The sequence below is a fragment of the Marmota monax genome, unplaced genomic scaffold (assembly GCF_021218885.2).
Source record: "Marmota monax isolate L192 unplaced genomic scaffold, Marmota_monax_Labrador192_F-V1.1 WCK01_AAM20220418_F8-fsc00017, whole genome shotgun sequence".
Taxonomy (NCBI): Eukaryota; Metazoa; Chordata; class Mammalia; order Rodentia; family Sciuridae; genus Marmota; species Marmota monax.
In genome coordinates, this window is record NW_026695241.1 from 2,179,420 (window position 1) to 2,305,241 (window position 125,822).

The following is a 125,822-nucleotide window of genomic DNA, read 5'->3' on the forward strand; positions in this document are numbered from 1 at the left end:
AAACTAATAAAACATAAAGCCCAGCTAAACTGATGAGCTGAAGAGAGAAACAACACACCACTCGCTAACACAGGATCGAAGACAAAACCTCCTGCAGGTGCCACGAGCCATAACAGATGACGTCACACAGTCCATGTGACAACTTGGATGAAATGGGTGAATCACTTGGAAAAACGCAACCTACTAAAACTGACTCGAGAAGAAATAGAAAGTGTGAAACCAGGCTGCCTGCCCCTTCCCTGGGGAAATCTAGCAACACGTGGCATTGTTTGCTGTCCTATTTTATTTTAGTACTTTGAACACTCTCGTAGATCTTTATTCCTTCACCAATTCCACAAAGGTTCACGAGCATCTACTAGGGTTCAGGCCCTGTGCTAAGTCGGAGGGCACAACAGCTAATTCCATTAGTTCACAGTTCATTTAAGTTTCATCATTTATGTTCATTTTTATTAAAACTTGGGCCTTGGGATCATTTTTAAAGTTGGCTATTTAATCTGAGAAAATAAACAAAGTATGTATCCTCAACAAACAAACAACAACAACAATAACAACATACAACAACCAAAAAACACCTGGGCCTTGGGTCCTTGGCCAGAGATACAGCTCATCATTGTGTCGTTGTTTCTATGGAGAAATCAGATTTGTTGATATTATTTGAATGCAGCATCTTTGCTTTAGTTATTATATAAACTTGGGAGCTGTTTACATTCTGTGGAGGAGATAGGACCATGTACAGTATGATCTAGAAAATCCTTTAAGCAAAAGGACCTTAAAAGTGGCGAATGTTGGCCAGGTTCTGTGGCTCACACCTGTAATCCCAGCAGCTGGGGAGGTTGAGGCAGGAGGATCTCGAGTTCAAAGCCAGCCTCAGCAACTGTGAGGCACTAAACAACGCAGTGAGACCCTGTCTCTAAATAAAATACAAAATACGGCTGGGATGTGGCTCAGCGGTCGAGTGCCCCTGAGTTCCATCTCTGGTACCCCCCCACCCCAAATAAAGTGGCAAATGTTTTCAAAGCCGTGTCAGTTACCTGAGCAACACATGATGGTGGCAGCTGAGCCTGGATGGGCGTCTGCACAGGAGGTCAGTGGACACCAGCACTTCCTCCTCCCCCTGCCTGGTGTCCTGTTCACATGGTGACTGGGAGGGAGGGTGCCTATCACCTGGCACCAGAGATGAGCAGGCTCAAAATCCTGGCCTGCCACCTGCCAGCGCTGGAGTGGGGACAGGGCATAGGACACCTGCAGCGTTCAGCCCCAGGCATCGGCGGGCTGCAGGAGAGAGGGTATTTCCAGCACCTGGGGCTCCTGACAGGCTGGTGGTCAGACCTGCCCTGAGTGTGGCCATCACCAGCCCAGCCACTTTTAACCATCGGGCCCCTGGGGATCAAGGAGCAGCTTTGACAGGACAGTAGCCAGCCTCCAGGGTCCCCAGCACACCTGCTTGCCCACACTGCGTCTCTCCACCCCACCCAGCGCAGAATCCATTCTCCTTGACCTGATGGTGGGAGGATTCATAAACTAGCAGGAGAGGGAGCCCTTTGTAGGTGCAGAACCATATCCACGTCTTCACCGCCGTCTGCCCTTGACCACATGTAGCCCTCTCTCATGGACGATCCTGTGTCACCTTCTAAGACCTCACAGGTCCCTTTGACAAGGGAAAAACTGTCCATGACAGGGAAGTAGCCACTTGCCCAAGGACCCACAGTAATGGGCCTAGCGGGGCCCCCAGCCCTGCCTAAATCCCCATCCTAACTCCAGGGGGCTGCTCAGAATTCAGCTGCTGCTCTCTGGTGGGGAGGAGGAGGTGGAAATTCGTTCTAATTTTTTTTTTTTTCCCATATGATAGACACTTGTAAACGTCCCTGGAGCCAGGTGAGGCCAGGAAAATGGTAAACAAATAAGAGCTGCCTCTTAGAATCCGAGGGCCATTTCCTGGAGTGCAGGCCGAGCAGGCCTGGGGCGGTGGCCTCTGCTGAGAAGAGGCCCAGAGCAGGTCTCGGGCTGGCGAGTTCTCAGGGTGGGCTTCTCGCCAAACCTTTGTCAGTGTCTGAATCGATGTCTAAGGCCAGAGCGGTGTCCCAGGGTGTCCCAGTGGGATGGGGAAGGAGCTGGAAGGCAGCCTGCACCCAGCCCCACCCTGGAGCCTGAGCGTGGGGTGCTGAGGAGCTGCCCCTGGGGTTCCCGCTGCCGCCCTGTCTCCCCAGCTCCTGCCTCCACCCCCTCTGGTGCTGCTCCCCAGGAGGCACAGGTGACCGTCTCCTGTCTCTGTCTCCCAGGGACTTGGGCTCCTGGATGCCCCACCCTCTGCCTCTGGGCCTGTCTTATTTTTTGGTTCCTTTGGCTTTTTCTCTTCACCTGTGTGAGACTTCGTTTTGGAAGTGGAAATGTGGGCGACTTCCTGCACATTCTCTTCTCCAATCCCCACCCCAGGGTGCATCTCTCACCTTCCAGCTCTCTTGTCCTTTGTGGTCTGCTGTGGTATCAGATAAAGGTGACAATCCAGCTTCCAGCCCCCTCCTTTGCAAACTCCACCCAGGGGATCTGGCATGGCTGCAGGGTGTGGGAGTCTGTTCAAGCAGCTGTCACCTCAGGGCCTGGGCACACGCTGGGACCCAGATAGCTGCCCCCAAACACTGCAAGAGAAAACACTCTTTACACTTAAAGGCCCTCAATAAACGTCCGTCATTCAACCTCCTAAATAAACGCTGGCTGGCAGCGTGCTCATCCCTGCCAAGGTCCCCATGTCACCCCAGGCTGGGCTCTCCCTGAGCCTCCAGGGCCGGGGCTTCCTGGGGCTGTTTCATGGCCCTGAGGTCCTCCCAGCCCACTCCCCATCTGGAGGATCTCACCCTTCCTCCGCCCTGTGGCCCCAGGTGGAGCCACCCCTCCTCCCCCAGGCCTCCCTCCGGGTGCTCACCCCTTTCTGTCCACCTTCGCCTGCTGTCATGTGCCCCCAGACAAATACACGCATGACTTTGAACCGGGCTCGGGCACTGACATGGCCACGGGGGTTGCCAGACACCTGTTCCCAGTGGAGTGATAGTCACTAACCAGGAGCCCTGAGCTGTGCGTGCTCCCCTCTGGCAGCTTATGAAGGGAGTTCCTTTCCCCATCTCACTTGAGCCAATGGCCGTGAACTTCCAATTTGCCCGATCCAGCGGTCAGTTTTCATCCCCATCTTCCTGACAGCCTTAACAGTGGATTGCTATTTCCTCCGTCTTGAAACACATTCTTCACTTACTCTGGGGGACATGGTGCTTTCCTGGCTTCCCTCCTACTTAGCTGCTCATTCCACGTCTCCCTCACTCAATCCTCGCCCCTTCCCTTCCATCCTCTCCCCTCCTCTCTCCACTCCCTTAGTGATATTGCCCATTCTCGAGGCATTAAGCATCATTTGGACACTGATGAGCCTATTTCTAGCTTCAGATTCACATAGCTAACTGCCTGTTTGGCCCCTCCCTCTTCTTGGAAGTCTCAAACTTTGAACTCTTGGTTTGGTTCCCTCTGTTCACCTTACCACTAAGCTGATGCAGCCCTCCTGCCTTACCCAGCTCAGAAGACAACAACACTGTTCATCCAAATGTTTAAACCAACAGCCTCACACCATCATTCTTACCTCCTCCTCGTCCTTCTCATATCAATGTTGGAAAATTTCATTGGCAATGTCTTCAAAATACCTCTGGAGTCAAACCACGTCTGTCCTGGCTGCCACACCCTGTCCCATTTGTTCTTCAAACAGGAGCCTGGGTGATCCTTTAAGATGACAAATCAGGGCTGGGGATGTGGCTCAAGCTGTAGCGCGCTCGCCTGGCATGCGTGCGGCCCGGGTTCGATCCTCAACACCACATACAAACAAAGATGTTGTGTCGGCCAAATACTAAAAAAAAATAAATATTAAAAAAAATATTAAAAAAAAATAAGATGACAAATCATATCATGTCTATTCTCTGTTTAAAACTCTCAGGTGATATCTGAGCCAATGCAATAGGACAAGAAAAAAATAAGTTTGTAAAAGAAGTAAAGAAACTCACAATGGATTCTGATCGTAATAAACATCAAATTACAGGCTGGGGTTGTAGCTCAGCAGTAGAGCGCTTGCGTAGTATGTGTGAGGCCCTGGGTTTGATCCTCAGCACCACATACAAATAAGTAAATAAAATAAAGGCATTGTGTCCAACTACACCTAAAATATTTTTTTAAAATAAACATCAAATTACATTTCATTGTTATTTCTCGTCAGTCTCTTTCAGTCTGCAAAGTGTTCTTATTCTTTCTCCAACTGTTATGTTCTCAATTATTCTAAAGGGGGACCCTCCAACTGGGCCCACCCAGTGCATACATTGACAGAGTATGTATGTATGTTGGCTTCAGTAGAAACCACAAAAACTTTCCAAATGGATTATATTCAAATGCAGTGGTTGCCCATCCCCAAGAACAGTTGGTGTTTTCTATGTTCTGCTTAATGTTATTTCTTCTGGTGGAAGTGAAATGAGTTCTAATATAGTTGAATTTGCATGTCTAATGATGTGAAGCACCTTTCATGTGCTCAGTGCCATTTGTATATCATTTTTTGTGAACGTCTATTTAATTATTTTCTTCATGGAAAAATTGGTTTGTCTATTTTTTCTTTTTTATTAACCTTATTTTAAATTGAAAAATCATAACTGTATACAATGGGTATGATGTGATCTTTTAATGTAGGTATACAATATAATTAAATCAAGTTAATTAACATTTCCATCATCTCACTGACCCGTTTTTTTGTGGTGAGACATTTGAAATTTTCTTAGTTATTTTGAAATATACATTATTATGAACTAGGGTCACTCTACTGTACAATAGATCTTAAAAACTCATTCCTCCTGGCTGAAAACTTTGTACCCCGTGACCAACAATTTCCAATTCTGTTTCTTCCCATGACTTTGCATTGATATGTATGCGTTTTAAAAATGTTCTTATATTATACAAGTCATTAAATGTCGAAAATTTAAAAATGTTTATAGAGGAAAACATGGGCAAATAATATCTTCATTATCCTTGAGTAAGTAAAGATGTATTTAACCAAATACAAAAGACAGTAACTATAAAGAAAAGATTGATAAATTGAACATTAAGAACTTCTGTTCCCTGAAAAACCTTTAATAGAGTCAAAAGGTAAGGCATAGAGTTGGAGAAGATAATTTGTTCTACATACAGAGTGAGCTCTGTGTGTGTGTGTGCGCCCGTGTGAAGTAAACTGAGATCCCGCAGTAAAATGCAATACTAAGTCACAAGGGGAGGGCGCTCCCTGTAGGGTCATGGATGACTCTCACATAAAGTTCATCGAAAGGAAACAAGAGAAAAGAATAGCTATTGCCCAATTACATCTATATAAAGTTCAAAAATAGGGCAAAACTAACTTTTCCTTTTGCAAAACTTACCATGGAGCTAACAGATGCTCCTTGGCTTATGAAAGTGTTGTCCCAATAAACCCATCACAGGTTGAAAATATCACAAATGCCTTCCTTGCACCTGCAGAGCACACAGCTCAGCCTCGAAGCGCACCAGAGAGTCGGTGGTGTGGCTGCCTGGGAGCTGCGCTTACTGCCTCTGCCCAGCATCGAGAGAGGATCTGACCACATATCAACTGCTAGCCCCGCAAAAGATCCAAATTCAAAATTTAAAGTACGGTTTCTATGGAACACAAATTACTTTCATGCTATTGGAAAATCACAAGTTGAACCATCGTATATTGAGGAACATCTGCATACGTAAGACTGTGCACTTTATATATGTGCTAAGAAGAACTCCCTCCAGGGCTTTCCATCACAGTCAGATAAGCCCAGGTCTTATGGAGGACATAACAGGGACCCCACCCAGGTCCCTGACCTCTCCTGCTGTCGGTGTCCACCTCCCTTGCTCCCTCTGGCCGTCCTGGCTATTGCTGATGCTTCGGCACACAGAGCTGGTTCCAGCATGTGGACAGGGCACTGAGGCTCCCAGTTCTTTTCACCCCCCGCCACCAGGTGGAGAGGACATTTCTCCAGCCCACTAATGGCAAGCTTGCTCATGTGGTGGGTTCTTGTCAATGGAATGTGGAGAGAGCCCTGGGGTTCCGTTCCCGGCTGGGCCCTAAGGTGGCTCGCCATGCTCTGCCTGTCCTATATCTTTCCAGCTCCAACTTAAGAACATGCCCTCCCTGGCCTGCTGATCCAAAGAGGATGAGAGATATAGATGTGCAGTTTAAAGGCAACCCCACTGAGCCCACCCTGTACCAGCCAACCTCTAGCTGAGCTGCAGAGCGGCATCAAGAATACATAATTGTCCTGAGACAAGTTTGGGGGTGTTGTTATGCAGCATCATGATGGCACTAGCTGACTAATACACCACCTGAGCATCTTTATATTTGTTGTTACTTCTGCCCCCAAAGCTTTTCTTCCAGAGTTCACATGCTCTCACTCAAGTCCTTGTTCAAATGCCCCTTCTTCGGGGTCCTTCTCCAACCGCCATATCTAAAATAGCACCGTCTGTCCCCCACCTTTCCCTACCTCCTCTTGTCCTGCTTTATATTTCTTCATACTGCTTACTGCTACATGACATTTTATGAACTGTTCATCTGTTTATTCAGCCTTCCATAAGAGGATGCAAGCTCCACAGAGCCAGATACTTTATCCCGTGCATTTGCACGCCCTGTGCCTAGCACAGTGCCCAGTTCATCTGGGGAGTTCAATAAGTATTTATTGATTGGACAAACCCGCCTGTGTCCTCTCCCCTGCCTACCAAGGGGATGCTGGCACAGACACACAAAACGACCCAGTGTTAGTTTGGTGGAAGGGAAAAAAGCTAAAACAGAGAAACTTGAGGAGGTTGACCCACCAGCCCCTGGGAAAGCCGTGCCCCTGTGAAGATAATGAGGTACAGAGGTCCTGTCTGTAGAAGCTCACTTTCCCCAGGCGTCTCTTCCTGGACTCTCCCAGCAAGGGAACAGGCCCCAGGCGGAGGCAGAGCAGCCTCCTTGGGGCCCCAGCTGTTGGCCTGCTCCTCCCACACACCAGATCTTACCCAAGTCTGACCACAGCCCAAGACTGGGTTGAGTTCCACCCGGGTGTCCACCTCTGTGCTGAGCTCTGCGTGGGCTCCTGACCTTCAAGAGCTGGCCGGGTAAACAACTCCTTCATTCCTATTTACCCAGGCAATGCAACACGGCAGAGCAGGAATTTGACCCCCTGCCCATCTGTCTGGTCTTGAAGCCACTGCCCCCCTGCACGGGGTGGGGGCACCTCACAGAGCTGGTGGGCCTCAGAACCAGCTTTAAGTCCCCCGAAGGGCTCCTGAGTCGGGAATCTGACTTTGTGGAAGCTTCACATTGAACCTGAAGCGCTGTCTGGGGATTATTCTCCGGATCTTAGGTGGATAAATAAGACAATTCTTCCTTTTTGGCTTCAGAATAAAGTTTCCTCTTGAAATGCTTAAATAAGGGAAGGAGAAGACACCTACATACACCTATAAATAGAGGTGTAGACAGAGTTAAGGAGATAAATAATTTTAAAAAGGGAAAGAGGAAATGGCGCTAGAAATATTTAGAGGGAACAGACTTGGAGAGAATAGAAATGGCCTTGGCTTCTACCAGGACCTAGCCCAGCGGCTGCAGAGGGATGCACACAGAAGTCTTTGGCCAGAGGACAAGAGAGATGCAGAAATTTTCTCATCAAATAACTTTCTGAGCGGCAAAGGTCTCTGGGTGTGTGCCAGCTCACCCCACCCGAGGGTGGCCCTGCACAGCAGACAGGGCAGCAGCAGGACAAACCCAGAGAGCAAACAATGAGGTCAGCAACACCAGCCTGGGCCTGCGAGAGGGTTGTGGTCAGCCCAGAGGGACGGAGACCCTCAAGTCATCCCTGGGGGCTCTGTGATTCTCCCAGGCTGGTGGCCTCACGTAGCAGCTAAGAGCAAGGCACTTTGGTGACAGACAGACCTGGTCCAGTCTTAATTCTGCCCGAAGCTGGCTGTGATCTATGAGCATGTGGCGTCCCCACTCTGGGTCTGTGAGCAGGACCATAGCACCTGCAGGATCCCGGGGTTTCGGGGAGTGAGATCATCCACGGACACCCATGGGACCCAGAGCCCAGGGAGGGGGCTAGGGCAGCTGACCTCTGTGGACTTGAGCTCTTTGCAGCTGGACAGGGACCCTCCTTAATTCACGCCCATTCTAAAAACCATCTCATCGTTGAGTCTGTGCTGAGGGATGAGGAAGAAGCTGGCACAGGTACTTATTGTTAATGATAAGGAAAAATAATAATCCTGGTGCTGCTCCCAGGAGCCTCTGGTCTGTCTCGCTGTCCATCCCCTGGGCGAGGGCACTTCCTAATGGCAGAATATGACAATGCCAAGTCCCAGGCTACATCTGGGAACCTGCCCAGGGCCTGCAGTCGGGGATGTAGGGAAGGTCTGGTGGCTGAGCGGGTGCGTGGCTGGAGCTCACGGTGTGGCAGGCACCGTCTGCAGGCCTCAGGACAACACAACAGGTAGACCCAGGTTCACAGTTGGCACCAAGGACTCCTCCTCTGGGGGAAGTGAAATCTCCTGCTTCCGTGGCCACGCGAGGGTCCTTTAGCATTCCGTGGACCCAGCAGTCTCCTCTCATGGACGACAGGCCTAGTGTCAAGGACCTCAGTGCACACCCCCCCAGGGGAGAGAAGGTGCAACCTTTGCACTGGAGCAGAAAAGCAGCAGCGTGTAACTATTAACTGGATCCATCCAGCTGTGGGATCAGCGTAACTGCAGCAGGGAGCGAGGCCGGGCAGGAAGCTAGGCACCAGCCCAGAGAGAGACGCAGCAGCAGCAAAGGTGGGGACAAGCGGTGGGATCATGGGTTTTGTTGTTGGGCTGAGCGGACGCCCTCTGGAGCGAAGATGCAAAGGGAGAGAAATGAAGAAAGACAAGAAGGACCCGAGGTGTGTGGCCCGAGCGACTGCAGGGAGAGACCCCCAAGATCTAGAAGACTGTGGGAGCTGGTGCTGGGGGAGCCAGGAGGTCAGACCGGGAAGGAAGTCCTGCCAGATGTCAAGCAGGTGGCCGGATCTTGGAGATGTCAACGTGAGCATGGTCAGTGCAGAGCAAATGTATCAAAGCCCTGACCTTGGACGAGACCACCAAGGACAGCAAAGACAGAGGAACTGACAGCCACGGGCTGGCGCTGGGCTGAGGGCCCTGGCTCTGCACTGGGCTGGGAGGAGGAGATCCGATTTCCGTCCTCAGGGAGCTGGCATCTCGCGCACAGATCCGGGGGCTGGACGCCGAGGAGGCTGCTGAGTCCGAGCCGGACAGGCCTGGGCTTCAACCTCCCGCTCCCCTGGCACCTTTACCTGCTGCGCGACTGTCTTTGGGCCCCAGTGTCCTCCTCCATGACACTGCAGAGGAGCTGCCGAGAGCAGAGACGTGCCTGGCACAGCGGGGAGCCGGTGGCCTGCACTAGTCAGGGCTGCTCACGCAGGCCCCCAAGCCCCAGCTCCGCAGCCGCCTGTGCCATAGTGTCCCTCGCCTCCCTCGCCCAGGGCCCAGGCTTCCTCCATGGCAGCTGGTGCCTCTGTGGGCCGAGGACGTCTGGAGGCAAGGTCAAGGCCACTCTGTCCCTTGGAGTAATTGAAGATGACAACAGTATTTTGTGTCTCATGGAGACGGGTGGAGATCAAAGTGGCTTTGTGCCGCCACTGCGACAGGCAGGAATTCCCCGGCAAATGCCACCAATGACCGAAAATTGGCTGCAGTTGTGGCCGGGAGAGGGCCACTTCTGACACGGGTGTGAGGTGGCCCACGGCAGGACTGGCGGGAGGGCAGAGAATGCCAAGGGGCTACACTTATCACGATAGAGACTTCAGGCCGACTTCTGGCCCCGAGACAAGCGGAGGGGAGTCTGGGAAATGTCTCTGGGAACAAAGACGCAGAGGGCCTTGAAAACCACGAAGGCGGAGACCAGCAGGTACTCACCGTGGCACAAGGGCTCCGCGTCACACCGGCCACAGCCAGGTCTTGGCAGAGGTGCCCATCTGGACGCCGCTCAGAGGCCACCACCCTAATCGATGTGTCAGGGGGAGGCCCTCGTTTTGGGGAAGGGAACAAAGCAAAGGGGACTTTGGCAGGAAGCAGGACCCGGAGCCAAGCTCAAGTGCCCTGCTGGTGTCTGGAGCCTGGCGGTGACCCCAGAGTGACATGGGCTGCCATGAGACCCCCAGCAGACACCAGGACCCCCAGCCGGGCCTCTGTTCCCTCACACCCCTCAAGTCTGTGCAGGAGGGATGGGAAGGAACTGGCCCCTCACAGACCGTGGGATCCAGTCAATATGGCACCTAATTAAGTAAACAAGGAGCTGGCTTCAGGAACTCCTCTGCCTTTGCTTTAAAAAAATATGTGATGGATTGAAGGCTAAAATAGCAAGAGTAGTTTGCTGACAGGAAAATCAAGTTATCCCATTAGTGACATCCAAAGAAGGCGCGTGGTCCCACACAGCTTCTGTACTGAGCCTCTGCGGGATGGATTCCAAGCTCAGCTTCAACACAGGGACTCCACGCGGGCGCCACAGCCAGTGTGTTCTCGTCACCAGGCCTTTGCTGATGCCCACAGCCCACTCAGAAGGCTCTGCCTGTGGCAGGCCACCCCCAGGCCAGTCCTGTGGCACCGTGGGACCAGCTCAGGCCTGCGAGCCTGGTGATGTAGATCCTCATCTTGACTCTGCCCCTCATCAGCGTGATGACCCTAGGCAATCACTTCCTGGGTCAGAGTTTGGTGGGTGTGTGCCACGGAAACGGATCTGGTTAACTTACCAGGGAAGGGCAGGCCCAAGAGCGTCTCAGATGGAGCAGGCTCCGAAGGCAGGATAAGGCTGCCTGGCACAGGGTCCTGCAGGAGGGTCTTCCACTCCTTCTACATCCTTGTCGGGGACCAATCAGCCTCTGCCCTTGTTGGTGCTTCTGTTCCTCTGCTAGAGATGGAGCCTCTGGGGATGGAGGGAGAGCCTTTGATAAGCTGAGCTGGGTCCCAGATTCACCTCTTGGCTCTTGGATTGACAGTCCCACCAGTTAAACTAAAGAAGAGGCCATTCCTCCAATCAAAGTCAGGATTCTTGTTTCAGAGGAGTGGGGATCGGTGTCAAGCAGGAAAAGTCAAGATGCTTTCCTTCTGTGGGGACTCAGTCTCCTCTGTGGAGTGGAGACAATGATCTGTATCATGGTGCGGATCTGGGGCCAGTGTGTGCCTGTCTAAGGGCAGAAGGTCCCGCCTGTAAGGTGTCCCTCGTGCAGTGAGAGCCTCCCTTGGGTCCAGGACTGTGTGGTCCTGAAGTTGGAACCGGACAAGGACTAGATGTCTGAGGCTGCTGGTCTGAGCCCAGAGGTGTTCCCTTCCCCAAGGGAAGAGGGGCGACTTGTGGGCGTTGGTTGTCATTTAGTCCCCACTGGTGCTCTTGGGAGCAACACCTTAGGAAAGCTAAAATTTTCCACTGTTGTGGGCACCAGGGGGTCAACTCAGTTCACGGGCTGAAGTCCAATCCCAGCAAGCAGAGTCCTCTGGGGCCACCAGCCCTCCGTGGGGCCCTGTGGAATTCCTCAGGTGCCTTACGCTCTCCAGGTCCTACACATGGTCTGCTTTGTCTCTGAGTTGAATTACTTGGATTCACTTGAAGTCATTTGGGGGTGAACAAGACACCAGAGGCTGGGACATGGCCTCCCTCCTGCTCTTCCAGAGAAGTATGAGGATTTAATTTTTGCTTTTCTTTAAAAATAATGGTTCTGAAGGCCACGGGACGTGTACAATCAAAGGGAAATCACAGGCAGCATGAGCAGAGCGCTAGGTTCCCAGAGGCCCATCGGCCACCTGCAGGAAGCAGATCTTCTCACCGGCAGCTGCTGCCAGAAACCCTTACGGGCTGAGGAACGACGTGGAGGAGAATTAGCAAGACCCCTGCCTCCTCGCCTGGGATCCGTCACTCTATTTAGCAGCATTTAAGAAACAATCCCCGGTCATTGCTGATTAGGAGGGACATGGATTTTAATGGGGAGTGTGACCAAGCTGTGGCCACATGGCCTGGCTGGAAGAGGTCGCCCTTTCTCAGGACATCTGCAGCTGGGAGTCAGCCTTTGCTGCTGAGTGGTGACCTCTGTCCCTCCACAGAGCCTGGGGTGGTGCTGGCAAAGGCACCCTGCGTAGGAGGAGCCCATTAGTATGGGATTGTGGTCAGGAAAGGGGCTCTAGATTTTTCTGGAACTGAGGCCCTAAACACTAAAACCTTGGGGTATATGATGAACCACAGAGTCCCCTCGCGTGATGTGCTCCCGTGTGCTAGTCACAAGTGTGCATCTTCAGTAACGGAGCAAGCGTGGGTGCGTGCAAATCGCTAGCTGTAAAAGCAAAGTGGGACCTTTGGTGGAGGTCCACTCTTCCATGGTGGCGAGGTCTGCGCCGACTTCCTTACCAAAGACCTGCTGCTGCTGCTGCTGCTGCTGGGTAGGAAGAGGGACTCGCACATGTGCACGGGTGGGGTGACCCGGCATGGCCTCGTGTGCAAAGCTGGCATCTGCAACTTGGGCACGTCAGGTGGCCTCTCCTGCAGCTCACTTGGGCTCTTCACCTGATGGTCTCAGAATCCCAAAAGCCACCAAAGTGGACAGAAGTCTGCATGCACAAGGGCTTTTTAGGCCCCCATATGTGTCCCTTTTGCTAATGTCCACTGGCTGAAGTAAGTCATGTGGCCAAGAGAGAACCACAGCCCCTGCCCTTCTCCCCACGGCGCGTACCCCACTGTGGTGGGTGGATTCCATGCTGAACTGTCCTTATCTTTCTCTCCTGCTTCCCCGGACACTGCGTATGTGTGGACCGGTGTGGGCTCACCCGTGCCCAGCACAGTGCCTGGTACCAGCGGGTGCTGATGAGCGTTGGTGAGGGAGGTCAGGAGAGGAGAGGAAAGAATGAACCCGGGGAGAGGGAGGGAGAGGGGAGGAGGGGAAATCCTGGGAAAATGGGGGCGCTTCTTGGGCAGAGGACAGGGGAGCATCTGGGCAGCTGGGGGGCCTGTGCGTCCTTCCAAACCCATTGCTCTCGTTTTGGCCTAGGCATCTGAGCTCCCTTTCCTGCTCCCTGGACCCTCCAGTTCCCTCCCAAATCAAGCAACTTCCCGCCCACCCGTCCTCCTGGTCAGCATGGTCAAGCAGCTCCCCATCTGCTGCCCATGTTGTGTCCCCCCATCATCTCAACTGAGCCATGAGAAATCCAGGGCAGGTGTGCGGTGGGACAGGATGCTCTGGGAAGTCCTGTCCATCATCACACCACATCCTGCCGGGAAGAGGCAGAACCGGGGCTTGGCCAGGTCAGTCTGCAAGGCCCTGCTCCACTCTGTCAGTGGCGCTGGGTTCTTGGGGTGGAGGAGCGGGAAGAGGTTCTCCTGCTGGGGGTGCCGGGCAGGAGCAGGGTCCCTCCCCATGAGTGTGGGGCCTGGAGGTCAAGTTCCAGCTTGGGCAGTGGCAGATGGAGGGCAGCTGACAGGACCAGGACTGTCTTCGATCTGGCGGGTGCTTTCTGGAATGACACAGCCCCGGGGCAGACGATGCTCCTGTGACAGAGAGTGGCCACATCCCCATGGATGTCCTGTTCAGGAAAGAGATGAGTCCCATGCTCAAGAGCAGAGGGATTTCAGGGTCTCACAGCAAATTAGGCAGGGATCGGGCTGGGCCCCTGCTGTCCTGCCCTCTTACTGTCCCCCAACCTGCCTCCTTCCCACCTGCTCTTCCCACTGCCATCCGGGACTTGTGACCAGCCTGGGTCAGGACAGGGACTGGTTAGTGACAGGGCCAGTTCCCACATCCAGGCCTCTGGAGCAGCAGGAGCGGGCAGGGCAGGGCCTGCCCAGATGAGCCCTGGCCTCCCACTGACCTTGCTCCAGTCTGAACCGCTGGCCGAGGCTGGGTCCACCGCTGTACCTCTGACCACGCCCTGGGTGGGCACATGTGGCCACATGTGGCCACATGTGGGTGGGAGCATGGTGGCCTCAGGAGAGATCATGCTCCACAGGACGGTGAGGCTCAAACACGGCCTTGCTAAATTGTCACCTATGTTGCAAATACTTTTTTGTTGGTGAAACAAGCAGCACCCCCCAAATGTGGTTGGCTACCAAGACCACGTAGTTCCTTCCTCTCTGCCAGAACCAAGCTCAAGAGGGGCACCCTGGCCACAGCTCCCCTGGGCCAGAGGCCACCACGGAAATGAGATACCAAGCTCCCTAGAGACCTCAGGACCCGCCCTCACTCGGGTCTGGCCTTTGTACTGTGCCAGGTGACACCAGGCTGCAGGGCTCGTCAGATGCCAAGGGACGGTGAGGGGGCTTTACTGCATGCCTACTATGTGCCAGGAACAGTCCTCAGGCTGTACCACCTCATTTAAAACCCACCTCACTTATGACTAACCTCAAGCTCACAAGACGCCGGGCACCTACTGGATAAGTCCCATCATGTCCCCAAGGTCTGGGATGGGTGGCAGAGCTGGGATTTGAACTGGCTGTCTGGTCTGGTTATAGGACCTGTACCCTACAGCTGAGGAACTGGTGGCCTAGGGGACAGTGGGCTCCAGACAGCTGAATTTGGAAGGCAGCTGACCATGGCCCTGCTGATGCGCATCCCATGGCCTCCCCCCAGCCCACACCAGGTGCCCCAGGCTCACTCTCCAGCTCGTGTGCTTGGCCCTGGCCACGCTTGGTACCAGGCAGAGGCACCAAGCATCTCTGCTTGCCTGGCTGGCCCTCCCCTGCCCTCCCCTCTCCTGGACCACTGCCCACCAGGTAAACACCTGCTTTTCTTTCAAGGCAACACAGGCCTCACCACCTCTGCAGAGAGAGCAAGACTGGGAAGCCTGTGACCCTCAGGGCATGTCAACCTGTGGCCATCTTCCTTTTGCCGTGTGACCTTGATCAGGTGACTCAACTTCTCTGAACCTCTGTTTTTCTCATTTACGTAGTACAACAGGGATGCTGAGCTCATAATTTGTCGTATAGATTAGTAACAGCACACAGAAAATACCTGACAGGGCTTCTGCGCAAAAAACAGTACTTACTTTTAGGACATTTCCTGCCCTTGTTCCCCAGTGGAATTGGAGCCTACACACACACGCGCGCGCGCACACACACACACACACGACTCTGAACACCTGTGTGCCTGTGGTAAGACACCGAGTTACCATCTTAGCAGGGTGGGCTGTCTCTGTCAGTGCCAACCACCCCTCAAGCTGGCCTTACTCGTTGCTGAATTCCAGGGCTGAGTGGAACCTGGCACTTGGGAAGCCCTTGGTCAAAGTTTCTCTGGGAAATGAAGGAAAGAATGAATTCATGCTCATCTCCTGTGATTGTCCCAGGCCCTGGCACAGTAACTACTTTGGATATTCTGCTATGACCGTCAGACCAAGCTCACCAAATCTTCATTTTGACATTGATAAAGTGCAACATAACCACACACTAAATCAGATCGGCATGGACGAAGCTCTGCACAGAATGTGTCCCTGCTGGGCCCCGGGCCACAATCCCCTGCCTTCGTTGCTCACTTGCTCAAACCCAGTGCACGTTTCTCCCAGCAGCATGAGACCCATCAACTCACCACACACAGCCATGAACTTGCTAGTGCTGGCTGCTTGAAGTCACTATGCTGCGTTTGTGGGCATGTTTGTTACCCAGCTAGAGCTGAGTGGTGTAGCAGGGAAGGGTTCCCTGCTGAGGCAGGGCAGAGCTACATCAGAACAGCCTGGAGGAGTTAACCAGAGAAGGACCAAGAGAAGGTGGAGGGACCTAACAATGGGCCCAGCAGCCATTTGGCAGGGGTGGAGCAGCCTGTTATTTTCTACCACTTTATTGAACATCCACCCAGAAAATGGACTAGTTGGGAAATCATGCCACAGTGAATAACCACACACGTACAACCCGAGCACACCCTCTTATGTTCCTGCCACCAAGGCCTGACGCTGTCCTGGCCTGGTCACCTGGGGTCATCAGCAGACCCTGACAGTCCGCACTTCGTGTCTGGGTTCTTTCACTCCGCATGATGGTCATGAGGCCTGTCCGTGTCCTCTTGTTCTCCTCCATGACAGCGTTCCATGACGTGTCAGTCTCCCCTGGTGGCCCTGGGACCCTGGCCGTGAAGAACAGTGCTGCTATGAACACTCGTGAACACGGCTTCCGAGGGACACGCGTGAACATTGTGGTCAGTCTAGACGAGCAACGGAGTTGCATACAAGCAAGAAGGTCTTTAGAGGAACTGAGAGGAACAGGTGGCCTGAGGGAAGGACGGGGAGATTGAGGACAGCAGGTCAACCTGGGAGCCCCCGCGCAGGTTACAAGAGGCTGGATTTTATAAAAGGAAGCCAGGGAGAGATGTGCCTGGCTGACATTGTAAGATCACTCTTTTTTTTTGGTGGGGGGTACCAGGGATTGAACTCAGGGGCACTGACCACTGAGCCACCTCCCCAGCCCTATTTGGTAGTTTGTTTAGAGTCAGGGTCGCACGGAGTTGCTTAGGGCCTCGCTGTTGCTGAGGCTGGCTTTGACCTCGTGGTCCTCCTGCCTCAGCCTCCTGAGCTGCTGGGATGACAGGCCTGCCCCACCACACCCAGCTTAAGATCGCTCTTGAGGTCAGAGACTGTTGAGGGGGACAGGGAAGCAGGCAGGCAGTGGCAGAGGGAGCCTCAGGAAGAGGTGGTGGTGGCCCAGACTGGAGATGGGCAGGAGAGGTGGGATCTGGGTATTGAGATCTGTGCAATCGCAACTCAACAGCTTAAAACAACAGTCTACTCCCCCACGGTTTTGGGGTCTCCTGTGTTGACAGACAGATGATTCCCGGGTCTGGAGCTGTCCCAAAGCTCCCCTGTGCTGAAGATGTCCTCACCCCACCTGGCTCCAGGCTGGGCTGACTGGAGCATCTGGCTGGTGGGACATCCCTATCTCCCCTCCACCCAGCCCAGTTCCTGGGCAGCCAGTGGGGCCCCTCACAGTGGCTTGTCAACTGACAACAGCTATCTTGGCCCAGAGCAAGTGTCTCAGCAGACCAGCACAGCCTAGTGATGGAGTCCCCGAGGCCCCAGAATATGACTAGCACCACGTCCTCTGAGCCAGGCCAGCCATGAAGCCCAGCCAGGTCCAAGGGAGGGATGTGAGGAGGGGGCCCAGCAGGTGCAGGGAGGCAGGGTGCATGGATGGTGCCGCCCCTCCCCTTCTTCCCTCGGTGCCACACAATGAAGCTGAGGTTCACAACAGGTGGCCCACACCACAGAGGTGTCCTGGGAGTGTCGTGGTGTCCCAGTCCCCTCGGAGGGTGTGAGGACACTGGGGATGCTCACAGGCGGACACATCCACGGAGCCACACAGGATCCTGATCCCACAAGGCCACACTGAGGCTTCTTCACAAATATGCGCATTTGGGGTCCAGCAAGGCGCCTGCCTGAAGAGGGCAGACAGAGTCCCTTCCCCCCACTGGCTGGTGACTGGCCCCAGAGGTCTGGTCTTGCCTGAGGCCAGAAAAGCCCAAGCACTTCCCAGTGGGTCTTGAACTTGAAGGGCCACACTTACTAACCTGCCCCGGCTCAGAAACACCAAAGGTGGCCCGCTTGGACCGCACAGGTCTGACCTGGTTTCTGTACAGTATCTGGCTCCAGGCCCTTCTCAAGTGGCTTTAGGGACACGTTGGAACTTTTCTGTCCTGTTTCCTCATCAGTATAACGGTGCCTCCTTCAAGGGCTGTGTGTTGGGGGGTGGGGGGAATTAAAGGAGCAGTGACTTCCAAATGTTGGCGGCCCAGGGAGGCACTAGATGCACAATAAAACTCGTCACTGAGTTGCCCGTGCGGAACTGCCATGGCAGGGACAGGCCCCGGGTGTCACCAGCCCACCCCTGACTTTAAAACCATATTTCCTGGGATTATCAGCAACAGAGTTTGCTTTTAATTTCAAAATGTTTAAAGAATATAAATTGTTGCCAACAACCCCTGGAGGAGTTTTCTCTCTCCCATCTCCCCCTCCCACATCTTCACATGGCCACTCTCTCTTTATGGGGGAAACCAATTTATCTTTTGCTTCTCTGGCAAATGCACATTCCTTAAATAAAGTTCTAATGCCTAACACACACACACACACACACACACAAATATCACCAACCTATCTCCAGGGAAGCAGCCTTTGACTGTTCAAACCTGGGAGAACTAAAGGGTTTTATTTGTGGAAATTGGGGCATCCGGTGCTGTCTACTTAGGGAAGTAGAATCTCTTTAAACCACCCACCAACTCCTCCATGCACCACACAGATTAATCAAGTCTTGGAGAAAGTATTGATCTTCCATATTATAGGTACTCTTCCACGGTCAGGGCAGGTCTTCTTCTGATGTGGTCCGTTTGGTGCTGCAGAAACCATCCGAATCTGCCTGAAGCGTCTCTTCTCTATACGCATATCTATGGCCTCATACTATCCTGCCAGGTAGAGGCTGTGGGTCCCATTTTAAGTCGAGGGCACAGAGAAACACAGAGGTTAAGAACTTGCCCGGGGTCACACAGCTCGTATGTGGCCACAGGAAGACTAGAACCCCCACTTCTGTCCACTATGCCCTACAGGAAATGTCCTCTGTCTTTTTGCTGGCTGCTGGGTTCTACGGCCCAGCATGTCCCCCGACACCAGCTGGCATGTCATGTTGCACAGGATTCCTGGAGGAAGGTGGCAACTGGTAGTGACATTTGACAGGAAAAAAAAAAACATCAGCGTACGGGCTGCACTTGACATACTTAAGGTACCCGGGGGACCCCGACCTTCCTGAGGCACCCAGGGTTCAATGAGTATCAGGAATCACGACTTGGTAAAATGAAGTGTGAGTTGTTTGCTCGTGCATGCAGCGAGCATGGATTGAGGACTACTTGGGGAGCAGCCTAGGTCTGTGCTCTGGTGATTCAAGATGAGTTTGCCCACTCCCAGGGCACTCTCCAGGAGCTTGGAGTGAGGGGATCTAAAGGTCCATGGGGTTCAGGCTTGTTTCCCAACCTGGCAGTACTGGCTATTGGGAGGCACTGGACCCTTTAAGAGGTGGGGCCTGGAGGGAGGTATTTAGGTCACTAAGAGTCATGTCCTCAAAGGGCATGTGGGGCCCTGGGTCCTTCCTTCCTCTTTCTTTTCTGGGCCATGAAGTAAGTGGTCTTCCTCTGCCCCATTCTCCTGCCATAATGCCCTGCTTCACCCAAAGCACAGGAGCCAACCCATCACGGGCTGAAACCTCTAACACCGTAAAACAAAGCAAACTTGTTCCGTTAATAAGTTGATGATCTCAAGGTTATTTGTGATAGTAACAGAAAGCTGATGAACAGTGGGCATGGCAGATGAGGAGGTCCTGGAAGCAGAAGTACTCGTGGAGAGTGCCGAGAAATTCCTGAACCAGCCCCAGGCACTGTCATTCCACTGTCCCAACAGCTCAAGATTCTGCCCCCACAGCTGCTGCTTGGTGAAGGCCACTACCACGTCACACCTGGGTCAGGAGCCAGGCCACACCACCAAGAACCTGTGCACAGCTGGATCTGAGCATAGACCCAGGCCACCTGGACTTTCAACCAATGTTTGCCGAATGAATAAACCAGGCCAGGAGTCTCTGCCGTGCTGCAGCCCGTGACATCATAATCAGACCCCTGCGCAGGAGAGGCTTTTGACCTATTTGAAGAATACACACTGGTCCACCTCGCTAGGACCTATTATAAGATCTTAACATCATTTGAAATTCCTGAAGGTTTTTATACACTGACAACTGCTATGATTCCAACGGAGATAAAACTTTAGAAAAATATCACACAAACATGCTGGAGACATATGACTAAGCCACAAGGCTGAGTGTCCGTCTGGTCCACGGCATCATCCTCGTCTAGTCACATTTGGAAGACCCGTGGGCAGGCTGCGAGACCACAGGACAAACAGGCTCAGCCTTGCTCTGCAGCCCTGGGCTGGTTACTTAGCAGATTAAGCCCCAAGTAAAAAGGATCCCGGCCCCTGTGACCTCCCAATGTCACTGTGAAGACCAGATGAGCACCAGCTGAGGAGGGGCTGTCCAACCCTGCAGGACAGTGCCCACATAAAGGGTCACAGCTGTATCCAAAGAAAGCAGCACCCCTCTGGTCCCCATCACAGGACTCCCTGGAAAGTGGCTGGAAGGGGACACTGGGGTTGACTTTGTTGTTTCTATTATTTCCTGAAGTGGGGGTGGGCTGCACAGATGCCAGTCTGCTGGGCTCCCTGCCCCGGTTCATTAGTCCCCACAAGCAGAGACAGGAGGTTTAGGAGCCCTCATGTGGGGGGGGGGATGTTGGAGTCAGTCATCTCTCAGATCCATCCACAGATCCTCTGCAGTTCTGACTCCTCCAGTCCTGTTCCTTGGCAGAAATTGGTTTTAAACAATGACTAGCATTCTAGAAGAACCCGGCAATGTCTATAAAATCAGTTTCTGGAAACTCCCAGGAAGCCAAGCCCTGGGGCAGAGTACTTTTCCTTCCCCCCCCCCCCAAAAAAAATGTACAAGAAAGAGTCTTGTTAATTCACGCAAGTTGCCAAGTGCCCAGTTCCCTGTGGAAGCCACACACCCCTCCCCCAGGAGGCTGCCCACACCCCAAGGAAGGGACATTGTGTATCTCGGTATTTGCCTGTCCCTCGATCATATGTACTTTGCCCGTGGCAAATATGCAAACAAGTTTTGGTCACCTCCCTACAAGTTTACTGGGGTCCATGACGTCAGGATCAACTGCTGGTTGTTTTGACCTCCTGCTCTGTAAGCTCAGGCCAACAGTGAGGAACAGTCTCTCATCCACTTGTTCAATATTGAGAACTCTCTCTATGTCAGGCACTGTGCTAAGGGCTCAGATAGAGAAATGAATAAGACACAACCTTGATCTCAAGCACTTCACAGATGACTGGGGAAAACCACCAAGTAAACATAATTACCATCTGGTACAGACATGGGTAGCAGGGTTCATGGGTATTACAAACATAGTACCAAATACTATGTGAATACTTACCAGACAGGCACTCAGCTGACCCAGCGAGAAACCAACATTGGAAAATGTGCTCTTGAGGTGGCTATGACTGAGGAATCAGCTAGGAAAAGATAAATGCAGACAGGAGAGGATGAACATATTTCAAAGGGAACAAGCTAAGCAAAGGTCTGGAGGTGATCAGGTATGTTTGCCCATTTTTTGTCACTATAACGAAATCCCCGAGGCTAGTTAACTTATAAAGAAAAGAGGGTTATTTAGCTCACAGCTTTTGAGGCTGAAAGTCCAAATAGCATAGTGCCAGCTCTGGTGAGGGACCCCGGCTACATCACATCATGGGGGAGGCATCAGGGCAGGAGGGTGAGTAACAAAGAGAGATCCCATGTGAGCCAGAATTACCTTAATGTCTTCTGAGGAAAACATCCCCAGCAAGATCTAGGCCCTGCCATTGGCCCGGCTCTTAAGGGACCTGCCACCACTCAGATGGCTGTAGGGAGTGCAAAGTGCCAGTGCGGCCCCCATGCCTTTTGAAAACTTTCCAGAAAAGCAGACCTTGAGGCGGAGGGTGCAATGTCTGGTATACAGTGTGTGCTCAAGCGATGAGGATCTTGGCCTTACAGGAGCTGTAGCTACCTGGGCAATGTTCCCCCAAAGACCAGGCCTCCCATGTCCAGGAACCTCACTTGAATCAGCCACAGTGCCCAGCCTGCCACTGGTACCCACACACACACGCCCACACACGCTGCTCAAAGCCAGGTTCTCCCTGCCTCCCACCCCATGATGGAGAGGAAGCCTGATTCTCTTGGCCATTTGCTTTCCAGAAGAATAATTTTCGGTGCAACTTCAGCCTGTAACAATTATGGAAAATAAAATGAAGAGTAAGAACAGGAAGACGGCTAGCAGATAGGGCGCTACGGGGGGAGGCCTGGCTACCACCCTGGCTCTGCAGGAGGCAGACACAGACCTGCTCCCTCCAGGGTGAAATGACCACGTGAGTGTGAATCTAGGCAGTGGAAAGTCTGATCCTGCCTCAGGGGGGCCTTGAGCTCAGGGCCTGAGCCCCTGATAGGACCCCTGGGATGGGGGATCCTAGGAGGGGGGGACTTCTCCTCTCTGTGGCTCAGCTCCAAAGTCCTCCTAGCTCCTCTGCTGACTCCCACCCCAGCTCCTTAGCCCAAGTGGATCTTCCCCTCTCTGGAGCTCACCCTGGGTGACCTGAGGGGACCTCTCACTCTCCTTCAGGGCCTGTTTCAAGGACACAGGCCTGTGTCTCAGGAGCCTCCACAGGGGCTGAGGAATGAGTAGCTGAGCTTCCAGTACTCAGTGCTCACCGCCAACAGCCATGACCAACACATGTTGGCCCTGCCCACACGTCCCCCTCTCGGAATCCTCCACAGAGAGCCATTTTCTGTAAGGCCCTAGATGTCTGACAGGCAGAGCACTGAGCACAGGCCCCTAAGTCATTTCTCAGCAAATTCCATGCCCCCAGGCCTCACTCTTTCTGTGTCCAACCAATAAAGAGCTCTTTGACTGTAGTTCACAGAGTTGTGACCCCAACGTGATAAGACCCAGGAATTCTCCAGAGTTACAAGAAACGGGGGGGGGGGGGGGGGGGGGGGGGGAAGAACCAGAAAGGTGTGTCCACATTTTTACTGAGGCCCCAGAGGGACTCTTGGAGACTGAGTGGGAGAGGAGGTTAGGCTTCTCTGGGAAGCTTGGGTCCCTCTCTGATCTGGAAATGGCTTCAAGGGCTAAACCAAGGAAAGAGGTCCCCTCCCGTGGTGGCCCCCTTTGGAGGCTCCCCCCTACTTCGCCCTCTCCTGTGGCCCTCTTTTGAAGGCCCCCCACGGCCCATACTAGGGGCCTTTGCCACTGTCCCTGGCCCCCGGGGTCAGGGCTGGGCAGGGCTCCGGTGCAGGCTGGGGCCCGCGGATGGGGTGCAGAGTGGGACGGGGCGCTGGTCAGGCCTCCGCGGCCAGGTCCTGCGCCCTGCGCGCCGGCGACCCCCGGTTGCGTCACCCGGCCCACCGCACCCTGAGACATCACAATCTGGGGGGCTGGGACCCCGCGCCTCATCACCGCCCGTTTGCGACCCAACAATCCAGCCAACGCACACCCCGGGGGGAAAAAAAAGGAACCGGCCCTTGGCCGCCGCCTCCCGCCCCGCCCTCCCCGCCCTCCCGCGCCCGGGGCCCCCGCCCCGCCCCCGCACGGGGCAGTGAGCGCAGCCGGGCGCCGCACGCCGCCCCGCGCCCGCCGCCGCCGCCCGCCCCGGCCCAGGCGGGGGCCGCCCGCCCGCCCCGGCCCCGCGGCGCCCTCTCCGGGTGCGAGCCGCTCGCGCCCGCCGCCCGATCTCCGCGCCCGCCGCCGCCCGGCCCGCCGCGCTTCATGGCTGCGCACGAATGGGACTGGTTCCAGCGCGAGGAGCTCATCGGACAGATCAGCGACATCCGAGTCCAGAACCTGCAAGGTAACGCCACCGCCGCGCCCGCGCCCACCGCGCCCCGCTGCCGCCGGGTGGGGGCTGGGGCGCCGCCCCCGGAGCCCGAGTGGCCCCAGCGCCCGACCTGCAGTGGCCCGGGCGGGGGCGTGTGTGTGTGTGTGTGTGTGTGTGTGTGTAGGGGGTCCTGTTTTCTTTAGGGGACGTCACCACCCCCCTCCAGCTGCGACTTTGGAGAAGTTTGCGCGTGGGCACTTGGGGGCGATGGCCCAGGTCAGGGAGGGGAGAAGTGCAACTCTTAGGAGCCTGTGGGACAGGAGACAGGATCAGCACACTTCCAAGTGCCCTGGGGCCTGTCATGCAGGGGAGGGGCGCCTCCCCGAGGGTGGGCTGGAGAAGAGGGGTCAGGCCACCCAGTCCAAGTCTGCCACTTTCCCAAGGAGCTGCCTCTCTGCAAGGAGCACAGGGCAGAGGACTGTCCTGGATCCCGCACCCACCTGGGCACGGAGGCTGGCACCAGTCTGTACCTTGAGGGAGCTGGGACTAGGTGAAAGAAAAACTCCATGGGCAGCCTGCCTTGGCAGCCCGCCTGGCACGGGCCACCGCAGCAGAGCCACAGGAGAAGCGCGTTTGTCTTGCCAAAGAGTTTATTCAGTGTGAGAACTTGAAAAGCCCCAAAAATACTTGAAGGGGAAAAAGAAAATCATCCATATTTGTCCCCCAACCTACCACCCCCAGGGAGAGCTCTCTTGGTGCAAGTGCCTTTCAGCCCTTTCTCTTTCCATTTGTGGGCTTTGTGGAGCTGGAATTCCACTTCCGGCCTGTGGACACCCACGTCGACCTGTGCAGGTGAAGTTTCTAGTCTCTTTCCCTGCAAAAGTCGGGGTCCAGAGAGTCCAAGGTGGAGGTGCCTAGGAAGGAGCCGGAGGCCTGGGCAGGGGTTGGGGGGCAGTGGGTGGTGCCCTTCCCCATCAGGTGCAGTGGCATTGCTGCCAGAACACGGGGAACCCCAGTGGATAGCAGGCCAGCTGGGTGGGGGGGGTGGGGAGCAGCCAAGTTTAAACATTACACCTGATAAAAAGTTTCCTGGGAGCTCACGTGGGCCTGCTCCACCCCTGGGTTGGGCAGGAGCCATGCAGGCAGAGGTGACCTGAAAAGGAGCAGGCAGCCTCCTGGGGTGGGCACCGGAGACTGTTTGCTCTGGACTCCTCTGATCTCTTCTGGCTGTGATTTGTGTCAAAGGAGGAGGGTTGGACAGAGCATGCTGAAAACGATCCTCTTGATAATAAGCAGAGTGCCTAGATCCTGTTGCCTGAGAAGAATAGACACCCTATTTAGGGGTGGACACTGTCATCTTTTGCTGAGATGGCATTTAATTTGGGCTCTGTGTGTGCACATGTGTGTGTGTGTGTGTGTGTGTGTAGACTGTGTTAGGCAGTTGCCAGGTATTTGCTGAGCATGTACTAACCGATGCTTGATGCAATAAGTTCCTGCAGTCCTCCAAGAGCACCTCCCAGTTTAAAGATCGGTTTTTGTGAAGGGAAGCTCAGCAATATGTGCTTTTAGTTAGTGCACAGGATGGGGACAATTTGAGATGGGTCCTGAAGTTTGTGAATGGGCCTCGTGTCCTCACTTTTAGGTAAATGTCAGTTATCATTTGAACATTAATGGGCTTTGCCATAAAAACCTTCTAAACTGTGTATGTGTACATTATGTTTATTACATATGTATTGCACACGTGTATAATGTTCACTAATCTTAAGTGTAAGCTGAAGTTTTGGGGCATGAGAACACCTGTGTAATCACCTGGACCAAGATATAGGTTTCCAGTATCCTAGATAGGAGCCCTACCCCCACCTCAGTAACCACTATTCTGATGGTTTATGGGGGTTTTTTTGGGCTGAAGATTAGTTTTGCTTCTAGAACTTAATATAAAATTAAGTCATGCAGTACATTCTCTTTTGATCTGGCTTTTCCATCAGTGTTGTGCTAGTATGAGCTGTGCTCTTGCGTATGTCAGTACTTCCTTTTCCTTATTGAGTACTATTCCACTGTATGGACATACCAACCTTTGACTGTGTCTGTGGGGAGCAGGGGTGTTAGCTCCGTGGAGTCGCACAGTCAGGTTTGGCTACTTTGCCAGCATTGCTGGGTAGAGGCTGGAGTTAGGGCAGGACTGTGTTCTTCAGATTTCCCCCTTGGTTTCCCAGTTAACTGGGTGCTTAACATGTTCTCTTCATGCTTCTGTGGTGCTCAGAAAGTCCTGCCTAAAGGTCCAAGTCCAGGAGGCCCCACGAGGAGCTCAGATCATCTGCAAAACCAGCTGGTAGACGTCAGGCAGCCCCCATGTGTCTGGGCGGTCCGATGGGGCCTCCAGCGGGGGCCTTGTGCAGCCGAACCTGTGTGGGTGGTGGGCCGGGGAGGCAGGTGAAGCCCCATGTCCTTCTGTATTGCGGTTATGGTGATGGAGGCTCAGCTCAGCGGGAGCCCTGGAGTCTGTAATCACAGGAGTGCAGCCGTCAGGGTCTGGGGGTCCTGATTCTTTTCCGAAAGCTTGGACTCTGCTGGTCCTGGGACAGGGTGGTTCTGGGGTCAGTAATCAGACACAGCTCTGAACTTCGAGCCTCCCGACACTGCCTTTCAGGGGAGGATGGGTTACTGAGAGATCTCTTTCTTTCTGTCTCTGTCTGCCGGCCTGCATCTGCCCCCTGAACGGTGGGATTCTGGAATCTAGGCAGCTGTGATTGTGATGCAGAAGTTCATCCCCCAGGAAACTCAGAACGAAGACTCCTGATCTGTCTCGGGAGGTCAGTTCCGCGGGGCAGGAAGCATGAGCTTTCCCAGGAGGCCTGTCCCTCCGCCTTCTGTCTAGGAGGACACACAGCAGATGCAGTTCTCATTGATGCTTTTAGATGGACGGCTCATAAAGTTGTTTGGATCAAGGGCTTTCTGGCAGAGCACCATGTCCCTCTGCGCAGAGACTGCTTGTGCCACCCTCACAGGGTCTCTTGCAAGTAAATGGGGGTGGCCCAAGCTGTTGACCCTTCTAGAGAAAAGAAGATGGGACTGCAGGAGGCAGCAGCCTTCCCGGGTGGTGTCTGCTTTCGTGGGAGTAAATCTGGCATAGAGGTGGATGGTTAGCACATCTGTGCCTTAGTCTCCTGTGGGCTGAGGACAGGAGGGATCCACTGTCCTTCCCAGGACAAGGCTCCTTTGGCTGCCCCTTGGTCCAGCTGAGCACTGCATCCATCCTGGGCTGGCTCTACTATAGAGCAGGGTGGGGTGTTGGGTCAGGATTTGGAGGTGCTCCTGCTCACGTGGGAACCTCCGCCACCCCCCACATCCACTGCCCTTCTCTGTCTAGTGGAGGTGAACTGTGCCAAGACATCACATCCTGCTGACCCTGGAGAATGAGGAGCTGGTTCTGGTCTCTGCCTTCAGGGAGTGTGAAACTGTCCCAGCATCTGGCCAGCGGGCTCTGCATTTCTGATCCTAAGAGCACAGAGGTTGGCTCTGGTTCGGCCCTCTCCTGTTCTAGTAGTTGGGGGTTTGATGTTGCAATTCATGATCTGTTTCTTACCTGAGTGGCTCGCGTTGGACCTGGAGGTGGGAGGTGAGTTGAAGGAGGTGGTGCTGAGCAGACATGAGGCTGTTCCTTGGCTGCTCTGGGAGTCCCACGGGAGCATCCGTTGTTGCCGTCTGGGGACTTCTGGCTGCTGTTCTCTAAGCAACATTTGCACCTGAGGCAGAGTTCACCCAACCAAGATCATGTGACTTGTAAGTGGAGCTCGGATTTGAGCCCAGGAGAGACTAACCAAAGTCTCATCCTGTGGGTCAGGTGCCCTGGGCACCCAGGTAAAGCACTGCTAACCTGGGAATTGTGAGGACCGCCCGGAGGTGTCGGGTCAGGACTTTGAAGGCTGACCACAGGCTTGATGGAGGGGACTCACTGGCTCCCAGGCAGGGCAGTGGGAGCCCAGGTTTCCTCTTCCTGTTGCGCTGGCTCGGGAGGGGTGCAGGCCCTCCTGGTGCTGGCTGGGCCTCCACAGCAACTTCTGTAGGCTCTGGGCCTTGCTTCACCTCCTCCTGTCCACCCCAATCCTGCCCAGATGCATCCCTGCTACATGCTTCAGTGGGTCTCACGGCCTGCAGCAGAGCTGCCCAGCCTGGGAGGTAGAGCAAAGAGTGGGGACCTGGGTGGCTTCTTGGTCCACCCAGAATCAGTACTGTCATGGTCTTCTTTCCCATATCTACCTGTCAACCCCCACTCCCCGCCCTCAGCACCCTCCCTGTCGCTAGACTAGTGCACGCGGCACTGGGACCTGGGACCAGGCCAAAGAAGGGAAGGAGCCTGAGGGGACCTTTCCGCCCCCGCTTCCCTGGCTCTTGAAGGGCACAGCAAGTGCACTGGAGGTTTCTGTTGAAAACTCAAAAGCAAATCAGATGCAGAGGTCTCATGTCCTCAGGAACCGCTGCGCAGGGCGCTGCCCCTGGGGCCCTGTGCTTGGTTCTCAGGGACGAATCCTGTGATTTTCCCCTGGTCCCAGCTGGAGTCAGGCCACAGGCTTTGAGTTCATCTGTGCCGTAGATGGCAGGCCTTGTGCTAGTGTGGATTCTTCCTGGGGCTACTCCAGATGGGGCACTGAGCAGCTGGTATCGGCAGAACCACAGCCAACACCAGGAGGCCTGGGCGGGGGGCGTCCTGGACTCGTCACCACCTTGCTGTGGGCTCCAGGGAAAGCCTTTCACTTGTGCCTCTCAGTTTCCTTATTTGAAAAGTGAGAGCGTTGGACCACCAGGGGCTCCAGTCCACCCCCAGGCAGGGCCTGGGCAGAGTGTGCCCACTCAAAGCCATCTGCTCCCTGGACCCTGGCACCACCCCAGCATGTGGCCCTGGCCCGCTAACCATGGCTGGCTGCTCTCCTGGAATCTTTCCACTGGTAAGTGCCGAGACTCACCTCCACCGAGGGGGCTGTGCAGTAAAAGCCACAGTGACAAGGCCTTACTATTAAAGGACACAGTGGCAAATGGCCTGCGTTCTTGGTTTGTCCTTGGCTGATCAAGTTGGATGGAGTTGAAAGTGCCCAGGGAGGTTAGTGACGCGGCCACCTTCCGCAAACAGGGATCCTGACTGTCTGTACCAGGCAGCGACAGGTTCAGGGCCAGGCGGAACACAAGCCCCACTCGCAAATGGTTTGTCAGCAGCCAGAGGGGAGCCCTGGCGCCGTTGGTGGCAGAGCCCGGAAGAGGCTACACCACAGCATCACCCAGCAGCAGCAGCTGCAGCTCATGGTGGCCTTGATGCCCCACGCTGCCCCAGGCCAGGCGGTCACCGAGGAGCCGAGCCTGAGACCAGAGCTGCCACTGGGGAGGTGGGCTTCTGCCCCAGTGGCCCGGCTTTCCTCCACTGCCCTCCCTGACGTTGGGACACTCTGGCATTTAATATTTGACTAGAGCAGCAGAGGCTCTGGGCAAAGCCCTCCCACCAACAGGCCATAGGTCACGCCTGCCCTGCGTCGAGGGGAAGAGAGGAAAATCAGCGATTGTCTCTGAAGTGATCGTGCCATTAAAAATGAACTCCCTGTTCCCATAGAAACCTTTCTTCATTTCTTCTCTTCATGCCTGTTTTTTTTTTTCCATTTTTTTAAATAGTGGTACATTGTGTCAGTCACAGAAGGAATTAGAGACAGCTGAGCCAAAATCATAAATGTGACATTAAAGAATCTTTGTCAGTTCCCCCCCCCCCTTCCTGGTGAGTCTCCCTTCATTTTTTTTCTATCAGAGGAGGATTCACACCCTTCGGTCCAAGGAGGCTATATGTGCTCATTGCCTGCTTTTGTCAATAAAGTTTTATTGGAACACAGCCATGTCCACTCATTTGCATACTGTCAATGGCTACTTTTGCTCTAGGACAGAGTTGATTGTTGAGACAGGGAAGTAGGCACAAAACCCCATATCTTTACTACTTGGCGCTGTGCAGAAAAGGAGGAAAGAAACAGAAACTTAGCGAAACGTTCTCAGTGAAGGAAAGGTGTGCGTGCGTGTGTCAGAGTTTGTGTGTGTTGTGTGTTTAATTTAGGGGCCAGCCCTGTGATTTGTTAGGTAAGCGTTTTTTTGCCAAGTCAGTTGCTCTGTCTTGGAAGTGGCCCAGGATAGAGGCCACCAAGATGCCTCAGGTCTCAGAACAAAAGTGTTGGCTTTGAACTGTGGCCACACCTGCCCTCTCTCTGCCTTAGCCTGTTGGATTACATCCAGAAGAAATGCTGGGTGAGGCCCTGATACCATCTTAACACCTATGGGTTGTGCATGTGGATCCAGGAGGCTGGGTCTGCGGGTGAGGTGGCCAGCCTCCTTGTGGGATAACAGCATCTGGAAGCCCTGGAGGCCTCTGTTCGGAATGTGGCAGTGTGGAAGGCTTCCTGTAGGATGGTGGCAACTGTATTTCTAAGCCCAGACTCAGGGCCCTTGGTGACAACCGTAGGGAGTGTTTGCCGTGTGTGACATGGCCCAGCCTCATTCCGAAGGGCTGACTGTGTGCCTGGGGGACATTCTGTACCTGATTTAAAAATGGGCTCATCCACTAGGAGTCTAGTCAAAGGCAGAGGAGTGTGGGGACAGGGCTCAGAGGGAGCCATGCAGTCAGGGGTCCTCTTGAATCTGCCTTCCTGAGTGCTGGGATCCGCCGCTGTTTGGCGATTGCGGTCCAGAGCCCTCGAGGACTCTAAAGGCCGAGGAGGACCTGGGTTATTCTAGTGTGGATCGGTACCGGCTTCAGCTCCTGTAGAGCGCAGGTGGAACTGTGAGGACCCCTAGGGCTCTGATGACGTCACGTCCCCTCCTGCTTCCCTCTCCTGGGGGGGTTCTCTGTGCAGCCTGGAACCTTGGCGATATTTATATCCCTCTCCTCTTTTAGACTATTTTTAATCTTCTATGCGATGACATACTTAAAAAGCAGCATTCTGGGCCCTTCTACTGAGAACTGGGGCGGCAGGTGGAGGGGCCTGGAGATGACCTGCCAGTTTGGTGGTGGAAGAACGGAGCCCTCGATGGCGTGGTCCCCTCAGCCCTCCCACACCACCCATCCCATGGGTGCTGCCCTGCAGCGGCTTTCTGGTGGCCTTCCTGGGCTCACCTGCCTTGCGTGCGCCCTTCCCGTTGGCTGCTGGGGCCCCTCAAGCTGGAGATCTCCCTCGAGGTGCGTCTGTCCTCTGTGAGACACCTTCGTGCCCCAGGAAGAAGCTCTGCTGTGTGCTCCAGGAGTGGGCGACACCTCTTGCCCTTCCTTGAATGAGGTGGACCCAGCTGTACCAGGGTCTTCCTGTTTCCCTCAGGACACACATTTTCACATCGCCAGTGGCCCCCTCATGAGGACCTTTGTCCCCGTGGTCCCTCCTACAGAGCCTGACCGTGATGTGTCCAGAATAGCCTCCCTGAGCTCTGTCTGCCTGCTCCTAGGTGGAAGCCCCCTCCCTCTGGGCTCCCTGGGCTCCCTGATGTCTGCTGAGCCCACCTCTGCAAAGGCCCCAAGAGGAGGACCAGGCCCTGGCACAGCGCGGGGCTTCAGAACTGTTGTCAGGTTGTAGGCCGAACAGCCCCTTCCCCACAACGACCATGTCCCAGCCCCCAAACCTGGGAATGTGCTCCCTTCTTGGTAAAGGGGACTTGGCAGAAGCGAGATGGGGACAGGATGCTGGGTTATCCAGGTCAGCCTGCTGGTCACAGCTGCCTTGGAAGAGGGGAGCAGGGGGGGCAGAGGGACAGAGGAGGTGGGATGGTGTCAGCAATCCAGATGCAGTGCAGTGTCAGGTCACGCGTCCCATCTATCTCTGTGCCCTGGCTTCAGGAGGGTGGCGTCACAGTATCCTCCAGGCCCTTGCCCTGCTGTGTGGACTCTTGGATCTGGCAGAGAGGACACCTGTGTTCTAACCCTTGTGTTCTCTGGGGGCTGAGGTCATGAACTTGGGAAGAGCTGTTCATCCCGAGCAGGTCGGGCCCAGTTGTGGGTGAACCACCTCCTACTTCATGTGAAAATCAAAGTCTGTTCAGAAAACACAAGAGCCATCACGAGGCTCTGGGCTCCTGGGCAGTTCCCATCTTTTGGTCACGTTGCCTTGACTGTTGGAAGTCCAAGACTGTGCAAATGACAAGGGGCTTCACTCCCAGGGAATGGAAAAAATCCTAACCCCGTCTCACAGGGACCCTTCCTGACGTCTCCCTTGGCGTTTCTGGGCTGCCCTGCGTCCTCCCTGACCCTCCCTGCTCTTAGCAAGTGCAAGGTCGACACACGACCTCCATTGCTCTGGTTCCATTTCGGTTTCCATGGTAAGGCGGTGAAGCCGTAGCGATCGTCCCTATCCATGCTTTCTTCTTTTTTTATTTTTTTAAATTTTTTATTGTTGGTTGTTCAAAACATTACATAGTTCTTGATATATCATATTTCACACTTTGATTCAAGTGGGTTATGAGCTCCCATTTTTACCCCATATACAGATTGCAGAATCACATCAGTTACACATCCATTGATTTACATATTGCCATACTAGTGTCTGTTGTGTTCTGCTGCCTTTCCTATCCTCTACTATCCCCCCTCCCCTCCCCTCCCCTCCCCTCTTCTCTCTCTGCCTATCGATGCTTTCATTGGCCTCTGTTTCTTCTTCTTTTGCTAAAACACAGATGCAGGGCCGTAGCGGCTCAGTGAGATCCGCGGACACAATGAGACGGCAGCGTGGGGGGAAAAGCCCCCTGTGCTTTAGAGTGGCCCCCTCATCTTCAGGTTGGCCTAGCGAAGTTCCAGCCTGAGTTTCAGGAGATAATCTGGGAGGGGGTCATTGTCATGTATAATATGCTGTCCAGGTTGTGTCCGAATCCATGAAGGCAGGGACCATCTCTATTAGCGGACTGTAGGAGGACCAGCAGAGACAGACAGTGCCAGGCTCCTGGGCTCATGGACCCGAGAACCAGGAGATGGAGAGAAGTCGGGGAAGGTGGATTTGGGGCCAAGGTGTTGGGGGGACCTGAAGGGGATTTGAATTTGGGGGAAGAGAGAGACGTGGCCTGCACTGGATCCAGGACCAGCTGGAGAAGGCAGCTGACTTTTACCCCAGAAAGATCCCTGGACACGGGCAAGGGACACAGGCACAAAGTCGGCACTCGTCGGGGCAGACCCAGTGACAGCTGGCTGTGCTCAGTCACCTGGGTACCCTCCGCTTTGAGCTGTGACCACACAAAGGCTAAACTTCCAACTGACGGATCCTGACTGGTGATCACCAGGGACGGTCTGAGGAGATTGGGGACAAGAATCCCATCTTACGTGGTCGGAGAGGTAAACTCCCAGGACCTTGAATTATGGCAGAAGTGACGGAGGCAGCACCTGGGTGGGACTGTGAATGAGTACAACCATGTGGGGTCAGTGTGGAGGCTCCTCAAAGGACGAGGTGTGGCCACCACGTGACCCACCCTGGAGAATTAAAAGCATCTTACTTCAGGGATGCGTGCTCACCCCTGTTTATAGCCGCACAGTTCACAACGGCCTAACCGGGGGACCTGCCTAGGTGGCTGGCCATCAGTGGATGAATGGATAAAGAAAACGGGGTCGGTGTGCACCACGGAGTTTTATTCAGCCATAGAGAAAATGAGGTTATGTCATCCGCAGGAACACGGATGGAACTGGAGACCATCGTGTTAAGTGAAGTAAGTCCCACTCTGAAGGTCAGGGGTCACGTGTTTTCCCTCATTTGTGGAAACTAGAGAGGAAAAAGGGAAAGAAAGGTGGGGAGAGGTAAATCTCATGAAAATCAAAGGGAGATCAACAGAGGAAAGGGACGAGGGTGGTCGGAGAGAAGGGAGGGAGGTGCTGGGGAACGGTATTGGCCACATTATATTACTACACCGTGTGCACGTACTGATATGTAACAAAGATCCCGTCATTATGTTCAACTGTGAAACACCCAGAAAGATAAATGAGAGGTGGGAGCCGTGGGAAGGCACCTGTCCTGCCCCGGGGTTGGCAGATCATGAAGCTTTGCTGTCTCCACTCTGTCCCTTGTCTCCAAGGTGACCTGAGGTTGGTGTTAGGTCTCCACTGCGCGGATGCAGACACAGAGGTCCAGAGGGGAGGACCTGTCTGGGCTTCGAACTTGAGTCTTACCTAAAACAAAAAGTTATGCTTCCAAATAAAAGCCTTAGGCGGGGACAGGCTGTTGCCTGGGCGATGGTGTGTTCTGAGTTCTCAGGAGCACTGTGGCAGTGGCCATGAGGCGTCTGTGGGGACACAGGCTCTACAATGCTGGGACGAGCATGGGGCCAGCAGGGTGGGTGAGGAAGGAAGAGGACAGCAGGAATCAGAGTCACAGGCGTAGCGGGCGGGGCGGGCATGGCTGCAGGTGGATTTGCTCAGAGTGCTTCTTCTTGGTCCGCCCTTGTGGTCCAGAGGCCCGCGGGGTCAGGCACTGGGTGGGCCCTGTCCGAGGCTCAGCGTGTGTTTGTTCATATTTGTCAAATGCATGAATGTGTAGACACTGGGGTCCGGGAGAACTCGGTCTGAGCCCCTTTTTAGAATTGAATGGCGGTGGATGACCCAGCCCCATGGCGACTTTTTGGTGGAAAGGAGAAGAATCCTGGCCTGTCCAGCTTGTCAGAAGGTCCGTGAGGCCATGGGTCTCTCTCCGTGTCTGCTTCCTGTTCCCTTCCTTTTCTCTCAGGCTCCTGTGAGCCCCCCACTGCCCCTGTCCATGGGGAATGCCACTTGAATTTTCTTAGCTGACGATTTGGGGTTTTTTTTTGCTTTTTTCCCTTTGTCTCTAAATGTTATGCACATATTGTTCCATCTTGATTTCTAGGTTCCAGGCTCTGACTTTTGGCTTTGGAAGGTAGGATGTGGGTTTCCTCTTTACTTCTTTTAGCCTAAGATCCGCCCCTGACCCAGCGCCCACTATATTTCCTTCCTCCTTTTGGTGCAGGGGGTGGTTGGTTTGGGCTATTCCTCTGGTCAGTTCTGTGTAGCAGGACCTCCCTTTCCCGTCTGCTCCTCTTTTCCTTCAATCCAGATCTGCCCGTTGGTGGTCATGTATGTGCTTGTGAATTCATGACCGTACCCTTGTATTCCAGGTGTCCCTTTGGTTGCTCGGGGCAGTGAGTGAATTGACCTTTCTTGAGCAATCCTGGTCCCTGACCCTCTCCAGTCTGGATTTGCTGCCCTCCATACCTGGGGCCTGTCCATCAGTGGCCATCACCTGTGCCCAGCCTCTCTCCTGGGCTGGACCTCCTGCCTTCTCCCTTGAGTATGAGAGCACATGAGAATGTAGGGTAGGAAATGTTCTGAGAACTTGAACCTGGGACACTGAGTTTTCTCTCCTCTGATTCCTCATTGCCACATTAGCTGAGCATCACGTTCAAGGTTGGAAATCTTCTTCCTTCAGAGCTTTGGGGCCTTGCTCCACTGTGTCCCAGCCTCTAGGGTTGCAGTTGGAAGGTGTGAAGCCATTCTGGGTCACCGTCTGTGGCTTGCTTTGTTCCCCCTGGAAGCTTGCAGGGTCCTCTCTGTTCCCAGTGCCCTGAGCCTTCAAGGGGACCTGCTTGGTGCTGGTCCCTTTTTGTCCCTTAAGTTGAACACTTAGTGAGACCTTTCCATCTGGAGGCTGCCCTTCAGTTCTGGGACATTTTCTTGGCTTATTGTGTCATAGTTTCCGTCCCTTGATCTTCTGTGACCTTCTAGATCTCCTTCTATCTGGGCATCCCTCCTGGACTAATCTTCTGATTTTCTTATCTTTTCTATTTTTTATTCCTTTGGCTTTGCTTCCTGGGAGAGTTCATCAGTTTTACAGTTTTAATCTCTTGCGTTTTTAATTTGCAGAAGTTCTGTTCTTAAGATACGCCCCTTCTTCTGAGTGGCGGGCACTGTAGAGAGCGTGTCCCCGACTCTGCCACTCACTCGCCTGGTGGCTCCCGCAAGTTATTTAGCCTTTTTACTCTTGAGACACCTGCTTTGTGAAATGAGAGGCACAGTACCAATGCCTGCCTCAAGAGCTGCCGTGACCGCGGGGGTTCCAGGAGTAGAGGGCACCGAGCCACGGCGGGTGCAGAGCCACGGCGGGCCCAGGCTGGGTAGGGTGTGTTTTCCTCCGTCCACTCTGCGCAGCTGCGTCTCTCCTTCTTTGGGATTCTCACATTATGGGTTCCTTTCTTCATTCTTGGTTGTCTTTTCGTGTATTAGGGTTGGGGACTGAAAAGTGAACTGCTCGAAGCACGTGGGGTGGGGCTTCCTTTCTGGAAGCTTCTCTCAGGTGCCCTTCCGGGTTGTCTCACGGGAACCCCTATGCACATGTCTTCTCTCCTGAGCTGGGCAAGCTCCCATGGAAGGGTCCCACAGTGTCCTGTCTGAATGGTCAGGACCAGCCATCTGGGGGTGGGGATGGGGGTCTGGCAGCTGAAAGAAGGGAGAGGGCTTGGGGTGGGGGGACCCTCTGATGCCCTCTGGAGAGATCACTTAATCCACCTGGTTTCAGTGCAGTTCCCAAGCCCCCCCCCCCCCCAGGGACCAAACCTCCAGCCCTGTGTGGTGGGGGAGGGGCTGTCACACCACTGGGAGGCCCGGGGAATGGGTTCTCTCCACCTGCTTTCTGGTTCTTTCCGCTCATCTTAGGCCTCCTGTACCTCAACCTCCCGGTGGTACATGTGGCCACTGATTCTGAACCTTGGGGACTTGGGGATGTAGGTCGGCTGGTGCGCGTCTTCTCCTGGCCACGTGGGTGTAGAGGTCCTGAGCTGGCTTGGTTTCCGCTGGTCTTTTTCCCAGCTCCAGAACTTGGTCCTTCCTCCCATAGTTGTCTCTTTTCTAAATGCACAACGTGGACCGCAAAGATCCTTCCTGCAGGCTTCAGTGGAGCTGGGGATGGACCGCACTGGGGAGCCCGGGCTGAGTGTCCTTCCCCCGAGATCTCAGAAAGGCTGGGTAGGAAGCCGACATGACAGATGGGTGCCACTGTCACCCTGGCTTTGAAGACTCAAAGTTCCCGATGCCGTTGGCGTTTGGCCAGTTCGGGGCTGCTGCTGAGTACTGGGTACCAGCAGAGCTCGGGGCATTGCGGAGGGGTCTGCTCACATGGGGGAGATCTTTTCTCAGCCACACACTTTGGTTCTCTTGTGGCTGTTGCTCTGGGGCCTGGGGCCCAGGTGGGGTACAGCTGCAGAAGCAGAGAGTCTTCCTCCAGGTCCTCCTCGGGCCTCAGGTCACCCCCGGGGACTGGGAGCTCCTCCAGCATGCCAGGGGCCGGCTCTCCCTTGCTGCTCGGCCGTGTGGCGCCTGCAGGGAGAAGGGCCGAGCGCTGAAGGAGCGGCTGTTTGGTTTCTGTGTAGCTCTCACTGGATTCCGTCAGCTTTCAGAACCCTGCCCAGGCCCGAAGCCTCAGGCTGCCCAGGGGAGACTCACTGGTGCCAGCTCTTGGCGTCCAGCTCTTATCAAGATGAAAGGCTAACCTGCCCGGCCATCAGATACTGCCAGGCTGACCTTACCTGATGGTCTGGATTTTTGAGTGGATCAGATTACCCGGAAGGAGCAGCCCGGTGGAAAGGGCCTTTGGAGAGACCAGTAAAGAACGAATCTACACAGGCCCCAGAACTGCCCAGATGATGGCTCTTTATTTCACGTCCCTGATCAGCTCAGCACAGTGGGTCCCTAAGAACAAAACCCGAGAACGTGCGGCAGAAGGGGCTAGAAGCCAGGCCTGGACTCGAGTTCAGCTCATCCCTAGGTGGCTGCCGGATTGTAGCCAAATGAGGAATCCTGGTCGTGGTGTTGGTCTCTTCTGTCCCTAATGTGGCTTTAATAATAGTAGACCCTCCAGCGTTATGTGGAGGGTCCAGTGAAGTCATGAACATCGGAAGTGCCCCATACAGTCAGGCCTTTTGACTCCGTGAACAGAATGCCAATCATGAGGCCATCAACACCTCCCCCGCCGACTGCGCCTTGGGGTGGTCCCGGGCATCTGAGAACTCCAGGGGCAGTCTGCTGGGGGAGAGGAAGGGCCGCCTCCTCTCCCGCACACTGTGGGCAACGACAGTCCCCTCGCTCAAAGGGCCCTTTGACACGAAGCTCCAGCTTGGAGGCTCTTGGAAAGTCAATAGTTGATGTAATATCTGTCCCGTGAATTGTGTCCATTGTCACCCAGCCCTCTCCTGTGGTGGGAAGAGTCCAAGAAAGTGACGTGACAACGTGTGACCCTTCCCATGACTCCATGGAAAATGACTTCATGCATCGGGTGCAAACTCCCGTGTCCCCAGGATCGTCTGCCTCAAGTCAGCGCGGCCGGGTCCTGGCTCTCGAGTTGACTCCGTGCAGCGTCCACAACAAGCATCTGTTGGTGTTTTCTGATGGTTCCAGGCCTCTGCAAGGCACCGGGGAGAGAGGGGAGGAAAGTGGGCCTTCTGTGCTCCGTGGCTGGGTACAAGTCTCATCCCCCCGACCGGTCCCATGGGGATATAGTGACTGCAGACTGACAGGGCCCCTGTGTCAGATGTGGAGGGAGGTCACCCAGAGCAGGTGGGGCTCAGTGGAAGTGGAAAGAGTGGATGGAAGTAGGGCGGGAGGGAGCGGGGAGTGTGGAGCCTGCTGTGCGGAGGGAGCAGCTGACACAGAGGCTGAGGGGGCAGGAGCGAGGCCCCTGGACGTGGCCCCTGGACGTGGCCCCTGGGCTGCATTCAAGGGGGTGGCCTCTCTGGAGCACCCACTGTGTGGAGCCCCATGTCCTTTCTGGGGAAGACTGTCACGTCCCGGGAGCTGCAGCAAAAGCACTGGACTGGGACCAGAGACTAGGATCTGCTTCTCTTCAAATGGGCTGAGCATGGAAGAGGTTCTGGGCACTGAGAGCACGCGGCTCAGCCCTGCGGCCAGCCCTCCCAGCTGGGGGGCTTCCCTGTGCCCAGCTGTGTGCTTAGGGGTGCAGCAGGGCACCATGGTTGTGCTCCCTGTCCCCACGTCCTTGCCCCGGTCCTAGTCCAGGTATATCTGCCCGCCAAGGGAGAGGCTGCTCCGTTCGGGCCTTGGTTTTCTAGGTTGGGGATGATTAAAACGGTGAATGAGGTAGTGAAGCCGACACAGTGGCAGTTTCTTGATCACCCAGGTCAGCACTGTGTCCCTTGGGTGGAACACCTGCTGCGTGCCAAGAATCCTGTCGGGTATTTCATATTTAATTCTCACGGTCACTGAGTGGGGGACTCCTCTCCGTCTTTCAAATGGAGAACTGAGGCACCAACAGGTCAAGTATGAGGTCCATGGCGTCACGGCTCATTAGTGGCAGGATCAGGATTTGACTGTGGGTCTTTGCAGAAACCCGTGTTCTTCCCCCCGGCACCACACCCGTCTTCCATAGACGCCGAGTTTGGGTCCTTGCGTGACAAGCTCTGGCTCTGGCCTTCCTCAGTCTCCCCTCCGGACCTCACCTTCCCTGTGCAGGTGGACTGACCTGCATCCTCCTGTATGTCCGTCACCATCCTGGTGTGGACCCGTGCAGACTGAGCCTCGCTCTGAGGTAGAGATACGTGGGATTTAAAGACTTTGTGTAAAGGACAGTGCAGGACATCAGTTGTGTTTCAGTGTTACACGTTGAAATAGTGCTGTGGATAGAGTAGGGTAAGTAGAACAGATCACTAAAATCAACTTCACCTGTTCCTTTTGACTTCGAATAACATGGCTACTAGAAAGTGTGCCCACGTGGCTCACACTGGTCCCCAGTACCTGAGGGGGTTCAGATGCTCAGCCCCTTATGTAATGCAGAGTGACGTTGGTGCAGCCCGTACTGTCCCCTGGATACTTTGGATCGTCCTGGATTGCTTATGACACTAATTCAATGTCAGTGCCGTGTGACTAGTTGTCACACAGTGCTGTTTAGGAAACAATGACAAGAAAGTGGGTACGTGGTCAGTGCAGATGCAGTTTCCCCCTGGAAGTTTCTAGAATGTGGAGGTGCAGGTGGAATTCTAAGGACCTCTTCATGCTCAAACCCTTCCACGGCAGGGCTCGCACCCCTCTTCTTCCTCAGCTGCGCTGCGGGTTGGGCCCTGAATTCCCTCCTGGTGCTCCAGCATCACCACCCCCCTGGGCCACGCACGTCACCTTTCTGGGCCTCAGATGCCCGTGAAGATGCTTGACACTGGGGCCAGGGTCTGGATGTTACCTTCCCCTGGCTGTAAAGATCAGAGGGTGTGCTGAGCCCCTGTACCTAGCAGGAGCTGTCTGCACGTCACCCCCTTCTCAACCTTCTCTGGCCAAGGTTTGTCACTGTTTGCCACCGTCATGACACGTAGCAATTGCCTTTGGCATTGTCCCTGCTGTGATGTTACTTCTTTAGGCAAGTTCACTGGGGACAAGGCACTGCAGAGTCAAGCGAGCCACTCCTGCCCTGCCCTGCCCTGCCCTGCCCTCCAAGTCGGTCCTGACGGGGAGACAGGGCGTGGGCCGAGGAAGACGTGGGCATGGGCCTGGGTCTAGCTCCCAGGCAGGTGCAGGGAAATCGGGCCTCTGTGCAGATGGGACAAGGGCTCTGGGGTCTGGCCATCTGCTGGGACCACAGGGGACTCAGGCCTAGTGGCCCTAGGGGTAAAGAGGGATGGCTGAGGTTGCCAGGCGGGGGGGGGCATGCTGGCTGGTGATGAGGGGACACTTCACAGACAGAAGGCAAAGGTGAGAGGGAGGGACCGACATCGCTGCCCTTAGAGGCTGTTCTCTCCTAGAGCGGAGCAGCCCTCACTTGACCAGTCACTTGAAGAAGCCAAGCCTGGACTCTGGCTGGTCCCCGGGTCCCCAGGTCCCTGGGGCTGGCTTGCTCCCAGGACCTCTGAGGACCAGTCCTGCTACCCAAGCACCTTTGTGGCGCACTTGGCTGGGTGCGGGGGAGGGGCCCCAAGGGGACTGTCAATCATCTGTGGCAATTACTGCTTTTGTTTTATGTGGTTGTAAAAGTCTCACAACCACCTTTTAAAAGGGCCCCTGCACTGCCCTCCGGTCCTTCCAGGAGGGGCCTGTTGTGCACTGACACTGTACTCAGCCGTGTGCTGTCCTCTCGGTGCCTTCTCGTGCACTGGTATTGCAGCGGGATTCTTGTCACTTTGCTGTCACACTGCAGTGTCTTGTCTGGCTCCCGCAGGACCTGGCATCGGCCACCCGTTTCGGCCTGTCCTGGAGCTGCTACCGTAGTGCCCACTGAACATCCCCCTCCCCGTGGGAGACCCGAGGCTGCCTTCCCAGTAGAGCCACCAGCCATCCAGCCTTTAGGGTGGGAAAACCCACCACAAGCCAGACCTTGGGGGCTCTGAGCCACACTCGGGTGGATCCTAAACCCCGGCCTGTGGTCGCCCTTCTCTTGGAGATGGGGTTTCTGGTCCCTCAAACTCCCTTTGCTTGGGAGTGTGGCAGGAGAATCGTGAGCGGTGAGTAGGCCCCGTGGGAGCCATGGGAACCCCAGTAAAGGTAAATCAGAGCAGTGGCCATCGCCGGCTCCTCTGAGCCCCCCTGCAGCTGGCTCAGGTCACGCCGTGATCCTGTGGCTGCCTGGGGTGCACAGGAGTCCCAGCGTGGCCCAGCTGGGGGAAGCCGCGGGTCAGCTCCCTCAGGACGGGGACCCCGGGCAAGCTGCAGCTGTGTCGAGGACAGAGGAGGAAGGGAGGTGACTGGCAAAGGTGAGCTCCGGAGGCGCCGGGGCCCTGAACGCAGCCCCGTGTGCGAAGGTGCGTCCCAGTCTCCTGGGAGGCCTGGTCCCCGCGGGTGTCTGTCCCCACAGAGACGGTGGCTCCGTAAGTCTGAGTTGGGCCTGAGACCCCCACGTCTCACAGGTCCCCAGGGGAGCCTCAGGCTCCTGCTGGACCCCACGGAGGAGGAGGCTCTGAAGGGAACCAAGGGCGCGGCCACCTGTCCCTCTACAAAGCCGAGGAGCGCCAGGCACTGTGTGAAGGGCCCTGTCCGCGGTTCATGGCCCTTGGGGGAGGGGCGCATTTCCTGACTCCCCCATTTTCCTTGGAGAAACCAAGACTGAAAGAATGATTCCCATCAAGTTCTGGAAGCATCCCCTCTGGACCAGCTGAGCTGTCCCTCTGGGAGCCCCCCTGGGCCCAGCTGCAGGCTCCTGGTGGCAGTTGTGGATGAGATCAGCACCCCCTCTGCACCCCCAGTCTGTGTGTGTCTGACTCAGGGAGGGGGGGCAGAGACAGGGACCCTGGGCTTCGGCCTCTGTCCTGGGGAAGAATGGACGCAGGGCCCGGGAGGCCATGGGGAGAAGCTGCCCAGGCCACCAGCTCTGTCCTCTGGTCTCTCTGGCAGAAGAGGTGGGCAGGAGCTCAGGATGAGGTGACCACATCTGGGCAGCTGGACCAGGGAGCCTCCTGGGACTTTGCACAAGGGACTTTGATGCTAGAAAGGGAGGGTTGCTCTGCCTCCCTCAGAGTTGGGGTGTGGATTGACTAGTGCCCGCCATGTGTGTGGCCCGGATCTGACAGAGCCCCCCAGGGTCTGTGCCCACTGGCCGCAGTCTGTCGAGGTGTGAGGCACAGAGAAGCCTCCAGGCCAGGCCTCAGCTGGACAGGTTTGTGGTGGGGGCTGGGAGCTGGGGCGAGAAGAGTCTCCCTCTCAGACCCCTGGCCTGCCTTTCTGTCCCCACCGGCTGGCTGCCTCTCCACCAGACAGGGTGCTGACGGGCAGGGCCTCCATCTGCTTCTGCCCTGAACACGCTGCACTGGTGTCCTGCAGAGAGGACACTGGGTACACACAGGGATGAATGAACAAGTGCTGGGACATCTGGAGGCCGCTTTCTGTGAGGCACCCAGATAACGGAGCCTGGCGGTAACAGAAGCTCTTGTGACGCTTCGTTCCTAACATGACTTGGCATCGGCAGAGGCTCAGGGCGTGCAGGTCAGCCACTCTGGCTGTGTGACCTGAGCCGGTGACTGCATGTCTCTGGGCTCCCTATCCTCTTCTGTGCAGCGGGGTGCGAGGTGGACAGAGCTAGGTGTTTGCTCTCTCTGTACAGCTGCCGTCCTTTGCAGATGCAGAGGCCTGGAGGGTGTGCTTGCCTGTGGCAGGTCCCCTGCTTGACACCGGAGCCAGCGTCCAGGCCCCGGATTCCCTTGGTGCAGCACTGCCTTGTTCTGCATCCTCTGTGTGTTGGGGTCTCGGTGGGGTCGGGTTCCTGTTGTGGAGGTCGCCATCTCTGCAGACTGACCCCTCCTTTCTGGGGCTCCAGGGCTGGGGGAGCCTGTTTCCTGGCTCCCACGTGGGACCCAGGGCTGCAGATGAGACTAGAGAGGCCGCGCCTTCTGGGTTTGTGACAAGTTCCCTGAGCTGCTCTGGAAATCCCTTCCTCGTAAAAACCACAGGAGACCCCGGAGCCCGCCGAGGCTGACCTTGTAAAGGAGACTTTACAGGTTCTTGGAGCCTAGTAAAGGGAGACCTAGGGGAGCCACAGGTGGGAGCCTGACCCTGCAGCTGAGCCCAGAGGCTGCCTTCGGAGCACGCGGTGTGGCTTTCTCCACTGCCAAGAGACTGCGCCCTCTTAACTCTGCTCGCGGGAAGATGAGATTCTAGGGTGCCAGCCCTGGTGTCAGACGGACCTGAGGGACCTGAATCCAGCTCAGTACGGTTTGGCTAGTGAGTTCTAAAAAACCCCAAACCACGGCCTTGTAAACAGAGCAGTATTTCCACGCAGGCAGCCCAAAGCTCTGGGGCAGTTACGCCTCACAAAATCTGCTCCTGTTATCTTGTTGTGCTGCTGTGCCCTGGTGTGGCTCTTGACCTCGTGGCCCAAGATGGCTGCTGCAGCTCCAGGCATTTATTGCATTAGTGTTTCAGGCAATAGAATGGAGGAAGGGACCATGAAGAAGGGTCAAGGGGTTAATGCCAGCTCTCTGTTAGTAGGAGTTTCAAGAAACTGCCTCATGGCATTTGTACTTGTATCTCACTTTCCATAACTTCATTGCAACTGATTGTAAAGAAGGCTGGAAAATAGAGTCTGGGGTGCCCACCTAAGAACAAGAGGTTCTGTGTCTTTGGAGAGAAGAGAAAATAGATACCTGGGTGGGAGAGGCAACCAGCAGTCTCTCTTGCAACCCCCATTTCGCCGTGTTTACCAGTGGGGCCTGGGGTTAGTCTCTAACCCCTCCGGGTCTCAGTGTCCCCGTCTGTGGGATGTGTGCAAAGCCCCTCCTCTCTGGCTTGGTGGGGAAAGTAAACGAGTGATGTGCGCACAGCCCCTGGGCACTCAGACGCGTGGGACGGGTTCAGTTGCTTTCACTGTGTTTTCAATAACAGTCTCTGGCTGTTGATATCCTGGCTCAGAGGTGGGGACCCTCTCTGGAGACCCCAAATCTAGTCATCACAGCAAGCTCCGTGCTGGGCCCCGGGGCTGTGTCCTGCCCCCCGCTGTCCTCTTCAGCGGGTTCAGTGCCTGACTCTGATCCCCACCAAGGCTGTTGGCCCCATTTAGCTGGGAGGAGCCTGTAGCACACAGGGACAAGAGACTTGCCCAAGGCCTCATGGCCAGTCGGAGGAAGACCTCAGGCAGCGAGGGCCCCTCCCAGGGTGTCCCTGTTGAGAATGGCAGGGGAGGTCACTGTGGTTCATCCTGCTGTCCATCTGCACGGTGGGTCTTCAGAGTGAGGACCTGCACCTGGGGCGAGATGCAGCGAGTTCCCCGGAGACGCGAAGGTGGCCCCTCGGGCGGGCCTCCTGGCCTCCTAGCCTCCTTTGTGCTTCTCCCTCAGCGACCCCCTCCTCCGCCAGCCTGCATCTTGCCCTGATGTCAGGCCTGGCCGGCAGCTGGACACATCGGCCCATGAAGCCCAGGGAACCCACAGGCCGTGTCCCTCACAGGCTGTGGGGACCCCTCGGCAGGTGGGCTGGGCCCTGGGAGAAGGGGAGCAGGTCTGCTGCCTGCAGAAGCCCCTGGGCAGCCCCGGGTGCTGACGGCGGCTGGGCTGGCTGCTGGTGGACGGGGGCGTCTGGTGTCCTCTTCTTCCCACTGAAGTGTGTTTTCAACCACAGCGTGTTCAGCTCTTCTTCCTAATGAGGAAAAAAGTCAGACTTTGTTAAAATGGGCATCTAAGCCGAGCATGGCGGTGTTTGCCTGGGTCCCAGCTCCTCAGGAGGCTGAGGTGGGAAGAGCCGGGCCAGGAGTTCAGGCTCAGCCTGGCAACTGAGCGAGACCAGTCACCGAAAGAATCAGGGAGTGGCTTCCAGCTTCTCCTTGGCTCACAGCAACCTTCAGCTGTCCTTTGGAGCCAGCCCCAAGTCCTCCGTCCCTCGTGGACACACTCACCCAAGCAGAGTGTTCAGGCTGCATGTTACACTGCTCGGAGGAGGGGGAATTTATTCAGGGGGTGCATAACGCAGATCTCGGGGGGAGAGCTGGCGTCACGGGGGTCTGCTTTTGGACGCACTGTTGGAAGGCAGCCTGGTCCTCGGCTCCTGGGGAGGGCTTGAGCTGCGCCCATGGGCGGGCCACCTTCCCCTCTGGGGGCCTGTTTCCTGACCCACACAATGACTGGGTGGGACCTCACTGCCTGTTCTGATCGACTGGCTGTGGCTGCCTCCAGAAGGATTCCCAGGCCGGCTCTGGCCTTGGTGGGCATGTGTGCTGAGTTTGATTAGCGATGTCTGCGGTGGCCCTGGCTGGGGTGATTCCCAGGAGTGAAGTGTTTGCTATTCAGTGTCCGAGGGCGGGATCGTGCTGAAGTCTCGCAGTCTGCACATCTGTGAACCACTGTACCTAGGGTGGGTGCTGTGACTTGTGGAGTCCAGTTCAAAGTGAAGCTGTGGACGTGAGTGGACAGCATGTCGTCTTCTCAGTTCTGTCTTATCCTCAGCATCCACCCCTGCACCCCAAGTCCAGCCGGTGGCTCGGCCACTGGCCCTGGGCCTGGGCTGGCTCCTCCCGCTGTCCAGTGGCCACTGACCATGAGCCGTCTCCCTCTCTGATGGGGCTTCTGCTCCAGGGCTCGGCCTTTGGCAGGTCCTGGAGGGGAGCTGGGCTTGCTGCTGTGACCTGCCTGCAGGAGTGCTGGCCCTGGAGCAGGCTCCTCAGACCTGCTGCCCCCAGGGACGGGGTCCAGGTGGGAGCCCTGCAGGGCCTGGCTGCTCTGACGGTCCCCCGCCTGCCTTCCCTCCCTGCAGCACTTCATTATGGAGCACCTACTGTGTGCCAGGTGGTTGTGGGCACTGGAAGCTCAGGGTGGGCCACCGACAAGGTCTGTTCCCGAAGAATGTCACCCCCTGGGGCAGGTGGCCTCAGAGGAGCGCACAGATGATCAGAATCCAGGCGGCTTGGTGCTTGGAGGGGAATGAAGACAGCTGGGGGGTCGGGTGCCGGGGTCCCAGGGACCTGTCCACAGGCCGTCCCCAGAGCCAAGGGGACTTGCAGGTGTGATGAAGCATCCTGACGTGCCAGGTGCGCTGAGGCCACCAGGTGCCTCCATGTGACCACAGGGACCCCCTGAGGGAGAGTCAGGGCAATGGAAGGTGAGGGGGACTTGGGCAGGTGTGGACAACTTTGAAGATGGAAAGGGAGGCCACCATGGCCCCTAGAAGCTGGAGGAAGGAAATAGGCCTCCCCTAGGACCTTCCAGAGGAACGGAACCTGGTTTTAGCCTGATGAGACTCTTTTGGGCTTCCGACCTCCAGAGCAGGAAGGTAGATTTGTGATGTTTCAGGCCACGGTGTTCGTGGTGACTTGTTCTAGCCTCAAGCAGAGCATGTGGGAAGCCATGTGTGGTCAGGGGAGGCCTCTCTGAGGAGATGAGCAGTGAAGCTCAGAGGCCAGGGAAAGATCCCAGTGAGAGGGGCTCGGGGGGCAGAGGAAACCACAGTGCAAAGGTCCTGGGGTGAGGGCTGAACTTGACTTGTTTGTGGGTCACTCTTCTGCCATTGGTCACTTTAGGTGACCTGATCCTGTGGTCAACAGGAGAATGCTGACCTTTGCTCAGCAACTATTTACCTCCTTATGTTTGCCCACATCTCCTGTTTTGCCCAGTCTGCTCTGTCAGCCTGGAAGACTCCCACACATCCAGAGATGCCAAGCCCAGGGTCATTTCTCTGATAGTCCTCTCCTGACCCCACTCCTGGTGTCCCCTCCTGACACGGCTGCAGTGCAGACTCGTGGGTCCCCTTGCTGTGCTCAGCGCTGACCGTGCTTAGCCCCCTGCGCAGCGCTTCTCATACATCCGTGGCCCCTGCTGGGCTGCTCCTGGGCTGCCCCTGGGTTTCAGGTTGTCCCTGATCCTCCTCCCTCTTCACCCTGCACGTGCTGAGTGGACGGCCGCCTGGCCTCAGGGCTGTCGCGCTGGTCTCCTGCTCACCTCTCCGGCCACCCACCTCCCGGGTTCGACTGAGCTCCGAGAACATCGTGGCGGGAGCGCGAATCCCCCAGGGGCAACGCCCTCTGCCCTCCGATCAGGACCAGAGGACACTGAGCCCCTCACTGGGCTTTGCCAGCCGGGAGCCCTGCAGGAAGCTGAAGGGGTGACCCCGGAGGGGATGGAGGGCTGTCCCCAGGGGCCGGGCAGGAGGAGGCCCCCAGGGGTGTGCAGCACCAGGGGCTCCCTGCAGGGGGAGCGCTGAGCACCCCCCCACTTACAGAGCGGGACCTGGGGAGGGGAGAGGAGCTCAGCACTGGACATCTGGGGGCCAGGGAGGGCGGGGCAGCGGGGCATGGGTCACCCGACAGCCTCCACCCACATCGTCCTGTCAGTGCCCTGTTGGCCCAGCCCAGCGAGTGGCATGAGGACAAGGACATCCAGTGGCATGGCCTATGGAGGGACAGCCTCCCAGCACACTGGGGAGGGGAGAAGCAGGACAGGGAGTGGGGTGGAGTGGACCAAAGAGATGGACAGGTGCAGGGTCTTTGTCCTGACCCATGGCCCTGGGCGTGAAATCAGTGTCCTTTTCTTCAGGTGACAGTCCAGGAAGTGCCTTGCCTGCTGGGAGGGGACAGGTGGCTGTCCATGGCCCCTCCCGGGGTGCTGGTGGAGGGTCCCCCTGAGCACCCAGCGGGGCCTGCCCCGCCCCGCCTACCCCGCCCCGCTGCCCACCACCCTCCTCTCTAGCTGTGATTCATGCCTGCCCTCCCCCAAGAGCGGGCCTGGAACTTGCTCTTCATGGTGGTCTAGTCCAGCGCCTGGCACAAAGTAGGTGCTTTGCAAATAGTTCTGGAGATAAGGAGCGTGTTTCCTCCCACTTCAGGTTCTCTGGCAGCAGCTGACCACATGGCCCTGGATGGCTGGGTGGGGGTGGGGCAGTCTCCAGCCAAACTTCCCTCCCCCTCCCCCTCCCCCTCCTTCTCCTTCTCCTCCTCCTCCTCCTCCTCCTCCTCCCCCTCCCCCTCCTCCTCCTCCTCCTCCTCGCCATTCCCAGGGACCAGCACCTTCCCCTGGACTTGGTGGGATTTAGCTCCAGTGCTAAGGGAGCCAGTCCTGAGGTGGGGGCTGAACTTGATTTGTTTGGGGTCAGTCTGAGTGACCTGACCCGTGCTCAGCCTGGCGGGACCGGACAGCTCAGCCTGGGTCCCAGCCAGAGGCTGAGTGGGCACCTGTGCACCTGTGGGGCTCCTGCAGGAACCCGTGCCTGCCGGGCTGAGCCGGGCCCAGCCAGAACCTCCCCAGGACTGGGATCCCCAGAGGAGGACGTTAAGCAGGCAGACTGCGGTGTGGGTGCTGGGGCATCAACATGTGTGTGTGTTTGATTTGACAAAAAACAAAACAAATCCGAGCAAACTTGACAACAGAGGGGAAATCTGAAGGAGGGCAGGGAGAAGTCTTCAGGGCGCTCGCTGAGGTCACTTCCATTTTTATGGTTTTTTCCCTAACCATTGCCCAGTTGCACTTGTGACTGTCCTCAGGGCCTTGGAAGGTGACGTGCATGATTGTACCCTGCTTTCTGTTGCCCACCCACCCCTTCCTCCTGCTGCTTGGGTGCTACTGCAAGGCTGTGCCCTGGCTGGCTGAGGGTGCCCTTGGCAGGTGAGGCTGGGCCTCCTGTCCCGGCCTCCCCACAGCCCTGTCTTGGAGCTGTATCTTGCCCTCCCTGAGCAGGTCCCTGTCAGCCAGGTGATCTCCCCCTGCTCCCGGTGAGTCCTGGCTCCTGGGAGGCCTGGTGTTTTCCATGGGGCCCAGGAACAGTCGTCCGCAGCCTTCCCTGCACCGCCCTGGGGATCTGAGAGCAAGCAAAGTCCTGGTGCCCGGTGCCCCCTTCCCTGAGTGTGGAGGGGAAAGCTGTTCTCAGGCTTTGGACCTGGAGCTGTTAAAAGTCAAGGGCATTGTCTTGTAGGAAGGGAAAAATCAATCCATGAGACTGCAAGGCTTTTGCCTCCACTGGCTGGAGGCTGGAGGCTGGAGGCCGCAGGCCAGAGGCCCAAGTCTGTGCCCCAAGATGTGCAGGGGTCAGGGGCTAGGGTCCTGGGGGTAGAGCTCCCCATCGCTGGTGTTCTTGATGTTGTTACTGCATACGATTCAGGGGAAGTTATGAACTCTCTGGAGACTTTTAAAAATAGTCTAGTTTCTGGTTTTTAAAAGTACTGCATGTCCACTGCATAAATATGGAAAAATCCCCAAATACAAAAAAATAATAAATAAATAAAATCATCCCACATGGCACAGCCCACAAGTGACCAGTGGTAAAAATTTGGGTGCCTTTTCTATTTAGGCTTCTCCTGTAGATGCGTCCATTTTCACTGGACTGGTAAAGAGCAAGCTAAGGGCCTGTGGTTGCGTGGAGCTGACCAGCTGGGTAATCTTGAGCTAGCGACTTAATTCTCCCCAGGGAGGATTTCACAGTGCTCTCATCTGTGAAATGGCCCCACGGCCTGGCCTCCCACACAGGCAAACTCAATGAGGTCACTCGCATACTGCCACGCCCTGGTGTGGTGCCAAGAACACAGTAGGTGTTCAATAAGCGCTTGCCCTTGTCTTGAGCCATTTCAGCGGATCACCTATGGGGTTTTGGACCCCACATCCTTTCCATTTGGTGTCACGACCTCCGAGTTGTCCCGTGATTCAGGTGTTGAGGCCATGCTGGTGTTCTCCCCATGGTGGACGGAACCGCTGTGGGCCGCTAGGACTTGTCCACCTTTTTGGTCCCTCCTGCCGTGATGTGCTTAAGGGAGCATTCCTTCTTGTCCCCGTTTCTGGTGATCTCTTAGGACACATGCCTGGGAGGAGAGATTGGGTCACAGGCTGTGGGAATTCATTTCTGGGCCTCTGGATAGTGGCCAGGACTGCTTTCCAGGGGACGATTCGGCTCTGCGTTTCCCAGCAGGTTGGCCAGGACCGGCCTGGCCCCGCCCTCCTCCAGCCTCCTGTCCGCTTGCTGTTTATTTGCAGCAGTGACAGTCCCCAGCCATGCCTGCTCCCAGGGGCCTCTGGGAAGGAGAGGGGGCCACCGGGGCCAGGGCCACCTCCGGGAGGATGCGGTGTCTGGGTTCTTTCTTATTCCGTCACAGGCAGCGTGCCGAGCGGTCACTGCTCAGCTCCAAGCAGGGCAGGAGCCAGGGCATGCAGATCTGCGTGGGTGGAGGATCTGTGGACAGCCACTGCCAGCCCAGGCCTCCGGCTCCCATCTGCAGGAGCCAGGCAGGTGGTTTCCTGGTGGTCAGCCCAGCCCCAGGCCCACAGGAAGCCTCTCACGGGGGCTCAGCTGGGGGTGAATGTTGTCCTCAGTGACAAGGGACACTGTCACAGCGCCCCTGCCTCTCTGGCCAGCTAACGCCCTTTCCAAGGCAGTTCCTTTTATAATTGTTCTTTGGAAAAAATTCTGAATTGACCCGGAGCCTGGCCGGAGCCTCGAGGGAGGTTACTGAGGAGCTAATGGCTTCAGCAGCTCGCATTTCAGGGCGCTGCACCGTGCCAGGCACGTCTCTGAGCAGTGTGTCCTTGTCCTTCTACTTTCCCTGCATCCTCTGATTTGTGCTGCTGCCTGTCAGAGAACCAAGCGTCGACCGGCACCTGCTGTGGGCCAGTGCACAGGGACAGGGCGAGAGCAGGCTCTTCTGACTTTCTGACTTTCATGGTGTATGAGTTTCTGGTGGCTGCTGTAACACGTACCACGATGTTGGTCTTTAGAGCAACACAGATGCACTACCAACAGCTGGGGGTTGGGAATCTGACGGTCTCCTGAGCTAAAATCAAGGTGCCAGCGGGGCTGGTTCCTTCTGAGGCTGCAGAGGAGGCTCTGTTCTTGTCTTTTTTAGCTTCTAAGGGCCATGTGGTCCCCCGTCTCTACTGCAGCCAGCGCCATCTCATCTTCCGTCCCTGGCTCTGCTTGCAGCCATGACGGGCTCCCCTTTAGTTTTGGTCTGCTCCCTGCCTGCCTCTCGTGAAGGGCCCTGGGCTTACATTTAAGACCCACCCCCAGGAACCTGGGAGAGTCACTGCACCACAAGATCCTTAACTCATCCCACCTGTCATGTCCCTTCTGCATAAAGGTGACATGCACACATTCTAGGGATTAGGGTGTGGCCTTCTTTGGGAGAGCAGTAGAATATGTCAGGGTCACACAGCGCAGTCAGACAAGAGAGCTGGCGGCACACCGGGCATCATCAAGTGGGTGAAGGCACCTGAGAGCCTTTGCAACGGCAGGGCCCACAGATGCCCAGGAGAACAGCCCTGCACTGGAGGCAACGTGCCTTCACTGCCCAGCTAACGGGACTTCCCTTTCCTGAAGGGTACGTTATTTTGAAGGTGAATCCTGAAAGATCCCCAAAGATGGAGAGGTGGCTGTGAGCATGTGTGTGTCTCTGCAGCTGTATCTGTGTCTTTGCCCCTGCCAACGTGTACCCTGTGGGGATCACAGGCTCCTGTGCCAACCGCCTGGTGTGGGGTGGACAGGCTGGCAGCTCGTGTCCTCTGGGCAAGAGAACCAGCGTGGACCTGGAGACAGCTGGGGTCGTAACAAGGACGGTGTCAGGAGGCCAGCAACGCAGAGGACGGATGGTGGAAAAACAGCGGCGTGGGCCGGACTGCGGAGGGGAGGGCGGGCTCCTTGGCTCAGCACCCCAGGGCCCTGTTTCCTCTGCTGGCTCATCAAAGCTGCCCTGAATCACAGTGTCATTGACACCATGAACTAATGCACAGGAAGCACTTTGTGGATGGGAAGGTGAGGGCTTGTCTGCACCAGGACCTCCCGAGGCGCAGTCACTGGGGGTCCGTGAGAGGGCGAGGGAGGTGCCAGAGCCGCGGTGAGCTTGTGAGCTCGAGGCTGGCGACCTTGGAAGTGAGTCTGGAGCTCAGAATCCCGAGGAGGCTTCTGCTCCAGGCCCTCCAGGGTTGGAGCGCGTGGACGTCCTCCGACACTAAGCCGCTGGAGTGATCCTGGGCTCCTCGCTGCGGCCTCTCCACCTAGGCCTGAGCCTGCAGCCTACTGCCTGAGTGTCAGCAAGCCCCTCAGTGATTCCCACGCGCACTCAGTATGACAGCCGCCACACTGCAGGGAGGGGACACTCTGGGACCCTCCACCATCCCTCTCCAAGTCATATGACAAATATAAGTCCAGTTGCTACCTGCTTGGGTATCTGGTGGCATCAGGCACCCTAGAGATGCCTGGGCCACCTGCCAGGCTCGGGAGGGCAGGCAGGTTGTGGCAGGCCCGGCACACCTGGCTTTGTGGCTGCGCAGGGCACTGGCTTCCATGGAGACTGACCTCAGGCCTGGGCTGGCAGGTGATGAGGTGTGTTCAGGGTCCCCTCCAGGGCGCCGTAGGGAATTTGTGTGAGGCCTTGGTACCAGGCAGCTGGAATAAAGGGCTGGGGGGAGGCCGCCCTCCTGTGCCTGGGTTGGGCTGGGTGCTCTGAGCCTGGCAGGATGTGACTCATGGCAGCTGCCGGGCAGAGGGGCCAGTTCTAAGGAGTGTTTGCTGCTTGACCACAGGATCACAGGATGGCGCTAATTGCGTCCTGTGGCTGCTGCGCTTGGGGAGGGGTGGCCTAAGAATACCAGCTGGCTCCATGGGACTGGGGGCCCTGAAGCCCTGGGGTGTGGTTAGTGCAGCGTGGGGTCCCAGGGGGCAAGAGAAAAGAGGCATCTCCAGGCGCGTGGGTGGGAAGAACAGCGAGGAGATGGGGACAAGTGACGCGCAGGAGCCCAGGAGAAGCAGTGGGAGCGAAGGAAAAGGGACAGAGGCAGAGAAGAAAAGTCACAGGAGCAGGAAGTAAGAAGTCACGTGAAGGAGGGCAGAACGCCAGCTGGGAGCCGGGGCCAGCTCACGCAGAGGGGACGGAGCAGCCAGGCCTGTCCCTGCCCTAAGTGAGCTAGCTACAGGGGGGCACACGCTCTGCCTGCCCAGCAGGGGTGCCGTGCCTGCAGCGGGACAGGCGCAGGGTGCCCGGGTGTCAGGCCCCACTGGAGGGAGGCGGGTGCTGGGTGGGGCTGGGGAGGAGCTGCTGCTACTGTTGACTTAAGGTGTGTGGCCAGCGGGGGGCTCTCAGGTCAGCCAGGCCAGAGGCAGACCATCCGCCAGACGGACCCTGGCCTTCGGCCTCCCTCCCTCCTGCACCTCCCCAGTGGCGGCTGTTACATGCTCTGAGCTGCGTGGGTGCAGAATGAGCTGTGGTCCTTCCCGGTGCCTCGCTTGTCACTGGGCCCTGGCTGAGTGTGGCTTGTTCCCTACTGCTCGCATTGGCCAGCCCCATCAGCGGGCAGGAGCAGGCCGCGTGGAGTTCCTGGCTGTAAGTCGCCTGTGGTGGCACAAGTGCCTTCTCTTGTTCCTCCTGCTGCTCACCCTCCGGGGCAGAGGATCAACTGAGGGGCCCCCCAGATGCGCAGCCTCTGTTGTGGGGTGGGGGGTGGCGGGCCACTGACCCACCCAGATGGGCCTCTGCAGGAATCTCCTCCCAGAAGTTCCAGGGACAGAAGTCCAAACCCTCCTCCCCGCCACCTCCCAGCATCTCAGCTTTCTCTGGTGCTTTTGTGACGCTGGTTCTTCTCTCTGGAATGTTCTTCGCATCACTGCAGGGCGGAGCCTCAGGGCTCAGTCCTCTAGAGTAGCCGAGTCCCGGGTCGGGGAAGGTGTGGGTGTGGGTGCGCTCTGGTAGACATCGAAGATATTCCTTAAGGAAACACACAAACCACTACTGTGTCCCCGGCTTTGGGGGAGGGATGCTGACGGTTTGGGGGAGGGACAGGAGGGAGACTTTCCTACACCCACTTCTGTTAAATTCTGAATTCCAACCCATGCGTCTATTTATTAAAAAATGATATTTAAGGGCTGGGGCTGGGGCTCAGTGGTAGAGGCACTGGGTTCGACCCTCAGCATGGCGCGAAAAGAAATAAATGAAATAAAGGTATCGCATTCAGCTACAATTAAAAATATCTTCTAAAAAATGACATTTAAGTGAATGAACAAAGGAGGAGGGTTCCATCTGCTCCCCTCTGGAGTTTTGCTGGCGGAGTGTTCACAGACAGCTCACAGGAATTCTTTTTTATTTTTTGGTATCAGAGATTGAACCCAGGGCACTTAACCACTGAATTATACCCCCAGCCCTTTTTTTTTTTGTATTTTATTTTGAGATAGGGCCTCACTAGGTTGCCGAGGCTGGCCTTGCACTCGCAGTCCTCCTGCGTCAGCCTCCTGAGCTCCTGGGATCACAGGCGAGGGCCACCGTGCCCGGCTTGCTCACGGTTTTTTACCAGTCAGTTTGGGTTTGGGCTCCCTTGTCCTCTGTGAGCCCCTCGCAGGCGGGAGCTGCGTCTGCCTTGTTCTCAGTGTCTTGCACAGGGGCCTGGCATCTAGCCACACTCAACTATTAGGTGAATTAAGAGTGAATAAGTGAGCACACTCGGGACACACAGCTAGCATAGGTGTGAGTCTGTGTCCACCACATTCTGGGTTTTGGACATTGCCTCAGATGTCACAATTGTCCAGCGAGGTCACTGCCTCTGTGTCGGGGTTCCCAGTCACCAGCACAGAGCCTGGCGCATAGTAGGTGCACAGGAGGGATATATGCCTGACTTCATCTCCAGGCTTTCTGAAGCCACCCCTCCCCCCCTGGCTGATTCCTTCCCAGGCCCCACTGAGGTCTGGGGCTGTCTGTTACAGCAGCCAGAATTGTGCTAATACACTTTGGTCCTCTCCCTGCAGCGCCTTCCTGTCCTCTCTCTCCGTCTCCCTAGACAACATCCTCCCAGAGACCCTCTGCTCAGCACCTCTCTTCTTGGAAAGCTGCGCCTACCTGACATTCTTTCTCCACTTGGCCACCAGCAGACTGAGCTGCTCTCTGCAGGGACAATCCTTGCTGGACATTTTTCACTCCACACTCTTCTCCATTCAGATATTTATGTCTTTCTTGGAATGAGATGGACATCATTATCCTAGGTACATGTGTGATTGCACGAATGGTGGGACCCTACTTTGTGTAACCAGAGAAGTGACAATTTGTGCTCCATTTGTGAACCGTGAACCAAAGAGCATTCTGCTGTCGTGTATAACTAGTTACAACAAATAAATAAATAAAATTCTAAAAAGATATTTATGTCTTTCTCTAAGACAGGATGCATTCCCATCAATAGAAGAAGATGTAAATAAATCGGGGAGGAGTCTCCCAGTGGAATAATGTACGGCAGTGAAAAAGACCAGGCTATTGGTAACAGTAACATGAATGAGTCTCAAAAACACTCAGGGAACAAAAAAAGACAGACTTCACAAAGGACTGTGTGCTGAGTGACCCCACTATGTGCAGTTCAAGAACAGGTGGAGGCGGATTGAACCTGTGGTGGCAGAAGTCTAAATAGTGCATGCCTTTGGCAGGGATGATGGGGCGGATGTGGCCTGGGGAGGGGCAGAGAGAACGCCCCAGGGTGATGGGGAGGTGCATATGGTCTGGGAGCCGGTGAGGTATTCACAGACTGGAATTCACCAAGCTTCACATTCAACTGTCACACACATGGAAATTTTTTGGACAGGCCCATATTCTGGAAGCTGCCCTGCTCCCCAAACTCTGACTTTGGTTAAATGTGCTGCCACGAGGTGGACCTGCATTATAATTTTAGTGGCTGCGTAGCTTTCCATTGCAAGGATGTCACTGGTATTTTGAGACCAACTCTGTGAGCAGGTGGAAAATCTTACTGAAACGATGAAAGAAGACAGAGGGAGCCAGGATCTGTGCCATTTTTGTGTCCCTCAGGAATGTGCTGTCTGCATAAATAGGTGCAGTGAGCACCGTTGCCATTCTGGGTCTGAATTGTCCAGAATAACTTGGTTCATCAGGAGTCACTTAGAAAAATGAATCCGATTTTATCAAAAGTAAAATGTAACATATAAAGAACTCTTATGACTCAATAAAAAGACAAACAACCCAATATAGAAAGTAGCAAAGGATTTGAGTCAATGTAAACATCTTCTCCGTACAAGATGTACAGATGGCCAGTAAGCTCGTGAAGAGATGCTTAATATTATTGAGTCAGTGGGGAAAAGAAAGAGAAGCTGTAACACATCGCCTCACTCCCACTAGAATGACTAAAGTAGCAATGGGCAATTATAAGTGTTGACAAGGATGTGGAAAAACTAGAACCTCAGTACACTGCGGGGGGTAATGTCGAGGTGCGGCTGGGCCACAGCATGTGTTCAGCAGTAAAAAGGAATGACTTCGATGAACCTTGAAAACATGATGCTCAGTGAAGGGAGCCAGTCGTTTAGGATATGACATTTCCTAAATCTGTGAAGGTAGAAAGGCATATTGTGTGGCCTGGGGCTGGGGAGAGGGAGTGGGAGGGGGCCTGGGGAGGGAGAGCATTTTAAAATTAGATCGTGGCAAGGGTTGTATGCTGGGGACCGCTGATCTTTATTGTATTATATGCCACATGAATTTTATCTCAAAAATAATAAGCAGATACAACGGGAAACAAATGATTGTTAATTCAATTTCCTTAAAAACATTGAATCAGGTGGTGATGGCGGGGAGATGGTCAGGAAGGGCATTAGCTGGACCATGGCTTGGTAGATGGCACATCACAGGAGGAGGAGCACGAGTCCTGGGTTCGATTTCTTATTGGTAAAATGGGAACCTGTTAAAGGAACCTGGTCTGTACCCGGAGCCTCAGAGCCCCTGTCGTGCAGAATGGTGGAAGTTAATTTCACGCAGGGTCCACGGCCCGGACCTCAGGAAGGGCATCCACCTCTAGCCAGTAGGTGGGGGTGGACAGAGGTGGGAAGGGGCACTGTTTGTGGGAGGGGGGACAGAACAGGCTGGAAGTGACGCACCACATCCCATCCACCCCCTTCCCTTGGCCCGAACACTGTCACAGGGTCCCGGGGCGGGGAGAGGCAGATCCTCCGTAGTATGTGGAAAGCTGAGTGTGGGCCTCCTGGGGGCAGGCGGCTGGGCTGGTGGGGGCAGGAGAGCCTGGCAGGGGCCGCATGCTGCCGTCAGTGGGTGATGTCATCATCTGTGCAACCTTGAGGACAAGCCCTCTGAAGACTTGAAAGACAAGATGGGAGCACTTTGCACATGACCTTTGTCACAAGGGCCGAGTTGGGATAAAGTGCTTTCCTTCAGTTCTGCCTTGGGTCAGGCCGTCTGACCACCTGTCAGCAGGTCTGCCAATCAAAGGGGACGTGCAGCTGTCCACCCCAAGTCACAGCTGAGGACCCACATGGCTGTGCCTGCAAGGTACTGGTGGCTCCTGTGTCACCAGTGGCTTCTCCAGTGGCCTGCATGTGGGATGTCCAGTTTCACCGGGGGCCAGCTGCTGGCCCTGCTGTGGAGCCGTTGCTATGGAGAAAACCTGACGGCGTCGGACTCACCCTCTCTAAATGAGCCGCTTTTCCCCTCAAGGCTGGAGAACGGCACCGAGGCCCTTCCTCCTGTCTCCTGGAGGCTGGTGGAAGGTCAATGTTCAACAGAGCTCTGTCTGAGCATGAAAAGGAGCTTTGTTCCTTCCCATCCCGGCCAGCTGCTTGGAATGTGACTCACCAGGAAGCAGAATGAGAAATTGATAGAGTCAGGCGAAGGCAGATCATTGCAGACAGAAGGTCTGTTTCCAGGTAGAGCTTTCTCCTCCCCTCTGCTGGGTCCAGTCACACCTGTGCACAGCGACCAGGCTTCTCTGAGACAGCCACCAGGAGAAGGAATTGACTTATACAGTTACAGAGGCTTGCTGGGTCCAGACTCCAAGGTAGCTGAAGACCGAAGGGAGAGTGCCGTGCGTGTCTGCAGGCCACCTGTGGGCAGCATTCCTACCTGCTCAGAGGCCAGTCTTTATCTTAAGGTCTTCAACTGATTAGATGAGGCCCACTCACGGTGTGGAGATTTAAAAGTTAATCTCACCTGAAACCTGCCTCCACATCTGAGAGAACGTCCAACTAGATCTTGTGCCACAGCCTGGTTAGGTTGAAAAATCAATCTCTGTCACACTGTGTGTGTGTTCTAAGTGTGCTCACAGCAGTGGCAACCATGTGAGAAGTGTGTGGACCGCAGAGGGCTGGAGGTGGATCTTCCCGCCTTTCCTGGGGATGGACGCTTGACCTCCGTGAGCCCCTGTGACCTTGTAAACGAGGGATGGTGGGGCTGTTTGTTCATCTCGCTCTCCATCCTGAGCGTGGCAGATTTGTGATTCTCCCCAAGCTTGTTCAGGACATCTCAAGATGGCCCCGGGTTGTACGGCTGTTGAGTGGACAGGTGGGTCCCAGAATCCAGGTCTGGTCTGGTCTTGTCCCCAAGGTGGGTGAGCATTCATTAACGCAAGGTGAGGCGTGCTGAGCACGGGGCTGGGGATGGCGGTGTTCACCTGGGCTGCCTGGGTCTTGGGTGTGATGTGCTGCTGAGGGTGGCCCCTGGTGACCAGCGGTGGCGGGCATTTGCCATGCAGGCGTGTGTTGGCCTAAGCTCTTCCCACGTGCTCACAGTGACCCCTCGAGGTACATGCTGCTGTTGTCCCCATTTTTCTAGACACTGAGGCACAACTTACGTGACATGCACGCGTCCTCTGCTCTCCCGGGCTGCCCGCCTCATCTCCTGTGGCTGCTCTAGGCTCCGCAGAGCTGTCCCCCCACTTTCGTCTCCTCGTCCAGCTTCACAGCCCAAGTCCACGTTGGGGCTCCGCCGCTGAATTCCACGTTGAGGTGAAGGGAGCAGACACCTCCTCCTCCTTTTCCCAGGTCCCTTTTCTGGATGGACATGGCTGCTTCCATTTTCTCGTTACTGTCAGGCCCATGAGGTGGCCACCCCCACTGAGCTGCGTGTCCACCCCCGGGGCAGTTGGCTGGGGCTCCCCACAGTACAGTCACTGCACCCTGGCTGGACCCTGAGCCCCCCAGCCCTGGGTTTACTTCTGCACCCTGGAAAGACAAGCTGGACATCACCTGCCCTCCCAGAAAGGGGGGAAGAGAGAAGTGGCCACCACGGGCTGGATGAGACACTGTCACTGACGCCCTCGGCACTGAGCCCGCCTCCCACAGAACCTGAGCTCAAGGAATAGCAGCTGCTTTTTAACACACGCCGCCAAGCAGACTCCTGGCGGGCTCTGTGCTTGTCCGAGCTTGCTTCTCAGGCCGCCGCCTGCTGAGCTGCCCTCTGGTCCCTGGAAGTGTGTTGGTTCTGTTGTCCTCTGTGGAGGGAGGTGGGCCGTGCTCTGTTGAACACACTGCTGGGAGCCTGTTTTCAGTAGCGGGGCAGCACCTGGGCTAACTGCGGGGCAGGTATGGGAAAAGGCGGCTTGAGGAGTCTCGGGAGCCCCGCTACGAGGACGGCCTTAATGCTTTTGAACAGGCGATGACATTTGGTTGCTGGCTCCCCGTGCACTGTGGGAGACACGTGAAGAGTTCAGAGTGATTTGCCAGGACATTTGGGAGCATTTGGGAACATAGACGCGGACGCTGGCCCGGCCCCAGTGCCTGTCATCCAGGTCTTTGATGCTGGCTTTCCCGAGCCCAGAGCCAAGCTGCGGCTCATGGGAGAAATCCCAGGGCAGGCATCTGGAGAGGGGGCTGCAGGCAGGTTGTCGGGCTCATTCCTTGTCAGAGCGCCGCTGATGGATGCTCATGGTTGCCGGAGCGGCAGCAGGCCGTGATGACTTCCAGGTTCCTGCAAGAGTCGGGGTGTGTGGCGGGCTCCTGGTCATCTGCAGCACGTACCCCCTGTGGCAGACAAAGAGCTGGACACCTGCTGCAGCCTGGGGGGACCGGGGTTGGAAGAGTCACCTTGCCCAGCGGCCCTGGCATGTTCTGCTGGGCCCCGGAACTGAGGCACGGGTCCCCACGGCCTTGGAGACTGAAAAGGGATGCTGTCAGTCACAGTAGATCCACGTGATTTCCAGACTCCATATTTACGAATTCTCCAACTCAGTGGTGTTCATCTGTAACTGCAAAATCAGCTGGTACTTGCAAGGTTGTTCATGTAGGTGCACAAAATCTCGAGTTCCCCGACGTGAGCGTGCCCAGCTGCAGTCAGCAAGGTGGCGCTGGCTGGCTTGTTTCTGATCTCTGGCTGCAAACCGGCAGCCTCTTTTAAGGTCTAGAGAGTGCCACCGTTTTCACATTTTGGTGATTTTGCTGTTTAAATGGTTCCCAAGCGTGACGCCGAGGTGGGAGAGCAGTGTGTGGTATCTTACAGAGAAAAGAGGTGCGTTGGCTGAGCTTCGTCAGGGCGTCGCTGGACAGTTGCTGTTGAGGTCAGCGGTGAGGGATCTACGCATATTAAACAAGTCATCTTTCAACTGAAACACACATAAAACAAGGTTTGTATTAACTGTTAATGAAAATGCTGTGACCAGCGGTTTGTAGGCGCCTGCCCCTACATCTCCTGGGGCGCCGGGGGTTCGGTATTCACTGATTCAGCCTTCACAGTGGCGTTATAGAACATTAGTGCCGCGAATACGCCAGTTGCCTGGATTAGAGGGAGAAGCCGGGGCTCCCAGTCACTCAAGACGCAAAGCCGCTTTCTCCAGGAAGCCTCCCATTGCTGACTCCAAGGTCTGACCCCCACCCGCCCGCCCTACAGCAGGTGTAATGTTACCACTGATTTGACACAGAACTGCAAAACCTTAGTGGCTTTCCCACCCGTTTTTCTTGGTGTGTGACAAAAGCATGAGGCTCCCCGTGGCTGTGTGGGTCTGAGATGATGCCTCTGCTTGGGGGGCCAGTGTGTTAGTGCTCAGTTATTTCAACAAATATACAGTTCATGGATTTGTTTGATGGATTCTTTTTGGGGGATTGAACTCAGGGGCACTCGACCACTGAGCCCCATCCCCAGCCCTATTTTGTATTTTATTTAGAGACAGGGTCTCACTGAGTTGCTTAGGGCCTTGCCATTGCTGAGGCTGGCTTTGAACTTGCGGTCCTCTTGTCTCAGCCTCTGGAGCCTCTGGGATTATAGGATGAGCCACCACATCCAGCTGATGGATTCTTTGAATGATCAAATCAATGCAGACCTGGAGGAGTGGCCGTGAAGGACACTCTCACTGAGCCCCTGGGGCGTTGTATGTCACACACCTGCGGGAGGCAGTGAGGCTCTAGGGATGAGAAGGTCATTACCTGGGGTGCTGTGGGCGTGGGGAGCAGAGAGAGCAGGGCACACATCCAGGGATTGTGACCGAGCGGGAGGTGTGCCCAGCCTGGAGACTTGAGCAGGTGGGGTCAGCCTGAGTGTGCAGCAGCCCAGGGTAGGAGCAGGAGAGAGGGAGGGGCAGCGGACATAGGGTTGGGCCACCCAGGCACCAGGCCAAGTTGCGAATGGTCTTGAATGGGGCAGACCTTCTTCCTTGGTAAACTCAGCAGATCAGCTTATCTAGGAGTAGGCGTCGGACTCGAGGGAATCAGGCCCAGTCCGTCCTCTGGGACCCCACAGCCCAGGCTGGGGGACAGGGCGAGACACAAGTAGACTCCTGTTCATATCCCCAGCTAGGCATGAAAACAGGTGTCCCTCGCGGATCCAGAGGCCGTCTCCCTGGCCTGCGCCCAGCGGCTCCGTGGGAACCCAGCCTGTGTCCTTTCCTCCCAGGGCCTGCAAGGCGGAGCTGGGGCGGGGTGTCCTGTGAAGTGTGCGTTTCCTCCTTGGCTGTGGCGCCCGAGGTCACGCCTGGCGGGGAGCTGGAGCTCGGCCAGCCGGCCTCAGAGCTGTGTGTTCACCTCGCAGCCTCCTTGCTCCAGAGCAAGGTCACCAGGCGTTATTAGACCCCTTTCCCAGCCCCGCTGGCCCAGCTAGCTCCCCAGCCTCCAGGTCCAGCCCCTTCCCAGACACGTACCCCCAGCCCACGGGAGGGACACACATGCATGCCCTGCCCATGGGAGAGACACACACAGCTTGCCACCCACACACCACATGCCGCCTACATACACAATTCACACTACACACAGAAGCACACACAAACACACCTCAACATGTACGCACACATGTACAGCACACACAACATATATGTTACACACATCACACTCAAGCATCACTATACACACTGCACATACGCAAGTGCAGGAACTACACAGATACCCACACACACTCCACACAAACACACGCTCTCCTCCCCACATAGTCGCAAATATGCACACATACACAGACACACAGACACACACATACAGACACATAGACACACAGCCAGGCTTGGTGGCTTCAGTCCTCAGACATGAGCTCCTGTGTCCTTGGGCTGTTTCCCACAGGCCTCTTCATAACAGGCCCTGGGCCTGAGTCTGTGGGCTGTGGGCTGTGAGTCCCCTCAGAGAGTGTTCCCCAGGTTGTGGGACTCTCACTGGTCACCAGGCATTTGTTGGACCCCTTCAGAGTGTCCCCTTGTGGGGAATGCAGTCAGGGGGAGGCCGGCTTCCCCCACTTATGCCGACCCCTGGACCTCCAGGCCCCACTCCACCCCAACTCCTACCCAGGAGTCACCTGCAGCCCTTCTTCTGCTGTCCCCGTTGTCCCTTGCACGGGTTGCCCTGTGACCCCTGCGTTGTTCAGCGTGGTTTTCCGTGAGCCGATGGAAGCGCTCCAGCAGGAGGCCCCTTCTTTCTGGTGGTTTCTGTCTGGTTCTGTGCAGTGGACGCGGGAGAGGCCAGGAGCGGGAGGAGTCAGCCTGCAGCGGAGGTGGGGTGCCTGGGAGGTGGGGTGCACGTTCACAGAGAAGCTGAGGGTGATGGAGCGCTGAGTCCTGCCATTACCCGTGGAGCCACGGAGCTACCGGTTACCGTGTCCTCCATCGCCATTCAGGCCGCTCTCAGAACCAGGAGAGTTCCGTCCATGGAGCACCCTCAGGTGGGGTGTCCTGAAGAGAGTGGGGTTCACGGCAGTGCTCGGCCCAGCAGGCTGCTGAGAAGTGGGTGGCGGGGACATGGGGACTCAGGTGGAGGACACCTGTAGGGAGGGACATGCGGGCATCCGCTCCTGCATAGCCACCCACATAACCACCCACCCCCGCTCAGGAACCAGCTCAGATCACAGTTGTGCCACACCTAGCGGAAGACTCAGGCAGGCGCTTGGCTCCCGGTGCCTTGGTTGCCCGTCTGTAGAATGGGAAGAGCGCGTGCCTTTCCGCGCCAAAGGAAGGAGGATTTGGCAAAGTGCAGAACATAGGACGGTTAGTTCTGCTGTAACAGGACGAGGGTGGCCCGAGCCACCATGCTAACACAAGGGAGGGACGAGGGAAATCAGGCTGGGGCGTGACACTCTAAATTCTCATCAGTGACACATTAAAAAGACGGGATCCTAACAGAACAGGGACACGGTTTGCACAGCTAAGTGGTTGAGAAACACATGGACGCTACAATCCACGCAGCCCTGGACCTCGAGGAGCGCAGGAAGCATGCGTGTAGGAATGGACCCGGGCAGGGCGTGCTGGCCCGTAACTGTGGGGTAGTGGGAGGGGCGGATCCAGAAACAGCCAGGAAGAAGCCAGGGCTGTGCTGGTGGCTTCAACACCAGGAGTGGGCTTTGTCACCGTCCTGGAGGCAGAAGCCTGAAATGGAGGGGCAGCAGGCTGGGTTCCTGCGAGCCTCTCTCCTGCGCTTGCAGGTGGCCACTGGCCTGCTGCCTGGTGGTCCTGTGGTTGTCCCGCTGTGCACACACCCCTGGCGTCTCTGTGTGTCCCGATTTCCTCCTCTATGACACCAGTCAAGTGGGATCAGGGCCACCCTGAAACCTTTGTCTTAATTTAATGACTTTTTAAAAGCCCTCCCCGCATAGAGTCACTCCGAGGTCCTGGGGGCTTCAACATCCAGTTTGTAGGGATGGGGTGGGGGCAGTTTGGCTCACAGCAGTTGTAACGTCGAGTGTGTGTAGGTGGGGCTCATCGCACAGAGAGCGCCACATGGAGGACGTTGGAGGTGTGTGGGTGTGCATGTGTGGAGTGTTGTGAGTGTGTGTTGGTGTCACACTCCTGCAGCTCCAGCCAGCTCTGGTCAGCTGAGGGCAGCTGACCGTCTGCCTCTAATGTTTCTTGTGGATGAAATTGTGTAACAGCAAAGGCCGGATTTACATCATGCTTAAATCGCTCCTGATACCCCGGCTGCCCTGGGGTCAACTTGCGTTTCTAGCCAGCGCTGGGGCCAAGCTGGCCCCTGGGTGCAGTGAGTGCTGTGTACTGCTAGGCTCTGGGGTGGCCTTGGCTCCTGGGTCAAGTGCTGGGCCTGTCTGAGCTTGTCACCTCCCAGTGCACTGAGAAAGGACAGCTGTGACCATCATCCCATTGTGTAGGTGGGGACAAAGGCCCAGACCTGAGATTTGCCCACCTGTGCTGCTGCCCAGAGGAGAGCCAGGCTCTGTTGGTCCTGAGACAGCTCTGGAGCCTGTCCCTGGGCAGGACTCAGCCTGTGCGGGTAGCAGGATACAGATTCCGGGGGTCCTTGGGCAGCATCTATTTGGATCTTGCTGATTGGGGCCTGGGCCAGGTCACTCTTCCTGTGTGACCAGGAAGTATTAGGCGAGGGAGTCCTACTTCTCCCTGTGTGTCAGTGAGACTTGACCCCTAATTTTAACTGTGGTGATTAAAATATATAAAATGGCATTTCCCAAGTGAATGAGACCTCCTCCTGAAGGGGAGACTATTGGACCCTAAGCTGACCCCGCCACCCCAGCCCAGGAGGATGGTGAAGACTGTGTACAGAGTGTTTAGGCCCCAGAGTTGAGTCCTGTGCTCTTGCTTTCCAGCTATGAGGCGTGAGCGGGTCACAATCTGGAGCCGTGAGCACTGTGGTTCCATTTTTCAGGGTGGTAAGCTGAGGCCCCCCTAAGGTCGTGCCTTTGCTTTGTACCAGCATAAATTCTCTTCTGTGCCCTTGCTCTTTCCAGTTTGGGTCACAGTGGGCATGAGGTGTGGGGACGGTTGGTGTCTAGGAGGAGGCCTGGAGGCGGCCTGACCACCTGAGTTGAGGGCCGAGGCTCCACACAGACCACCCTCATTTCTGGCACTAACAGCAAGTTCAGTCCAATGATTCCATTAGAAGAACTCAGAGCTACTGGAAGCTGCAGTACTCCCAGTTACGGTCTGCTACAGGAGAAGGGGGTGGTTCACATCACCAGAGCGCTAGGTGCACAGGGCAGAAAACCAGATTCCAGATGGCAGATGTCCCTGTTTCCCATGGGGCCGGGAGGACACCCTCCTGCAGTTGTGTGACAGAGTGCATGGAGTCCTGCCAACCAGGGATGCTCAAGGAGTTGCTGCTGGGCTTGGCAACCAAGGCGCCGTGATGGATCCGTGGAGAGCGCCCACATGGCTGAACGCCTTCTCCAGTCGGCTGATGCCGGGGACCTAAGCCCCGTCATCAGTTCTGGGGTTGGTCTCCCTGGCATGGCCAGCACCCCGCCCTCCAGGTGTGGCCAGCCCCCACCCTGAGAACAGCAGGTGTGACTCGCCCCAACTAACACTGGCAGGTCGCCTCTTATCAGATGTGACATGGATTAGCTCCCAGGAGCCAGGGGCAAAGGCCAGACCTCTCTTTGGGCAAGGCCAGCTTCTTTACTGCTCAGAATCCATGGCAGGACCTGGTTGACTGATGACAGTAGGTGATGGGCGGCTCAGGTGCAGGGCAGGGACTGCCCACTCCCCTCCCAGTGCTCCGGGCCAGTTCTAAGCGCTTTGCAAACCACAGCTCTCGTGGCAGCCCAGTGGTGCCAGGGACAGTTACCTTCACTTTGCCGACCAGGATCCTGAGACAAAGCAACTTGGCCACTATCATGGAGCCCGTAAGTGGTGCTGGCGGCCCCTACCCGTGCTCCAGGATGCCTGCCCTTGACCTCTTCCTCACATTTGGCTGCTCTGGTTTTTAAACTTTTAAAACACGTTAATCAGCAGCTGCCCTGCTTCAGATGGCCTGCTCAGCACCCCCTGGTGTTCTTCTGGTAATTTCCGGCCCGTGGAGAAGGAAGGACCACCCCGAGTCCACTGGTCTTGGGGCCAGATTCAGCGAGAGCTGGAAGGAAGAGGCGCACAGCCAGGTCCGAGCCTGGAGGGAAGGTATTTTTCAATCAAGTCGGGCTTTGCTTCACTAATCCTCCTCTGCAGGGGCCATGGGCGGGAAGCTGCTCGCATGAAGACAGCCTGTTTCTGGCCCTCGAACCTAAGTTGAGAACCCGGACCCTCAGCTTTGAGAATGAGCAGAGCGAGGAATGTGTCTCAGCCATCGCCCGGGCTCCAGAGAGACCCAGCTGCTCCTTGTGAAAGGAATGAGGGAGGAGGGGAGGGGGCCATTGACCTGCAAAGGCCGGTGATCCTCTGGCCACACTACTCCAGGATGAGGTGGATCTGCCTGGGCCATAGAACAGCTTCTTTTCCCTGTGTGATCCTGAGCACCAGATTCCCTTCCATCTCTCAGCCTCAGTTTCCTCATCTGTCAGACCCATCTCACAGGTGCCCCAAACGTAACAAATGTCAGTTCCTAGTTTCACACCCCAGGGTGACCTGTGGGCTTTGGATGCCAGGTCCCCCTGGGCCTATAACAAATGATTTCTGTTTATGGAATTGAAGACATTCCGAACTGAGTAGGTAGGAACCAGATGTGCTTTAAAGAGTGCAAAGACCGCTTGACTGGGAGATGAGTCCCTTTTACTGTGTCTCTGGTTTTATAGGGTTGGCTGGTGAGAATGTGGAGTTCACTTCACAGTCAGAATGACTGGACCCCAGCCACAAATCAAATACCAACTGCAGAGGCACACAGAGCTTCCCAAAATGCAAGATGGCGGGCTCGGCTCATCATCGTCATCTCAGAACTGAGAAGACGGACAATGTCTTTGGCTCTTCACCCCTCCCACAACACACACTGAGGACCCAGTGCAGGCACCAAGTGCACACCCCTCACCACATGGGAAGTCCCAACAGCGCTCAGGAAATCTAGAGGTTAGAGGAGGTGCCGTTGGGCTCCCCGTGGTCCCTAGAACAGACTTCTGGCTCTGTCATTACGGACCAGCCCTCTCCTAATGCCTTTTCAAGATCTCCTGGTCGTGGCCACCTTGTCTAGGGCCTGCCCTTTCCATTCTCCCCCACCTGCTCACCCCCACCCCACACACACAGACATTTGGCTCCTCATCCTGAGACTTGGATCCAATCCTCCACGATTCTGCAGGCCCCGAGCAATATAGAGTTTTTACGAGCCCTTACTCGTGCCTAATCTCCCGCATTCATTCATTCTTTGCACCCCGGGGTTGGAGACAGGCGTCCTGGCTTACCGCGGTGACCTCCGGTGGAGCTAATCTGCAGAGTTTTAGGACCTGGACGGCTCCGTCCCTCGCTGTCCAGGGTGGGTAAATGTTCCTGTTTCTGGCTTTCAGCTCAGCAGCCCATACCAACTGAAGTTATGCAGCTTTTTGAGCAGATGTGAAAAGACCCCGCTGGCAGCGGGGCCTCTGATGGGGCTCCAGAGCCATCTTGTCTTCGTGTTTTCCTCTGGCTTCATGAGAGTGTGGTGGTGACAGGATGTGCAGACTGTAAGATGTTAGAGGGATGCCAGGGCCCGGGGTGTTTATGTATAAAAATGCTTATTACCGAAGTATTTATAGCAGCGAGAAACAATTGGAGCTAGTCTAAATAGCCAACCATAGGGGCATGGTGGTCTGATGGTCTGTTCTCCATCACAAGTGATGGGTTTGTAATAACAAGGGGATGTCTCTGGTATTGTTTGGATTGTGTTCAGCTGTAAGTAACAAAAACCCAACTTAGAGTGACTTCTTCAAAGAGGACTGATTTATTGCATCCAGGGGAAGCTCAGAGATAGGCAGTTGGGGCCAGTTGTGGAGCCCAGTGTGGCCATTGTGAAATTGCTGCTGTCTTCATGCTTGGTCATTATAAGCAGCAGCTACTGTGGTTCCCCAGTTCACAGCTGCATTCTAGGGAGGCAGAGGGTTAAGTTAAAGAGACACACCAGCCTTCTCTGCTCCCTGGTGAAGAGCATTTCCTGGGAGCCCCACCCACTAATTTCCTCTCCCACCTCATTGGCCAGACTTAGTCACATGGCTCCCCAAGCTGCAAGGGAGGCTGGGAAATGCTCATTCTTAAACTAGAAAGATGGCTGGCTCAAAATGGGGCTTTTGTTGGTAAGAAGGGAGAAGCGGACGTTGGGGAGGCGACCAGCAGTGTGCCACAGTTCACCCCGTTAGCTGCCCATCACAGACCTGATCACCTTCCTCCTGAGGGAGAGAGCCACGGAGTTCCATTGTGCAGTTTCAGCCAAGGCATGAATCTCAGTGATGGACAACGGGCCAGCTCCACCAGGTTGGAATGCGTCTGGCTCTTCTTGCCTATAGACTTGCTCTGAGTCAGAGGGGAACCCCATGTTGCACGCACAGTATGGACAAATTCTGGAGAAAAAGCCAGCAAAAATATAAAACATAGAAAGAAGAATGGAAGAGAATGAGGTGTCAATATAAGTTAATCCATGTGACATTTCTCTTTGTCATATTTTCCGATTTTTCTGTTACAGCTATCTGTTTTATAAAGAGAAAATTCTTTTGTCAGATACTACATAAGTAAATATTTCCTCACCAACAGTATTAAGAACAAGAGAAATATTGTTTCACGCATAAAGTTGAGTACATAGTAGTTATTTTTTAATAAAACTTAAAATTTCCACCAAGCCCATGCATATGGTTGGAAAATGAAATACTCAGGCAAGCTCATAAGAAAAAGTAATTGTCCCCTATTTCCATTGTCCCTACCTTCAGGCCTGCTTGCCCTTGTATAGCTTTTTTATTTTAAAGACAGGGTTCTTCCCTTGCAGAAGTTGTGGGCTGGGGGAAGAACTGGCTAAGATATTTGAAGTTGCTAAAAACGCAACCACTGAAAGTGTCCCTCTACCATGAGGGACCTACCATGGTGGCAGTCATCATCGCAGGGGGCTGTGATCTGATTTGGAAGGACTTAGAATGGTTCTCTTAATGATGTCCTCCTGGTTGCCTGGGACCTCTGTGAGTGGAGCTGTGTCTTCTGGGGCCCCCGGCAAGGGCAAGGTCAGTGGGCAGAAATGTGTCATGGTTAGGGATGCGAGCTTCAGGGCCCAGCTGGGTTTGAAACCTTGTTCTGTCACTTGATAAATGAATGACCTAGTTCCTCTCTTGGTCAGCCATGAAATGGGGATCAGAGAAGTTCAGGTCAAGGACACTTTGCTGCTATTTTTAACATTCATTAGTGTGTTGAATTTCCCTAATTCTTGCTCTAATTTTGGCATTTTTTATACATTTCTAAGACTTATGTTTTTCGAACTTCCATGACTTGATTACAAGTAGTGTGTGTCGTTCTGGGGATTGAACCCAGGGCCTTGTGCGTGCGAGGCGAGCACTCTACCCACTGAGCTATATCCCCAGCCCCGCGCTGTGTCTCTTACTCCTCTCCTACTATTTCTCTTTTCTCTCTTTTCACTTGCAATTTGCTTGCTGATGAAATTAGCTGGGATGCTTTTAATTTAAACCAACAGAAACCCACGAGGGTGATTGAACTGTAAAGTTAGATTTACTCTAATTACGGGGATCCCAATGAACCCAAGGGCAGGGGTATGCCTGGGCCTCAGGAACAGGCCAGAACAGGTCTCCCTTGCATGCCCTCACCATCTCCCCATCTCTCTTTCTTGCTTCTTCATTGGTATTTTGCTGCCCAGTCCACATGACAGCAAATGGCCCTCTCACCATCCCTCCATCCAGGGACCCTGGTGGCATCCCATTCTGAATTCCCCAGGAAGGGTCTTAGGCTCAATCTTGATTCAGTGACCACATCATTGGCTTTTGGGGCCCACATGGATCAGCAGCAAGGGAGGGGCGTCTCCACAAAAGAGGGGCACACACCACAGCAATACCAGGGTGGATGGTTTGGAGAAAAGGACCCAGTACACAGCGTGGGGCAGAGAGTGAATCCAATATGTGGCTTTTTCAGCAACCCAGAGTGACCAGCCGGAAACTCCTTGGAGCCAGGGTGATTACTTCAGGCACACAGTGCCACACGCAGGGTGCCTCTTTTCTCCTTAAGAGACAGTCCTTCATTCAAGCCTAGTGCCAAGACACCAGGGCCTGGGCCAGGCCTGGCTGGCTGCCCGCGGCCATGTGAGCATGGTTCCTGTTAGGCAGCCAGACCTGTGCTCTTGGGCCTGATCCTGGTGCAGAAAGTGCTGGCTGGGGAGGAATCCCAGGGAGAGGCTCAGCACCTGACCAGCACCCTGGGGACACTTCCATCCAAGGTCTGACTTCCACTGGTATAGCCACCGTGACTGTCCAAGGCTGGGCCCATGCCAGTTCCTGCATCTCCTCATCCAGACTCTCGGGGCGGGGGGGTGGCTCGTGAGACCTGCCTGGGGTTTTACTCCCATCACAGCCTGAGAAAGGCACAGCCATGGCAGGTGGCTGTCCAGGGAGCACAGGAGGGGGAGGGTGTGTGAGCACTCCCATGGTGTGTGAGCGTCGCTGCTCTTTGTCACACTGACACAACTCGTTCCCTTTCCTGTTCCCTTCCCCAACTCTGGGTAGGCAGCCTGGGGACCTTTGTACTAATTAACGTGAAATCTTGGGGCCACTTCCAGCTGGAGGAGAACGTGACACGTCTCGCTTTTCCCGTCACAGTTCACAGTCTTCACCTCTCCTGCTCGGGAGGAATTTAAATCCACACTGGTATCGCTCTCTGTTGGCAGGAAGTGTGGTAAGTGGGAATTCCTTCCAGGATTTGCTTTCCCCTTTCACTCGGACTAAATTCAACCACCTTGCTTCTCGCTGTCTGTCCCCATGTGGATCCTTTCTCTGCCTGTCCCAGCCGTGGTCCTCCAGGGCCTGCTCTCCTGGACATAGTGCCTGATGGCAGACTCATCCCAGTGGGACATGCACAGCTTTAGGACTGAGCATCATGCTGGAGTCCCCTTGGTCCTGGGCACTCAGGGACAGCTGGTCTCCCTGACGCTGGCGAGCCTCGTGACTGGCTGCCCTCTGTGCACACCAAGCACTGGTGTTTGAAGGCTGTGTGTGTTTTATTAAAGACAGATGTGCTTCAAATGCAAATCAAGGTCATGTGTGAGGCTGTGTGTGTTTAATCTCCTTTTTAAAAATAGCTGAATGCAGGAGGTCAAGCTGATTCTCCTTGTTGGCTTGTCACGCTGCTGGGTTAGCTGTTCACGTGGGACAGCCCACCAGGTCTGCCTTGGTTCTGCAGTTGAGCTCTCCCAGCCTGAGACGGGCGCTAGAGGAAGGGCCTGCACCAGGTGTGTGCTTTCGGGGACTCAAGCAGCCCGGCATGGCACGTGACCTGCTCCACTTGACCAGCCTAGACTTCTCTCAGCTGGACCACCATCACTGGGGCACACCTTCCCCACTCTGAGACTCAACGTCCCCATCCACCCAAGAAGTGCCATCCCTGTCCGTCCAGGCTGTTGTGAGGGTTAATAGGCCTTATAAATGCCTCCCTCTCTCCCCTCCTCCTCTCCCTGGGCCTTAGTTCTGTCTCAGGACAGGCGGCTGCCGGGTTGGGCAGCTGCTGCCACAGCAACCCACAGTGACTGTAGCTGAATTCAATGCAAATTTAGTTCTCACTCAACAGTCCAACAGTGACATTCCTCTGCCAGGTCACCCTTGTCCATAGGAGACTCGGGATTCTAGACTCCTTCCCTCTGTGGTTCTGCCCTCCTCTGGATCCTTGGGGTCACCTCCAGGTAGGGGTCCCAGGATGGAGGATTGCGTGGGAGCTTTGTATGGGGCCCCATCTGTAGTAACATGCCTTGAGCTCACCTTCGTTCCGCTGGCCAGGGCTCAGTCATGCAACCCCACCCACCTGCCCAGGAGTCTGGAATGTAGTACAGCTCTTCACCCAAGAAGAAAAGGAAACAAAGTCTGGTAGATATGGGAGACTCTGCCACAGGAAGTGTGGCTGCCCAGCCTCCCATCTGTGTGGATCTAGTAGCGACATCTCCTCCCATTTAGGAAAGTCTTTCTGTATTTCTAAAGCAGGATTATATAAAGATATTGTAGTTTGTTTTACACAGAGAGGGGATTTTACTTCGAATGGGTGTAATTCAAATGAAGTGAAACCGAGTTTTTAAATGATAGGACCTACTGTGACCTTAAACCTACTGATCATAAATATACCTGACGGGGGACAGGATAGTCCATATGTCCCAGACTTTCATATCAACTCTCCCTTTTTGAGAGGCATTTTGGAACTAGTACTCTACAGAGTATGGCTTGGGAAACATTGCTTTAGAAGTTACTCGAGTTAGTATTCAGAAGCCAGAGGCAAGAAGACATTGACATAGGAAAAAAAAATCACCAAAAATTGTAATCACCAAAATTTGTGTCTCTTAACAGAAAATTCAGTCCCCCCAGGGATCATGGTATCAGAAGCCCAGAAGGTGAACCTTCTTAGGATGTGAAAGGGAATGTTCTTCCTTCCCTCCCCTCTTCTTCCCTCCCCCATCCATCCTTTCCAAACCTGGCAAACCAAGCCCATGAGGACAAGGCCCATGTCTTGTTATTTATGGTTGAGTGTAGTCATCAATGTCTGCTGACTAGGTGCGTGTGCAGATGGTTGTGAAGTGCCACTTACATCCTGGACTCTGTCCTACCTGGATGCACTGGGGCAGTCTGCCTAGTAGATTGGGCCTGTGGCCCTGGCCTGCCCATCTGGGCAAATGTTAAAATCCCTATTCCTCAGCTTAGGTTTTTATGGCAGGCTGGCGTCATCTGTCGTAAATCAAGGAGAGCTGAGGTTTAGCACTGAGGTTAGACAGAATCACTCTCAGGAAAAACTAGAGCAAGTTTATTTTTTTATTTTAGTTACAGGCACCAGCCCTATATATATAGCTTAAAACTTAATTTGGTGTGTAATTGGGGCTAGCTCTTTGGAGCCCTGGGTTATGTGTTTTGGAGCAGCCGAGAAGCAGGGCCCTAGTGGGGCAGGACATGGTATGTTAATTGGTGGCCTCTGGGACCTGTGAGAGAATTGGATCTAAGTCCCCAGTTAGAATGAGCCTTGGCGGTTTTATTTGCGTCTCCGTGGGCACATACTGGGTGGAGGGCACGGGTTTGCACCAGCTCGAGCAGATTACTCCCTCCTCACCTTCTGCACCAGGGACAGCAGAGAGAAGGTGGCAGAGGAGCCAGAGAGTGGGTGCGAGGATCCCTGCCAGGCTGGCCTGCCGCCCCCAACCCTGATCTGTAGCAGTCACATGCTGCTCGGCCTGTGGTCCCAAGGAGGGGTTTGCATTTTATTACCAAAGTCTCCATAAAAGGGACTTGGGTCAGAGCAAACATTCAGGGAGGAAAAACAAAGGAAATTAAATGCAAAATCACTGCTGGAGAAAACCACATGGAGGCCTTGACTTTAATACCACCAGAGCCGACGGGGGAAGTGGCCCCCAGGAGTCGGAACCAGAGGAGCTTGGCCTGGTACTCCTGCAGCCTGGCCCCTCTCCTGTTTAAAAAGAAATTGCCATTTAATTTGTTTCTGAGTTTTATTTCTCGAGTGAACCAGCATGGGGCCATGTAATGAGGTTGTGTTTCTGGGAGGTGTTGAAAGATGGAGGGAGGGGCCAAACCACCGTGGGCCCAGCCGGCTGCACAAGGGGCAGAGCGCGGGTGCCCTTCGAGTCAGCAGGGAGCGCAGAGGGCAGGTGGGGCCATGCCAGGGCTGGCTTCTCCTGCACTGTCCCCAGGCCACCTCACTGTGGACCTATGGCTGGAACCTAGGAGGATACTCGCTATCGGGGGGTGCTGAACTAGGGAAAGAGGGGAGGAAATTGGGCCAGGAAGGAGGATGAGTTTCCAGACAGCGGAAGAAGCCAGCTCAGACCGAGAATGGGAAGGTGCACGTGGGGGTCTAGGAGTGTGCTAATACAGCCGTCCCTTAGTATGGGGGGCGTTGGTTCCAGGACCCCCTGGGTGTTCAAGCCCCTGATCTAAAGCAGGGTAGTATTACACAGAACCTACACATCCTCCTGGCTCCTCTGGCATCTCTAGATTACTTTGAACATCCAGAGCAGTGTAAATGGCTGTTAGCTGTGTTGTTTAGACAAGAAAGCACACAATTGGTACAGATGCAGTCTTCTTTCTGAATAGTTTTGATCTGTGATTGGATCCTGGATGCAGGGCACACAGATAGGGGGCAGGCTGGAGATGAGCTTACGTGAGAGATATCTGGACCAGGAAGTGTCAGAGGAACCATCAGTGCCTGTCACCAGCAGAGGCTGTAGCTGTCCCTGTGCTTCTGTGTGACAGGAGCAGGTATGTGCCAGGGTCTCACCCCTGCCCAAAGCATAAGTGGAAGCCTCCTGCCATCTGCCGTCCCCACCCTTCCAGACAGCCAGGGTGCAAGGGGCTTTTCACCTTCAAATGACCTTCCCATCCAGTAGCCACTTGCTGTCTGCCAGATGACCGTGCTGTCCTAGTCCTGGGTGGGTGATCCCCCAACACACTCACACGTGGGGTCCAGGTGGGCTCCGCCCTCCCTGCTGCCCCAAGTTCTGACCCAGCTTTGAGGAACCAGCTGGCTTCCCACCTCCCTGGCTGCCAGGTGAACCTGTGGAAAGAAGCCGGCTCCACCAGGAACGCTAAAGGAAGGCCGCTTGTCGCGCCTGCAGACCCGTCTTGAGATGCCGTAAGCTATAGTAAAGGGCGAGTCTGTTTCCTGACAGCTTTCAGCAGCCCCCGAGGGAAGCACTGTCTCTATTTTATAGAAAAGACCATCAGCTTTAGGGGAGTTTAGTAATTTGTCCAAAGTTAATGGTAGAGCACTAGCTGTGTTTATGGAGCACTTTTGAGGTGCCCCCTGCTACAGTTTGGATATGAGGTGTCCCCTAAAAGCTCACACCAGAGGCAATGCAAGAAAGTCTAGGAGGGGAATGATTGGGTTACAAGAGTTTGACCTAACCAGCGTGTTGATCCTCTGATAGGAATTGACCGAGTGGGGACTGTGGGCAGGGGGGCGTGGTGGGAAAGGTGGTCGTGGGGGCGGCCTGTGGAGTTCGTGTTTTGACCATGGTGAGGGGAGCTCTCCCTCTGCTTCCTGGTGCCATGTCCTGAGCTGCTTCCCCAACACACCCTTCCGCCGTGAAGTTCGGCCTCACCTGGGGCCCAGAGCAGTGGAGCTGGCCATCTGTGTGCTGAGACCTCTAAAGCACCCAGTAACCTCTTCCTCATCTCCTATTGCCCTGTGCTTCATCCTTCCTCTCCCTGCCCCTTCCTCTGTCCCCTGCTGGTGCACCGTCCCCACCTGCCTGACCCACTGAAGAGTGACGGCCATCCCATGGTGCAGTAAAGGGAGCTCTAAGTTTCCCATTGTACAGGCGGAGAAACTGAGGCCCCGACAGCAGATCTGGCCTCGTCCAGGCCCTCGGAAGGGCTTGTTGGCAGAACCCTCTTCTCTGCACCCCTTCTCTGTGTTCTACGGGAGGGAGTCTGAGGTGAGAGATCACTCTGCCCTGTGCAGCCGTGGGTCCACAGGCTCCCTGGAGGCTTCCTCCCCCTGGGGTCTGCTGATGCTCTGAGCCAGACAGTTCTGTGCTGTCGGGGCACCCAGGCATTGTAGGGTGCTGAATGGCGTCCCGGCCTCTACCTGAAGGATGCCAGTGGTGCCCCTCATCGTGAGAATCAGGATGCTCTTCACATGCTGCCACATCTCCCGGGGAGCCAGCGCCGTTGTTGACAACCAGTGGCCAAGCACTGGACCTTGGGGGATTCCAAGCCGATCGTGGCATGGGGGAGGGGGAGGGAAGCCGCTAGGTTGGAGTACTTGCTGGTGGTGGGTTTGGGGCACTGAGACCACCAGGCTGACCGAGGAGCAGACTCCCCAAGGGATTATGAGACCACATCAGAAGGATGTCCCCCGGCCTGCAATCCCAGGGAAGTGTCAGCCTGGAGCCCAGGCAGTCTGAGTTCACACCCTGGTGTTCCACCGGGTGACCGCAGTACTTGAGCTCCTTATCTGTGAAATGGGGCAGTACTAGACCAGCTTTGTAGAAACGTAGGAGCTTTTGCACAGGAAGCCGTGGCCTCTGCTGGTGCCCCAGACCCTTGCTGTGAGCCTTCACAGCACTGGCTGATGGGGTGGGCTTGCTGATTTACAGCTTCCTCTTCTACCACAGAGGGAAGGTGGGCCTTTTGTCCTTCAGCGACTCTGCACCTTGCCCTGGAGCCTTTGCCCTGGTGGCAGCTTGAGGCAGTGGGGCACTGCCCTGGGGTCTGCACCAGCCCAGCCCTGCACCCCCAGCTGCGTACTGGGACTCTGGAGATAAGCAGAGTCGTAGCTCACCCCTTTCCCTCTCCTGCCTTCTGCCCCACAGCGTCTCTGAAGCTATAAAAATGTGGTCTCAACTCTCCCGACATTCTGATCTGCAGGCCGCCTAAGCCAAAACGCTTCCCAGCCAGGAATTTAGTGACCAAAGCCACTCCCCCTCCTGCAGAAAACAGATAGGAAATGACTCTTTTCTTGCTTGGTGCCCCAAAGCCATACCCTGTGTGATACCTCACTGAACAGTCTTAAGCATGAAATCTGGGAGCCCTGTCCTCGTCGATGGGCCTGGGTGGAGCCTGCGAACTTGGCTCAGACAGCCTGGGCCTCTTGCACCAGGCTGACATGCCCATTGGCACTGTCTGCTCTGCCCAAAGAGGACCAAGCCAGTGTGCTAATGGTCTCCTCCTGCCAACAAGTGGCTCCTGGGACTGCACCATCAACCGCCAAGCTGGTTAAGTGCTGCTTCTGCCCGGAGTGTGGGTGACCCTTAGGTGGAGCGCAGGAACTCATCCTAACTATCACTCCAGAAGCTGGGGATGCTGGTGCTCTGTGGGCCACATTTTGAGAAACTGAGTCGTTACATTGACATTGCACGAGTACTTTCATGTGTTAGCTGTGTGTGTTTTTCCTGGGCAGAATGAAATTTTAGGAGATTTTAGACCCTTCTCTCTAGGCTTTTGTGCATGTTTTTATAATGAGCCTGTAATCCATTGTAACCAGGTGAAGCCACCTAGCCTTTCCCCCCTGTGCAGGGAGGAGCAGGACAGCGTAAAGGAAATACCGTATAGGAAACTGGATCTAGGAAAAGAGGGCACAAGTGCGAATGAATCCACTTTATCTGCCAGAGGCAGTGCCCTTCTCTCTGAGGCTCCAACTCCTGAGCTGGTCACTGGACACCTGGAAAAGGGTGGAATGTCCCTCCTCCTGTTTTCAGATGATCTGTTCCTGGTGAAGCCAGAGCTAGAGAGTCACACCTGGGAATTTGGGCAGTGGCGTTGGGCCCCAAGGCTGGGCCTGCCCGCTCTCCAGCAGCCCGGCCAGCCAGGCAGAGCAGGGATGGCGACTTTACAGCACTGTTATTACTCTGTTGTTGCCCAGTAAACCCACACCGGGCCCCCCAAACCCTCGGTGAGAAAGCCAGGCCTTTCCCGAGAAATGGTTTCCTACACCTTTACAACGTGCTAGGAAAAAAGGGGCCGTTGGATTTATGGAAACTATATAAAGTTTATGGAGTCTTGGCAAGCCAGAGTAGAAGTGTCTGGAGGACGGGGGCGGGTAGTTTGAAACAGAGAAGGCCATGTGAGAGCCACAGGCCTGGGTGTCGAGACACCAGACAAAATCCCCAAGTCCGTGGCGCTGGGACGCTGGGGCGGGGGACTGGGAGAGCGCCTGGGGTGGGGGGAGGCTGCGAGGCTTTCTGGAGTGATCTCATGCAGTCTCCATAGCTTCCTGAGAGGCAGGCAGGGCTGTCCTTGTTCTGGAGAGGGAGAGGGAGAGGGAGGCAAAGGCATTTTGAAAGTCGTGAACTTGCCCAAGGTCGCTCTGTGTGAGCCTTGGGTTCTCGCCGTCTCTCTCCTGTGTATTGAGCCATGCGTCCCAGTTTCAGGTCCTGAAAATATGGTCTCCACACCCTATTTCAGCTTGAGACTCATCTGCTATTTATGATTCAGCTCCCATCCTCCGATGTCCTTTAGTCATCACCTGCCCCTCCTGGAGATCAGCATGGCTGTCAGAGTTGATCCATGCTCAGGTTTACCCACTGGTCTTGGCCAGAATAGAAGTGAAGCCACCAGAGGTGTCCTGAATCAGGGCAGGGTTTGCACACACCATCTCTGCCAGCCCCTCTGGGTCTCAGTTCTCCCGTGGAATCCTCTTAGGGCCCTGGGGGAGGACCCATGCGGTGTGAAGTCACCTCTTCCCATCCCCGTCACCCTCCACTTTTCTAATTCATTTCTCCCTGCAAAATGTGCCTTGTGACATCGATGTTTTCTCTCCTGCTTGACTGTGAATTCTTGGAGTGCAGATTCCATGGATGCTTAATTCTTCACTGTTGATTTTGCCCACGGAGCCTGGCATGGTTCCCAGCATGGAGTAGTCACTGCATAAATATCAGCTGGGAGAGAGGGTGGATGGAGAGATGGAGAGATAGGCAGGTGGGGAGTGGATGGATGGCTGCATGGATGGACGGACGGACCTCTGAGTGGATGGAGAGGGCATGTGTAGACCAGCAGACACCCACCGCCTCATTTACACCCTCGAGTGCAGTTAAAGTAGCAGCCTGACCTGGTTCTCACCAACTTCTACTAAATGCACCTCTGTTTCAGGGGTATACTTTGCTCTTTCTGAGCCCAGATGGAGAAACCAGTCTGCATGCTTGAATGTGTGTGTAAATACTTTACAGTCCCCATAAACTTGTTTAAAGACAGGTGGGGGGGGAGTATAAACTGGGGCAGCCTTTTGGGAGGGCAATTTGGAAGTAGCTATTAAATTTTTAAATGTGCCTACCACTAAGACCCCACAGTTCCACTTTTAGTTGTCGAGAGTAAGAAATGACATTTATACACAAAGGACCATGTACCAGGATGCTTATAGGAGGAAGCTCTTCGCTGTTGTGCTTGTGACAGTGAAAACTTAGAAGTAGCCCCATGTCCATCAAGTGGGGGACGGTAACTAAGATGCAGCACACCCTGACAGGCAAACACTGTGGCCATCAAAGAGAACGAGGCAGATCTGTATGTGCAGACTTGGAAAGATCTTGAATGAGGCTTGGGACCAGATACAGTCCAAGCTTCCAGCAGTCTCTGAGATTCTGTGACTCATCAGTCTCAGCAAACCGCGCCCCCTCTTCCCATTTCTGCCAGCTTCTTTCCTTCCTCCCCCCAGTCCCAGCCCTGAAGCCCGGCTTGCTGGAATTAGATCTTTCCTTCTCATGCCTAGAGCCAGCGACCTTCACTTCAGAAAAGGAGGAAAACGAGAGAAAAACAGTTATGTGCATAATTACTGTCTACTGGCTCTTCAATTAAGAAGATTGAAAGGCACAATATTAAAATTTGATTTATGGGCGTCGCTATCTACCTCATTATGAGGCCAAGAGGAAAAAGGCGCCGTAGTCGTTACAGAAAGCCGTGGCCTGTTTTCTCCTCCAGGAGATAAGTTGGCTCTCGTGCTCTTATTGCCAGAGAAGTGTGAGATGGTGTTAGGCATCTGTGATTTGTTCTTCCAATATGTTGAAATCCAGAGCTTAGTAATTGAGGCATCGTCTGGGCACTTCAGGGACACTTCCTGAGAGAGGTGGCAGCTTGGTGCTGAGAGGCAGCCACTGCAGGCCACTGCGCCAGGACCCTCCCTGGTAACACAAGCCGGGTCCCCAAGGGCCCTGAGATGGCCACAGCCATATAGCTGGGGCGGGAGCAGGAGCTCAGCACCCAGCGCCCCAGCTTGGCCGCCTACTATTTGCCCCTCAGTTTCCTCATCTGTAAAATAGAGAGGATGACCCTACTCATGGCGTGATCTTGGCCAAGCATGGCTTCTCCCTGTGCCCCGGGTGTCCCATCTGAAGGTCGTCCTGGTGCCTGCCTTGGGTCCCTAGTGAGGATTAACAATTTGATGCCTGTTCAGGGCCCGGCTCGGCGTCTGCCTCGCAGCACGGGCTCATTGCCTTGTGCTCATTGGCTCTTTTTCAAATCACTGTGGTTTCTGTCAGACTCCTTTGCTGTCATTGGCTCCGTTGGCAGGGCACCGGCTGTTTGGCCGACAGTCCTGAGAGCGACCCTGGCCTCTCTCCCACTGATGCCCTGGGCAAACTCTGGGCCCCTTTGAGCCCATTTGTTCATCTGTAGAACAGCAGTTTCCACTTGGCACAGGGGTTGTAAGGTTCAGATTCGTGTAAACAAACCGCTTGGAAGGATAGTGGTGGCAGTGGCCCTTCATGGTGAGAACTTTGCCAAGAAGCCCAGCTGGGCAGCATCCTTCCCGAGACAAAGGCACCCAGTCCTGGTTCGTGTCCTCTGTCGTGCAGAAGCAGGTGGCTGCAGCATTCTCCCTTCCTGGGTCTAAAAACAGTAGCTACCAAAAATGAGTGGCCATTATAGCAGGGACTGGGCTGCACATGGTATTGCAGGAGCCCAAGTGTCCTCACGGCACCCAGGGGGTGGGCTGCTTATCCTCAGTGTGCAGACTGGGCACAGGGGTGGGTGGCTGGCCCCATCACACAAAGCCTGGAGATGACAATGCTAAGCCTGGCCCACAGCTGTAAAATTCCCCTCAGCACTCTCTGGCACATTCCAGGCCTCGTCCTAATTCCTAATCATCGACCCCACCCCAGCCCACCTCCCCTGTAGGTACTCAGGCCTGTGTCTGCACCAGGCGACCCTGCAGCAGCACCACTGCGGGGGGCTTCGCTTGTATTTTCCCACCAGCGCTTCTGATCCTGCAGAGTCAAAGGTCCAGGTGCTCACGGCCCGTCGCGTAGAACATTTTGTCCTGTGTCTGAATTCGTGGGTTGCACATTTGCTCAGGGCTGGGGCTGGGGAAATGGGCTCAGGGTGCCACATAAGCCCTTGCCGACCCCCTTCTGGAAGTCTCTGTTCTGACCTGGGACACTCTTTCTGCAGACTGCATGGAATGTCCCCTGGGAAGGGGGAGGGCAGGATTCTGCAGGCCTCCCTGCCATTTGTCCCCTGCTCTCCCACTAATGGCAATTCTTTGTTTTCAGTTGAGAGGGAAAATGTGCAGAAGAGGACTTTTACTCGGTGGATAAATCTACATCTGGAAAAGGTGAGTGGGCACCGGGGGATTGTTAAGCCATAGATTCATCCATACCTGAGTTTAAGAAGAGCGACCGGCCCGGAGGAGACGACGGCTGTTCCCTGAAGTCGTTCAGTTTAAACATTCCCGAGGGCTTGGAGGGCTTCGTACTGCTGGTCCCACACTTGGTGTCAGGAGCACAGAGATAAGACACAGTTTGTCTTCCTGGGATCATCAGTGTAGCTGGGCTGGGAGGTTGGATCCACGAAGCAAATGGCAGGAGGCATTTGATATTGAAAACCCCGCACAATCCCACAGCCAAAAAGGCCTCACCCGTGCCTCAGACACTGAGGAGCATCCTGGCATCCACCGTGGGACACGTTAAGAGCCATCTGCAGGCATTGGGCTGCTTTGTGCAAGAGCCCTGCATGTGTCTTTCGTCAAAGCCAGACTAGTGACATGACATTCCCGTTGATGAGAGACATTGCCTGCCCCTATGATGTGCTTCACCCACACCAATCATGCTTAGTACAAGGCACCAGCAGGAGCTTCGTTAGTCCTCACAACAGCCTGGATTCCCTCTGTCCAGTTAGAAGGGGGAAACGGAGGCACCCAGACCTGGTGTCGCACGGCTTCTGCTGGGTATTGGGCTCAGTGGCCCTCCCTACCTCTCTTCCTTACGTCCTTTGGCCCTTCCCTTTTGAGTTGCATTTTTTCTGTGGGCTGCACCTGTACACACCAGACCAAAGCCAGCCCCAGATCAAAGGAGGGACTGCAGACCAGAGGGGGGGAGGGGAGACACTCATTTTTGGATGCGAGGCTCAGGGGGGCCAGCAGAGGCCCAAACCCTCCTTAAGGTGTCCTGCGCGGGCTGGAGCTGCAGGATGGGGCGTTGTTTTTCTCAGACAGCTGAGTTTATCAGGATTCATGATGCCGACTTCCCCTCTTCCAACTTCCTCTCTCTGGTGCTGAAGACCAGCCAGGGTCTCATTTCTGTTGGAAGCTGGTGACACTCCACTTTATGGGACCCAGTGTGTCTCCTTTCTCCTCTCTCCTTTTAAATGTGCTAGAGCAACGGCTCTCTGCGCTTAGCGGCGGAGGTCATCGAAAACAGAGAAAGCCCGTGTGGATCTTGGGAGTCGGAACTCTTGACTAAAATTCCGATTCATACAGTTCGCCTTTAGGCTAGAGTATCTCCCGAGCAGGCACATGACCACCTGACTTCTGCTCCCTGCTGCATACGGGCGACACAGGGCTGTGACCTAGCCCACGATCACCCTGAGCTCTGTGCAGAAAACGCTTCCTTACCATGCAGGAAGCATTAGGAATCATTTGCCACTGGCCTGGATTCTTGGTGCACCTTCAGTGCTGCTTCTGCAGTGAGGTGCCTGACGTGCGCCAAGGTGGCTGAGACTCCTGCTGCGGGACCAAGGAGAGCCAGGGAGGATTTCTGTCATTCTTTCTTTATAAAATTATTGGTAAATAAATACATACAGAAAAGGACAGAGCGTCGTCCAGGGCTGGCGACACCTCCTGCACTCCCTCGCCACCAGGAGTGAACCTGTGTCAGCAGCTATCATTCCAAGGATTCTCTCCTCTGCCAACTTCCTGCCCCTTTCTCGGGGCAGGTGGGTAGCAGCTGCCCTGTAGATAAATCCGATAGCACCTGAACCTGAAGCATAATAAACAGGGGCAAATTAACAGCCATGTTCCAACCCTGAGACTTTCAAGAGCGGCCTCTCATGGGCGGGAACCAGGAACTCCTTGGTGAATTGGGCTTAACTGCAATTTGAAGGCTGTCAGGAATATTTACTGAAGTCTCTGGCTTCTGGAAAAATTCCCTAATTTACCGAAGGAGTTAGATCATGCAGAAAGCCCTGGGGGTGCAGTGGACTCGGCCATACCGATCTCCTGAAGCGCGGGAACGTTCAGGCTGGGACTGTTTTCCCTGGAGCGGTTTCAACGCCTCCCCCTGCCACCCTGCAGGATGGACCCCAGCCAAGGCCCTGTTTGATGTCGTGGCGGAGGCACTTACAGGAACTGCCAGTGGAAATTATTCTTTAGATTGAACTCCAGAGTCAGTCCCGGCCCCGGTCAGGGCCGGTAACTGGAAATTTTGTTAGTCCATTCATCAGAGGGGTTTGGTTCGGGTGTCTCCTTTCTGCCTCGAGTTAGCAGGAATCACATTTCCGTAAGAGCCACAGTCACCCGAGGCTGTCGTATTTGGTGTGGAATGTGCCCAAGGAGCTGGGGGAGTTTGCAAAGAAAATAGTTTGCCTTTTGGTTCAAAGTTGCTGTTGCCCTCGAAGCAGAACCTTTTTCTGTGCACCTGTGGGTGGAATCGCCCTGTGTTTTGACTAACTGGGGGCACAGGGACTCGTATAAAAGGTAAAGAAACGCTGCTTTCCCCTAATAAAAAATAAAGCACAGTCCTTCCAAGGCTTGATGGAAAGAAAGAGGGCTTTCCCAGAGGAGAAGGGTGACTGGCCACAGTTCCACTGTGCCGCTAAGGTTTTTCCCACCTGGGGTCTCTGGCTGGCTAGGGCTGCCACGGCCCAGGGTCACTGCATCCCATTACTCATGCCTCCTGTGTAAAAGCTCAGCCTGCCCTTTGTCCCCAGGAGCAAAGAGAGCACCCAGGCTAACCACTCTCAACTGGCCAAAACCCCAGTCCCAAAAGGAATTCTCCTGGAGCCCCTGAAGAATGCAGGTTTTCTGACCCTGCTCCATGACATTAAGTCCCCACCATGGGGTAGATCTCTTAAAAATCAAAGGGAGCTCAGAAGAGGAAAGTGAACAGAGTGGTAGACACCAAGGGAGGGGGAAGTGCTGGGGAGGGATATTGGCCAAATTACATTGTTATATCATGTGCATGTTCTAATATGTAACAACTACAATGCACCAAGAAAAAAAATGTGTATATGGGGGGTAGTCCCCACCATGCCACATCAGAGGGGTTATTATTAAGTTCATTTAGTTGACAGACCCTCAGGTGGGTGCACATCTGGAGACAGGAGCGTCTGAAGGTTGGGGGACCCTGCCAATACCCAGCCTGAGGCTAGAGTGCAGCTAACCTCAGGCACCATCACAGTGCAGATCAGGGGTACGCTTGGGTCCCACTGTCATGGCTTGATGCAGGGAGCAGAATTTTACCAAAGGGATGTTTAACCAAACGCTGAATCTCTCACCCATCCTCTTTGAGCCTTGGTTTCCCCAAATCCAAAGGCTATCAGGACGTGCCATTTCTTTCTAACTGTAACTAGAAACATGGATGTGATCAACTCTTGGGGTCTGAGATCTCCGGCTTGGAGGATCCCCAAGGTCACTTGCTGAATTAGTCTCCTGTTGCTGAATCTCTTGCACAGCTCACCTGCCAGGTGGCTGTGCGAGTGCTGCCCAGGAGTCACCTCCAGGGGACGGGCCTCTTACTCCCTTGGATGGGCTTTCTGCCTAGAGACAGACCTGGATGTCTGGAAGTCTTCTCTCGAACTGAAACCTGCATCTCTGACATAGTTTTGTGGATTACGCAGGGCACTAATCAGCTGCTTTCTTTCCCCATGCTCCACAGTGTGACCCACCTCTAGAAGTTACAGACCTATTCGTTGATATACAAGATGGCAAAATCCTAATGGCTTTGTTAGAAGTCCTGTCTGGGCGAAACCTGGTACGTATGTTACAGAAGGATCCGGAGGAAATAAGACGCACAGGGAAGCAGTGCCGAAGGGTTCTGTCCAGTAGACAGGTGCTGGCCCTCGGTGGCTCTGACAAGCCCTGTGAGGAGGAAGGTTTATTTGGCTCGTGGTTTCAGGCCAAGGTCATTTGGCCCCGTTGCTTTGGGACTGAGATGAGGCAGAACTTCAGGGTGGGAGCACATGGCAGTGCAGACGCTCACCTAGGGCCACCAGGAGGCAGAGAGAGACAGAGAGAGAGGAAGAGGCTGAGGTCCCAGTGACCACACTTTTGCCCACTAGGCTCTGCCTGTAAAAGGTTCCAGCACCTTCCGGGAGCCTCACAGGCTTGCAACCAGGCCTTTAGCCTTTGGGGGGCATTTAAGCTCCAGAGCATGACCACAGGGGCAGATGGAGTGCACACGCGCCAGGAGGTGCGTAAGTCCTACAGTCAGACACACAGAAGGGCGACTCTCCTTATCAGTGAGTAAGTGGGATGTACCTGTAGCTAAGCCGTATCTTTTTTAAAAAGCCAATATATCTTAGTGAGTAAATAACTAAATGCCCAGTGTTTACCACACACCTGTGATGGCTAAAAATTGGAACTAGAAATTAAAGTGCAGCTAGCCAGTTATTAACCAGAATAACAGCTAAGAATCATAAAAATTGAAGGATGTTTACCAACCAAATTCTGTGATCTAACCTGAGGCTAGCGCTAGAACTGCTGGCTTCTAGAACATTCTTTTAAATAGCACTGACCTTGAAGGATGTCCACTGATGTGGGCATTCGTTCCTCTCCGTGGTCCGAGTGTCTGCTTCTCACAGAGTGGTTCTTTTTCTCCTCCGCCTGGAGTGGGTCTCTGGGCCTTGGCTCTGCTGCCATTTAGGCAGATAGTGCTTGTTGTGCAGTGTGTCCTGTGTACCTCAGGATGTTGAGTGACCGCTAAGTGCCACTAGGACCCTTTGGTACAGTGACCAAAAACATCCAGATATTGCCACATGTTCCCTGAGGGGGGATCTAGTCCAAAGCCCCAGTCGTGTGGAGGCTGAAAATGTTGCTCTAGACTCCAGTGTTTGAATTGGCCTTGGTGACTCGTCCTGCCTACAGGACGCGTAGTCCAGCCAGCAAGGACTTTTGCCGTCTGCTTATGGCTGTGTTCTCAGGTCAAGCATGGCTGGGCCCTCACCGACCTCTCCCACCTTTGCCTTCCCAATAGCAGAGGAGGAGATGCACGTCGCTCAGAGGGGACCGTGTGGGGACAGGCAAGGAATTCTAGTGAAGGGCGAACCCATTGCTGCAGAAATAGCATTTGGCTTTTTAGCAGGTCTCCAGGGAGCCAGCGGCACGGGCCCCAGAAGGCTGCGTGAGAAACTGTGCTCTGGCCCCTTGTTCTGCACTCCCAGTGACACAGGCTCCCCACTCGGGTATCAGAGCATGGGCAGCAGCCTCCGTGGTGGCCTTGGTGGGGTCTCCGTCCTCGTCCTCAGGAGCCAAGAGCAGGCCTCGGCCTCCCCATTAGCATGGCCTTGAAGTGGCACATGCTTCCCAGGAAGCACAGGAACCTCCAAAGGGGGCTGTACCCTGGGGGTGTTGTCAGAATCTTAGCTTCTGCAGGCCTCTCTCTCTCTCTCCACCTGAGATAAGGGCCCACAAAGCTCTTGGCCCAAACCAGAAACATCTGCTGCCACCAGGGAGGGCTCGGGCTGGATGATTTAGCAGCTGCGTGGTAATGCAGGACAGCTCATTGTCCCCACTAGAGTGTCCCTGCAGCAAAGAGAGCATGTTTTTGCCGGTCTCTGGAGGAGAGGGGATTCCAACAAGCCAGGAGCTGGCTTGAAGAGAGAAATTGGACAGATTTGTCCCTTGGAGACTTACTTGGGTCCCTCACATTCGCCACCTCCAGTGAGTTAAGTCCCAGGTTCCTCACAAGGCTGACTGTTGAGGGTCCCTGACATTCCATTTGCACACCCCAAGATGCACGTATGTGTGGGTTTGGATGCAGTCCAGGTGCAGTCCTAACTTGCTCCAGAAATTCATGTGAAAAGGGTAAAGAAGAAGAGAAGCGTGCCACCCCATCCCCTGCCACCCTGGGGCCTCCCGAGGTGCCTGGGTGGGTTAACTGGTTCCTCTCCTTCTGTTTTACAGCTGCATGAATACAAATCTTCATCACATCGTATTTTTCGGCTGAACAACATAGCGAAAGCTCTTAAGTTTTTGGAAGATAGCAATGTAAGTGTTTGGAGCTCCTCTTGTGAATGGGAGCTTGTCCTGTGACCGGAAGGACTCGCGGGAAGTCCAGTGCTGGTCACGAAATGTGAACAGGGCATCCAGCTAGCATGGCCAAAGTAAACTGAGCTCCAGTGAATGGCAATCAGATCATCCATCCACGGGGGACGCTGCCTGACCCCGCCCACCCCATCCTGTGTCCACCAGCTTTGGAACTCGATGCTCAGCCAGCCTGGGAGAGGGCGGAGCTGCTGACTGGCTCTCAGATCTTTGGAATTTAGTTGACCTTTGCATTTCTAAGAGTGCAGCAGACGTACCAGAGGGTAAAACTTTCTCTTGGAACTTAGAATATGACAAAAACAAAGGAGGAGAGGGGGCGAAAGGTGCAGGGGGGACATCTTAGCATCCCCTCCTCTTTGATAGGACTTTCGAGGCTGAGTCCATCTTTTCTATGTTTGGATCCCTTGCAGATGAGTTAGGGTGGCCCAAGAGGGTTGAAATTCCAAAGCTCTAGTTTCATTAGATTTCAGCAATTAATCTAAGCTTAAAAAAAAAAAAGAAAAAAAAAGTCTTCAGCTAAAACTTTATCCTGACGTCTGGTTCATCTGGGTCCTCGGGTAAGTCACAGAGGCTGATGGTGGCTGATTTCAGCAGCAGGGAATTTGTTGAAAGGATGCCAAGTAGCTCATGGAATGAACGGAAAGCCTGGAGAACGGGGCATGGTGCCCAGGGATGCCAGGTGCCAGGATCACTGCAGAGCCACCTGGAGGATGGGTGAGGGCTGACCCCACTTTCCTGCCCCTCTGCCTCTAGGTGGCCCCCTACAGCCTGGGAGAAGGAGTGCTCAGGATGTGATTCCATTCATGTGACATGCCCAGCACAGGGAAACTTCTAGAGATAAAAGTGCAGTAAGGGCTGGGGGAGGCAGAGGAACAAGGTGAAGAGAGGGTATGGAGCTTCTTTTAGAGGCAGCGAAGATGTTTTAAAATTGGTGGTGGCGGAGCTTCCCCACGCCTGTGCCTACACTAAACACCGCTAAATCCAGTGCTTTAGGGGGGTGCATGGAACAGACATGGCTTCTCTCTCAATGAAGCTGTTTAAAAAGCAGGCATCGCCTACATCTATTGAAAGGCTTCCTGCCTGCAGAGCTAGTCACACCCTGAGCCTGAACGTGAACGTGGACCAGCCCCAGCCTGGAGCCCGTGGTCACTCACTCACTTCCAGGAACCATGGGGAGATTACTTACCTCTCTAAGTAGGTGACAGAAGCAAAGCCTACTGGGCCCAGAATAGGGCTCACTGGGGAGCTCTTGCCACTCCCCGCTCTTGATGGGCTTTGCTCACTGCGACACCCACCTCTGTGTCGGGGTCAGCCTTATCTTTGTCGCAGTGCCTACCCTGCATTCCACAGGGACGTTGTACTTGGGACAGTGTGAGGCCTTGGAGCAACTGTCCAAGGTACTCGTTGCTCTTCCTTCCGCCTTAGTTGACCTTGAAATGCACTTCTCCTGTGCTGACTACCCAGATGGATGAGTCCCTGTGACGTGGAGAACCCTCTTCCTGTGCATATCCTCACCCCCGGGGTAGGCAGTAGGCTTGCTTCCGAGAGGCCCCTGGGACCATTTACCATGTGTAGCCCGTGGCCTGGGGCTGCACCCCATGTTGGAAACACAGCAATATTAGAAGTCCTGAGCCTTCAGGACACTTGGGGTCAGGAAGAAGAGGCCTCACTTGGCAGAGAAGCTGTGATCCTGCAGAGTCCAGGACGCAGGGCTGAGCCCGGGATGGGAAAGCACACGGCCGAGGCTCAGGAAGGCCCAGCCTTCATAGTCCATGTGTAAATCTTTCCCAAACTGTCTTCCCCAATGCCTTCCTGTACGATAGGCCATTAATGGCTCCTCTGGTCTTCAATTACAGTACAAATCTGGGAAAATCCCCAGGGTGGTGCATGTCTGCTTTGTGCCTAGCTTGGTCCCTTTAACAGGCAGGTGGGACGAGTGAGTGGCCCAGCAGGAAGATGCCCACCAGTGAGGGGAACAGATGCAAGCAGGGCTTCCAGAGGTAGCCGCTGGCCATTCCCAGAATCCACAGAGTACACAGGGGCCCCGTGGCTCCTCCCTGTCCTGCTGTCCCTGCTCCAGGAAGACAGCCCTCACTGGCTCTGGTGAGCCAAAGCAGTGCCCAGAGCTGGGGGCTGGATCCCAGGGGCAGACAGGTCGTGCTTGCTCCGGAGTGCAGACGTGGCTCCACAGAGCTGCCCACCCTCCCCACTGAATATCACAGTGTTGACTCCGGTGGCAGAAATGGGTTGCCCCACAGGACGGGGCCTGTGACCTCCTGCAAGCCATTCGGTATGAGCCTTGACTTCCTCCTCTGTGAAATGGGTGTACTCTGATTGTGAAAAGAACTAACCTGTGAAAGCCACTGGCAGGCAACTCTTGCTCCATTAGGGAGCAAGGTCCTGGGTCAGCACCTCAGGCGTGCTAGCCCAGAAGGAGAAGGCACCCCAGAAACCAGTTAGTTGGTCCATTTGCTTTCAGTCTGGAAAGCCCAGCTGAATTGAGAGGAAGAGGGGAGACTGTGTCTGAAGCTCCAGACTCAAGTCGGGCTGTTACATTGCTCATTCCCCCCAAAATGAAAAATGTCCAGGCAACCAAAACCTCTGGGCTATCTGCTTCTTTAGGCCCTGAGATCATTAGGTGCCACCACCTTCTCTTGGCCCTGGACAGTGTTTTAGTCTCCAAACGGCCTTCCCAAGGGCCGCTGCTCCCTTCCCAGCCCTCTCCTCTCCCCTCTCTCGGGACAGGACGCCCACAAGGCAGCTCTGCCTTTCACTCCTTCTGGAACCTCAGCTCAGAGGGCGGTGGCCATCACTTGTCACTTGGGCTTCCTCCAGGCGGGAGGAAAGACGAGGAAGACAGGCTGGCTGATTGCTTTGATTCCCCTGGACTGGAATGAAAACAGGGACTGCCAGGAGCCGGGCTTTGGGAAAAGGCAGCCAAGGCTGGCCAGTGATCCGTCCTGTTGACATGTGCTTGTGATGGATGGGGACAGAATATGGGACCCAAATTTGATTGGCTGTGTTATTCACAATGTTGACAACTTCCTTCCTGGCCTCCGGCCTGCCCGCGATGAGCCCCTGTTGTCTGAATTACATTCTTGGCATCAGCCTGCCAAACCGACGTCAGCCAGGGGACTCGGGAGTCTCCCTCAATTAGGTGAGCCAGGCCTCGCCGACGGGCGGTGTCAGGAACCCCCAGCAGACAGACAGGATCAGGGTCCAATGTCAGATGATTGGAAAAGCCGTGATGGAAAGGGAGAGAGAAGGAAGTGGGGAAAGAATATCTGTGTAATGGTTCTCTTCATTTTTCCTTTCCCAGGTGCCCCAGGCGGAACTTTGCAGTGGGAGTTGTGGGGTTTATCTTGACTTATCTTATTTCTCCTCTCTCCCCCCTGAAGGATGTTTTAGACATTTTTACAGGATTGTTCAGCAAAGAGAAGGCAATGTGGCCCTTCCCAGAGAGATGCAGAGCTGATGATCAGTGTAGGGGATAATTTGCATTTCTTAAAGTTCCCAGGCGATGGTGCTGCCCATCCAGGGGTCACACTTGGCCTTAGGACTTTACCAAGAGCATCATTCTGTGATTAAATAAAGCAGGTAATTCCTTAGGGATTTCTGTAGTGGAAACATTGTAACCAGTCAGTAGAATGTTCTGCAATGATACAGAATCGCTGGTTATCAATCTGAGCTCACTATTTCTAATCGCCTGTGGCCTTACCCTTCTCTCACCCCACCCCCAGGGTTGTGATTGCTGGTGTTCTGTCTTTGTCCAAGGGTGCTCTCAATCCAGAGGCAGGGACCTTAGGTGCAGCAGCCTACAAGCAGATCTCCTGGGCACCTGCCATTTCTCCTTGGAAAAGAGCTACTGAATGAAACCTTGCAAATTGTGTGGCCCTGGGCTCATTGTACTTAACCTCTCTGAAATGTCCTCCTGAACTATAGGGTTAACAGAAGCCCCTGCCTCTTAGGGTCGCTATGAGCACAGACTGAGTTGATGGTGTCTCCCATGGAAAGCACTGTGTATGTGCTCATTAAATATGCTTCTGCATTCTGAGTGTCCCTGAGAGATGGTCTTGGCCAGTGCCATATGGCACAGGGTGAGCAAGAGAAACAGGCTTAAGAGGATGACAGAAAATAGCAGAGATGGTCCTCCTTGGAACCCCCTGTAAGCTGACGGACTGCTTCTCTCCAGGTTAAGCTGGTTAGCATCGATGCGGCAGAAATAGCAGACGGCAACCCCTCTTTGGTTCTTGGCCTGATATGGAACATAATCCTCTTCTTCCAGGTAAAATAATGTCCTTTCTGTAACACCCTATAAGGGTCTTGAGTCCACTTAGTACCAACAGAACAGTGTGGGTCCAGCTCAAGGGAGTCAGTGAGACTCAGTTGCTACAGACTTTGACTTTTCTTTTCACTAAAATAGAACTGGAAATAGAACTGGAAATAGAAAATAATGGTTTATTATTAAATGATCCACTTGTGAAAGATTTCCTTGAACTTTTGGCATAAGGATTACTTTCCAGAGACACAAGCACAAACAAAATTGGATCCCATTCTGTGTAAGTCTTGAACTTAAAAAGAAAGTCTCTGTATCTCAGAGCCTCAATATCCACAACTGTGAAATGGGAGCAGTGGTCATAAAATGTGGTGAGCAGCCAGAAAAGCCACATATAAGGGCTCTTTGTCCACTGTCTAGTGTTTTATGCGGGAGTTAGTTACTGAACCCTATTGTGGAGTATCCTAAGAGGTGCTAAAATGATCAGAAATGGTTAAAAGTCAAGGCTTTAATTCCGACCAGAGCCTGACTCATTCATTTGATACATATCTGTTGAGTTTCTCCAGCATGCCAGCTCCTGGACCTATGAGGCCCTTGTCCTCTTAACCCTCTGGGATCACAGACAGGTCACTCCCTGCTATGGAATTCTGGGGTGCAGGCCATGACCAAGGTGTGACCTGGTGATGTAAGAGCCCCAAGCAGGGGCAGTGACCTCAGCTGAGCAAGGGAAATGAGGCAGACTTCCTGGAGGAAGGGACCAGAGTTGGGTTTTGAAGAGTGAATAGGAGTGTGTGTGATCAGTGCTTCTCAGATTCGCTGGGGAATGGGTGAAATGCAGGTTCAGACTCCGTAGGCTGGTCTGGAGCAAGGCTTGGGGTTTTGCTTTTCTCCTAAGTGCATGTGATTGGAAGAAAGGGACAGCCAGGCAGCAGAACTCGATTGAGCAGGGACAGTGGCCTTGAAATATCTCCTGGGAGTGGCAGGTGATAAGGAAAGAGGGGTGCATGGAGTCGGGTCAGGAAGACCTGTGTGTGGAGGCTGGCCAGAGCGGCATAGGCTGCCGGAGGGGCTGACCCTTCCCTTGGAGGGTACCTATACCCCGAGTAGAGCAACCAGCCGCCATCGGACAGGCTTCTTCCCTTCAGAGAACCAGCTCTGCATGAGCCGGTCCCTCCAGCCCCGTCCGAGAGCTGCAGGTCAACACAGGGCTGCTTACTGGGAGCGTCTGTCTGGCCCTGGTGTCTGAACCGCTGTTTTCTTTCTAGATTAAGGAGCTCACGGGCAACCTCAACAGAAACTCTCCATCTTCCAGTCTGTCACCTGGCTCGGGGGGCACAGATTCTGACTCTTCCTACCCACCTACACCCACCACCGAGAGGAACGTGGCAATCTCAGTGAAAGACCAGAGGAAGGCCATCAAGACCCTGTTGGCATGGGTGCAGAGGAAAGCAAGGAAGTAAGCTGGGCCCTCTGCCCACCGAACAGTTAAGGAGGGGTTTTCAGGCCAAGGGAGGAGGGTCCCCTTCCCTGGAGTGGCGAAGAAGAGGGGAGTTCCCAGCTCTTAAGATGCCAGTTGTGCCCAAGCAGATGCTTCCTGTGTGCCTTCAGAGCAGGGAGCACTGTGCTTGGCAGTGTCTGCACACAGAGCTGATGGGAGGATCTGAATGGAACTCAGAGGGGCTGTCGCCGCGCCAGCTCCCCAAATGGCTCATCTCTTGGGTTCTGGAAATATGTGCCCATTTATTATTAAGCTTCAGGGTGTCTTTCAGAGTTTGTATCTACTATATAGAAGTGATAACGTGGGCGGTGACATAGTCAAGGTCAGGTTTGGCCTGCTCAAAACTGAGATAGGTGAACCAGAGCGAAGCGCCAGCCCCCAGCGTACCCCGGGCCAGGGCTGAGGGTATTGATGCCTGCAGGATTCCATCCCTTGCCCCTCACTTTTTAAATTGTTGTTTTATTCATAGTAATAACGATAGTCGGTGCCACCTCACGAGTGGCTTCCGTGTGCTACCTGCCTTGTGCATTAGGTTGACCATGGGGCAGGGGTCTACACCTGGGGCCACTGCAGCCACGGCCCCTGTCCTGATCGGCTCGCTCACCTGCACGGTGTGCCGCTGTGGTCCTCCTCCAGGTATGGCGTGGCGGTGCAGGACTTCGCGGGCAGCTGGCGGAGCGGGCTGGCTTTCCTGGCTGTAATCAAGGCCATTGACCCCAGCCTGGTGGACATGAAGCAGGCCCTGGAAGACTCCGCGCGGGAGAACCTGGAGAAGGCCTTCCGAGTCGCACACGAGGCCCTGCATATCCCCAGGCTCCTGGAACCAGAAGGTAGCACGACGCTCACTCCTCCATGGTTCCTTCTCAGTGATTCTTATCACAAACGTACCCCCTGCTGTTCCAGGTGGAAAATGTGAAAAATACAGGAAATTCTTCTATCTCCTATATTCCAATATTTTTAATGCACCCATTTATAATATCGTTACGCAGTTGGCATTATTCAGTGTGTGTGTCATTTTGTCTCTTACTGTTTTAGCTGAGTTGACACATGCATCTCACATATTGCTGTGATGTCAGGCACCAGTAAAGATAAATAGCACCCAGAAGGCCTACTAAAATTCACTCAGCTCCTCCCTGCTCGTGGCCGTCGAGGGGGCTTCAGAAATGATCTTTTTTGCCCAGAGTGGGCAGCTCACTGCAGAAAGCTCAGCAGGCAGCTCAGATTGTCCCCTCAAGGGCAGGTCCCAGCAGCAGAGTGGCAGAGTAGAAGGGTATGCACCGAATGAAGGGACTCAGGTATCTCTTCTGTCACATGGCTTTCCAGGGGTTTGAGCCATTTGGGACTCGCTGTGGCAGTAAGTGGGGTGCACAAGTCACCAGACTTGCTGGTGGAGCCAGCAGTGAGCCATCTGCTCCCAGTGGGAGTGACTAAGACACAGGGAAGGATGGACGGCACTTTCAGAATAAGAAGCCGTGGCTTTCCATCCTGGTTCACCGGTCTGCTGTGAGATTTCAGTGAAGTGATTCACCCTCTCTGAGCTCAAATTTCCTTACTTAGAAAAAGAAAAAGCCCTCGATGATCGGTGGGCCTCTCCACTGAGCGCCCTGCAGTGCTGTGGGGAAGCCCTGTGTCCTGCTAACCCCCGTGTCTCTCTTGACAGACATCATGGTTGACACGCCGGACGAGCAGTCGATCGTGACTTACGTGGCCCAGTTTCTAGAACGTTTTCCGGAGCTGGAAGCTGTATGTTGGTTTTCCTTGCCTTCAATTTCAAAAAGTGTACATTTCCACTGGCTGCCATCAGACCTAGCGGGGACTTGGACTGTCATTCTCTGTTAACAGGGACAACCCCAAGTTGGTGGTCCTTGCCTTGCCATGTTTTAACTTCCAGATTATATAAAACATAGATTACGCGTAAAAGTTGGGGAGGAAGCTGGTCACCTCTTTGCCAAACCTCTTCCCATTGCAAACTTTATAAAATTATAAAAGACATCCACTTATGATACAGATCAGCCACTTGATTCTTCAGCTGTCAGGCGGAACATCTTAACAATCACCAGCCTTTATCAGTGTTGAAAATATATTGATCCAATTGTGGTGGCACACACCTGTGATCCCAGATACTCAGGAGGCTGAGGCAGGAGGATTGCAAGTTCAAAGCCAGTCTCAGCCACTACGAGGCACTAAGCAACTCAGTGAGACCCTGTCTCTAAATAAAATACAAAATAGGGCTGGAGATGTGGCTCAGTGGTTGAGTTCCCCTGAGTTCAATCCCTGGTACCCCCCCCAAAACAAAACAAAACAAAACAAAACAAACAAAAAATATATATATACACACACACACACACACACTCACACCATTCACAGACATGTTTTATATCTTCAGAACCTCAGATATACTTGGGGATAGAATATTTTTGGAGCAGAATCACTTTGCAGAAGTGGTGGCTTCATTGAACACCCCTCCTCCACCATGCACAGCCCTGAGATAACGTCAACAAAAAGAATGACAGTGACAATAGCAACAGCCTTGTGAATTCATCCATTCTTTACTGGATGTGGAGTGCTGGCTCAGGGGACTCAGCAAGGAGCTGGACCAGGCTGAGGGTGGACCAGCTCCGTGGTAGAGTGCTTGCCCAGCATGCACCAGGCCCTGGATTCCACCCCAGATAGATAGATACATACGTCATACATCATACATTCAGGCATACCATTGGACAGATGAGGTCCCTAACTTTGTGTAGCTTGGTTCCATAGGGAAAATCATTAATGGGTCAGCAAACACATTATTATATCCAGCAGTTGTAAATACTAAACAGAAAAGAAAAGATGCATCAAGAGTTAAAGAATGCTTGTAGGAAAGGGGGACGGACTGCTCTTTTTGCCGGATACTGATTATTTTACTGTGCCCCTGGGTTTCCAGGCCATTCCTGCAATCCAGCCTGGTTCAGAATCAGTAGCCTCTTCTTATAGATGGGACTATGGGTGCTCAGAGAGGGTTAAACGTCTCCCCAGGGTCACTCAGCTATTAAGTACAAAGTTGGGATTTGACCCCAGCTCTCTGTGGTTCCAAAGCTGAGTCTCTTAGGTCCCTCACAACATGCATCTGAAGCTGGCACCCCATTTCCCACTGAAGAGCCTCACCAGGTGCTGCGGCTGTCATCCCATCTGCCCTAGCACCCTGGAACACTTCCCAGGGCAATTTGGAGGCAGGGATTCCTGGGCAGGAATGCCATTGTTGCTGTTTGGAGCCCTGTGACCTAGGGCTGGCTACTCAGCTTCCCTGACATCTGCATCAGATGCCAACTGTAAAGTGGAGATTTCACCCACCTTTCGGGGCCGTGTGAAGAATAACTAGACGTGTTCCCAGCCTTGGGCCTGACACAACAGTGGACGTTCCGCGTGGAGCAGTGATAATTATTTTTGCAATTCAGTTTTCCTGGCCCTTTATTAAATTCCAAATACCAGGCCTCAGGGCATTCATTAATCCTGACCTCTTAATCAGGAGGCAGAATTTGAAATCAACTCAAACTTAATGGTATTTGTGTGAATCAGGGCCACAGTCAGGATTCAGCCCAGCTGACACTTGGGTGTCCCCAGTGCTGACATCAGAGACGCAGCTGAGAATAGAGAAGTTAAAGAACAATTCCTGGGGAAACTCGTCTTGGGTCACAGGACACAGTGCTTCACTGCAAAGCAATCGTTTACACCCTCAAGGGACACAGATGAGAATTCTCAGCTCACCAGATGTCCCTGAGCTGGGCCTCCACGATGCTGCACTCACCCAGCGCTGGCCACAGATGAGGTGCTATGCCTCACTCCATGGCACCACATGTGGTTTCTTTGGGTGAATATACCATACGGACTTGAGAAGAATGTGTCTTAGGCAGTTAAAGAATTAACATTCTTTAATATACTGCTCATGTGTGAATATGCTGTTCTAATAGTCCATCTGCAGACTGATTCTTTTTTATGCATTTCTGTCAGTTAGTACAGGAAAGAAGTGTTTGGCAGTCTCCAACTAGGTCTGCAGACTTGCTTGTCTCAGTTTGGTCGGGTTTTGCTTTCTGTGTGTGGGTACTGTGCTATTTGGTGTGTTGACGTTTAGGGCCCTTGTATCTTCCTAATTACTTGACACTTCTGTTTTTATGACATTTCTCTCTGTCTTGAGGTATGCTTTTTCTGATGCAGTCATAGCTTTCTTGTGATTAGTGTTATATGATATTTTTCCATCTTTTTTCCTTTCATGGATATGTGCACTTGCACTAAAGTATGTTTCATATAAACAGCATACGGCTGAGTCTTCTTTCTTATCCATCTGACAAGCTGTTTCATTTAATCAGTGCATTTTCTGTCCTGCTACATGGTTTTAATCTACCATCTGGATTACCCTTTTCCATTGATCCCATCTGTTCTGTGTTCCTTTGTTCTTCCTAACTACTCTTTTTTTTTTTAATTACACAACCGTTTTTGGTGTCCACTTTCTCTCCTCTATGGGGCTGGTAGCCACATCTCCTTGATGAATCATTTTATCATTTTAACAACTTGATGAATCAGTTGCTCTAGGGATTGTAAATGCTCATCATTTAACCTACCTTAAATGATTATCACACACTTCAGATTCAGTGCATCCTGTATGTCTCTAAATGCAACAGTGTAACTCCATTTCTTTACCCTTTAACTTTCCTTTACTTAATTATCCATTTTAGTTCACAATACTTTGTTATTTTTGCTTTAAATAGTAGACTTTTGAAGAAACTGTATAAATAGTCTTTTCCATCACATACGTTTACTCTTTCTGGTACTTTTTCCCTTCAGATCCGGACTTCTATCTCTAATCATTTCCCTTCAGCATGAAGAACTTCCTTTGTTTGTCTCGAATGTAGATTAAAGGGTTATTCCAGAATCTTTTCTTTTGCTAATTCTTACACTGGGCCATTGGTGGTTCTACTTCTAGTGCCTATTGCTTCTCTTGATTATAGGTTTTACTTTCAGGATCCTTCAAGAATTTTAAAAAATTTTTATACCAGACCTAATATATAAAAGGATAGTAGAGATTGAAGTAGATAACATTTTTTTCCTCTATTAGTCTGTTTTCTGTTGATATAATAAAATAACTGAGGCTAGGTAGTATTCCAGGAAAGAGATTTATTTAATTCACAGTCTCGGATGTTCAAGGGCATGGAGCATCAGTTGGCTCTAGTGAGGACCATCATGGTGGACGTGTGTGCCAGAGAGACCACATTCTGAGATAGCAAGCCAGAGAGTGATTCAGGGGTCAGGCCTACTCTTTTAGAACACTCACTCCCTTGGGAACTAACTGGGGTCTGATGAGAACAATACCCTTGCATCCCTGAGAGGTCTCATCACCCCTCAGCTGGCCACAGTGGCTACCGCTCTTCTAACCTGGGAGTCCTTGGGGGACAGCCCATGGCAGTGGAGGCAGCCCTTTCCCAATCAAGCCCCTGGAACAAGCAGTTGAGCATTTTGACTGTATCAGGAAGTGACAGGAGGAGCTCTGTTACAGTTTTATTTCATTTCAGTTCTCTGATTTCACATTTATTTGAGGGTGAGGTCAGTATGCACAGTCTCCCTCTACCAGGGCAGGGGAGGCCAATCTGTAGTACCACCAAGAGTCTCTCCTCTTCAGCCTGGCCCCTGGCTGACTCTTACACACTAAAACTCCTATGCGGGACCAGGAGCATATGACAGGAAGTCGTTTTGTGTTTTTAGCCCTTCCAGATTTAGTCTCCCACTCCAGCCCTCCCAGTCTATAAAACCTGGTCCATCAGGCCTCAGCTCAGAGGGTTAGTGGCCCACCAGTGCATACCAAGACTGGGCCGGTGGTCCAGTGGCGTGATGTAGCTGAGAGTCTCTGCTTGCTTAAGAAGTGCCCAGCCCTCCCTGGAGATTAGCACATTGAGATTTCCTTGCATCCATAGCTTTACTATTTTATTTTTAATTTATTTGACATTGCCATTTATATCTTAATCAGAACACTTTGTCAGAGTGGCTGTGTGTGTGTGTCTGTGTGTGTGTGTGTTGAGAGGGGAATAGAGATTGTATTTAAACTTTGAGCTTGAATTGATTTCATGTCGTCCTATGATTCTTTGCAGGAAGATTTTGTGGATCCAGATAAAGAAGACCCCATTGAGTCCACCTTTGTCCGCATCAAAGAAACCCCCCCTGAGCAGGAAAGCAAAGTCCTCCTCCTGACTGAGAACGGGGAGCAGGCCTACACTGTCAACCACGAAACCAGCCACCCGCCACCCACCAAGGTCTTTGTCTGTGACCAGCCAGAGAGCACAGGGGGATTCTGCCTGGGTGGCATGTCCAGCCGTTCACTGTCCTCCGAAAGCTCCACTGATTTCATGCATCAGTTCGTCGACCAAGTCCTCCAGGGGAGCCCAGGGAAGATGAGTAGCATCAGTGAGCCAGCTCCGGAATCTTCCATCTTGTCCACCAGAAAGGACGGCCGGAGGTCCAACTCTTTGCCAATCAAGAAAACTGTCCACTTTGAGGCTGACACCTATAAAGACGCCTCCTGCAGCAATGACCCTTTCTACGGTCCCGACCTCAGCTTTGAAGAGAGCCTGAGTGCCACCCAGGAGCTGCCGAAGCAGGACGAACAAGCCTCGTCAATCCAGGTTGCCCAGGAAAAGAAGCCAACGCAGGAACCCTCAGCTGTCCCGGGAGCAGCCTCCACCAGGGTCCCCGGGGACTTGCCAGGGGCAGATGATCATGCTCAACCCTCCCAGCATCCCTCCTCCTGTAACGGTGCTGTAGAGGGTCCCCCTGGCCTCAGGGAGGAAGGTCAGTCTCCTCCCCACCCTGGAGAAAACACCATTGTGGCCAGTGCCCAGGAGGTCAAGGTGAAGCTGCTGACCGTGGAAGCTGTGGATAAGGAGGACTATTTTGAAGGCATCCCGTTGAAAGCTTCGAAATTTAACAGCGACCTCGTCGATTTCGCTTCTACCAGCCAAGTTTTCCCTGAGGCCCCTTTGCCACAGGAGAAGACACCCACGGAGGAGGTGGCCACTGACACTCCTGCTGAAAAGCTAGGCAAGAAGAGGGGCAAGTCCGCCCACACCGGGAGGGAGTCGCCCGAGCCCCAGGTCAAGCGTGACAGGCAGGAGCCTCCCAAGGGCTCCGAGCAGGAGGCACAAGTCTACTCTTTGGCCCTGGACGAGACACCTGTGGATAAAAAGCCAGAGGTGTATGAGAAGGCCAAGAGAAAGTCCACCCGGAGTCTCAGGGAGGAAGAGGGGGAAGCCGAAGGCCTCCCGGGGGTCGTGGAAGAATTGCCTTCCAACCCCCCAAGCGGCAGTGTCAGCCTGGAGACCCTCAGGAGCCACAGCGAAGAAGGCCTGGATTTCAAGCCCTCTCCGCCCCTCTCCAAGATTTCCGTCATTCCCCACGATCTTTTCTACTACCCGCATTACGAGGTGCCGCTGGCTGCGGTTCTGGAGGCCTATGCGGAAGGCATGGAGGATTTGAAAAGCGAAGATGTGGACCTGGAGGAGCCGGAGGGCTACCCCCACGAGCTGGACCCCAGGAACAGGGAGGCCGCCAGCGCCCAGAGCGGCTGCAGCCTCTCCACGCTGGTTGGGGTCCTCCCTAGTGCCAGCACCCATGCGTCCTATGTCAACGGGAACGCCGCAGGGGCCATGCCAGCCGCAGAACCCAGTCCCCTGTCCCCCAACAAGGACCACCAGCCAAGAGAGACCAAAGAGAGTGGCCCTGAGGAGAGCCATCAGGTACTTGATCATGGGTTGGGGAGTCCTGGCTCCTGCCTGGGGAAATTCTGTGCTTGTTTCTCCATGACATGGGTGAGCAGGTTCCCCTTGTGGGCACCCCAGGGCACTAAATCAAAGGGGCAGCACTTTTGTGAGTCTCAGGCAAGTGCTAGGTGGACACCTGAGAGGGAACCCCTCTTGAAATTTTGTACCATTGTCACCTCGCTGGCCTTATCCACCTTACCCCAATCCTGGCCCTAGTCACAGGTCTGTAAAAGGATCGTGAAGGTCACTTGTGAGGGTCCAGCAAGGTCGAGGCAGTAATTGTGGTAAAAATAGCAACTGTAGCCAACAGGGAAGCTGTGTTAGTGAACTGCAGTGCCTTTCCCCTGCAGCCACCTGGGGAGGACAGGGACAGCTCTCCCTGACCCCAGCCGTGATTTGCAGGGCCTTTGGCACATTCAGCACTACCCTGCGGCTCCTGTGGCCTGGAATGGGCTGTGTCCATGGGAAGGAAGCCTCTCGCTCTTGAGCTTGAGCTGGACACACACTTGTCCACCACGCATATCCACCCCATCAGGCCCAGCAGCTCAGGAGGCACAGGCGTGCACAGGGAGCAGGCGTGTGGGGCCCTCTGGGGAGTGGGCAGGGGCAGAGAATCAGGGGAGGGGAGGGTCTTCCTGCAGGTGCCGGTGATAGGAATGCAGCACTGCGGCCCAGGGAGGCCAGAGGGAGCTTTGCAAGCCAGCTGGCTGGGTCCCCAAGGGCTACCCAAGGGATGGGCCTGGGCTCGGCCCTCACCCAGCTCACCTGTCACCCAGTCTGCCCCTGTGGACAACAATGTCAACACTGCCCCCCCCCAAAAAAAGGAGAATTCTGCCTGTACTATTAGATGTGGGGGACACAGAGTCCCCCAAGGATTGGATATTAGGGAATGTGGCATCTGGCGGGGGGTGGCGGTAGAGCTGCAGGGGGTTCCGAGTGGATAATGGTCCCCTGGTGCTGGAAGTTGAGTGGGAACGTGACCAGCTAGTCCAGTTGCTTTAGTGCCCCCTGGGCCCCCTGTCTCTCCCCAGGCTCTCACCTCTTCCTCCCTCCCAGTCCAGCCTTCCCACAGCCCGCCAAGGGGTGACCCCAAAACACTGTCTCAGCATCCCATCACTCCCCTCTCCTGTCTCCAGGGTCAGTCCAGACTCCCAGATGACCCCGAGACTCTGCCCTCTCCAGCCTGCCACTTCCCACACCCCCAGACCTGCCTTCCTGTCCAGCCAGGCCAGCCCCGCAGAATCCCAGACACACCACGCTCTGGGCTGGGCTGGTCCCACAGCCTTCCTCGGCTGTCACCCTGCAAAGCCCCATGCAAAGGACACCTGCTGGAGCCTTCCCAGCCCCTGCCCAGGCAGAGGCGCGGCTCCTGCACCTGCAGCCGGTCACGTGTCTGACGCGTTTCTTCCTTTGAGTGCTTAGCGGGTTTTCATGGGGTTTGTTCTCTCCCAGGAGCTCATGGGCATCTGTGTATTACTCTCTGACCCTAGACACCAGCATGGTTCGGGGACAAAGGTGTATTGCATGCTGGTTTGGGGCATAGGCAAGTGTCAGGTGGGTGAACGATAGTTCTGCTCAAGAAAGTCCCGGATGGAGCCAGCCTTGCACTCTGGGGAGGGCTACAGGGAGAAGGGGGCTTGAGGAGCCTCAGATGGGACTCAGGTGGAAAGCTGCCACACCTGGGGCTTGGTTTCATTCAGTTTGCCCTCGGGACAGTGGCGGGGAGAATTCCAGGTGTAGAGGGCAAACGTGGCAGGAGATGGCCGTTTGGGGCAGGGCAGTGAGTGCGCCATCTGTGGGACAGATGGTCCCACAGGGCCAGGGACGCACTGCCCCCAGGGAGAGGAGCCCCACCTGCCTTTCCGCCTCTTCCCACTGCTGGAGGCTGACTTCTCCGAAGCCAGCCCTGCCCTGTGGGAGCCTAAAAAGTCAGTGAGATCAGGCCTTCATGTCCCCAAGCTGGGGACAGGGGAACAATGGGGGCGATTCTTCAGATTGTGGTCAGCCAAAAAGCTCCTTTAGGACAAAAGGTCGGGGTCAGGTGGGGGACAGGGAGAGAGTAGAGTGGCAGCTCTGCCCCATTACTTAGAATGACTACTCAGCGGCGGGACCCTCTCCCTGGCCCGCGCAGTGCTGGCAGTGGGAACGCCGAAGGCAGACCAGCCCGGCTGTTCCAGCATGTGGGCAGGTTGAGGGAGCCCTGGGGGGGATCATGGAATCAAGTGGAGACGCAGAATCCCCATGGCACTGGTGGTGTGAACTGGGGCAGGTCACGCGGCCTCCTGAGCCTGGCCCTCCCTGCATCTGGGGGACTGGTATTCACACTCTGGCTCCGCCTCTCCAACAAGTGCCTGCCCACTCCCCGAGCTCCCGGCATTTGGCTCCGGAGACAGGGGGTGGATCGTTTGATACCTGGCCCTCAGATGAACTTGGAGGCTGCCAGCTGCCCTGGTCCCAGGAGTAGCTCCACAATCCCTGAGCTTCTCTATGTCATGGGACATTGCTGTTGGGTTCAGGAGGCTGGTATGGCAGTGGTCAGAAGCTCTTCGTTTCCAACTGAGAGCTAGAGATGTGGCGCTGCATGGCCCTTGGCCACAGTGGGGTGTCATCCCACAAACTCTGAACTGGCCTGTGTGTACCACTCAAGCTTGTGGCCACCTGTGCACACTTGACCCACCTGATTTCCGGGATCCTTCCTGTGCTTCACAGGGAGGAGGGTGGTCATGTGGAGGAGTCAACTCCTGCCCCTCTGAGAGACATCTTCTCTAGGAAACCCCATGGTACAGTGGGAAGGGGTTGGGAGTTGAATATTGTACCCAGCTGACAGGCAGAAAAGGAAGGCTCTAAGAGAGGTCAGCTGCTCAAGGTCAAAGAGCTGACTCAGCGGGATGTGAAGTAAGAGCCTCCTGACTCTAAGCCCTGCCCTGTTCTCCATCCATTTACAGCCTTTGAATTCCACACAAGGCACAGGAGTTGGGGTGGGTTCTCTCAGGGGCAGAGGGTGCTGGAGGGAGATTACTGGGTATTGTGGCTGGGCTGGGACACTGCTCGGCGATGTCATCTGCTCTGGCAGGAAATTTGACTTGTTTTGGGCTCTTTTGTCTTCTAGTCCCAAGAATCCCCACGCTCAGAAAATATAGCGAACCCGTTAGAAGTAAAGGTCCAGGAAGGGCCAACCAGCAGTAAGAAGAAGGAGAAAAGGAAGCACATGGACCCCGACGAAGGCTCGTTATTTATAGCACCTGGAACCGTTCGGTCCTCAGAGGACCTAGAAGAAGACGCTGGCGACCACAAAGTCCCTTCCAGGTATTTTACTAAAAATCTTTTCGCCCTAGAGATGGAGCCAGAGAGTCGCTGTCTGTACTCATTCCTTTTGCAGCTTCGATTTTGGGGGGTTCAGGGGTGGCACTGGGCAAGGGTCCAGAAATACAGAGTCAGCAAAGTCCCGGTTCTCCGCACCTGGGCTCCCCTGCCTGCCTGTCACCAGAGCTTGTCAGGAGCAGGACCCGCAGGGCACCTTGCTTGCCCTCCCTCCTCACTCTGCTGTTTGGGTGGAAACAGCCACTGGCCCAAAATGGCCCAACCCAGCCGGTGCTGGTGGGAAAGTGATGAACTTGGAGGCTGCCAGCTGCCCTGGTCCCAGATAGCCATTGGGCCAAGTGGAGCCCGACTTCCCATTTATACGCACCCTACTGACTTGGAGCTTGTGACCTCTGTCCTGGTCACATAGAAGCTAGACGTGGATGTTAGTATTCTGGTGTCTCCCCCAGCTTCGGCCGGAAGGTGGTTGGGATGTTTGATTTTTCTTGGGGCAAGGAAGGAGCAGAAGGATGACGAGCCTCAGATGATCTATAGGAGCTCGCAGCACCCACCTGCCCGGTCACTCCAAGGCTGCTAGAGGAGCCAGATTTGTCACAGGGATAATGTGTCTCTGCTGTCAGAAGACCCGGGTGTCTCCCGGTCCCCTCCCCGTCATCACTGTTTCCCAAGCCCACTGCGTGCAGGGCCTTCACACAGCCTTCCTGGTTCGTTCTCACGTCGCCACCCGAGGCATGTGGGTGGGCTCGTGCTTCGCAATGGCAGACAGGGAATCTTGGACCTTGTGAACTCCCCAGGGCCTCTGGGCTTAGGCAATGGCAGCGCCGGGCTCTGAGACCAGAACCGCCGACCCCACGGTCCACATTTCTCCTCTGGCCCCTGTTCCCCAGGAGGCGGGAGTGGTCTTGGCCAATCAGGAAAATTATGGAGTCATGCATTTGGGGAGCCTGCTGGGGGCCAGAGGAAGAGCCACGGGTGCCCAGGGCTCCAGGTCCACTCTGCTTGGCTTCTGGGCCTGGGATGTGGGGAAACAGAGGCAGCCGTGAAGGAAATAGCCAGAGCAAACAGCCAGCAGCAGGCACCTCAGCAAACGCTGTGAAGGGAAGGAAGTGGGAGGGGAGCCGGGAGTGGGGGCAAAGCCAACTCCCTGGACATGCGCCGTGTGCATTGGTAGCACAGGTGAAGCCCAGGGAAGAGGAGCCCAGGACAGACAGGGAGGGGAAGCTGTCGTTTCAGGGTCCAATCTCCTTGCCCAGGGCAGAGGTCCTTCCCCCTTACCCAGGCACAGCAGTGGCAAAGCTTGAAGCTGAGTCCCAAGTGCAAGCAAAAGCGAGAACCCCAGAGCCCTCCACCTGCTGCTCCAGGGTAGGAGACGCCACCCCTCCTGGACACCCAGGAACACTGATCTGCAGCGGGGTCAGCACCTGGCTCCACATTACTGAATGGGACCGTGTTCTGGGCGCCTCTCCCCCTGGTGCAGGGTGTTTTTCTGGCCATCTCTCAGTTCTGTCTCCTTTGGGGCTCCCCACTGGACAAGGTAGAGAGGCCCATTGTTTCAGAGCCTGCAGGACCCAAGTGATCTCTGTTTCCATCCACCCTGTACCAGGCACCTGGCCATAGTTCAGTTTCTTGACTGAGCCCCTCTCCAGGCTCCTTTAGTGACTTTCCCTCTATCTGGAATGCTGGCACCTGCCTGTCCCCTGGCTTACTACATCTCAGCCTTGGTTCTCAGCTCCACCTGCCTCTTCCTCCAAGAAGATTCCCCTCTATATGTTCCTCTAGCCTCCTCTTTTTCCTCACTGTGCAGAGCCGAACTGTAATTTCCCTAGTCACCTGTGTTTAAGAATGTCTTTATCCTCCCCAGTGATCTCCTTAAAGAGAGATGTATAGAGAGCCCAGCCCCAGTAGTTAGTTAGCACAGGCACTGGCTTGTAGTTGGCATTCACTGAAATCCTTTGGGTAGAAGATTAAGGAAATAGGCACTCGCTTGATGAATGAGCTCTCTTGTCTTCTCTTGGCTCCTGGAGGGCAAGGAGGGTGGGTTCTGAGCACCTAGCCTGGTTCCTGGCACACAGTAGGATCTCGATAAGTATTTGCTTAAAGAATGAAGATCAGGATTCAAACCTACTATAAATGAATCTCAAAATATCTAAAAGGAAACTTGCTGCAAAAGCCAGGGCACCGAGGAGAGTCCCTTCCTGATACGGAGGTGCCCCCTTATTAGAAAACACCACAGACACACGTGCAGGGCACGTCTGCCTCTCCAGGCCTGCAGTGTCAGGGTCAGCTCTGTTTGAGGCACCACTGGGGTCTGGGCACCAGAGTGGGTTTTTGTCTTTGTAGGTACATTTTACTCTATTTCTGTGCTGTGACACCAGCCAGAAAAAAAGTGGCAGTTTTTAGATGGAATTACAAGGACTACGGTTTCCCTGAGCCTAACGTGGGCCTGGTATGTAATAGGCATAACTCCTAGCTGCAAATGTACCCAGTGCGGAGCAAGGCAGGGTTCTCAGGACAGCAGTGGGCAGGAAAGCCAAAGCTGCCGAGTGTCAAATTGCCCGGAAATAAACTCTTGAGACAAATACATTTTCCCCAGACCCCCAGGAGGTCACTCAGGGGGCTTGAATCAAGGAAACTGAGTTGACTCTCTATGCTGAGGTCCACAGCACCGAACCAACACCTGGCGCCAAAACAGGACCCCGTGCTCAGAGCTCATGAGCCCACCAGCACCATTGGCTCTGCAGAGTAGGCAGGATGGGAATGATGATCCCTTTACAGAGGAGGAACGTTGATCAGAGATACAAGTCTGTGGCCGGCATTGCCAGCTAATCTGCTAGGAGCCTAGATGACAGCCCAGGCCTCCCTTGCCACAGCCCTCAGTGGGCCACCTGTGTTTCAAGGACAGAGGCCCATCCCCCGCCAGCCTCAAAGTTTTGGTGGGAAAATTTGCCTGCTTGTGTATGAGGGGAAAGGGGCACACCCAGGACCAGGCCGCAAGAGCAGCGCTCTGAGTGGGAAGGAGGGCTAGAGGGCCCAGATCCCGGGTGAGGCCCGCGGCTATCTAACTTGCAGAGGATCCAGGCGGGCCCCAGGACCTCTGGGTGCTTGGACCCAGAAAGCCAGGATTGCTAAGTGGCCTGCTTTCCAGTAAGCATCCTGGCGGTGTCGCTCTGTAGTCCGTGTGTCTCTGTATCCGTCTCACTGTGCATAAGCACCCACCCACAAAGTGGGCATGTTGGATAAAAGTTGTCATTTCTGTCCCTCGGTCTGAAGTCGCCACTTGCCTGAGTGCACGCGGGGACAACTGGGGCTGGGGGTAACCATGTCACAAGCCTCGGGGAGTTCTGGGTGGTGTCAATTTAAAACATGTCTTTGTTTTTCAGGACTAGTCACAGTGACTCCAGTATTTACATTCGACGCCATACTAATAGGTCTTTGGAATCGGTTAGTATGTGAATTTATTCTTCCCCTCGGTCCCTGCTAATTAATCAATTCCTTTCCACCCTTCCTCCTCCCAGGCCTAGAGCTTTGAAATCACTGTTGAGCAACAACTATACTTTTGGATAGAAGACAAACACATTGAAACCTTGTCATTAAGCACAGTCCAATTGGATGTCCAGTTTGGGCGATAAGGGATGTAAATAAAGTGATGATTTTAAAGCCCAAAGGCCTCTTTGTTATAAAAAAAAAAAAAAAGAAAAGAAAGAAAAAAAAAAAACCACACATCCAAGACGCCTCCCTAGACCCAGCGCACACACCTAGAAGGTCCCATTCAATGACAGGGGCATAACATAGGTAGAGGTCCCTCTTGACATTTGCGGATACCCAGCCTCAAATTTCGGGGACCCGCAGCAGCCCAGCTCTGCAGCACACCTGGAAGGGGTTATGGGTGGCGGGAGGGCCTCTCCCGGTCACCCTGGAGGGCGTGGGGAAGTGGTGGGACAATGTTGACCGTTTAGCAGTTTGATTTTGGAATTAGCTGTTTGCAGTATCGAGAAAAGCCTGGCACCCTTGACTCTGTTTGAAATCATCTTATTTTCTGTTTCAGAGATTTCATCTTTACTAATTGGGTTGCGGGGTTTTGTTTATAAATTTCACTGTAGGATCATTTTAGCTATGTTCAATTGAGGAATGCCGCAGATCTGGACGACAGAAGAAACCGAATGTTAACCAGGTTGGTGGCTTCGTTCTGCTGCAAGTTTGGTGGGGTTAAAAAAAAATGTTTTTAATGAGGCATAGCCTACCTGATGGGGTGGAGATTTTATTTTCCTTCTGTGTTTTGTGGATCACAGTAATAATAACTTGAAAGAATGTAGGAAATACCTGTTCCAGAGGCTCCGAATATAAATTCAGTATGCGTGGGAGGGTGAAGCGGATATTAATGAACAGTGGTGGAGTGTGGTTTAGAAAACCAGTCAGGGCAAAGAGGAGTCTGAGTTACGAGCCGACAGCTGCATTTAAATCAAGCAGTGGCAGAAAGGAGGTACCGCCGCAGGGCCAGGCAGGAGGAGAGGGGCGGGGGAGTGGCCCCTGACAGCCTGTGTTCATTCTGTCGCCCCTGCAGGTACAATACTCAGAAGCTCACTGAGCTGATTTTACAGTTTTATGGCATCAGAGCAGACATGAAGAGGGAATGCAAACATGCCGGGATGTCCATGAAAGTATTTCTTACTGTTGGAGAACTAGCTAGCCCAATCGAATGTCGCTGAGCTGGCTGAGAAACAGCCCATGTAGAGCCCAGAGAGCAGAAACATCTCCCAGTCTGCGATGGCCCCAACCAAGTCGCAGTCATACAGGGGCTTTAATTGCTCTCTCTCCCTCCCTCCCACTCTCTCCCTATCCCCCCCAATGGCTTTGACTTGGCCTGGGAGGTTAGATAACTGGAATTGGAAGCTTCTGTCTGAATATTGCTCAATCCCCAGGAGCATGGGCCTTAGGACTCCTCCCCTCTGGCTCCTAAAAAAGAAGCAAGCCAAGCTTCCCTTGCTGGCCTGAAACGGAAATGCAAAGTCAAGTTTTTGACTAGGCTGAACAGGCTCATAGGACAACACTTGAGATAGAGCAGCCGAAAGTAAAACCCGAGGGGTGACAGATGCGGGTGTCGATCACAGGTCCACAACAAGCATTTATCACCCTTGAAATTCACTTTTTTCTATAATTTAAAAAAGAGAAATGCTGTCAGCTGATCATTATCAGCATGTGAATCACTCAGTTTGCTTATTTATTTATTTTATCGCCATTTGGAGGATGGAACCCGGGCCTCACACACTCTAGGCAAACACTCTGCCACGAGGCTGCATCCCAGCCTTTACTTTTTTATTTTGAGACAGTGTTGCTAAGTTGCACAGGCTGGCCTTGAACTTGGGGTCCTCCTGGTTCAGCCTCCCAGGTCCCTGGGGTTACAGGTGTGCATCCCGTGCTACTTGAATCACATGAATCACTCCACTCAGTTGACACCCTCCCCCCACACGTCAGGGATGCTGTCTTTTGCCTCCTCATTTCAGGCTCAGGAAGGGCCTTAGACGCTGCCACTCAGGCACCCACATCAGCCCCTCCCCCAGGTCAGCTGGACCCTCTCTTCTGCTCTGCCCTAGGCTGGCTCCCACCATCCTGCCAGCCCCTGTGACTTAGCAGGCAAAATCGAAGTGTCATTTTAAGCCCTGCGTCCTATAGAATAAAAGAGACACACCTGGCCAAAATCATATCTAATAATTCTCCTAATGGTGATATTCTAAAGCCAGAAGTGAAACTCAGGGGTGTCTTTACATGTTTCTGGTGGCCATTCTGAAATCACCTGTCACTGGGGCACTCTGCACTCCTTTTGATGGCTGAGGAGTCCCCTCCATGACTAGAAAGTAACTGGAATCTGTCAGTACCTCACTCCTTAAGGGGAGCATCCTGAGGACACTGTGATATGAAGGCAGTGTCCCTGGAGAGCTGGGGCAAGTCACCGCCCTCACAAGTCTCAGTATGCCCATCTGTGGGACAGTGCTGACCATTCCTCCCGCTTGGTGCCCAGGAGCTGAGCTGGGCAGGTGGAAGCCAGAAGGGCCACCGGGATGGCCACCCTCATCCTTGGGTCCATGCCCATGACTTGTGGCCTCCCGGAGTCATCACACCACGTCCTGGGCTCTGGGGCAGTGGGGATGGGGTCGGGGTGTGGGCCACCCTCCTGGGGCCCTGCTACTAACGGCTGTCCCCTGTCTTTCCCTCTGTAGGAAGGCCAAAAATTCTGGAGAAGCCATGTCCCTGGGCAGCCAGAGCCCACAGAGTGACTCCCTGACACAGTTTGTGCAGCAGCCGGATGTGATGTATTTTATTCTCTTTCTCTGGCTCCTGGTCTACTGCCTCCTGCTCTTCCCGCAGCTGGATGTCAACAGGCTCTGATGTGTGTGTCTGGAGAATAAAAAAGACAGGCCCCTGACCAGGGTGGGGTCTTTTTACTTAATTTTGTTTTGTGTTGGGGGTGGGGCCGCTTCTGCAGGTGGTGGAAGACCTGGGGGAGCCCAGGCCCCGCCCCCTGCTGTCCTGCTTTGCTCCTGTCCTTTCCCCTCCTTGGGGCCTGAGAGCACCTTTCCCCTTTGGCTGTGTGCTCAGAACTCAGGTGGCAGCCGCCTCCCTGGTGAGTCTTGTCCTTGTGCCTTGCTTGATCAGATGGTAAGCATCGTCACCAATATTCAGCCAACACCTGGATCTCGGCTCTGATGCATGCAGGTTTCCCAGGTCCTGGATGAACTCTAGTTACTCACCTCTCGGATGACGGTCTGCCTGATGAGGAGGAGCGTTGGTCCCCTGGGGACCTTACCTGGAAGAAGTTTCCTCCAAGTGCAGGTGTCTGGGTGAAGATGCAGGTCTGTGCACCTGCTGCAGTCTGGTGACTGGTTGCATTCGTTGGGGGAACCAAGCAGCACCGAGCTGCTGGCTCCCAGAAAGGGCACCAGGGAATGGCAGAATCAAGGAAGAAGACCAAGGCTCTGTTGTGAGCCACAGCACTTGCATTTCTCACCCTGGTTTTCTTGAAGGGGTTGGAGGAGTGAGATGCATTTTTTTTTTTTCCTGGTACTCGGGATTGAATCTGAGGGCACTCTGCTGCTGAGCCACACCCCCAGCCCTTTTTATTTTTTTGAGACAGGGTCTTGTGAAGTTGCTGAGGCTGGCCTCCAACTTGTGTTCCTCCTGCCTCAGCCTCCTGAGTTGCTGGGATTTCAGTTGAATGTCACCATATCCAGTTGAGATGTATTTTTAATTTGCTTTTGCATTGATTGGTTGGAGTTAGAACTGTGACTTTTCAAATGAAAATCATATTTTCTGTCAAGTGAAACCTAAGAGGAGCCAATCTAGACAACGTGTTCTAAACAGAGCTCTAGCTGGCTCCCAGCAGGCGGAGACCCCACTCCCACTTTGCTGATCTTCTGTGAGACCTCGGGGCCCAGCAGGGCATTGTGAAAGGTCCTGAGGAGCTTGGAGGTGGCCAGGCTAAGAACAAGTGCCCACTGTGCTGCTGGAATGCTTTGGGACATGCTGACCTCAGAATACCTGTTGTGGCCTTGGCACCCCTTGCCAGTCATCAAAACGGGTTTCTTGAAAAGTCTTTCTGGAAAGCTCCAGAGCCATGATGGAGTAGAGCAAAGCAGGTGGGTTGTAAGAAAGACAAAGACACTTCTCCCACCCTCCCATCAGATCAGCCTGGGTCCGGCTAAGACTCAGGTCAGTGAAGGCTGTTTAAGTTTCCTCTTGCCTCTGCCCTCCCCCTCGAGAGCATGCAAAGTTATGAACTCTTCCTTCCAAAGTTATGAACTCTACTCAGCAAAGACTCAGGGAGCAGTTTGTCCAGCTGAACCCAGAGAGGCACAGCAGGTTGGCCAAGGTCACACAGCCCACCTGGAATAGACTTGTCATGAGCACCCTGATGCCCAGTCCAGAGCTGTCCCTTTTTGCAGGAAACTTCTACTGTGCACATGAATGTCTTGATAAAATGACTAGGGAAAAAATGTTCTCATTCAAGCAAAACCAAATATTTGGGCACCTATCAAACTTTGTTTTGTTATCTTTTAAAAAAATTTCAATTTGTTTTTGCTGTCTTTTCCATGAGGAAGCTTTGTTCACCTTCAAGCTCAACCCCTATACCTTCTGGAACATTCTTCACACCTGTCAAGGCGTGTCATTTGACATACCAGCCTTGCTTTTACTCGGGGAATCCCATTCCTTCCTAGCAATCCAAGGACTCTCTTCTTTCAAGCAGCAGGTCTCAGATACAGAGTTCCAGCAAAACTGAAAGAATTTACACAGCATGGTGGAGCCCCTAAGGCCAAAACCTGGCCTCTGTGCCATTCTGCCTCCCTTCCCCCAAAGAATCTCAGCCTTCCAGGCAAAAGCTCTCGGAGCTTGGAGTGTCTCCATCTTGAAGGCCAGGAGCCCGTAGAAAATGAGCTAATTAATGAGCTTCCTGGCAACGTCAGAAGTTCAGAGGTACGCATAATAAAGATTATGTGTGTGATATTTTATAACCCTGGGCACCTGGACGTCTCTGCCCAAATTAAATGCCAAAGAAGAGCTGACCCAAATGTGAATCATTTTGTTTCACAGCTCTAGGCCTTGTTCAGAAGCTCTCTGCAGGCTCCCTCCCTCACCTCCTCTTTGAATGTTCTTTAAAACATCTAGTGGCAAGATGCCCAAAACTCATTTGGCTCAGGTTGGCAGTAAACTGATTTTTTAAAGGATAAAAAATTCATTTGAGTATAGGCTTATATGGAAGAAGGTGGTTATAACAGGCTGCTGGACAAGCCATCCCATTCCTTGGAGTTTTTTTTTTAATTAAAAAAAAAGGACTATCAGGTTTTTAATGAGAACTAGCAATTTCCTACGTTCTAGGCAACTTGCTCCTAGAAGTAAGCATTTTGAACACTTTGAGCTGTTCTTCTAATATTTACCTTTGCACTTCTACATAACATGCTTACACTTTATTCTTTTAATTTATTTAGAAACATCTATTGACCTGCTAATACTGCAGATGGAGGTGACACTTGTGCCCGGACCCTATAGTTAGATCATGTTCTTTGGTGCATCCAGCATTGACACTGCCATGGGCTTGTCAGGGATGTTCACTCCTGAGCCACATGTTCACTTCGGGCACATGGCCTTCCTAGTCACACTTCCCCCTTGATTCATATCCTCTCTCTGCCCTGCCCCACCCTCCCTCCCTATCTCTCTTTGGAGTGACATTCTTCAGTAACCCGAGAAAGGGAACATGGAAAGTATATTGTTGCAAATATTTTGAGATTTTTTTTTTTGCATGACTTAAAATGCAAAATGCATTTGTGCAAATGTGGCTGAGCAGAGAACTGCAGTTACAAAATACACCCCTCCCCGCCACCTGTGGTTGTTGACCTCTGTGATGCCTTTGGACTCCCATGTGACTTGGTTTTCTCCTCTCCCTGGAAACACTGAAGAATGCTTTGTTCTTGGTGTCCTGAACTGTCATGATGGTGTCACATCTTTGCTATTATACTTTGTGCTGAGCCCTAAGAGAAAGGTCTTAAGTTTTCTCGAAATTATTTACATTCTTTCATTCTGATCTGTCATTCCAATATAGGACCTCTCCAACTAATCTTCTAATGTTTTTATCTTTTTAATTTCTCATCTCTATTTTTTGATTTGCTTTCAGGAAAATATATTCAATTTTATGTTGATTTCCAAAACTGTTCATTGTTCTGGGTTTTGTTTTGTAGTGTTTTGTTCTTGATTCAGGAATGCAGATCCTATTGCCCTATGGATGTTATTGTTGGTGTTGTTTTGTTTTGTACTGGGGATTGAATCCAGGGACACTTTACCCCACTGAGTTACATCCCCAACCTTTTTTTTTTTTTTTTTTTGAGACAGGGTCTCCTAAGTTGCTGAGGCTGGCCTTGAACTTGTGATCCTCCTGCCTCAGCTTCCTGAGTTGCTGAGATGACAGGTGTGTGCCACCACGCTCGGCCAATAATAGTGTTTGGGAGGAAGTTCTTTTCTGCTTCCTATATTGCTTTAGCTTCCTCTAAGTTTCCTTCCTCTTGTTTTGGTCTCTGTCTTTATCTTTCATGTTCCAAGTTTTTCTCTAGTATCTGGTGATTCTGTGGATCTATCTGTTCATGTTTAAAAGCGGATGCTCAGGAAGCTGTGTGTCAACTAGTAGGTTTTCTCTAGTCCACGAGGACTGGACTGGACTTTGGAGAATCCTGTGTCAGTATTTGCACATTCTTTCTCTGCGGCCCGATCCATTTCTTTAGAGAGCTTTTCACTCTTCCTCTGCCTGGGAAGAGGGACTCACACGGGGCTGCTATTAGTCTATGAAATGCCCTTGTGCAGTTTTAAAAACAAGTGTCCCTCTGGGCAGAAGCCACTACGGCACTTAGCCTGACTGGCAGAGCATACCCTTCATCCCTTTCTCTGAGAGGGTGCAGCCGTGAGGTAGGGCAAAGCTTGAGGGAGAGCCCAAGCTGGACTTCAACTCCCGCTTGCCCCCCGGCCTGGGTGTTTGTTCTGTGCCACAACTGTAAGGCCATCTGCACCCAAGACCCGTTGCGGTGCTGGAGTTCTGGCCCAGCAGGCGGTCTCAAGGCCAATCAGTGGCTAGTCCACTAAGTTGCTCCCGCCTTTGCTGTGTGTGGTGTCCCTGGGTTGGAGCTTCTCTTATTTCTCCATGGTGTAGGAGCAGAGGGGACATCTGGCTGCATGGGAGGGACAGGAGGCCTGGGAGTCCACAAATGTGCCTCTCTCCAGCCCTGTGTCTCGCCCCCACCTTTCCTGGATGCCGATGCAGTGGCTCAGTGGCCTCCCCCTATAGGCACCTGGTACCCCTCCGCCCTCCTCACTTCCCATCAGCTCTGCCCCTGCTGTGGATGGATTGGCGTCCAGGGCCTGCGGCTGTCTTCTCCCACCCTGGATCTTCATGGCTGTGCAGCTGTCTTTCCTTGGCTCTTATTTCTGTAGAGTTTCATGACAGAAGAAGTGAGCCCTGTGCTCCGTACACTGTCTTGATCTGCAAACCCCTTTGAATTTCCAATGGTTGACTCTGTGGCTCGCTGCTCTGCCAACTGCTCTGTACCTCTCTGCATCTCCCTGAGGCCATAACAACATCCGGGTTGCTGATCTGTACGATGCCCAGTACAGGAGAGGGTGAGCTGACCCTCCAGCTCTGCTCGAGGCTGCCATTCAGGTGGCTCTTTCTTCCCCTTCCTTCCCCCGGTTCTGTCACTCAGCCCCAGTAAACCACGCTAGATCTCCGCATGCTCACAAGGCCAGGCTGTGTGGTGGTGTTTCCAGGTTTTCTGGAAGTAGACCACGCTGGTGTTTGCCATCGAACAAACAGGGTCCTCTGCGGGCTGGAGTGTGGAACATGAGCCGGATTTCCTCATAGGAGTGTGTGCCAGAGCTGGTGATCACAGAGCTGTTGGGGGCAGCCTGGCCACACCTGACCTTTCTGGTCAGATGAGCTTCCCCCAGAGGTCAGCCCCAGTAAGTACACCCTCATGGCTCCATGAGCTGCCACCCAGGACATGGCTTCCCTGCTCCTGGGGTTCAGCTGGAAAAACTGCTGCCAAGAGTCCCTCCTGAGGCGGCTCACCTGCCCTTCACAAGGGTGACATAAGTGGGACAGCCACAGGGGTCATGTGAGGGCTCAGCACCTCCTATAAGAAATGAGGAGGCTGTGATGGGAGGCTTGCAGGAGCCCGAGTTCAAGACCAGTCTGGGCAACACAGTGAGACCCCATTACAAGAATAAATAAAACTAAAGATGACTCATCACCCTGCTAACTAGTGACTCTGGGATGACCATTTGCATTTCCAATTAAGTTTTCTACAAACTTTTAGCCTCCAACAGAAGCCAGAGTAAATGAGTAGAGACGGTGTCCTCCTGGGTGTCAGAAGCAGTCACGGATTCTTTGGAGAGGAAACTTCTTTCTGTGATTCTATCCTCAGAGTGACCTGAAGTCTTTCACACCAGCTTAGTTTTCCCAGCGCTCCAGCAGGGCTCCAGAGCCTGCTGGAGCATTGAGACCTGACCCTCTCTCCTTCCTGCTGGAGGGACTGCCCTGGGTCTGCACCGAATGGCCCACCTGGACTCTTCCATGGAGCTCCGCACCCTGAAGTCCCAGAAAAGGGCTTTGCCGGAGCTTCAAAAGCTTCCCGGCAGTGGTTTTTCCAGGAACAAGGGTGTGCGGGTCTCTGCAGGGCCCAGCGTGTTCTCTTCCCCAGCCCCACACGGTCCCTGCTGACACCCCATTTAGAGAAGGTGGAGCATCCCGGCTACGGCTGCAGTTTGCATCTGCCACCAGCCCAACCAGCAGTGGGGGGGCTGCTCTCAGGACAAGGCCCAGGACCTAGGATGGGCAGTAGAAGTTGGGAGTTGGTGCTGGTGGAATCTTGTTTATTTGCTAAAAATTGCCACAGGGTGTTTCCCTTACCCAGTCGGCCACAGTGGGGGAGTAGAAAGGAGACACAGCCTCGCTGGTGCTCTGGGGAGCTTGAGGGGCCTTTGTGCCCCTGCCTCTCACCAGGCTTCCCCCAGCTGGTGGAAGTGAGCCCGCGGCTGAGGACCCTGGGCTTCGCAGGAGTTGCATGGGGCCCCTCCACTTCCCTGGCACGCGGGCCCCAGTGAGCACCAGCCCTCCTCGCCCTGGTTTGTAAGAGCCCCTCAGCGGCCTTGGCCTTCGGTGGCCTTGGCCTTGCCATTCTCCCTGGCTGTGTAAAGGACAGGGCTTGTGGTGAGCTGGCGTGACCTCAGAGGCTGAGCTCCTGGTTCTCAGAGTTGGCAGAAGTTACCAGAGCCGTTGAGCTGCCTTTCCAGGGTTGGTAGCCTCTGCAGTGCCGAGAAGGCTGACTTGGTTGTGTCCGGAGCCTGTTCTGAGGTTCTTGCTCAAAACACCAGGCAAGCGGTTCTGCCCAGCCCCGGCCATAGCAGCCGTGCACCAGGAAACATTCTCATCAGGGAAAAAGACAACCAGTATTTTGTGCTCGCTGGCCAAGCTGTTTTTAAATACAGGCCTCAACACCCGCAGCCTGATCCTGCTGCTAACCTGTTTAAATCCTTGACATGCTGATGGCCCATCTAGCTTCAGCTAACCAGGCCGTCCTTAAATGAACCCTCTCTTGTTGTTGTTTTTTTCTACCCGTCCTTTCTTCCTTCCCTGGGAGGCACATACAATAGGGAAAGTGGGCATATTGGGAAGTCAACCAGATCTAGATCTGTGTCCTCACTGTCACCTGATGCCTGGGTGACCTTGGGCAGATTGACTGCTGAGCTGGTTTGTAGTGTAGGCACTCAGCACACATTTCTCAAAGAACAAATACCTTCCTTGCGAGCTGTAAAGTTGTAGCCTGCCCAGTAGCTGCCAGTTCTCCATTTCCCTCCTCTCCAAGCACTGGCTACATCTCCTTGCCAACATTCCATTACCCAAGGCTTCTGTCCACCTCTCTCCAATTCACCGCCCTGTTGCTGGCTGTCCTGCTTCTAATCCAGCTGAGGAAGTTGAAGCCATTGTGTATCCATTGATGGGACCCTCCCAACAATCATGGGAGGAAACTAAAGCACAGGCCGGAAGAATAACAAGGTCACATCCTGGAGCTAGTAGTTGGCAGAACCAGGAATGTAGGGCTTATTTTCAGACATTAATGTTCACAATTAACATCACTGCTTAGGAAAGAAAGTGATCCCCCTAATGAAATTCTGATCCTTCATGACACTGGCCTAGTTGGACCAGTGTTGGATGGACATGCTCTGTACTGGGAAGGTGGACACGTGTAGTAATCACACTGCTGTTTCCTTCCTCGAAGTCTTCTCCCCAGTCCCCAGGTTTTCACACTGGGACTCCCAAACCCAACTGCTTAAATCTCTCCTTCAGAAATTCATGGTTTAGCCTACAGTTGCAAATTTGCAACCAAAATTTCTGCCTCTAAACAGCCTTTACCAGTGAAATCTCAGTGTCTAATATCAAACACAGTTCATCAGTGACTTGAGTTTAATGGTACCTCCTGTCCCTAATGGTTCCTCTCTCCTGCACATGGTTTTCAGAGTCGAAACGAGGCTTTCTCCTTTGAAAATCCAAGCAGAAAAGGCACAGGTGGAGCATGATTAAAATGGTGGCTGAAGACCATGAGTGACTTAAATGAAGTCATAATTGGTTGGGGTCTCAGATAGGGATCATGATTTTTTTAAGTTTAAAAGTCATGATTTTTGCATGGTTATAAAAAAAAAAAGAAAAGATGTCATTTGATAGGTTTATGCTATTTGTCACTGCTTCTTCTAGTTGCATCAAAAGTCAATAGCACATTATCTATAAGACCATGCTGTGAGGAAGGATAGCCACAGGACACTGGTATTCCTAAATGTCATGCAACAGTCGAGATACTTTTGAAAGGAATCTGAGGTAGTCTGCAGTCTAGAGAGCTGACATTGCCCAAAGTGAGACATCATTGGCCATGGCCTCAGCGACCCACATCCTAGTCAGGGCTCACCTGCAGACACCCTGGATAGTTCCCTGACCTCTCTAGGTTGGAAATTGGAAGACCTCTTATAAAAAGTTCTTTCTAGGTTTAAAAATCCAAAGGTTGGCAAGATAGTTCTTTGTGTTTATTTCTGTGTTGATCTCACCATTGGCCTATGTGCTGGAAATGTGCACTTCTGTATATAAGTGAACGCCAAAGCTCAGAGCATTGCTTCCTGTTCATATCTGACAAAGAGTGCCTTAGGGAAGAGTTTGCAATAGCAGAAGGTCATCTGGTAGAAGGTTTGGGATGAAAGTTTGGTGTAGAACCTGGGGACCTACTTCCTTGGGTTTCCAGAACTAATTTGGTCTCCTTAAGTTAAAACAGCAGCTGACATGGTTTCCCAGGGGATTTCTTTTAAATTAAAAAATTCAGCTGCAGAAATAAATAGCTGTACCCAACCAGACCTTTCCACTTTTGGCCTCTGTCCTCTTTTTCTAGTAGTGACTCAAAAAGGCTCAATTTCTGCTCAGAGTCAGTGCTGTTTGCATTTGAGTTCCCTCAAGCCTGGGCTGGCCTGTGGAGGGAGCAGCTGTCTGTGTCAAGACCCTTGCTCTTTGCCCTTGAGATTGGACCAAGATGATGCCTGTATCACTTGCTCTGGCGCTGACACTGTAGGGAACATGGCCAGCCCTACTGAACACTGTTGGACCAGGTTAAACCTGGAGATGGGTTTCTTCAGAGCTATTATCCTGGAGGTTAGCAGGTATTTCGTTTTGGGGGATCTGTGATATATTTAGCAGATTTAATGTTTCTTTAATGTCATGGCAGGACTTCATTGACTGTGTCTGAAAACTTTTACTGAGAGCTTCAGGAGAAATATGGAGGAAAAAAAAGTGAAATGTTATTTTGTAGTACAAGGATTATTTTGTCTATTTAGAATATATATATGGCTGTAGCTTTGTAAAAAAAGGGATCTTTGATTAAAAATTGTATGAATGTGCACTCTTATTTATTGATTATTGTAAATTAAGATATAAATGGCTATTTGCATAATTTATCCCTGTGGGAAATTAACTGGAGTATTTGTTATTTGACAGTTTTCTATCAAGGAATATAGGCTTGGTGCTACGATGAATGATCTTGTGAAATTTCATGTATTCTTATGAAAATTTTTGGATATAAATTTCCTGAAATGACTGTGTCATTGATAACATTTATTTCCGTGTGTGTGTGTGTGTGTGTGTGTGTGTGTTTACAACCAGAAATGACAGTGCCTTTCCTTTGAAATAGTACTTTATGGGCTGGGGTTGTGGCTCAGTGGTAGAGCACTTGCCTCACACATGCGAAGTACTGGGTTCGATCCTCAGTGCCACATAAAAATAAATAAAGATATTGTGTCCATCTACAACTAAAAAATACTCTAAAAACAAGCAAGCAAGCAAGCAAGAAAGAATACTTTACCCAGGCGAGGTGAACCAGTGGCCTTGGAGTCGTAGGGAATGTGTTCTTGAACTAACTGGCTTTGAGCCTTTGCATGTGAAGCTCCAAGAAGAAACAATAGTGGCATCTCGTCCATCAGTGTCTACGGGGATTGTCCCAGGGATCCCCTCACTTAGCAAAATCCTTGGACACTCAAGTTCCTTCTAACTGGCCTGGTATTTGCATACAAACTATGCCCTTCCCCACCCCCTTATACTTAAATCTTCTCCAGATTACTTATAGCAGCTAATCCAATGTAAAGACTTAGTGAGGAATTGCTATACTGTATTCTTTAGATTATGTTGAGGAAAGTTTGTGTTCAAAAAAGATGTAATTTTAAGATGTATATTTATATCACTATAAATAAATATATTATTGTAAATATATGTGTGTACAGGCACACACATATATTTTTTTCTTTTAACCCCAGTGGGTTGAATCTTCTGATTCAGGACCCTCAGGGGCCGAGGGCCGGCTGCGGTAGCAATGGTGGCTGCTTGGCTCTGGAGATTGACGGCCTGGGTTTGAATCCTGGCTCTGTCGTTCATGAGCCACGTGACCTACAGTAAATTATTATCATTGCCTGGATTTTCCAGAAAATAAAACCTGGGTCAAAGCTCATGTGGTGAGACATCTTTGGGGGCTGCTTTAGTGAAAGCACAGTGAGCAAGGTCAGGGACGTGGAAGAGGAGTTTAGGGACACAGAGCAGGCAAGTCAGTTGGCGCCTTGTGGGATGTGGCAAGGACTCTGACCTTTACCCTGGGATCCACTGGAGGGTTTTGAGGATGTGTCAACTCACATTTAACAGGCCAACCCTGGCTGTCATGAGAACAAGGGCAGAGCCCAGGGCCCCCCAGGACTCTGTGGCAACGATGCAGGAAAGAGCTGGCCATGGGGCAGCCCCGGGTGGGGCAGCCAGGTCCCTGAGCGAGCTCTGGATGGATTCTGAACGGCGGTCCTTCGGGTTTGCTGATGGATGGGGTCTGGGGACGGGAGTCTCCGGGTTTGGGCCCGAGCAGCTGGAAGGGTGGCAGCACAGCTCACTGAGATGGGAAACATGAGGAGCAGACGAGGGCGGAGGTTGGGAGTCGGCGGTGCTGAGCTGGGGACGTCAGTTAGGCCTCCTTCCCCACACCTGCCTGGGGAGGTGACTCGCCTGTCCACACTGTGCGGGGCCAGCCCCTGACCCTGAGTGGTCTGCTGCTGTGCCTAAGATTGGGGCGTGGGAATGGCAGTCAGGTTTGGGAATCCCAGGTCCCCAGTGTACCCAAGGCTGCCATCCTGTGTCCCCTCATTGGCCTCTCTGTCCCCGTCCCTCCCCTGCTCCTCCTGCCTTCACTCACCTGCCACCTCTACATTTTCAGTGTTTCTAATAGACATTGGGGCCGTCACAAACCTCTCTTAACCTTGTGAACATCAGATCATCTGGCCACATTAAAGAGAGAGGGACAGACGGGGCGGATACAGCAGAGGAAGACAAATCCAGCAATTTGGTGGTCAGATCTGTGACCAGCTGTGCATGATTCTGTTTCAGCTTGGTGGCGTGGGTTTCATTCAGGACAGGCTGGCTATGCCATAGAACATGGCAGTTGTGAAGATAGAGTGATATTTTCTATTAATTACTGTAACATTTAGGACTGGTTCCAGCTGCATGTGACAGACCCCCCCCCCCCAAAAAAAAAAAAATCAATGGCTTAAATGCTCTAGAAGCTTATTTCCTCTCAAGAGAGGCACTGGACCAGGTACGGCAGCTGCCTGCCCTCCTCGCTGCTTCCAGAGCTGCTCCAGTGTGTCACCCCTAGACTTGTCCCCATGGTCCAAAATGGTGACTACACACCCAAACAACAGAACCAGTTTCCTTGCTGCAGAGTGTAGGAACAGCAGTCACGAGCTGCCCCTGTCCTGGAAGGCGCCCAGAGGAACTGCACAGCACATCAGCCTGCATGTCATTGTCGGAGCTCAGCCACTGGCCACGGCTGCTCAGGGGGAAGGACCTTGCCCTTTGCTGGACACAAGGCCAAGTGCATTACAAATGAGGAGGTGGGTGGATGGGCACAGGCTGCTAGTAGGCTGGGAGACGCTTGCTTGGGTCCTGGTTATCAGGGTTGGCCAGCTGTGGGCAGCTTGTGGGAGGCCTGCTGGACTCACGGGGCTGCGCTGTGGGTAGAGATAGGACTGAGGGGGAAAGTCCATTCTCAGCTGAAGTCCCCCAGGAGCTGGCGAGGAAGGCGATGCACAGGGAACATGACTACGACTTGCCAAGCACTGTCCCCGCTGCTAGCCCACGGACACAGTCAAGACTCCCTTGAGTGCTACAGGGTGGTGCGTCCTGCCCATGAGAAGGGCGAGCCTGGAAAAAAATGCATGAATGAAGATACCAATGCAGAGCTGGAACAGAAGCTTGGCGCTGCCGGAACTGTCCCTGAAAGCAACCCCTGGCTCGTATTCTCTCGGGGCTCACAGACATCCCAGGGGAAGAGCGCCTGCCAGGGGGCTGGTCTGGTGCCCTCACCCTGCGCTGGGCAGAAAACTGGCCAGGAGAGCCTCCTTCTTCCTCCTGACCCAGCAGTCAAGCGTCAGGGACCTCAGACAAGCTGCAACTTGCCCAAACCTCCATTTCCCTGGACTCTGAGATGGAGATCACAGCAGTAGCCCTGCCGTGGGGACTGAAATGAGCTCCTGTCTATAGAACACCCAGGGGGTAACCCAAGCCAGTGTCTGGGCCATTAGAATGGAGCCCCTTCCTTTCCCTCTAAAGCTTGGCCCCCTCCCTCGCTCGGGAGTCATTATTCCCAGGTTTTTTTTCTGACTCTTCCATAACCCTGGGAATGTTCCTGATAGCCTAGAATTTTCTAGACTGGCAGCTTTCCCACAGTGCAGTCTTCTCTGGCCCAACTACCCCACCAGTGGGGCCCCAAGCCCTGGCAGTTGGAGAGCTTCCTAAAATCTGGGGAGGGCTTCCTAAAATCAAAGATCATGGAGAGAAATTAAAGTAAGACTTCCCAAACTGTGTGGGATGAAGGGCTTTAAGAAGAAGAGGTTCCAATTTGTGGCGGACCAATACTTCTGTAAAATTCAGTGAAAATGATCTGAAAAGAATTGAAATTTTAAAAATGACAATACAAATCCCCAATTTTTCTTACTGAGTCAATGTACATAAAATGATGCCCTTAGCCTCTCAGAAAGTGTCTACATGCTTACTGTCAATTAGTGACCTTATCTTGTGAAGACCCCAAAACCCACAGAGATTGAGAAACCACATTTTAAGAGGTATTGCCTTGAACAGTCTGTACTTTCTACTTTCTAAAGGAAGTCGTGCTCTTCTTCTTTTTTTCAAGACAAGCAAAGCTCTGTTGTGTGACATTAGATATTATAGAGAAGCCACTACTTCCCTAAATTCCATGTCTCAGCTCATGGGTTTATTTTCTAATTTTTCAGTTTGCAATCAAAAGTTGCAAGGTACTTGCTGATGTGTTTTCTATTTTTTTTTAAGAGAGAGAGAGATAGAGAGAGAATTTTTTAATATTTATTTTTCAGTTTTCGGTGGACACAACATTTTTATTTTATTTTTATGTGGTGCTGAGGATCGAACCCAGCGCCCCACGTATGCCAGGCGAGTGCACTACCGCTTGAGCCACATCCCCAGCCCCGTGTTTTCTAATTTTGTTATTGTTTTTTAATTTATTTATAATTTTTAAAGGTTTATTTTTAGTTGTAGGTGGACATAGTACCTTTATTTTATTTTCATGTGGTGCTAAGGATCAAGCCCAGTGCCTCATGCATGCTAGGCAAGCACTCTACCTCTGAGCCACAACCCCAGCCCCTAATTTTGTTTTGATGATACCCCTGTAGGGTCTATGGAGTCAAGGGCAATGACTTTTTATAACTGGACTGATGAAGATCGTGGATAGTGGTGATGATGATGGGGCGGGGTAGGAGGCACGAGGAGGCACTTTCTCCTTGCTGCACATGCTGGCTGGCTGACGGCCCGCTCCGCCTTGCTGGGTTTACCGAGTGCCCTCGGGAACCACAGGTGCACTGTCCCACACAGCTGTGGCCAGTTTACTGTAAGCCTCCTTGCTGAGCACAGCCATGGCAATCAGGCCTAACTACCACGAGAAGAGTCACTTCTGCCAAGGACCCAAGGCTTCTGGGGATCCATTTTGTCCACTGTCACACTGGACGCAGGCAATAGCCCAGCTTCAGTAAGCTGTCATCTTCCAGCATTGCCAAGGCACCAGGCAGGCTGAACCAAAACAGACCCCCCAACCCCCTGACACTGTGACCCAAGAGCCCTGGACACAAATCAAGAGGCGGCAGGGACCTCTGCATTGCCTGTTCTAGCACGTGGGATCGGGGCTGTCACACACCAAAGACCAGTGAGACAAGTGCTTGGCATCTGATATCATCAGTAGATACCCCAGTACATGAATGCTATGGGGAAATGTTTAGCTTTTCTTAATCTAGGAAGAAATAACCATTTTCACTTTTATTGTCTGATGAATGGGACCAACCTCTATGCTGCCTCCTCTTCCCCAGCACTTTCTATCATTTGTATTTTAAGGTCAAAATTAAAAGCTAGTTCATCTCTGGGACCGTGGGCCTGATACATTTGGCCCTGTGTAGCTGTACATTGTAGAATCGGACTATAGCTCTTCACTAGAGAGAGTCACTTGTCCACCCAGTAACTGACAGGGGAGGTCCGGAGGGGCCGTGGCTCTGTCATATCACCAATGTTCCGGGTTTCTTCTGTTTTCTGTCTTCTGCTTTCCCCATCATGGTCTCTTCTGATCAAAAGATGGACTGCACCCCAGTCCCATGACCGTGGGCCAGGAAAGTAGAGGAGACTGCCGGAGAAATAAAGCATAAACTCTGGGAGATTTTCATAGAAGTTCCATTGGCCAACACTGAGGAATATGGGCAGCAACGGAGGCTGGGAAATGTACTTCTGTAGCTAAGAACATTGATGCCCTCAAAGAAAATTTCTGTTAATAAGGAGGAAGGAAGGGGGAAGAGTGGGAGGTAACAGGTGGTGTCTGCTCATCTCTTCTTTGGCATCTTGGAGAATGGGTCATCTCATTATCTTCCCAGCAGGACACTGAATAACAATGACCCCTTAAGTGCCTATGACAAACCAGAAAGTGTGTCAGCCCTTGACACCCATTTTTTCCTTTGATCTTTGCAATAACCCTGAAGGTGGGTGATTACATCCCCATTTTCCAATGGAGGTTGGGAAATGTGTCTTGAAAGGAGACGTGACAAGCTCAGCGTTTTAACCCTGGGCTCTCAACTCCTGAAGCCCACCTTTCCACTATGACTCAAGTGTCCATCTTGATCATGGCCCCAGGAGGAAGGTCCAGTACTGAGAGTCGTTCTCGCTAGAGATCCTGCCAGTCCAGCACCCCATGTCACCTGGGTGGGTTCCTCTGCTGCTTTGTTCCAGGGGTCAGCCCACCAAGATAGACAATGTGCTGTCCAGTCTCACGTGACCATATGCTGTGTTTTGGAGTCTGCAAGCTGTTTGGGAACAGTTTCTGTCAGCCCAAGTGCTGGGAAGCTCATCTTTCTGTTTCTTGGGATCCAGTGACGCCTGAGTCTTGGAGAAATTGATGAGTCAATGTCCTTAGTTCCCAGTAAGAGACGTGCATTGTAGATGGTCACACAGAAAAGGAACAAATAACACAGCTGTGTCCAGGAAACAATATCACTAGGTTCCTTGTTTGTTTATTCTGTTTATATCATCAAAGGCTGTAAGTTCCTCCCAACAAACTAAATAGGTAAATAAAGGATGAAGGGTCCCTGGTAGGATTGCGGAAAGAGGTCGGGGGAGGAGACTGGAGGTTCTAAAACTTCCAGCACAACAGCAGCTCTGAAGAGGAAAGCCTTGCGGGTCCGACCACCATGCCTCAGGCAAAGCTGCCAAGGTACCCCTGCCGCCCTTCAGCACCAATGTCATGGACTTCTCCCTAGAGCTGGGTGCTCTTGCCACCACCAGGCCAGCAGAAAAATGCAGAAGCCATGAGAGTCTGTTTTCTCATCTTGGCCACTTCCACATCTGTCTTACGTGGGTATGTCGTACCTGTGAGTTTTCATTCCTATCTTGGAAAACTGGACTCAAATATGCAGAAGTATCTAACTAGGGGAAGGTGATTCAAATATGAGGGATCAGCAGCTTGAGGATCCTGTGTTGATGGAATGGTTGTGTATCTTGACCATAGCAATGTCAACA

The 125,822-nt window shown here is 53.7% G+C and overlaps 1 protein-coding gene and 2 long non-coding RNA genes across 12 annotated transcripts; 2 read left to right on the top strand and 1 right to left on the bottom strand.

Annotated features, from left to right (window-relative positions):
• The first annotated feature begins 13,019 nt into the window (after positions 1-13,019).
• LOC124090153 (uncharacterized) lies at positions 13,020-22,546 on the top strand. The gene is made up of 2 exons (XR_006850991.2): positions 13,020-13,339; positions 14,828-22,546. It is a non-coding gene; the product is annotated as an uncharacterized LOC124090153 (long non-coding RNA).
• Positions 22,547-23,324: 778 nt separating this feature from the next.
• Clmn (calmin) lies at positions 23,325-119,310 on the top strand. 8 transcript variants are annotated; one of them, XM_058577820.1, is made up of 15 exons: positions 26,211-26,258; positions 26,816-27,228; positions 80,789-80,850; positions 84,389-84,484; positions 86,635-86,718; positions 90,968-91,060; positions 92,317-92,507; positions 93,186-93,379; positions 94,210-94,292; positions 98,666-100,306; positions 103,440-103,636; positions 107,032-107,092; positions 107,752-107,822; positions 108,213-108,309; positions 109,871-119,310. In XM_058577820.1, the coding sequence occupies exons 4-15, from the start codon at positions 84,449-84,451 to the stop codon at positions 110,033-110,035; spliced, it is 2,913 nt and encodes a 970-aa protein (XP_058433803.1). In that variant the 5' UTR covers positions 26,211-26,258; positions 26,816-27,228; positions 80,789-80,850; positions 84,389-84,448; the 3' UTR covers positions 110,036-119,310. The 8 variants fall into 8 exon arrangements, with proteins under 8 accessions (XP_046296490.1, XP_046296491.1, XP_058433803.1 ...); XM_046440534.2 differs by lacking the exons at positions 26,211-26,258; positions 26,816-27,228 and adding an exon at positions 23,325-23,481; XM_046440536.2 differs by lacking the exon at positions 26,816-27,228 and having other exon boundaries at positions 26,239-26,258.
• On the bottom strand, positions 24,081-27,691 carry LOC124090152 (uncharacterized). 3 transcript variants are annotated; one of them, XR_006850986.2, is made up of 2 exons: positions 27,032-27,691; positions 24,081-26,319 (listed from the first exon to the last, which is right to left on the bottom strand). It is a non-coding gene; the product is annotated as an uncharacterized LOC124090152 (long non-coding RNA). The 3 variants fall into 3 exon arrangements; XR_006850985.2 differs by having other exon boundaries at positions 24,081-26,716; XR_006850984.2 differs by having other exon boundaries at positions 24,081-26,943.
• Positions 119,311-125,822: the final 6,512 nt, after the last annotated feature.

What these genes read in the sequence shown, in the direction of transcription:
- Clmn (XM_058577816.1), top strand. Translation starts at nt 28,040, where the DNA reads ATGGCAGGCCTTGTGCTAGTGTGGATTCTTCCTGGGGCTACTCCAGAT. An exon ending in CAGGCTCCTGGAACCAGAAG is followed by an intron (nt 93,380 to 94,209) that starts GTAGCACGACGC and finishes CTCTCTTGACAG; the next exon opens with ACATCATGGTTGACACGCCG. An exon ending in AGAAACCGAATGTTAACCAG is followed by an intron (nt 107,823 to 108,212) that starts GTTGGTGGCTTC and finishes TCGCCCCTGCAG; the next exon opens with GTACAATACTCAGAAGCTCA.